The 144,179-nt window shown below is 35.7% G+C and overlaps 3 protein-coding genes and 1 non-coding gene across 7 annotated transcripts in view; 2 read left to right on the forward strand and 2 right to left on the reverse strand.

Annotated features, from left to right (window-relative positions):
• The first annotated feature begins 219 nt into the window (after positions 1-219).
• On the forward strand, positions 220-18,313 carry LOC138706562 (mitochondrial thiamine pyrophosphate carrier-like). 4 transcript variants are annotated; one of them, XR_011334029.1, is made up of 8 exons: positions 221-483; positions 1,048-1,188; positions 1,419-1,574; positions 2,881-3,060; positions 3,155-3,314; positions 8,952-9,121; positions 10,467-16,058; positions 16,213-18,313. XR_011334029.1 is itself a non-coding variant. In XM_069836054.1 (7 exons), the coding sequence occupies exons 1-7, from the start codon at positions 403-405 to the stop codon at positions 10,638-10,640; spliced, it is 1,059 nt and encodes a 352-aa protein (XP_069692155.1). In that variant the 5' UTR covers positions 220-402; the 3' UTR covers positions 10,641-18,313. The 4 variants fall into 4 exon arrangements, 2 of the variants coding, with proteins under 2 accessions (XP_069692155.1, XP_069692139.1); XR_011334027.1 differs by having other exon boundaries at positions 10,467-13,759; positions 14,735-18,311; XM_069836054.1 differs by having other exon boundaries at positions 220-483; positions 1,051-1,188; positions 10,467-18,313.
• Positions 18,314-24,295: 5,982 nt separating this feature from the next.
• On the reverse strand, positions 24,296-56,642 carry LOC138706578 (uncharacterized). Its single transcript, XM_069836068.1, has 3 exons — positions 56,512-56,642; positions 31,168-31,288; positions 24,296-25,216 (listed from the first exon to the last, which is right to left on the reverse strand). Exons 2-3 carry the CDS (start codon positions 31,271-31,273, stop codon positions 24,471-24,473), a joined length of 852 nt encoding a protein of 283 aa, XP_069692169.1. The 5' UTR covers positions 31,274-31,288; positions 56,512-56,642; the 3' UTR covers positions 24,296-24,470.
• A 910-nt stretch (positions 56,643-57,552) lies between these two features.
• Positions 57,553-57,625, reverse strand: TRNAT-CGU (transfer RNA threonine (anticodon CGU)). The gene has a single exon. It is a non-coding gene; the product is annotated as a tRNA-Thr (tRNA).
• A 55,782-nt stretch (positions 57,626-113,407) lies between these two features.
• Positions 113,408-144,179, forward strand: part of LOC138706586 (protein Skeletor, isoforms B/C) — a 450,266-nt gene continuing 419,494 nt past the window's right edge. The window contains exon 1 of the mRNA XM_069836080.1: positions 113,408-113,620. Coding sequence (XP_069692181.1) covers positions 113,557-113,620 — 64 coding nt within the window. The 5' untranslated portion in view covers positions 113,408-113,556. The remainder of the gene's footprint in view (positions 113,621-144,179) is intronic.

Genomic DNA, 144,179 nt, shown 5'->3' on the forward strand with positions numbered 1-144,179 from the left:
AGAATTAAAGTTAAGAAGTTGGGGGCGGGGGGGAGAGAGTGTGCGTGCGTGCGGGAAAAAGGAGAGTTCATTGCAAAAAAAAAAAATGTATATTCATTAATTTATTGCAAGGGGATTATCGTATGCCGTAGTAATGTCGAAATTATCCTACTCGTATATTGCTATAAATAGTATGGTTGGCGACCCTGCTTTACTCTCAGTAAGTTTTTTTTTTCTTTCTTTCTTCTCAATCATCTGGGGTACTGAAAAATGTATAACCTCCTAGATCTAGGATAACCCTGAAAATTTCGAAATCGATTTTTTGCAGCATGATAATTTCATACTTAGTATAATGTGGAAGTAATGAGTTTATAAATCTGATAAATATTTGAACTGTAAACACAGCAGGGAAATTCCATTTACATGACGGATGAGTTGGCTCTTCGTTATGTAACGAAGGTTATTCTGTTACCGTGGTTACAGCTACGTACTTCACAAGTAAAGGTACTATAGGTTATGTTTGCTAGGGATGTTACATTTTGAAATGTATATAATAATTATTTGGAAAGGAAAATATATATATAGTTCTAATGTATAATTCATTATACTTTTTTTTTTTTTACTTTTTCCGCTGGAATTTTATTTGTATTTTTGGTTACTTAATAATAAATCCGGCATAAGTTGGATGTTTTGGTTAGAAGACCATATGAAATTTTTTACATTTCTGATGTTTTTTGTGAACGAGTCATAATTAGAATTTATTTACTTCATAAAATAATTATGGTGTGCGATACAAAGGGAATAAGTCAGAAATTACAAGTTTTGAGTACCTACAGCAAAAACAAACTTTGAAATGAGTTCCAAAATAATTGGGCCTATGAGGAGCTGGGAATTTAAAGCTCTGCGTCATTATAAAAGAGGATAGACATATGCCTTTTATACTATTTGAAAAAGTATGTTTTGTATTCATTAATTTCTGGCTTAGTCCATTTTACCGCGCACCATAGAATTTGCCTGGTCCTTTTACTGTAATTGTTCGTTTTGTAAAAAAGATTTGTTGATTTGTAGCAGACTATTGGTATGGTTGGGTTTGATCCAGAAGTCAAGAAGAAACTAAGTGGGACCGAACATGGTGTGGCAGGAGCAATTAGTGGTGCAATTACAAGATTTCTGTGTCAGCCCCTAGATGTAATCAAGATTAGGTTCCAGGTAGGCTACTTAGGACTTATTGATATTACGGTATTTTAAGCGGAGACTAGTGGTAGATTACATTGAAAAATTGGTTGTCTCATTGCCTTTACATTTCATTAATTTCAATGTAGAATGATTTAAAATAACTATTAATACGTTATGTTTATTTGATACTTTTGATTATGTAATTCATTTATTGTCTTTCATCATTTCTTTCCAAATACAATTTTTTTTTTATTTACCGATAGTTACAAGTTGAACCTCTTCGCAGAACCAGCAAGGACTCCAAGTATTGGAGTGTTACTCAGGCAACACGCCGCATTATAGAAGAAGAAGGAGTTTCGGCTCTTTGGAAAGGTCATGTTCCTGCCCAGGTGCTATCTGTATTATATGGTGTTGTACAGGTAATATGTAACTGAGTTTTACTTATTTGGAGGATTGGCGAAAAACAGTTTAATTAAAAAAAAGTTTTTTTTTTGTTATAGGCCTATGCAAAGGCATATTTTTATACTCTATGAATAATCATGGATTATGCTAATCTGGGTGAAACGAGCGTTGAGCGACTTCCGCCGATTTTGGAATAGACACCGACGCACTTGAACTGCCAACATAGAAAACAAAAAATCACACTCAATCGCTTTCACCTTCATCTTGACGGGATAATAAAAGCCTAAACTAACCTAACCTACGATGAAAGAGTAATGGAATGGAGAAAAATTCTCTCCGGCGCCGGGATTTGAACCCGGGTTTTCAGCTCTACGTGCTGATGCTTTATCCACTAAGCCACACCGGATACAACCCCGGCATCGGACAGAATTGTCTCTGATTGAGTTCCAACTCTTGGGTTCCCTCTAGTGGCCGCCCTCTGCACTACGTCATAGATGTCTATGAACATAGGACCGAAGTCCACACACATGTGCTGAGGTGCACTCGTTATGAGCGACTAGTTGGCCGGGATCCGACGGAATAAGCCGTCTTAAATCACTTCGTGATTTACGCATATCATATATTATTTCAATGTACCGAAGTACATATATTTCCATGCAGATATTCTGCGTCATCATACGATGAAAGAGTAATGGAACGGAGAAAAATTCTCTCTGGCGCCGGGTTTTCAGCTCTATGTGCTGATGCTTTATCCACTAAGCCACACCGGATACAACCCTGGCGTCGGACAGAATTGTCTCTGATTGAGTTCCAACTCTTGGGTTCCCTCTAGTGGCCGCCCTCTGCACTACGTCATAGATGTCTATGAACATAGGACCGAAGTCCACACACATGTGCTGAGGTGCACTCGTTATGAGTGACTAGTTGGCCGGGATCCGACAGAATAAGCACCGTCTTAAATCACTTCGTGATTTACGCATATCATATATTATTTCAATGTACCGGATGCAGATATTCTGCGTCATCATACGATGAAAGAGTAATGGAAAGGTGTGGCTTGGATAAAGGATCAGCACATAGAGCTGAAAAACCCGGGTTCAAATCCCGGCGCCGGAGAGAATTTTTCTCCGTTCCATTACTCTTTCATCGTATGATGACGCAGAATATATGCATGGAAATATCATATGTACTTCGGTACATTGAAATAATATATAACCTAACCTAATCTAACCTAAGTGCGTCGGTGTCTATTCCAACATCGGCGGAAGTCGCTCAACGCTCGTTTCACCCTAATCTGTACCACATTTAATGTTTTTGTTTCAGTTTGTATCATTTGAAATGTTAACAAAGCAATCATGGCTCCTTTTTCCACACTTAAGAGAAGATTCCTACCGCCCAATGGTTCACTTTGTTTGTGGAGGAGTGGCAGGAAGTTTTGCAACTCTTTTCTCCTTTCCACCAGATGTTGTTCGCACCCGTCTCATAGCACAAGGTGAACCAAAAGTAGGTGATTTATAAAGGAAAATTGTGTTGCTTCAGCTCCAATTCATGAATTGACATACTTTTATTCTATATTCAATATGTTGTTGAATTTCAGGTTTACAAAAATATTTTCCAAGCAGTCAACTTGATTTACACCAAAGAGGGACCTAGAGCTTTCTTCAAAGGACTTAGTCCCACTCTGTTGCAGATAGCACCACATTCTGGTGCACAGTTTGCTTTTTACAATATATTTATTAGTACCTGGAAGAATTTAGGTAAGTTTGTAGTAGAACTAATCTTCATTTCATACAATAAAGGCTGGTTCACAATAAACCGGAAACGAGAATCGGAACAAAAACAGTAAAATCGTTAAAATGTGTACATTTAAATGTGAGCCTTCACAATTAACGAAAAGCTTGCCGGAGCCCGGGATCGGGAACGGAGAGTTGGCCAAGTTTCAACTACTTTGGCGTTCACGTTTCCGATCACAGCCCACTAGATTCATTCTGTTGCCATCTAAAAGCTATTTTGTCGTCGTATATTTTGTAGCAAGAAGACCGTGACATAACCTATGCATTATTTTGTTCTGTGCTGTGCATCATGGAGCAAGTTTTATTTGATGAGATTCTAATATTGAGTGTTGAGGAAAATCCTCACGTTTACGATAAGCGGCGTGCCTCGTATAAAGATGAGAAAATGAAGGAGAATACGTGGCTTTCAATAGCTGCATCTTTGAACACTGATCGTAAGTGAATCATATTTTATTACTGTACTAGCCGTACCCGTGCGCTCTGTTGCACTGTTAGAAATAAATATAAAGTAGTTACATAATTAAAATAGGACGTTTGATCCAGAGAACATTCGTGTTTTATAGAAGGATAAATCGTTTGATATGTTACTTAATTTAAATTCTATTTAAATAATTAAAATGCGTTCATTTTGGTCCATAGAACAATCATTTGGTGCAATGACAATTCCTTTAACATGTTTCTTAATTGTTATTACATGCAACCATAGTTTAATGAAGATTGACATATCATTTAGTTTTAATGTGTATACTTTATATTCCTTGCTATATGTTTCAGAAGTTACTGTAATAACATTGTAGAATTATGTCCATCTAGATAAACTACACTTTCCAATGGTGAAATAATAATTAAACAATTAATTAGCTTCCGATATTACTTCATGTAAACACAGAAACATTCTCTTAGGCTATGTTTAATAGCTTTCGATTGTTATTGTCCAAGGCCCCTTATAGACGAAGTCATTTGTTTTTATTTCAGTACAGGGCCTTAGATGGCGTTGTTAATGTAATTTTAAAACTAATTTATCTCATTAAATATCAGTCCTATCAAAATTTTATATAGAATAAAACTTATCGGAAATTATTTTTAAAGAAACTTCTGTGATGTAATATTTTTCATGAAAATCAATAATAAGCGAAATATTTCGATTTATTTAATTCAGGCCCCCTTATAACCCCCCTTTTAAATAAAGTATTTTGAATGCCATATAGCCTAAAATCTAAATTACTACGAACTTAATTTATATTCCAATTTTCATATAAATTGGTTCAGCCATTATCGCGTGAAAAGGTAACAAACATCCAGACAGACAGACATACATACAAACAAAAATTTCAAAAAAGCGATTTTCGGTTTCAGGATAGTTAATTATACATGTTAACATCAATTATTTTTGGAAAATCGAAAATTACCAGAAAAATTTTGGCTACAGATTTATTATTAATATAGATTGGTTGTATTACTCACTACATATTCATGCTTCAATTCAATAACTACTGTTGTGTTCATTTTTGTTCTATTACAAATGTTTCTTCTCTGATTATTTTACGTTATGGTAGACTTAAGATAGGTTGTGATAATAAAGATGCATGGGAATATTTATAGTACCGTACCTAATGAAATATCTCAGTTGAAATTTCGAAGTTGGTTAATCTGTGTTTATGTTAGCTGCCTTGTACTCATGAGAGAACGCCATTGGTCAATTATACACAAATAACATCAGAATGCATAATATCGACTTTACATATCATTATTGACATGCATATCGATATGCATAGTCGTCTACGTTCTCGGTTTATTGTGAATCAAAAATGTTCATATTCACGTCCTCTGCTTCTCGTTTTCATTCCAGTTCTCGTTCCCGGTTTATTGTGAACCAGCCTTTACACTCAGCATGTAAACAAATGCACATGTTTGTAATCCTTCCTATTGGCTACAGGGCAAAGAACTTTATGGCATCTAGAACATGACATTAATTAGTTCTTTCTCTGGAAGCGCACTTGTTGTGTAGACCATGTTTCAAAAAGATAGACCCAATTTGAAAGTCGTGTATCTCACAGTGACAGTAAGTTATAATTACACAACAAATTACAAATAGTTTAATGATTCGTCAAGTTTTACTCATCATGTTATAAGTGCTCTATATGCTGTGTCTCTTCCACCTACTGCTATGATTCTATTTCTGAGGTCATCCATATTATAGTCCCGTTACTCTAATTTCCAGCAGCCAATCACGTTGCAGGTCGGCTACACTTAAACGTGTGCGTCTTGTGATTCGCTTATGAAGAAGTTATTAATTTCTTAAGTCTCGATAAATACCTAATATAATCGCCCGCCATTTTAGCTCTTTCGTTGGCGTTCGCAGAAAGCACACGAAGACATTATTTGCCGCTCAATTATATGCTGAATTACATTGCGTTTGATTTATTATCATAGGAGCTACGACATGATAATGTTTAACGGTGTGGCAAATAGATTCCTCGTATGGTAGCTCGGCAACTTAAGAACAAAAATGGCGAACGATACTACCTACCTAGACTTTATAGAGCCTTCACTTTCTAAGAAGTAAGCAAAAAGGCGGAGTCACGCCGGAAATAACAGCGTCGGGACTATAGTTGGTAATGGTGGCACAAAACTCGTTCTTTGACTTCTTTGACCTAACCAACAAGAAGAATTCGCATGATGTAATGTCTGGGGATTTTGGGGTCCAATGATGTAGTGCCATGGGTGGATTAATCCTAAAACGCCATCTAAACGCATGCTGCACAGCAATTACGGAGCCAGGCCTGCTGAATTCCGGAACAATAAAAGACTTCTGTTGCAATGTCACCATTTTGTACACAAGATCTTTACTTTTACTCACTAAAAACGTTAGTCTCAATTCATTGAAAATTCCTGTATAACTGCAGTCAGTAAATTTAGCGGCTATTATTGCTTTCGGCTATTGCAGCATTGTGTAAGACATCTAGCATTGGTATAATAATATACTATAATATGAAATCTATTTTAACAATCTTAAAAGAACCCAGAACCCTCCAATATATCTCACTCTAGAGGAGCAGGCACTAACACACCATGAAGAAATGCTACGGTTAACAACAACAAAATGGGAAAAAAAGACTGTTACAACCAACCAAGTTGAAAACACAAACAAGTTTCCTGTCCAAAATCACGGAAATAAAAACAGAATTGAATCTCCCTAAATCTAAAGAAAACATTTTAAGCAGAGAAAACCCTCTAACCTTCGAGCCAATTAACATTCAACTAGATTTAGAAGAACCAGTTACAAAATCTGAAACTTCCAAACCTGTACTAAAAGCGCTGGCATTAGAAGCTGTGAACAATAGATACCCACCAGAAGAATGGTTACATATCTACACAGATGGGTCTACTGTCGATAACAACTCAGGATCAGGAATTACGTGTGCGTTATTCTCATTTCATCAACCAGCAGGACATCATACAACAAATTTTGATGCGGAAATAATGGCTATTCATATCTCACTCCAACACCTACTGTACAGAATAGATAAATTTCAAAATGCTGTCATTCTCTCTGATTCTAAAGCAGCATTATATGCAATAAATTCATATAAAATGATGTCAATCCAAATTAAAGAATGTCACAAAATGATCCAACAACTTCAAAAACTACAGAAAAGAATTCAATTGCAATGGATACCTGCACATTGCGGAATTGCTGGAAATGAAACTGCTGACTTCTTGCCAAAAAAGGATCCAATTTAATTCAGAATACAAATACAAGCCTACCTTTTACATCCATCAAAAGACTAATTAAAAATAAATCAAGCAAAACCAAGCACTATGTACCAAAGCCAAAGATAAAAAATGGAGCATTTTAATAAAAAAAAAACAGAAATTATTCCAGAAATCTCACGTAAATCTGCAGTAGCAAAATTCAGTCTGCTTACAGAACACGATTATTTGGCCAAACACTTGAATAAAATAGGAATTTACACAAATCCAAATTGCCCTCTATGCAACAAAGAAGAAGAAATGACTGAAGATCATCTCATAACCTGTGAAGTTCTACCTGATGGATCCACCACAGAGAAATATTGGAGAGCAAGAACGCTAATGGCTTCGTTGCCAAAAGCCCGGCATTAGATAACAACAACAATCTTAAAAGTTGTTCTCCAGAAGAGGCATATCATTAGTGATCCAATTCCTACCTCCTAAATAACTGTAAATTTGTATGGGTATAATTTAAGGTTTTTAGTTATGGTCTTATGAGCTGTTCATAAATAAACATTGGTCTGCTGTGTTAATTTCCGAATTGATATATTACTGCTTCACAGCATAATGTCGGAAATTTCATATATTTTTTTCCTCCATTAAAACTGAAGGCTTCCATTTTTCAGAGCATCAAGAACACCTTCAGTATCATGAAACTCTAATCAAATTGCGCGTAGTATCTTGGGTGACCATGTTCGATGTAAATGTTTCTCAAATTTAAGTTTTAAACTTCCTAAAAATTTATCCACTCCACTAAAATCATTCTCTTTGATTGATAACATAACGACACCGCTACTTGCTACAAACAATGAACTTGTCATATATAAATCCCACAAGGGTAGCTGCCCTTCAGTAAGGGTTGCCAAAAGACAGCATACTAAACAAATAAAAAATAAACATTTTTGTAAAAGGTAAAGTAAAGGTATCCCCGTAACATGCCATGAAGGCACTTGGGGGGCATGGAGGTAGAGCCCCATGCTTTCCATGATCTCGGCACTAGAATGAGGTGGTGTGGTCGGCACCACGCTCTGACTGCCTTTTACCCCCCGGGAAGAACCCGGTACTCAATTTTATAGGAGGCTGAGTGAACCTCGGTGCCGTTCTGAAAGTTTGGCAACGAGAAAAAATCCTGTCACCACATAGAATATAAAGAAATTTAGGTGTACAGATGATTACATAGCATCTGAACAAAATATTTCATTACATCTACAGCAATAATTTTCAAAATTTAAACACATCCTGGACACTACACTGCTGACTGTGTTTTTCAAGCCTTTGTCAGCATTTGTTGTGGTCTAGCTTAAAGTTCGTTGACACTATTTTGTCGATACCAACCTTACTGCATGAGTTCCCTTTTTTGCTGGCAACTTCAACTGTGGAGTGACTAAGTATATGCATGATATTACATTTATTTACAGACATAAACCTCCATTTGACCGATGACTTTTGAACATTGAGTTATACTAAAGGGACCATGTAGTTCTTTTTAAAAATTCCAAAATAACTAATAGATCAGTGGTTTTTAATAATGTTGATTCCGAGCCATGTTTTGTATCTTTTTGAACTCCCATGACATGGGGTCATTATGATTCTGAGCTTCTACATAAGACAAGACAGAACATTACACTGACAAGTATGTATGCTCTTGAGGGAGTGGAACTCGTGACTGACTTCTGACAGTGTTGAATTTATACACCTCAGGCTTTGCACACACTGTGTCCAGCATAGGTTAGAAAATTATGCTAGTGTTATAAATGAGAATTTTAAAAAAATTTAACTTATTGATTATTTGATTATTATAACACCATATATGATTCATAATGTATCTCATTGCATTCCACTTTGTAGTGCAGGTGAAGGATGAACATGCTGATAATGTGCATATATCTGGGACTGGGTCCCTAATCTGTGGCTCTTTAGCGGGAATTTGTGCCAAGACCTTTATTTATCCTCTTGATGTGGCCAAAAAACGAATACAGATTCAAGGATTTCAGTATGCCAGGAAGGGTTTTGGCAAGGTATGTAGCAACAAATTTTTCTCAGATTCAAGTTCCATGAAGGTAGGCACTCACTTAATGGAAAGAATTTGTTCATTGCATTTGGATTTTTATTATAGTATCGCTCACTTGTCCACATTTCCTAATTAATCATCAAATAGTATGGTCATCTCCTACGTGGCGAACCTCAGCCGGAGTGTGATATGTGCCGTGTTCTACTTATGGTGAAACATTTTTTACTGCATTGCAGAAAATATGACCGTGTCCGCCGGCAATATGGAATTCGACCGACACTACGTGACGCTCTTGGAAATGATTTTAATTGTACAAATGCAGTTCTGAGATTTTTATCGAATACAGGGTTAGATAAGGTGATTTAGTTTTTTATTGACCCGTTTTTACTTATCCTCTGGACCCTTTACATCCGGAGGATACATTTGTTGTTTTATATTTGATTTTATATTGTTGACATTTCGGACTTTATACATCCGAATATTTTATAAAATTTTATTGTTTTTGAAATGTGATACATAATTTATCTCTGGTGGCCTTAGTTTTATTATTTTATTTGTTCATTTTGAATACCACCTAGGGTCCTCGAATTGCACACTTTTATGATTCTGTACAAATCACCTTGTATATACTGCATTTGTATACCTCGTTTTACCGTGACAACGCTTTTTAGTTTCTTTAGCACTCAGAATGTTATATTATTTATGTATTTGTTTTATGAAGAATTTTAGATAAGGGCTCAAATAGCCATAGTAGCTGACGCGCCCTTTTTTAAACCCTACTACTACTCATCAAATAGTATTTTAATTTATTGCTAGAAACCTGGAAATAAAATGTATAGCTCTGTAACTTAAATAAACTGTGAAGGATATACCTGATTAATTTAGTATTTTCCCAATCTCTTCCAATATGTCCTTTCTCCATATTACATTGCTATAATTCTAATTGTAAAGCATTTCATACTGTTGGAGCTTAATAAAATAAGCTTCATGTCACCCATTTCATTACACCTTCAATATTACCGCGATTGGAGGCTTTACAATCAATATATTTCCATGACATTAATCATTTCGATCTTGGACCATACGAAAATCCATTTAAAATATTCTGGTCATGTGGACAGAAGCGATACGGCCAAGTGGACGATGCTCTGTTTAAAATAATGCAAAGAATGAAAATCCGAATGCGCTGTACGGATCCGTTCTGGTAAGTGAGTGCCTATCTTAATAATATACTTTGAAAAGAATACTGATTAGTGTGTGCTTATAAAATTTACGAAGTCATTTATAATGAAATTAAATTTGTAAAAGCTGAACTAACTGTTTACCTTCATAGTCTGACATTATTTTCACAGGATTTCACATGTCATGGTTTGTTGCATTGCTTGTGGCTTACTGTGAAGTACGAAAACATCTCTGGTCTATTCAAAGGATTGTGGCCAAGTATGCTGAAAGCTGGTATCACCACATCATTGCATTTTGGTATATATGAACAGAGTTGTCAAGCAATAGCAGCTCTTCATAGGTAACACGCAGACGTCCATATCACCTACTGTTCTTTCAGCTGCTAATGGACTAGACCAAGAACATGCCCTTTTTCTTTTTCGTTTCTTTCTCTTTTTCTTCTTGCTCATTCTTCCTCCCTGCCTTCCCTCCTTCCTCTTTCTCTTCTCTCTTGTTTCCGTTAAAGAATTGCTATTATATTGAACTTTAGTTGAGGTATAAAAATGATGTAGTAAGCAAGTATACATATTGATGTTTCTGTGTTCATTTCCCATTTATTTCTCTCATAAAGGGTCTTCCATTAATCCGTTATTATTTCATTTCGCTATTTTAGGCAATGTTTATCGACCAAATTCATAGCATATTGTGTTACAGATGAACAAATGTTTTTGTACAGTATAGCAATTATATTAAAAAATCCCGTAATAAACATTTGCTTGACATTGCGCCTGTGCCATGAACTAGTATAACAATATCAATATGTAAGTTATAGTTTATATTTATTTTTCCTTCATTAAGTTATAATACTATTTACATAGGTATTTGTGTGTGTGTGCATAAGAAAAGGGACTAATTTCCAGCAAACAATTTTCGAGATGATTGCTGATGAAGAAAAATGGGTGAAATTTTGAAGGAAGGGAGAAGGAGAAATTTCGATTTGATTATTGTCGTGACATTTCGTCTTATATTCAATCAGCTGCTGATAGAGACTGACTAATTGTATGAAGCAGTAATACGTTATGAAATAATTTCAGCATTACCTATTTCCAATGTATGTGAGTGTACACTAGAATGAAACTTTCTAATATCACCTAAGTCATACCTGCACAAACAGCGCTCAACGAGCACACGCGCTCCTTCGGAGCAGGAGAGCTGTGTTTACCGCTTGTCGAAACGGAGAGAAAGATACGTCAGAATGACATAGACTTGCTATAGGTAGAGGAGAGGGAAACGACCACTCAGCTATCTAGTGGAGTGCAATGAGTAGGCCTATTCTCAGTAACTGTTTCACGTTGCTTACCTACTGCTACAGTACAGTATGTAGGAATCTAAATGACGGAACATAACATTTAACAATTTACAGCTCGAACTTATTGATTTTCAATGTGACCTAAGGGCTAAAGATCGTTTGAATAATACTACTAGCCTGGTTGAGTTTTACAAGACTAAACATTAGCAATAATATCCACGACTACACAGGCTGGCTGTGAAAATGATTGCTATGTTTGGCTCAACATTTATATTTGTCAGCAACTGTTTTCTATAATCAACTTTAATAAAGGCAGACATCGAACATCTGTAACTGATGTTTCATTATGATCAGTAGGCTACTGTTCCTTTCAGCTGCCAACAGCATAAAACCTCGTTTTGATGTACTGATAAATAAAAATATAACAAAATGATATTGTACATTTAAGTAGCTATAGAATTTATATTATTTCTGTAAAATAAATATTTCTTTATTAATTAATTAGTCCAAAATAGTTTTGCAAACACCGAACGGGAATTCATTTTATAAACACTCTTAATAGTACTTCCTTTTGTGTATATTTTGTACGAGATCACCATTTCTTCCAGTCCACCTTATACAGAGCGCTGCTAATATCTGCATTCCGCTCATGAGCTGTGAGCTGGCTCGGAGAGCGCAAACCTTGTGCAGGCCTGACCTAAGTTATGTTCGTATGAGCTGTAAGACAGTTCAAGGTTCATATGAAGGGAACTAACTCAGCGCTAGTTTAGCCAAAATATTAAAACCTCTATACTGGAAAGTGGGATTTTCTTTAATAATAATATGGCTTCAGTTTTACAGGTGTATTATCTTTTTTAAATCCACTGATTCTTTCAGTTCACACGTTAAACCAATATCTTAGAGTTCGAAAATAGTAGTAACTAAACACATAACTGGTCCCTTTTCATATGCACACAAACATTTATTGTTATGAAAGAGTACCTATCTGTGATGGTCTCTTCATGATAAGAAGAAAAATGTACATAACCTTATGTGTTCATACCTCTGTTATTTGTAAACTGATACACTTATTCAAACTAATGAGTAACAGATTTGTAGTATCAAATGCTGTGATAAGCTAGTGCAATATTTGAAAACCATGTTGAAGCTGATAAGCAATTATATTAAATTGGGGTAAACAAGGTCCATCTATGCTTACCTTTGAAACAAAATAACTAAAGGTTATTTGAACGTATTATCTAATAAGTTTAAATGTTTTCGACACTACAGAGTCATCATCAGAAGTTATGCTGTAGAATACATAGAAGTTTGAGTGTGCATTTTTATCATCTACTGTAATATTAACACTAGTAAGACTAAACAAGTTAAAAACAAATTAAAGAATGTCACAAAATGACCCAACAACTTCAAAAACTACAGAAAAGAATTCAATTGCAATGGATACCTGCACATTGCGGAATTTCTGGAAATGAAACTGCTGACTTTCTTGCCAAAAAAGGATCCAGTTTAATTCAGAATACAAATACAAGCCTACCTTTTACATCAATCAAAAGACTAATTAAAAATAAATATAAAATCAAGCAAAACCAAGCACTATGTACCAAAGGCAAAGATAAAAAATGGAGCATTTTAATAAAAAAACTAGAAATTATTCCAGAAATGCCATGTAAATCTGCAGTAGCAAAATTCAGACTGCTTACAGAACACGATTATTTGGCCAAACACTTGAATAAAATAGGAATTTACACAAATCCAAATTGCCCTCTATGCAACAAAGAAGAAGAAATGACTGAAGATCATCTCATAACCTGTGAAGTTCTACCTGATGGATCCACCACAGAGAAATATTGGAGAGCAAGAACTCTAATGGCTTCATTGCCAAAGCCCGGCATTAGATAACAACAACAACAGTCACAAACATTAGGCCTAGTTATAAAATACCATTATGTGCATACTGTTTCATGTCTTATGTATTAAAATTTAAAATCTAAAAAATCAATAAAATACTTTTGTGAGCTGTTGCATTGGTGTGATGTTAAAACGAAGATGGAACTACAGCTTGTTGAAAAGACTATGAAAGGGGATCACGTAATTCCAGTGCAGTGTCTTGTGCGTAGAATAAACATAAAAATTGAGGATCACGGTGAAAGTTCCGATGTCTTTGGCAGCTATACGGCAACTATTGGGCCGAAACGAACGAATGAAAGGGGACGAAGAAAGAATGAATGATGTTTAAAATGGCAGGCAGGGTAAGCATCCCATGCCTCCATTGGTTTCTCGACTAACAATTCACTAACTTTTAGATCGAGGTACCCAGCTAAAAGCCGTTTGCCCTCTCAACTAACAGTAGTGTATTTTCCCCTGTAAATGATTATATGAAAGATGTGCACGCTAACAGTTGAATTGTGAGTGAATGAATGAAGTGAAGTGAGCACCATGCCTCGCAGATGTTAATGAGAGGTGGAGAGTCCAGTGCTCTGGTCAGTTCTGTCCTAGTCACGTTTTTGTAGTGGCGCTAGGGAGACTCGTAACCTGTTACCAACAAAGTGGTGGGCTACTCGTTTCCGTAGAAGCCGTCTGGCTGCCTGGTTGGCTGTGGCAAGTGTCGTGTGTCGTTTCGTGGGGTTTGTGTCTGTAGTGAGTAAGGAAATAGTGAATGTCACTATTTCGTCCTGTAGTCTGTTTAGTTGCCGGTCAATGTAGGATTCTATTTTCTGCATAGCAGAACGTAGAACCCCCTCGACCAGCTGTTCCGTGGTTGTTTTGTCTGTCTGTGGATCGTCTGTAGTGGTTGTCTTGGTTGTCGTAGTCTTAGCTGCATCCGCATAAGTCAATTCGGGTTTGGGTAGTGTTGGTTTGAAGACGGACTGTGATGGTTTGGGTATAGGTGGCTGTATTGGTTTGTGGGTGTCAATGGGGACATGCGTGGGATCGGTGGAGGTAATGAGATTAGTCCTTGGATATTTTGGACAGCGAGCTTGGCCCGTATAATGGTTGTCGCTGTTGCACGTGGCGCAATACCTAATCTGGGATAGGCGGTTGTGGTTGCAAAGGTCGGGAGTCTTGCTGCACTTAAAACAAGTTTTGGGCTTGTCGCAGTTAGTCCTTGTATGGCCGTATTGTGCACAGTTAAGGCACGGTCGGTGGAAGGCAACTATTGGGGATGCCTTACTAGTGTTATATACTACAGTAGATCACAAAAAATGCACATTCAAACTTCTGTGTATTCTACAGCATAACTTCTGATGATGACTGTGTAGAGTCGAAAATGTTTAAACTTATTAAATAATGTGTACAAATAACTTTTAGTTATTTTGTTTCAAAGATAAGCATAGATGGACATTGTTTAACGCAATTTAATTTAGTGCAATGTTATTGAAGACTTTATTATAGTATTATGAAGCAGATATAGTAGACATTGAAATTTGTATCAGAATTGAAGTGAAGAGTTCACCCAGTCCAATAACCAATATTCCAGTTTAAAGTTATGTTATATCTTACAAGAAGAATGTTTTAATTGCCTGTTTTGCTATAAGTAATTTGGATTGTATTCTCTGTTTAAATAACATACTAAGTTCGTCATCAGCACATTACAAACTGGTTTGAACAAGACTTAAACCCAGATGACATAAAACTGCTCCTGTCATTTCAGCGAGTAAAGGAAATAGTTTTAGGTTTTCATAAAAGGTATTGCCAGAATTTAATTAGTGTGAAATGCCTACAATTCGACTTTTTGATGTACCACCATTTCCTAGAGCTCACCATCGCCATCATCAGGACAAACAGTGTTCGATCTAAAGACTCACGTACTCAGTTGGACCTGTTATGTTTGGCTAATCCAAACAACTGAGCCTAGGAGGTAAATAGATAACGACCTGAAGAGATACCTACTAGGTAGGGCTCATATTTGGTTACTCCAAACAACAGAACCAGGAGGTAAATAGATAAGATCTGAAGAGTTACCTACTAGGTTGGGCTCATATTTGGTTACTCCAAACAACAGAACCAGGAGGTAAATAGATAACGACCTGAAGAGTTACCTACTAGGTTGGGCTCATATTTGGTTACTCCAAACAACAGAACTAGGAGGTAAATAGATAACGACCTGAAGAGTTACCTACTAGATTGGGCTCATATTTGGTTACTCCAAACAACAGAACTAGGAGGTAAATAGATAACGACCTGAAGAGTTACCTACTAGGTTGGGCTCATATTTGGTTACTCCAAACAACAGAACTAGGAGGTAAATAGATAACGACCTGAAGAGTCACCTACTAGGTTGGGCTCATATTTGGTTACTCCAAACAACAGAACCAGGAGGTAAATAGATAACGACCTGAAGAGTCACCTACTAGGTTGGGCTCATATTTGGTTACTCCAAACAACAGAACCAGGAGGTAAATAGATAACGACCTGAAGAGTCACCTACTAGGTTGGGCTCATATTTGGTTACTCCAAACAACAGAACCAGGAGGTAAATAGATAACGACCTGAAGAGTTACCTACTAGGTTGGGCTCATATTTGGTTACTCCAAACAACACATCCAGGAGGTAAATAGATAACGACCTGAAGAGTCACCTACTAGGTTGGGTTCATATTTGGTTACTCCGAACAACAGAACCAGGAGGTAAATAGATAAGATCTGAAGAATCACCTATTCAGTTGGACCTATGTTTGGCTAATCCAAACAGCTGAGCCCAGGAGATAAATAAGTATGATCTAAAGAGTCACTTAATCTGTTGAATCCACTGTTTGGCTACTCCATACATCTGACAAGCAAACTTTCTGAAGGCAGATAAAAAAGTTAAATTGTTTTCTTCTATCATATTAATAATGTCAAAAGAAGTGCTTGTAGAAATTTTGGCCACTCAACTGCAATTACGAGGCCATCTAGAAAGTGATTTTCCCTGGGGCCGTTTACAGAAAAAAACACAATTGCATCGAAAGATTTATTGAAATAGGTACAGCAATTGTTGCGCTATTTGTCAACATACTGGAATTGAGACATGGGGTCAATTTTTGTATCCTTGTGTCATAGAAGTCAGCTGGCTGGGATCGGAAACCAGCTTTTGTCAGCTGTCTGTCGATCCCATGTCGACAAATGTCTCAATTTCAATTCTGGTGGAGAATATGTTGAAAAATAGCTCAACAATTGCTGTGTCTGTTCCAATAAGTTTTTCCAATGAAATTGTATTCTCTTTCTGTTAACAGCCCCTGGTGAACTTATTTTTTTACGGCCCTCGTAATTGCGATCGAGTGGCCAAAATTTGTAAAAACACTTCTTTTGACATTATTATCATGGTGAAAGAAAAACGTTAATTTTTCTGTCTGCCCCATCAGAATGTTTGCTTGTGAGCCTAAGAGGAAAATAGATTTTGACTTGTCTGGATGCTTTACCTGTTCCAACTTCACAAATCCATACATTGCTTTCTGGAACATTCTCTTTCTCGTCTTTCTTTCGACCTGTACTTTAATGCAGCTTTAGGATATGTCAACTTTCATTATTGACAAGGGGTTGATGCAATATTGACAGTAATTTAATATATTAATTCAGTTTTTGTAGCTATTCTCCTTCCTTATTCTATCCAATTTTGTGTAGGTTTTATACTTGTTGAAATTTCTTGTATTTTGCGTGATTTTTTTCTTTTTGGTCACTGTCATTCCCTAATATAATTTCATTCTTATACGTCATAGCATCGTGGTCAAAGACATTGTTTTTGGACTAGCAATGTAGGGGAAAACATCTCATGAAATTTCGACCAGTGTATGGGACCACTGCCCACCCAGCATCATGATAAATTTGAGGAACTTCTAACAATAGATAGCGAAATCCGATTCCACGAGCCAACTACTATAATGGCAAGGGGAGGTTATCATGCTAACCACATATAACCTCTGCACTTGTTGGATGATCGTTCTCCTATGTGAGGCCACCAGTTGGCTGGTAGGTCGTCTTAGCAGCTATCTATAAGCTTTCATAGAATTATTTATTATTGTTATTATTATTATTATTATTATTATTACTATTATTATTATTTATCTTCTCTGGTTTTATTTATTTATGAATGTCTTTTGAATAATTAGCACACATTTTCATTATTATTTATTCTATAAAAAAGTAATTTATTGTGACAAGGATTAATTTTGGATTATCAGGGAAGACACTTTATGAAAATAAATTTTAGTTGTATACATATAACTGGAACAAATTTTGTAATGTACTAGTCATACCTAGAGATGTAATTGTTTATTTTATTAATGAAAAATAAAACTGTTCATTAAGTAGCGAGCTTGAATAATTATTTTCCTTGATTCTGGAGTTGCAGCAAAATGCAGAAAAAAATAAACATCTGTAGTCAAGAAAAGAGTAATATCTGTTTGTTCAGATTTTTTCTGTAAATGTGTGTACAGCAGGGGTGTCAACAGAGGTGGACTTTTAAGCATGCCCTTTAGGATTAAATGCAAGCAGAACAGGGTTACTGCCCAAGCTGAGTGCAGCTGCGGCTACATAAGCAATTTTGTAATGTTCGTTGCTTTTTAAATTAATGTTATGTTGTAATTAGGTTGAAGATATGGCAATGCTTTTGAAGTAAACTAAAATTAAATTTAAAATATTATTCTGCATTTGTATAATGCAATCGAAGGTACTATTCTACAGGTATGTCGAATACAATACATTTACTAAATTGTGTGTCATTGTCTTGTGAGACTGGTGCGAGATTTATTAGTTGTTTGCACTGTGGGATAGGTGAGGAATATCCAGCGTTTTGGATTTAAGGCTGGTTCACAATAAACCGGGAACGGAAACAGCAACGAGAACGAGAACAGAAGTATTGTTAAAATAAATGTATTTAAATGTAAGGATTCACAATTAACTATTGTGAACGTTCACATTTAAATACATTTATTTTAACATTATTTCCGTTCTCGTTCTCGTTGCAGTTTCCGTTTCCGGTTTATTGTGAACCAGCCTTTACTGATTAGCTTCAACATCAGAAGAGGTAAGGAAATGGGAATCTGTCTGTTGATCCATTGCAAAAACTATTCTTCAACAATGAACTAGCTAGGTAGGTGCCCCTTTTCTTGCCTTCCATTATTATTCCCATTTTTTAAAATAATTTCAGACAATGTGTATTTCACTGTAATCTAACAATATTTTCTTTAAGTCCGTCATGAACTTATCTTATATAATAATGTGATATTTTTATTTCATTCTACAGACGTGGACAAATTATTAGCAAAATTGGAGATTTTTATTATATATTTTTACAAACTATGATTCTTTAATTTAGACTACAGTTGACATCTTTGGGTATTTCCAAATTATTAGAAAAATCGAAGATTTTTATTTTATATTTTTACAAAATTTCACTCTTCAATTTAGACTACAATTGATATTTTCGCATATTATTAGCAAAAGTGAAGATTTTTTGTATATATTTTTTACAAAATTCGACTCTTCAATTTGGACTACAGGTGACATTTTGGATATTTCCAAATTATTAACAAAACTGAAGATTTTTATTATATATTTTTACAAAATTTTACTCTTCACTTTAGACTACAGTTGACATTTTTGCATAATATTTACAAATTATTATCAAAATTGAAGATTTTATTATATATATTTTTTTTTATAAAATTTGAATCTTCAATTTAGAATAGCCTACATTTGAAATTTTTGCATATTTCTATCTACTGTAATAATAGAAATATGCAAAATTGTCAACTGTAGTCTAAATTGAAAAGTCAAATTTTGTAAATAGAATTAATCATAAAAATCGTCAATTTTGTTAATAATTTGTCCACGTCTGTATTTGATGAACGTTTTCGGCTTTTTAAGCCATCTTCAGATCACTGTTACCTCTATTGAACTGTTATGCTGATGTGCAATGGGTTACTTTGACCATATTATATTAAAATGTAAAATATAAAATATAAGATAAAATTAATGAATGCACATATTTAAAAATGATTACATTTTAAATTAAATTAATCTAAAATGAAGGTTTTGCAGCGTGTACAGCCCTTTCAGATGTGAAACAATTATTTCCTTATGACCTTTTACATAGTAATTGTCATGAGGCTGCATTTACAAGTGCTTATTGCATGATTATGAACCATTAAAATTCGTTGGAATAGATATGCAGCATCATGCTTGGATTTACACAGCGCCCAGTAAATGCAGTCTTATGACAGTTACTATGTAAAAGGTCATAAGGAAATAATTGTTTCACATCTGAAAGGACTGTACATGCTGCATTGCACATCAGCATAACAGTTCAATAGAGGTAACAGTGATCTGAAGATGGCTTAAAAAGCCGAAAACGTTCATCAAATAGAATGAAATAAAAATATCACATTATTATATAAGATAAGTTTGACGGACTTAAAGAAAATATTGTTAAATTAACAAAATTATTGGAACAAAAATGGGTATAAAATTCACTGTAATCGTTATTCTAAATTATATTGTATGATTTTAATCTATGTGTAGTTCACTCTAATTATTATTATTAGTTATTGTTTCATAATTTAAATCTCTGTGTAGTTCACTGTAATCTTTGTCATTCCCAATTTTTTTTTTTCAATCTACTAATTTGTAGTTTTAAACTTTTGTGTAACATTAAGATTTCGACAATGTCAGAAACTTGTATACAAGTCTACTAAAAGCTAATAAATATTATTTTATTATTATTATTTTGGAACTGAATAAGTATCTCTGAAATATGAGATATTTCTGCATCTATAACATCGTGCAAATGTCCAAAAATTTTGCACCATGATTGAACATCATGAAATCTTAAATTCATAGTTATATTATAGCAATGTCCCAAAGTACATATCGTCGCCTGAATGCAAGAACTAGGTAACTTGATTTTTCATATTTTGTGACATTGCCTATTTACTTATTTATTGCACTAAGGAATATGTCTCTTTTTCTTTTACCTATCTGTTATATTGGAAAATAGATGTGACTGGCATCGTTCGATCAGTTACCTAGATCCTGGATTACATTTTGTGCGATTTTTGCTATGCTATAAAAGAGGTAACTAAAAAACGCAAATTTCGAGTTACCTAGTTCTTGCATTCAGGCGACGATATGGTATTTCCATGCAGGAATTCTGCGTTATCATATGATGAAGGTTCGATGGAGCGGAGAAAAATTCTGACACTGGGATTCGAACCTGGGTTTTCAGCCCTAAAAGGGAAACTAGGAGGTGGAGCTTAAACTGAGAGGATTCAATCTGGCATCGGAATTGGAATCCGGTGTGGCTTAGTGGATAGAGTGTCAACACGTAGAGCTGAAAACCCGGGTTTGAATCCCGGTGCTGGAGAGAATTTTTCTCCGCTGCACCGATCCTTCATTAAATTCATAGGTACTAGGTAGTCTTCTAATTTTTACCGATAAGTTTGTGTAATAAGCCACCACAATGGTCTAGTGGCTAGAGCACTGGACTTATAATCCTGTGAACTCAGGTTTGATTCCCGGCACATTTCACATTTATAACTTGTTTTGGGCAACCCTGTTGTCCAGGTAACACGGATTTTCTCCAGGAGCTATGGTTTCCCTGTAGCATCCCAACAAATCTCCATCATCTCATCACAGGTGTATCGTCCACAAGAGTGTCACAACAGGAGGAGGTTTTAATAATAATAATTTATTTATTTAATCTGGGAGAGCTAAGGCCAGTAGGCCTTCTCTTCCGCCCAGCTAGACTCTAATTCTAATTGAATACAATTGCTTACATAGTTATTACATTAATATCTAGACCATAAAACAACATGAAAGTAAATAATGAAAGTTGGATAAGTAATGTTAGTGTGACAATAATAAACATTGGTAAGAAATGCGTTGCAGAAAATATGGCCGTGTCTGTCGGCAATATGGAATTTGGCCGACACTACGTGACGCTCTTGGAAATGATTTTAATTGTACAAATGCAGTTCTGAGATTTTTATCGCTTACAGGACCGGATAAGGTGATTTAGTTTTTTATTGACCTGTTTTACTTACCCTCTGGACCCTTTACATCTGGAGGTTACATTTGTTGTTTTATATTTGATTTTACATTGTTGACATTTCGGACTTTATACATCCGAATATTTTATAAAATTTTATTATTTTTGAAATGTGATACACAATTTATCTCTGGTGGCCTTAGTTTTATTTTATTTCTTCGTTTTAAATATCACCTAGGGTCGTAGAATTGTTCATTTTTATGATTCTGTACAAGTCACCTTGTGGATACTGCATTTGTGTACCTCGTTTTAGCGTGACAACGCTTTTTAGTTCTTTTAGCACTCTATTCATATCTCTGTTTTATTAAGAATTTTAGATAAGGGCGCAAATATCCATAGTAGCTGACGCGCCCTTTTTAAACCCTACTACTACTACTACTACTACTACTACTACTACTACTACTACTACTACTACTACTACTACTACTCACAGGTGTAGTGTAGACCAGTCTCCTATAATGCACCCTGGGCAATGACCCTGTTGGTAAATTGGTCAACACAACTGGCTTCATAAGGGTGAATGACGAACCCCCATTAGTTAAAAAAAAGTTGTGTGTAATATTATTTGAAAATTACGTGGATTGAAGGCGCAGTAGTGGGGATTCACAATTGTTTTTCGAAACCAAAATAGGTCTGAGAGCTAAAAGTTTGGGACCTTTTGCTTTAGAATAATAGCTATAAAAATAGGATGACTGTTATGGGGTCCAATGGAAGTGAGTAACTATTGAACATATTGTAATATAGTAGACATATTGTATTCATTTTTATATTTTAATTTAATTTTCAGTATTAATTGCTATTACATTACATGTTCAGATATTTTGGTAAACAATTATTATCACATATGAATGTAAAAGAACATAAATAAGAGGATAATATGTCATATATATTCTAACATGTTTATATATTATCTAACCTAATACTCTAATAAATACATGTATTAAATTTGAGTGACTTACAAAATATCTCACTTGTGAACTTATAATTAACACAATTACTATAATGACTTTTTCTTAACATTTTCATCATCAACAGCAATGATCACTGAATGATGACAAAATTGTGTTATCAACAGTATACAATAGTTGGTCATGAGACATCACACCCTGAACATGAAGCATATGATTACGGTGGGATTTGCCAGGGATGTATATTTGTAACTAGGACATGGAAGTAATTTATGTCAGCATATATTTTATTTTGAAGGAGTACTCAGAGATCAATAGGCCTACAAGTGTAATGATAAATATGCCTTGAGTCCACACCAGGACACATGATGGACAGAAAGGAGTTCTTATTTTTATCTGCCCTCGATCTTCAGAAGGATTTGAGTAGCCATCTGCTTTATTACAAGAGAATTTTGTCAAGGGGGATCATTATTAAAATTGTTTACAATTTACTTTATCGGTATTTTAAATGTTGTGTATCTATTACTATTATTATTAAAATATGAACTGTCAAATGCACAAAACGTTAAACGAACTTTTTTCAATAAAGTCAGAACTCAAACTAATGGTCAGGTGAATACTAATGTTAAAATGAGTTTAAAATCGACAATGCACAACATTTAACATCTACACTGCAGAACTGTCAAAACTATTTTTGTGCGAGATCGTGCGTATTTGCTTGGTTTCCGCACAAAACCAATCCGCGGTAAGTCTAAAATTCCACATTCATTATTCCCAACCTAACACACATAACAATTTCCCTCTTCTTACCGCTTAAGTGACATATTGATTTACTGCTTTAGGCTTCTAACATATTATTTTTAGAGACGTTCAATATAGTAACAATTATAAATTGGAAACTTACCACTGCAATTTCACCTAAATTGCACTGTTAATTATTGTTTTTAAATATTTGCAAAAATTAAGTAAACTCTACAACTCCACTAAGTTACTGCATTCGTGATGCAAGCAACATTAAGGAAGCCGTGAAAAAATTAACAAGATTCCAGATGCCGATGTTATTAGTGCAATATGTTATATAAATAATATTGTTAAAATATTAAAATGAAAAATAAATCATTACATAACCTTACCGTTTGTTTTAAGTTCGCATTTATGGGCTGGGGCGGAAAAAAGACAGACGTATATCACGGCCTGCTGGAGTATAGTAAACACAGAAAACATTTTAAAGCAACAATGTTGAAGATAGATATTTTTGTTTTCCAAATTTGCTGTCATTGAACAGAAACCAAGATGGAGATTTCATTGCAACTAATTAAAAATTCGTCTTTCAGGTATGTAATAAACGATCTTCGGACAAAATAATGTACGATACACGAGCGGTATGTTTTCTTTCAATTCTCGGAAATTAAAAAAGCTCAACTACGTTTCGTTTTTCAAACTTTTCCTCGAACATGAAAACTTCAACATACTGCTCTTGTAACGCATATTATTGTTACGGCTTCAGTATATTACCTGGTCAGTACTTGACAGTAGGTCTCTCTATAATAAAGATAGCATTGTTACAATTCGAAAGTGCCTCAGCACTAAGCACAGGAATCATATTGAAGGAGGGGTAGGAGGACTATGTCGATGTAGATTTTGTTGCTCTGACAGTGAAAAATTAGAGAAGAGAAAACGATTATGAATAAAAATATTCAAATATAAATATGTTTTTTTTTCTAAGTTCGAGGGATGGGGGTTTAAACCCGGTAAACCCCCTCCCCCTTGCGTACACCCCTGGGTTGTTGCCTTCCGTGAGTAAACTTTCACGAAATAAGCGATAGTGTTCATTAAAAGATTATCACTTCCTCAGTTTTGGTTGTATATTAAGTAATAACATCTCATTCATTACTTTTGTATATGGTTTAATATTAAATATCAGATCTTTTATAAGAGTTAAATATTGGAAGGCACTATTTGCCATATGAGATAGTGTAACCCATATTTGCCATTACTGTATCCTTCAGGGCCGGCTGAAGTTGTTTTTCAAAATATCTTGTTAGGAGGGATTGAATTCCTCTGACAAACACATCCTCCATTTCTTGTGTGAAGTCTCCCACTTGCCGTCTGGCTACTGTAGATGGCGCGTTATTATTAGTGTTTGCTCTATGTTCTCTGCTAGGAGGGTGACATCCATAAGCGTAGACACTTACAAATTCTGGCTTTATAAACTGGGAAGACATTCGAAGTTCTATGTTACCGGCACCTCTAGATATGTGCAAAGGAAAAGCAGCAATCCCTAGTCCAGCTTGTCTTAACCGTAATGTCATGTTGCAAGTCTCCATCGGCAAGGGAAGCAGGGGGTCCTGCAGCACTGCCTTCTCGTCGTAAAGCTTCACCATGCCACTCACTTTGAGGTCATGGAACATGAGGCGTGTATCCACGCTAGCGTTATAAGGGTCGTAGAAGCACTTCTCAACTCGAAACCATCCTGCTCTGGTGGGAACGTGAACTCTCATGTTTGTGACGTACATGTCGTAGGGTGCTGTTTTCATAGGCTGGTGAAGAGCATAGCCTGCAAGATCTAGCAGTGCGTTGTTCGAGTTGGATGGATCACGCTTGTCCGATTGTTGCATTTTCTTCATAGCTTGCATTCTATTCTCTATCCTTGACGCACAGCGGTTAGATCCTGGTGGTGGACTGCCGATAATTCTTTGTTCTGAAAATGTACATTAACATTTACTATTAATAACTATTTCATAGATAAGGGCTATTCCATCTCAAATCGACCGAAATATGAGATTGGAGTAGTGTGGACTCCGGGTCATGTTGGCATTCCTGGAAACGAGGCAGCGGATGCTGCAGCCAGGGACGGTGCAATTAATGGATCCGAGGTGTATTGGCGTGAGAGGTGGCAAGATATTAAAAATTATTTGAAACATATGTTATGGTGGCAATGGGAAGGCGAATGGTCTGCACAAGAGGGAAATAAATTACGAAAACAAAGAATATTGTTCGCGTTTGGGATTCGTCCACAAGAGCGTCACGACACGAAGAAGTTTTACTCATCCAGTTGAGGATTGGCCACTGTCATCTGACGCATGGCCATCTCCTACGTGGCGAGCCTCAGCCGGAGTGTGATCTATGCCATGTTCCACTGACCGTGGAACATTTTTTATTACAGTGTAGAAAATACGACCTTGTCCGTCGGCAGTATGGAATTCGGCCGACTCTACGTGACGCTCTTGGAAATGATTTTAATTGTACAAGTGCAGTTCTGAGATTTTTATCGAATACAGGACTTGACAAGGTGATGTAGTTTTTAATGACCCGTTTTACTTATCCTCCGGACTCTTTACATCCGGAGGTTACATTTTTAGTATATGATTTTAACGAATTTGACATTCGGATCTTTTACATCCGTGCATTTTATAAATGCTCCAGACAATTTATTTCTGGTAGCATTTGTTTTATTGTTTTGTTCTTTCTTTTTAAATACTACTTAGGGTCTGAGAACTTCTCACTTTTATGGTTTTTATGCTTCACCCTGTTGAAACTGCATTTGTTTGCCTCGTTTTAACCGTGACAACGCTTTTTAGTTCTTTTAAGTATTCTGGTTATTGTATTGTGTTCGTGTTTAGTGAAGGATTTTAGATAAGGGCGCAAATAGCCATAGTAGCTGACGCGCCCTTTTTAAACCCCACTAACTAACTCGACCGAAATACAGAGAAAATTGACCTTGCGATTTTTAAATACAACGAAACTTTTTCTGTCCGTTGACAACTGTGATACAATGCTTTGTGCAAAGTTTGAGGCATCAGAACCTCATAGTGTTTAAATTAAAACTATTTAAATGTATCGATTTTCATAAAAGTAGCAACTTTAAACTGTTGTGGCTCCGAAACCCTTTCACCCAGTGATCAAAATCATGGTTTATTTTGATGCTGAGAAGTTAAAGTTTATATTGACATGTAAACAGTTTTTCTTACTTTTTATGGAAATGGAGAAATTTAGATTTTTCTTCATTAAGACGCCTTTGCCCACGAAAAAAATATTTTAAAAATATATGGCTAGATTCCGCATTGAAAGTACAAATAAACACATATTTTTTACTGGTGCACCGTTGATAAGAAAGTATTGAAAATATAAAATAAAGAAAATAAATAGTACGCGCGTGAGCTAACCAGCTGACTGTGAGGCGGGAGCTAGCCTAGGCAAGCAAGACCAGAAGGCATAAACACGTAATGTTTCGTCTAGTAGCGCATAGCTGGACTAGCTTTATCACAAGTTTTCATAAACACAGGAGTAAAATGACGCCCAACGCTCGCTTATCTTCATCTCTCATAATTTATTTAATACCCCCGAAACTTATTGCCGAGCCACTAAGCAAACAATGCCGGATCTCTCTTAATAATGCAAGGTTTTTTCTCAATATTTTTTACATTTTTACAAATGGGCAAAAAGCTTAAAAGTAAGTAAAAATAGATTATCTGTCTCTCTGTATACAATAAAAATAAGGATTACTTCTTAACATAATCTACCAAATGTCAGCTTCAAAATGAGCTCCCGTTCAATGTTCTGCAGTAAACGGTTCCAGAGTTCTGAGCGCTGAAAGAGGCTTGTTTTTATAAAATACGCTAAATTTGTCGCTCAATAGTACGAAAACCGTTTGACTTTCTATAGTATATTTTTGAAAATGCACTCTCCTCAGCACCTTGTATAAATAGGGGAAAAATTATAGTATTAAAAAATGCGAGGTCTTTTACTGATCGATTTCATATGGAATAGCCCATAAGCATTCAAATAATTATTTCATTTCATTATTATTTCATTTTTGTTTTATAATTTTACTTTTTAACTTCGCTCTAGAATATGCCATTAGGAAAGTCCAGGTTAACGGAGAGGGTTTGGAATTGAACGGGTTACATCAGCTGCTTGTCTATGCAGATGACGTGAATATGTTAGGAGAAAATCCACAAACGATTAGGGAAAACACGGGAATTTTCCTTGAAGCAAGTAAAGAGATAGGTTTGGAAGTAAATCCCGAAAAGACAAAGTGTATGATTATATCTCGTGACAAGAATATTGTACGAAATGGAAATATAAAAATAGAAAATTTATCCTTTGAAGAAGTGGAAAAATTCAAATACCTGGGAGCAACAGTAACAAATATAAATGATACTAGGGAGGAAAATAAACACAGAATAAATATGGGAAATGCGTGTTATTATTCAGTTGAGAAGCTTTTATCATCCTGTCTGCTGTCAAAAAATCTGAAAGTTGGAGTTTATAAAACAGTTATATTACCGGTTGTTCTTTATGGTTGTGAAACTTGGACCCTCACTTTGAGAGAGGAACATAGGTTAAGGGTGTTTGAGAATAAGGTGCTTATGAAAATATTTGGGGCTAAGAGGGATGAAGTTACAGAAGAATGGAGAAAGTTACACAACACAGAACTGCACGCATTGTATTCTTCACCTGACATAATTAGGAACATTAAATCCAGACGTTTGAGATGGGCAGGGCATGTAGCACATATGGGCGAATCCAGAAATGCATATAGAGTGTTAGTTGGGAGGCCGGAGGGAAAAAGACCTTTGGGGAGGCCGAGACGTAGATTGGAAGATAATATTAAAATGGATTTGAGGGAGGTGGGATGTGATGATATAGACTGGATTGATTTTGCTCAGGATAGGGACCTATGGCGGGCTTATGTGAGGGCGGCAATGAACCTCCGGGTTCCTTAAAAGCCAGTAAGTAAGTAATTTTAATTTGTACTCGCTAGCTAGCTAGCTAGTTAAATAAAATAAAATCAAATAAGTGTTGAGTCTTTTCTCCAGCAATGTGTCTTATGGAAGGCCATACATGTGTAATTTTGCTTTCTGTTCAACCAGTTCTATTGATATGAATTAAATTGAATTTCGGGAAGGGGACATTACGACCCAGCACTCTGGCCTTACAAGATCTATTGCGCTAACCTTCCATGTAAAGATTAATTTTTTGGTCCTATAGTTATCTGTTATGGTTAGCATTAGTTTTTAATGGAGAAAAATTCACTCCGGCGCTGGGGATCGAACCCGGATCGTTCGTTCTACGTACCAAGCGCTCTAACCATTGAGCTACGCCGAAGTTCAATCCACAGCACCGGATCGAATGACTCTCCTCCAATGTTTTTCCCTATTGTGTCCTCTAATATCAATTGCTACCATAACAGATAATATATTCTGTAGGACCAAAAATTAATCTTTACGTAGATTCTTCGCCCAGCATATTACTGTGGAATCCCGGCCACCAAGTCACTCAATTTAGTGCGCTTTTTGTATTATAATAATAATGGCTTTATTTAACCTAGCAGAGTTAAGGCCGTAAGGCCTTCTCTTACACTCAATCAGGATTAAAACTTGTTTACATAGTTGTACATAAACTGTATCGGAATTAAGTAATTACATATTGATACGATTTAGGTACATAATGAGATTAAAAGAGGTAGTTACATAAAAATTTACCTCACAAAATAAAAATAAACATAGTGGAATACATATTAATGTTGTTAGAATCAAATACGAATCACACAAAAACAGAAGCCGATAATTCAATAAAAAAATGTATATAGTAAAAATAAAAATAAACATTAGAATACACGTTAGTATTAGATTACAAGTAAGTAGGATTCACATAGTTAAACGAGAAACCGACGTCACTGGAATTCTCTCCCGTCTGAAGTCATGGGCTGCCGAACTTTAATGAAATGTAGACAATAAAAAAACAGATTAATAGTATACAAATAATAATAATAATAATAATAATAATAATAATAATAATAATAAACAACATAGTGGGATACATATTGGCGTTAAGTGATACACTGTATTTATTTTTATTTTTTGTTTTTTTATTTTTATTTTTTGTTTTATTTTTTATTTTTATTGTGTAATCATGTAAATGGTATTTATAATGCTTCTGAATTCAGATTGGTAGGGGTCGATAATATTAAATTCAATCAGATATTTGCTTAATTGCTTATGGAGAATATGTTCAGAAGCAATATCAATATAAATGTCGAACTTGGAGTCAGGCCACAATGGGAAAAACACTGGAGGATAGGGATTCGATCCAGTGCTGGTGGATTGAACTTCGGTGTAGCTCACTGGTTAGAGCGCTTGGTACGTAGAACCAAGGACCCGGGTTCGATCCCTGGCGCCAGAGCGAATTTTTCTCCTCTAATATCAATTGTTACCGTAACAGATAATTATATTCTGTAGGACCAAAAATTAATCTTTACGTAGATTCTGCAAGAAAGTTGTAATTAATTGAAATGGTAAAGGTTTATATGGATCACACTGATTCAAAGTAACATTACGAAAACACTAATTACTTTATTAGGGCTGTTGGGTGGTGATAGGAAAAACGAGAGTTATCCGAGAAAACATTTTCTGTGAATGCAGGCTTTTGCAATAGAAAGATTAGCCAAAAGTCCAATATTTCTGTCTGTTGTAACAACAATATACATTCTGGCATTTCTCTGCTTTTGCCATGCCGAGCAAATACTGGGTGTTCATTTCAAAGTGTGTCATGACGTCACTGTTGTTGGGTCACCGATTTGAAGCGAGTTTCAACTTATATGTTAGAGAAGTTGCCTATTATTTAAGGCGTTCTTCAATCTGAACTTGAGAACGTGTACGGTATAACTTGAACGTCGTAGCAACAGATGGCGGTCTGTACAGTCTGTGTGCTACCAAAACCTCTTTCGAACTGTGTTTTGCGCCGGCAAGTCGTACGCAGGGTATTTGTTATCATCGGTTGCGTACGGTAACATTCCACAACACAAATCAAATGCTCCGTGTCCATGTTGACCGTCGAAGTTAATGTCAACAAATACGTAAGTAATCGTCTTAACCCTCTCCCCATATCCCGACAGTACGTATTTCCAAACAGTTCACATTCCTGCCACTACCGGCGTTACCGTACGTATCGGCACGTACTCTTCAGAATGAACGCCGTACTTGCTAGCCAACTTCTCTGCCTCTTAGATTATACACCTGAGTTGCGGAAGTGTAGGAAGATTGAATTTTCTAGGCTCATCAGCTAGCCACATGACGGCATACAGCGAGCCAAGACACATTTTGAACTGAACACCCAGTAGTCTTGTTGATACATCTTGATTACACAACTTTTAACACTGTATCACTTCGGAATATGTATTATATGACTTTCTTGTGTTAAATTCTATCGTACTTGGTTTACATGTTCTGAGGATGACCAATAATAGGTCGAAACATGTAAACTAGCTACAATAGAATTTAACACAAGAAAGTCATATAATACATATTCCGAAGACTTGTTGAAGTGTTGATTCCCCACAGAGTTATTTACGAAAGAAGAACTACCATAAATGACTTAGTGAGAAATAAGCATAGACGGTTCACGATTGGAGAAAAGTTTTCTTGGTCTAATAGGGTACCATACATGTTTCTATTGCTTTCAAATCAGAAGAGAGTTTCTCAAATATTTTACGAAAGAGGGTCCTCTTATCTACTGCAATGACATCTTTGTCTTCTATGAATATTTTTCATTGCAGTAGCAGATGATGGATCACTATAAAGTAAATTCCTATTTTGAGTAGGAGAGGAGTTAAATGTTCTAGGCTCCATATTCACCATACTTGCTTACCTTTATCAGGTACCGGTTTTTCAACCTTTTCATCAATTCTGAAGCAGAGAATGTAGTCAGGCAATGCCATTGTGAGAAGAAATAAAATCCAAACCTTCCCCGACATACTTCAGTATGAGGGCTGAAATCAAAGAACAAATAGTTATAATTTTATATTTTATTTTTCTTAATTAATTTAACGTCTATTTGTCCGATTTTAATGTAGTCTGTGTTTTTCTCCTGTTATGAAGGTTAAATGTGCAAACTTTGGCAAATATCGATCAAAGCGTGTAGATTTGTATAGAGTACATTCATACATACATAGCCACATTGACTTTTATTGTATTGTATTGTATTGTATTTATTAACATTCCATTGTATTCATACATTGCTTACAGCTAGAATATGGAACAAGTCAAAAAACTTAATCTATACTAATAATAAATCTGTAGCCGAAATTTTTCTGGTAATTTTCGATTTTCCAAAAATAATTGGTCATAACATATATAATTAACCACCCTGAAATCGAAAATCGCTTTTTTGAAATTTTTGTTTGTATGTCTGTCTGTCTGTCTGTATGTTTGTTACCTTTTCACGCGATAATGGCTGAACCGATTTCGATGAAAATTGGAATATAAATTAAGTTCGTTGTAACTTAGATTATAGGCTATATGGCATTCAAAATACGTTATTTAAAAAGGGGGTTATAAGGGGGCCTGAATTAAATAAATCGAAATATCTCGCTTATTATTGATTTTTGTGAAATATGTTACATAACAAAAGTTTCTTTAAAAATGATTTCTGATAAGTTTTATTCTCTGAAAAATTTTGATAGGACTGATATTTAATGAGATAAATGAGTTTTAAAATTAAAATAACTGCCATCTAAGGCGGTGTATTGAAATAAAAAACAAATGACTTCGACTATAAGGGGCCTTGGACACAACAATCGAAAGCCTACAGACAATGTTTCTGTGTTTGTATGAAGCTAAATTAACCGATTTGTATAAAAATAATTATTATTTCATCATTGGAAAGTGTAGTTTTTCTGGATGGACATAATGCTATAATGTTATTACAGTAACTTGTGAGTGAATCGAGGACAGTTAAGATTAAAGTAGCTTCTTATGCACAGAAAACTTGATAGGTTATTCTGTATATTCATTTCCTGTATTTCTTATAATAATGTTTATGAACATATTCATTTTTATCTCAGAGAATTAACGAAAAACGAGAGTGTATTGATTTAGTATGCAGTAATAGTACGTTAGCTTAGCAATCCATTATTTTATAATTCAAATTTTAACTATGCTCAATTGAATCGTGTTAAAATACATAAAATACATATATGCAATAAATGCAATGCAAAAAAATTGGGTAATGAGCCAAGCAGATTATGTTGCGCTGTTGTAAAAGTTGTTCCTCCTGAGATTCAAGAGCTCCCACAACAAATTAAAAACTTTCTAATTCGAGTACATCCGTTATCAACACACTTTTTCATAATATAATATAATATAATATAATATAATATAATATAATATATTATAATATAAACATAATAATAAATCTGTAGCCAAAATTTTTCTGTTAATTTTCGCTTTTCCAAAAATAATTGGTAATAACAATTAATAAAAATGTTAGAGGAATTGTCATTGCACCAAATGAGTAGTCTCTGGATCAAAATGATCGCATTTTAATATTTTAAATACAATTTAAATTAAGTAACATATTAAACGATTTATCCTTCTATCAAACACGAATGTTCCCTGGATCAAATGTCCTATTTTAATTATGTAATTACTTTATATTTATTTCTAACGGGTGCAGCGGAGCGCACGGGTACGGCTAGTACTATTATAAAATCTTAATTTATAGGTACAGTCTAGATGAAATATATATACAGACGAGATTTACAATATAGTCTACTAGTACAACACAAAGTTTTAGTATCATTTTCATGAAGTGTTATTGAATGTCATGAATTCACCTACAGAATAGAAGGCATGAGAAATTAGGTACTTCTTCAATTTGGCTCTAAATAATTTTATGTTTTGAGTTTCATTTTTTATATCGATAGGGAGGCTATTAAAAACTTTTACTGCCATATAACGCATTCCTTTTTGATAGCACGATAGACTTGCCGATGGAGTATGAAAGTCGTTTTTTTTTGACGTGTATTTATACTATGAACTGTTGAATTAGTTACAAAGTTTTCACGATTACATACGAGGAAGATTATTAATGAAAAGATATACTGACAAGCCATGGGCATTATTTGTAGTTTTTTTAAAATAGTCCTACACGATTCCCTTGATTTGGCACCTATTATTATTCTAATTACTCTTTTTTGTAATAGAAATATATTGTTACTATCTGTGGAATTTCCCCAGAATATTATTCCAAAACTCATTACCGAGTGGAAGTATGCATAGTATATTGTTTTTTGAGGTACTGATATTTACTATCGTTTGCATAGATCTAATAGCAAAACAAGCTGAATTTAGTTTGGAGGTAATTTTTTTAATATAATAATTGCTAATAGATGCTAATAGTTACAAGAAAGTGGATAGAACTCTGACTGCAGATGCCTAGAGCAGGTCAGAGGTGTCATACAAAGTACTGTATCTCCTTGCTCTACTTGTACCACACCGCATGAGTACAAAAGCACTTTTACTCCAGTTCATTCTCAGCGTCATTCTTTCATCACAGATCTGTTACTCGCATGTCTCGTCTTCACGGTGAACAAGTCAGCATACTTTCCCTGTTGTTAACTTCTTGTGTACTGGTGACATGGGCAACATGGACGTTTAACTTACATTTTCTTACCTTTGGCTTAAGTCTAACTTAAGTAATTTATGAGTTTTCTCTATGAATATAAATTCAGCATTGAGGTCAATGTCAACCTTATCTTTTACTTAGGGTACATACACGTTGGGGCAACGATAAATGGTAAAATAAACGATCTAGCGATGCTTTGGTATTATCAAAGAATCGAGTTCATATCGGAGCAACGAGGACGCGGGAAGCGAACATTTTGATTTATCAGTAGAAGATATTCTATACATCCACTTAATGAAAGTAGATAGGAGGTTCAAGGTTAATATAACTTAAATACGTACAAAATTAAACTCGATTCTTAACCCAAAGCTAGTATAAATTCATTGTGTTGTAATTGGTTCTTGTGATCACATAACGTATCTCGAATGAATACACAACTGATCAATTTACCAATATCTATGATAATTAATTCATGCATCCTTCACCTGACATAATTAGGAACATTACATCCAGACGTTTGAGATGGGCAGGGCATGTAGCACGTATGGGCGAATCCAGAAATGCATATAGAGTGTTAATTGGAGGCCAGAGGGGAAAAGACCTTTGGGGAGGCCGACACGTAGATGGGAGGATAATATTAAAATGGATTTGAGGGAGGTGGGATATGATGGTAGAGACTGGATTAATCTTGCTCGGGATAGGGACCAATGGCGGCAATTAACCTCCGGGTTCCTTAAAAGCCAGTAAGTAAGTAAGTAAGAAATAATAATAAATCTATTACTATTCGGTTATATTGATAACCACCGGTAATTATACAGATTAATATTATCTTAATCAGAGATCATATAAACGACAAGAGCGAAGAAAATGGTACTTTTCTTTTTCGTCGCTTTTATCGTGTATCTTCGCTTTTATCGTTACTCCAATATGCACACCTCAATGACAATGCATGCTTCAATTCTCCCTGATATAGCATCGCTGCTTCTTTTATCGTTTATCGTCGCTCCAACGTGTACGTACCCTTAGGGAAGTGGTAAAGTTTAAGTCTATGAATACGGCCTTAGTTCTTGAAGGGATCGGCTTCTTAGCCACCCAGAACGCAAGCCATTTGCGCTCAAGCAACGTTGCCTAGTTTTATTTTAAGACTGAGTCGCTGTTAGTGGTGGTAATTTAAATAGGCCTATTACTTACGCCCAGACAAAATTGTAGCACAACAAAGATGAGATGTATGAACTAAGTCGATTGAAAAGAATAAAAATAATTTTATCCATTGCTGACGTTCGCACTTCACCGAAACGGGTGCCATTACCCCTCACCCTCAAATAATAATAATAATAATAATAATAATAATAATAATAATAATAATAATAATAATAATAATAAAAATAATAGTGACTAATCAACATAGATGTTATTTATGCAATAGAAATATTTTAATTAAATTTCAAAACTCACGATTAACTCGAAAACCTTAAGCAATGGAGACATTTTGAAAACAAATATAAAATCAACACGATGATCTCTATGAGAATCCGCAGTTCTAACTGTTCGAAAACGCTCCTTTGTTTAACTAGCCGTAACTCGGAAACTAGGACCGATTTTGAATAGCAACCACTTTTAAATCTTCATTCTTTCTAAACATTTCTCTGGCTTTGACCCCCATTTAAGTGAAAAATAAAAAAGTTTGCCCCTAACCTACTTTTGAGCGTGTCAATGTCTATTTTGAACAGTTCGAAGTTAGTAATTTTTTCTCACTTTTCATACAAGATATTGATTTCGAATTCTTTTTATATGTTTTCCTTAAGCATTTATCTATGAATCTTAAAAAAATTATAGCGCGATTGCTTGCTTACGTCAACACGACATCTATACTAATAATAAATCTGTAGCCGAAATTTTTCTGGTAATTTTCGATTTTCCAAAAATAATTGGTCCTAGCATATATAATTAGCCACCCTGAAACCGAAAATCGCTTTTTTGACATTTTTGTTTGTATGTCTGTCTGTCTGTCTGTATGTTTGTCACCTTTTCACGCGATAATGGCTGAACCGATTTCGATGAAAATTGGAATATAAATTAACTTCGTTGTAACTTAGATTTTAGGCTATATGGCATTCAAAATACATTATTTAAAAGGGGGGTTATAAGGGGGCCTAAATTAAATAAATCGAAATATCTCGCTTTTTATTGATTTTTGTGAAAAATGTTACATAACAAAAGTTTCTTTAAAAATAATTTGCGATAAGTTTTATTCCTTGAAAAATTTTGATAGGACTGATATTTAATGAGATAAATGAGTTTTAAAATTAAAATAACTGCCATCTAAGGCTGTGTAATGAATTAAAAAACAAATGACTTCGTCTATAAGGGGCTTTGGACAGCAACAATCGAAAGCTATGAAAGATAGCCTACAGAGAATGTTTCTGTGTTTGTATGAAGTAATATCGGAAGCTAAATTAACCGATTTGTATAATTAATTATTATTTCACCATTGGAAAGTGTAGTTTCTCTAGATGGACATAATGCTATAATGTTATTACAGTAACTTCGGAGTGAATTGACGACAGGTAAGATTAAAATAGCTTCTTATGCACAAACAACTTGATAGGCTATTCTGTGTATTCGTTTCCTGTATTTCTTAAAATAATGTTTATCTCAGAGAATTAACGAACCACAAGAGTGTATTGATTTAGTATGCAGTAATAATATGTTAGCTTAGCATTCCATTATTTTATAATCCACATTTTAACTATGCTCAATTGAATGGTGTTAAAATACATAAAATACATATGCATTAAATGCAATGCAAAAAAAATTGGGTAATGAGCCAAGCAGATTATGTTGCGCTGTTGTAAAATAAAATTTGTTCCTTCTGAGATTCAAGAGCCCCCATAACAAATAAAAAACTTACTTATCGGTGTACATCCGTTATCAACACATTTTTATATAATATGATATAATATAATATGATATAATATAATATAATATAATATAATACAATATAATATAATATAATATAATATAATATAATATAATATAATTTAATTTAAGTTATTTAAGTTATTTGAAGAGTTCAGAACCATAGTGGACCAAGCACCATTTACTGAATACGTAGAAAACAAGGGTTAAAATTAAGTTATTATCATAATTCAATGGAAACATATAGCAAGTAAAATAAAGTATACACATTAAATCTAAATGATATGTCAGTCTTCATTAAAGTATGGATGCATGTAATAAAAATTAGGAAACATGTTAAAGGAATTGTCATTGCACCAAATGAGTGGTCTCTGGACCAAAATGATCGCATTTTAATTATTTAAATACAATTTAAATTAAGTAACATATTAAAGGATTTATCCTTCTATCAAACACGAATGTTCCCTGTATCAAACGTCCTATTTTAATTATGTAATTACTTTATATTTATTTCTAACGGGTGCAGCGGAGCGCACGGGTACGGCTAGTTAAATGATAAAAATAGTCGTGCATTAACGGAAACAAGCTATTCACGTGCACATGCTATACCGTCACTGGTATACGTAGTCATTTGTTCCTTCATATCGTTCAAGCAGCTGTGTCTCCACACCCATTGAAAATTGGACACAAGTTTATATGAACTTTTTACTCAGAATAGTCCATACTACCACGTCCTAAAATATTAATTATTTATCCAGAATCACTCTGTATTTGAGTTGTGAGGCGTGTTAGTTAGGTTATCAAATGACAGTTTTAGAGAGATGCCCATGTTGTTTCTTTGTAAATTACATAGTAGAAATAATTTTTCATACAGAATGATGCGATTCTGTCTCCGCCACTATACCTAACGTGAAGGCGAATGGAGTCTCATATCCAGTTACGTGTGGTCATACACAACTTTCACGTAATTTCATTGTATTAGCTCACGGGAGCAGAACCACAATGAAGACGCATCCTCACTTTCTGGAACTTACGATTTAAAAGAAAGCATTTCCTTGTGTAGACGACACGAACTGTGGCGCATTGATAATACTATAATTTTTTTACTTAACAATGCGGTATCGTAACACGATTCTAATGTGTACAACTTGTGAAATAATTAATTAAACAAATGTAGTAACTTTGTCACGTGCACTCAGAATTTGAGTTTCATTTTGTGTACACATTTTAAGGCTATGGATCGGTAAAAATAACGAAAAACCCATTCCAAATGGAAATTTTGTTTTTAACTCTATAGGATTCATACTTCATATACAAAAATAAGTATTTTCTTACATCACGTTCCATAGTAGCCTAATTTTCTTGGACCTGACAATACTCGTACTTCTGTAATTCAGAACGTGTTCTTTTTTCCCCTTTATTTATTTATGTATTTATTTATTTATGTATTTATTTATTTATGTATTTATTTACTTATGTATTTCTTTATATATTTATGTATTTATTTATGTATTTATTTATATATTTATGTATTTATTTATGTATGTATTTATTTGTTTATGTATTTATTTACGTATTTATTTATGTATTTATTTATTTATGTATGTAGTTATTTATTTATTTATGTATTTATGTATGTATTTATTTATGTATTTATTTATGTACGTATGTATTTATTTATTTATGTATTTATTTATATATTTATGCATTTATTTATGTATTTATTTATTATTTATTTATGTATTTATTTATATATTTATGTATTTATTTATGTATGTGTTTATTTATTTATGTATTTATTTACTTATGTATTTATGTATTTATTTATTGATGTATTTATTTATTGATGTATTTATTTATTTATGTATTTATTTATTTATGTATGTATTTATTTATTTATGTATTTATTTATATATTTATGTATTTATTTATATGTTTATGTAATTATTTATTAACGTATTTATTTATGTATGTATTTATTTATGCTTTAGATGTGTTCTTGTGACGAGCGCTCAATGATTCAAGTGACAACATTGCAGAGAGTTTTCCCCTTAATAGTGAAAAGCATGCTGAATTAAAGCCTTAAGGTAAAGTACGGGTTTCTGATGTTGCTAGGGGAAGGGTTTGTGGCTGCAGGCCCTTGCGCGTATCTGGCTACTCCTCTAAAGACGGGACTTGACTCTTAACAGGGCCGATAAGCAAACATTCTCATGGGGGCAGATAAAAAAGTTATTTTTTTTTCTTCCGCCGGGTTAATAATGTAAAACAAGTGCTTATACAAATTTTGGCCACTCGAGCGCAATTACGAGAGCCCCCAGAAAGTAAATTTCCCTGGAGCCGTTTACATAAAGAAAACACAATTTCATGGAAAGATTTATTGGAACAGATACAGGAATTGTTGAGTTATTTTTCAACATATTCCTCACCGGAATTGAGACATTTCTCATGCCGTGAGATCAACAGAGAGGTGCAGACGGCTGTCACACACTGATTCCGATCCCAAGCGGACACAGGGATACAAAAGTTGATCCCACTGTATGACAAAATATGTCTCATTTTCGGTGGGGAATGTGTTGAAAATTCCAATACTTCAACAATATCTGTATCTACTTGAATAAATCTTTCCATGAAATTGTGTTTTTCTATAAACAGCCACAGAGGAACTTGCTTTCTAGGGGGCCCTCGAAATTGCGCTCGAGTGGCCAAAATGTGTATAAGCACTTGTTTCGACACTATTAACATGGTGTAAAAATAGCTTTTTTATCTGCCTCTATGAGAATGTTTGTTTGTGACACAGAACGGCCCATCTACCAGCATCGAATTTACGAAAGCCATGGTCACCTGTCGGACTTGGTTTGATTTTAGTGCGCCTTATATGCGCGATGGTTGTCCAAGTCAGTGTGTGCTGTCATATTTACGTTATTCATGTGTTTCTCCCGTTGGCGTTGCGAGCGCTGTCGTATTGACGTTATTCATGTGTTTTTCCCGTTGGCGTTGCGAGCGCTGTCGTATTGACGTTATTCATGTGTTTTTCCCGTTGGCGTTGCGAGCGCTGTCGTATTGACGTTATTCATGTGTTTTTCCCGTTGGCGTTGCGAGCTCTATCGTAGTGCGTTATTCATGTGTGTTTCCCGTTGGCGTTGCGAGCGCTGTCGTATTGACGTTATTCATGTGTTTTTCCCGTTGGCGTTGCGAGCTCTATCGTAGTGCGTTATTCATGTGTTTTTCCCGTTGGCGTTGCGAGCGCTGTCGTATTGACGTTATTCATGTGTTTTTCCCGTTGGCGTTGCGAGCGCTATCGTATTGACGTTATTCATGTATTTTTCCCGTTGGCGTTGCGAGCTCTGTCGTATTGGCGTTATTCATGTGTTTTTCCCGTTGCCGTTGCGAGCGCTGTCGTATTGACGTTATTCATGTGTTTTTCCCGTTGGCGTTGCGAGCGCTGTCGTATTGACGTTATTCATGTGTTTTTCCCGTTGGCGTTGCGAGCGCTGTCGTATTGACGTTATTCATGTATTTTTCCCGTTGGCGTTGCGAGCTCTATCGTATTGCGTTATTCATGTGTTTTCCCGTTGGCGTTGCGAGCGCTGTCGTATTGACGTTATTCTTGTGTTTTTCCCGTTGGCGTTGCGAGCGCTGTCGTATTGGCGTTATTCATGTGTTTTTCCCGTTGGCGTTGCGAGCGCTGTCGTATTGACGTTATTCATGTATTTTTCCCGTTGGCGTTGCGAGCTCTGTCGTATTGGCGTTATTCATGTGTTTTTCCCGTTGCCGTTGCGAGCGCTGTCGTATTGACGTTATTCATGTGTTTTTCCCGTTGGCGTTGCCAGCGCTGTCGTATTGGCGTTATTCATGTGTTTTTCCCGTTGCCGTTGCGAGCGCTGTCGTATTGACGTTATTCATGTGTTTTTCCCGTTGGCGTTGCGAGCGCTGTCGTATTGACGTTATTCATTTGTTTCTCCCGTTGGCGTTGCGAGCGCTGTCGTATTGACGTTATTCATGTGTTTTTCCCGTTGGCGTTGCGAGCGCTGTCGTATTGGCGTTATTCATGTGTTTTTCCCGTTGGCGTTGCGAGCGCTGTCGTATTGACGTTATTCATGTGTTTTTCCCGTTGCCGTTGCGAGCGCTGTCGTATTGACGTTATTCATGTGTTTTTCCCGTTGGCGTTGCGAGCGCTGTCGTATTGACGTTATTCATGTGTTTTTCCCGTTGGCGTTGCGAGCGCTGTCGTATTGACGTTATTCATGTGTTTTTCCCGTTGGCGTTGCGAGCGCTGTCGTATTGGCGTTATTCATGTGTTTTTCCCGTTGGCGTTGCGAGCGCTGTCGTATTGACGTTATTCATGTATTTTTCCCGTTGGCGTTGCGAGTGCTGTTGTATTGACGTTATTCATGTGTTTTTCCCGTTGGCGTTGCGAGCGCTGTCGTATTGACGTTATTCATGTGTTTTTCCCGTTGGCGTAGAAACAGTGAACGCTGTCCAATGATAATAAAATTCTCTTCTCTCCTTGTGCTGTCAGTGCAATAGGTATTGCAGACAGTGGTAGGCCTAATAAGAATTATATTCACCATTGCTTGTGCGTTTTAATGGATTTCATCACGACAGTTACTATCTTACGTAAGTCAGTTGATCATGTAGTGCATAAAAATAATGTTACCAATTTCCTTTTACAATTTGTACAGAGTAGGCCTAACCTACAGATGTCTACTCTTCCTCGTTTCGCAATTGAAGTGTTAGAACAGTTAAATGGTTTAAATATTTTAACGAATAGAAACGAGAGGTTATGTTTCGTAGACCTCGAAAATAAACATAGTTATGTTTTACTTGTGAGTCCAATTTAAAGTCTCTGTGTAGTAATCTGTGTCTTGCGTTAACACTTTAATCAGCTTTATACGCTGCGTACATTCAGCACCTCAGACTATGTTCAAGTAACTTTTTGCTTACTATTATCAAAAGTGTGTCAGCTTACGAAAACTTGTGAAATGGTATTCGTCGTTTGTGTTTGTAATTTTAATCCTGAAACTGCGATTTTGAATTTTGATGTAGCGGCTCTTATTACGATTCAAAAAGCATTTATAGTCTAGTTTGTTTCGTTTACAAATTTGTACACGGACGTTCAAAGATATCTGACACTACAAATCGATAGTGATCGATAATTTTTGGTGTAAGTGTAGATTCTTTAGTTATTACTTCTGTGAATAGATGACGAAGATAATAGTCACTGTTGCTAATCGTAGATAAATATACCCGTGTTATAGAACTCAAATTTTCATCCTACTCTATTGATTGTAAAATAACACTGAGTTTGGCTCGAAACCGCTGATATTGTCTATTAGAAGAATAGTTTATGCTTAATCTACATAATTTATGCTTAATCTACATAATTATTTTCCCTGACAATTTTTTAACGGCATCCAATAATGGTGCCACCTATTGAGAACTAGCGGAACTCTTTCAAAGTTTGTCAATTTTTCATATTATCGCCGCGCTCTCATGGTTAACATGTCGGCATCGTACAATAACGTGCGGTGTGCTTTTAAAACATAATTTTGTCGACCGATTGTTGCTCTGTAGGTTTCACTCTAAGCGTCACGTTGTCACGTCTACTTCCTCGATAAGAATAAACACTAGTTTGTTATATTGTTAAATGGCTATTATTATTATTATTATTATTATTATTATTATTATTATTATTATTATTATTATTATTATTATTATTATTATTATTATACGAGTACGTTGACATTCTTCACTATTAATAATAACTCTTTATGGGAAGAGGATGGTATTTTTTGGTGAAAAATGAGTAAATTTTCAAAAACAATTTTTTTTCTTTAAAATGCTCTGTGATATGTGTGGAATGCATAGCATAATATTTTGTATTTGTGCCCTTATCTGATGCTGAGACGCCATTTTTTAACTTCCTGCGTTGTGGATTTTTAAATCACTCGATCACTTTTATTGTTGTTTCCGGTAAATTGAATTTTCAAAAAAAAAAAAAAAATCTTTAAAATACTCTCTGATATGTGTGGAATGCATTGCAAAACATTTCGTGGGTATTTGTGCCCTTATCGGATGTTGAGACGCCATTTTCAAACTTCCTGCGCTATATATTTTTAAATCACTCGCCCCCTTTTATCGCTTTACGGTAACTTCATTTTTTTGCTACATTGCCAGACAAAAATGGATATAATTCGTGAATTATTAAAGATACATGCATGAAATTTAGAACACACATTCTTGAGACTATTAGGAAACTTTTCGCTGTAACAGAATTTTCTTAATTGATTTAATTTTAAAACTACGTCCGTTTGTTTGCAAGAAAGGAATTCAGAAAAGTGTTGTTAAATTGTAATATTTTATTTTACAAATGTAGGGACAAATATCAAAATTCTGTTACAGGCAGTTTGTAGAGCATGCTTTTGCAAGTACATTGCAAAAACCGGGACGAATCTACCTTTAAAAATGGTTTAGATATATCGATTTTAGTAAAATCCTGCATTGGGTATATTTTTTTCAAATCTGGGCCCCCAAATATTTTTTTTTCAAAATATTTCTTTTTGGTCGAGTTTCTACAAAAATTAATATTTTACTCGAAATAGGAAAAAAGTTTTAAAAAATACCGTCCTCTCCCCTTAACAATAATTTTTAATCACATACCTTAATGTTCGTCCTCAGCACAAGACATTGCAACCTCGGTTTTAGTCCACGTGGTTTAGACAAGTAGGTGTCATTTAATAATGGAAGCAGCTTATTGGTTGCAATATTGAAATTGAGGCGAGTGATTGGAGCGGCGACATAAGAAATTGAAAACAATAATACAATTAAATTTCAAAGACCTGCCGAATGTTATGCACGATGCCGCTCAAAGACCTGCCGAATGTTAACCATGAGAGCGCGGCGATAATATCTTTGGTTCTGGCTTATCCCGTTGTTAGGAAGTTCGCTTACACGATCATATAATCGTAGGTCGGGTACCTTTCAACGTCAGTGTACCTCCAAGAATAATAGATATGCGATGCATTCACAGAGTTACGTAGTATTGCTTCCAACCACCATGAGTTAATCATTTTTATAGAGTACTTCGTCTTCTTGATAGAGATGGGGAGACCAGTGCAGAAATTCCACTGTCGTCGAGGGTGGGAAGAATAACTTTATTATAATCGAAAAATCTTACCTCTGTAGTCAAATATCTGCTGTCAGCGCTTTATTTTTGCATAACGGTCACTAGTTCTGCTTTGTTTTTTAGTATCTTACTCTGACCCAGTGTTGTCAAAGCAAGCGCATTTTTCTGACCTTGACATCGTGCGCGGGCAGCAAGCGCTAAGTATGGAAAGAGGAAGGGTTATGTATATGAATAAGCAACCTGTTGGATTAAGAAAACAGTGGTGCACAAACTTCAAACGGAAAGTGAAATTTTATGTCGTTATTTTTATATGGCTTCTTTCTGTTTAATATCTATATTGTCTGTAAAACAAAAGTACTAACACTGATTTCTTAATATTGCAGTTGTGTTTTAAATCTTAATAACATAATAGAGAGTTAAGAAGGAATATTCATTTAAATTCCATAGTAGTATAATATTATACTGTATTAAGTGGATGAAACACATCATTCATAAAGAAAGTGATATTCCAAAGAAAGAGATTGAGTATGATATGATAAGTTGGAATTTATATTGATGGTGTCTTTATCCTTACAAAAGTAATCAATAAACTAATCAAAACAATATTACAGTACAAAGCAAAGTTACCTAGGTACTGTATCTGTTTTAAGTGTAACTAATATTACATAACAAAATTCTTATCGCATTATGCTTTTAAGGTGATATTTGTGAGCAACTTCCTATCATCAGAAATTATTTTCTCGAAATCTGCTGAAGCTATAGAGCTGACATTTTTACAACACATGGGCACGTATATTTTGCTTATGATGTAACAGTAGTTGCTTTGTTAATTAATTTCCTTACAAAGAATTTCCATGCGAATATTTTCAAAATTTTCAATACACTATCTTCAGTAATACGTATATACGGTATATTAGATTTACGAAAACATTCTGTAAGGCTACTAAATAAATAGGCCTGTACCTGAAAATTTCACTTTTCTATACGAAAATTTGAGAAAATATTTCTTTTGATTAAAAAAAAATCAAACTTGTGAAAAATGAGCATTAAAATTAAAACTTACATTTTTATAATGTACGTATACTTCTCAGGAAAATCTAAAAATTAACATGGATACAGATTTAATAAGTTCTCTTCCCTTTATCTATTCAATCAGTGCTGGCCATCCCTGAATATAGCTCGACCAAGCGGCATATACTACCTCTTTCGTCTGTCTCTTTCCTTTTCGCTGTAAAGCGCTCAGGCTCTCCTGGGCTCTAAAGCGCGCGCTTGCTCTTGTGGGCATCAATTGACATGCCTGCCTAACCCAAAAGAAGAGAGCACGAAGTGCGAAATAACTTAACAACTTATAAAACACAAAATATGAAGCACACAAAACTTTGTAACTATCTAGGAAGGGAAAAGTGTCGGGTCTAAAAATGCATGATCTGTGCTAATCTTACTTACTTACTTACTGGCTTTTAAGGAACCCGGAGGTTCATTGCCGCCCTCACATAAGCCCGCCATTGGTCCCTATCCTGAGCAAAATTAATCCATTCTCTATCATCATATCCCACCTCCCTCAACTGAAATCCATTTTAATATTATCTTCCCATCTACATCTCGGCCTCCCCAAAGATCTTTTTCCCTCCGGCATCCCAACTAACATTCTATATGCATTTCTGGATTCGCCCATACGTGCTACATGCCCTGCCCATCTCAAACGTCTAGATGTAATGTTCATAATTATGTCAGGTGAAGAATACAATGCGTGCAGTTCTGTGTTGTGTAACTTTCTCCATTCTCCTGTAACTTCATCCCTCTTAGCCCCAAATATTTTCCTAAGAACCTTATTCTCAAACACCCTTAATGTCTGTTCCTCTCTCAAAGTGAGAGTCCAAGTTTCACAACCATAAAGAACAACCGGTAATATAACTGTTTTATAAACTCCAACTTTCAGATTACCTTTTTGAAGGATTCGTAACAAGCTGTTTTTTACGGTGATGGGTTGTTAGCCCTTCGCCCAACCCCCAAGCTGGAGGACCACCCCTCATCGGCTGTCCGCGACTGCTTATTCAATATATTCACAGCTACCCTCCATATCTGAAGGCCGTCTCCTCGATCCGCAACCTGAGGACGCGCCATGCCGTGGTGGTAGGGACCCACAATACATGGTCTGCGCTAATCTACTTTACCAAATTGCACAAGGCCGCAAAACAATTGCAGTACCGAGAACTGAGTGGTGGAGTAGTATGACGAGTTAACTACTGTTATTTTAGCAGGGTAAACCATACACTATTTACTGACAGAATGACTGAATTTGTAAATAAAACAGCCACTACTGTTGTTTCTTTGTGCAGATACGTTGACGAGTGCCTACTTTCATGCTCCTTCCGGTGCATGCCTGACTCTGTCCACATTTGCAGCTTTCTAACTTCGCTGCTCTTGTTTCGACTTCCTGTCATGCCACTGCTGTTTCGGACGTCTGGATCCGTCTAAAGTACTCTACACACATCTGCGCGAAAATATACGCAGTAAATTACAGTAGCGTGCAAATTAATCCGAACACGACATATTTTTACGTTTTCTGTCATTGTTGGCCTCACAGCTGCTCATACCGCTTTAATTGACATCTGTAGTACGTGTAATTCCATTGTTGAAGGTCAGTCATTATTTTTTTATAATATGTGCCATTTTGCCTGTCGTTTTGTACTTATAAGCATTTCAGTTGTGTTGAAGACTTAATACTGCAATCCTGTGTACATTCTGCCGTCTTCACAAATGGATACAACTCCACGAAAACGGTCTAAAATTATAACATTAGCAGAGCATTCTTCTATGACACAGAGACAAATTGCTGCAGAATGTCACATCGGTTTGGCTACTGTTAATTCGATCATAAAACGATACAGGGAGACTGGATCCATCACACCCCAGAAAAAAGGAAACTGTGGCCGGAAAAGGAAGACTTCACCTGCAGATGATCGTTTAATTGTCAGGAAAAGTAAATTAAATCATAGACTAACTGCTGTCGACTTAACCCGCGAGTTGATGGCTACCACTGGGGCGAATATTCACGTCACAACAGTGCGGCGTAGGCTTTTGGAAGCTGGACGAAGGGCTCGTAAGCCTATTAAGAAGCAACTGCTAACCCCTGTTATGTGGAAAAAACGCTTAATGTGGGCAAAATTACATCAACACTGGAGAGTGAATGACTGGAAGAATGTACTTTTTTCCGATGAGTCTCATTTCGAGGTCCACGGCCACCGTGTTTCTTACGGACGGAAAGGATCCGAAAAAGTAACAGCAGCTCATCTCCAACAAGCACCCAAAAACCCCCCTAAAGTAATGTTTTGGGGTTGTTTTACACATGAAGTGCCTGGAGCATTAATACCTATCAAGGGAATGATGAATTCTGACAAATATATTCACTTATTGGAAACCTGAATCGTACCCCAACTGCAAAAATCATTTCCGGATGGCAGAGGTGTGTTCCAACAAGACCTGGCACCATGCCATACGTCTCGAAAAACTACAGAATTCTTCAACAAGAAGAATATTCAGGTACTCCCCTGGCCAGGCAACTCACCCGACATCAACCCCATTGAGAACTTGTGGTCAATTTGCAAAAGAAGAATGCAAAAAATGGATTGTTCTGCACAGGAGAAGATGATTTCTGCCCTCATTGGTGTATGGTGTCGCGATGAAGAAATGAAGAATATTTGTGGGAAATTAGTGGAATGCATGCCAAATCGTTTCAGAGCTGTTATTAGGAACAAGGGAGGCCACATAGATTACTGAGGTATGTCTTAGATCCTTTTTTAATCCCGTTTGAGTGTTTTTGCATAAGTAATTACGTTGTTCGGATTAATTTGCACGCTACTGTATTTTATATAACAAAACATAGAACCTCGTAAAATCTTAACATTACTTATTTATTTAAATCAGTGGCCGGCAGATGCTGCAGTTATGACGTAAGAGCCAGTCAGGCCTCAAGAGCTTGGAAGAGCGAGCAGTTGAGTCGTATTACTGTTATCACGCACCAGCGCAGTGGCGTCAGTGCAGCCATGATACGACAGTTCTTGGAGATAAATTGATGGAATCACATTCCTGTATTTTGCTAGGGAATAAATACTCTGCGGTCATGATGGCAACATTCTTGGCAAATTCCCCGTCATTAAAAGAACGCATGTTCTTTGCAATGGCTAGTGAAATCCTATATCTTAAGCCTTAAGCTTACCATTGATTCACTGACAGTGTGTTCCCTAGCTTCACTTAACAATTTATCTTTCAATTGCTGCACTAGTACTTGTCGATATTCTCCCCCATATTTGTCGTAATCATTTGTGTGGCATACAGAATAATGGCATTGTATATTGAATTTCTTTACATGCTGAAACAGCTTGCCACAAATCAAACGCTTCGCCATTCCTCCATACTCCATAACACAGTTTGATCTCGACAAAGCGTTTAGCTTGGGCACGGTAGTAACACAAAGTGATGGTGTGTTTCGAAAGTTGAAATATACTTTGCATACTACTCACCAAGTTAGGGCCTATATAGTTCAATCTGTATATTGTGTAGGAAAATGTCTGTTAAAAGCACTTGAACTGTTTTCAAGTTTCCGAGTAGACAAAGTGTTGCAGTACAGCTTAAATTATTTATTTCTATATTTTTATATTTATAGCAGTTTCGGAGCCTCATTTACATAATGCGAACGCTTCTGCAGCTGGCTGTATTATGAATTTCATATTATTATAAGTATATTAAATTTGATTACAAACCGAAATATTTTGTTACATTGATTTATCACGGATGTACAGTTTTGTTTTCGTACAAATGTATTGTAATCGTGCTGTTCCTATACTACCTCAGACGAATGGATCGCGCTCTGTCAGTGCATAGGCGCCGTACCACCACTGTTCAGTTGAACCTTCTCTCCACGCTGTGCTCAGTATGCAGAGATTGCCGAGCAAAGAGCGTGGTGGCTCCGTGGTATGACGTCACAGAGCACGGAACATGCCGGTCACTGATTTAAATGGTTTTTAAAGAACACGAAGGTTCATTGCCGCCCTCACATAAGCCCACCATCGGTCCAGTCCCTACTATCATAACTGTAACTTTTTGTTAAATTTTCACTGCTTGTATACTTTGTGACCTGGTGGAGTATAAGAGAAGGCCATATGGCCTTAACTCTGTCAGTATAAATAAATACATAACAAAAAATAAAAAAATAAAATAAAAATAAAAATAGTAATAATAATAATAATAATAATAATAATAATAATAATAATAATAATTATATCACACCTCCCTCAAATCCATTTTAATATTATCCTCCCAGCTACGTCTCGGCCTCTCCAAAGGTCTTTTTTACCTCAGATCTTCCAACTAACAGCTTGTATATACATTTCTGGATTCACCCATAGGTGCTAAATTCCTTGCCTATCTAAAACACATCACAGGAAAATACGAGTAATTATACGAGTTTCACGAAGATAACACATACTTTCTCATGATACACATTTTACGCGTTTTCCAAAAAGTCAATCCCTTTATCATGCTGCAATTGATATTACCACTTATCAGGGGCGTAGTACGCAAGGGGGGATTACTGGGTTTTAACCTCCCCCTCGAACTTTTTGAAAAAAAAAAGACATTTATGTTTGAGTACTTTTTTTTATCCATAACCATTTCCCCCTCCTCTAATTTTTCACTGTCAGAATAACAAAATCTACATCGACATAAGACATAGTCCTCCTCCTCCTTCAGTATAATCTCTGTGCTTGGTGCTACGGCACATTCAAATTATAACAATAATATCTTTGTTGTAGAGAGACCTACCAACTACTACCCCCTTGTAATAAAATGAAACTGACATAATATGAAATTTAACTTGTTTTTGAAACATATTGAAAAGGTTGTTTCGTCAGTTCTTATGTTAAATATTGTGCATTGTCGATTTTAAACTCATTTTAAGAGCGGTATTCACCCGTTCGTTAGTTTGAGTTCTGATTTTGTTGTAAAACGTTCTTTTTAACGTTTTGTGTATTTGACAGTTCATGTTTTTAATATAAACTTCACATTATAGTTCCGGGTTCTTTTAAATGTCTAAACGACCAGAAAGCTCAATTTTATTTTACAATTTTTTAGCAAAAAGTCGTGTAGTGATTCTCGCGAGGTTAGTGAAAATTTCACATTGGCAAATGTTTCTCCGCAGCTTCAGCGTGACGATGTTGTAGCGAACTTACCCCTGTGAAAACTCAGCTGATGATAATAATAATAATAATAATAATAATAATAATAATAATAATAATACACACAATTTTAAAGGCTGATAATGTAAATTGTGAACGATTTTAATAATGACCCCCCAAAATTCTGCGTACTCCAGTGCCGCTTATGGTTTATTTTCTTAAACTATTTTTAAAAGGCATAGCCTACATGAATAAAATTATTTAATATGCAACAAAATAAAAATATGCACTATCGTTTACTGAGTTGCGTAAAAATACACTTTTTATAATACCAAATGAACAGGATATTTGATTTTATTCATAAATTCTGCTGTTCAAGTAGATTATTATATGAGCAATACAGAGAGTTCCTATGCATCCCGGTCCCAGGCAGTAATGTTCCGTCTGCTTGAGTGCAATGCGCTTGCGCAAGATTTGTTGTTTGTTTGTAATTGAAGAATATGGTCATATACTAGGGAATGTGTGTGCGCCAACGACATTCAGTAAATATGTTGTTTCTTTGTGAAGTTGGTAGAGATCGCACACTAAATCTGGTGACATGTGCATAATGCCTCTCTTCCTAAGTAGCGGATTTCGAGGATGCAAACGATTCAGCATGGGTTGAGGCAACTCAAATTTTGGTTGTCTGTTTCATCTTTGCCAGACATGATGGCATAAATAATGATAATGCAATGACAAAGGAAGCTTTTAACAGAAAAAGGAGCATCTTTTGCGGACCTCTGGAAAAAGAGCTAAGAAAGAGACTAGTGAAGTGAAGTGCTTCGTGTGGAGTTTGGTATTATATGTGGAAGAAACATGCCGTTACGGCGAAGTGAAGAGAAAGGATTAGAAGCATTTGGAATGTGGATATGGGGAAGAATTAGGCATGGACAGACGGAATAAAAAATGAAGCTGTGCTGGAGAGAGAGGATGAAGAAAGAATGATGCCGAAACTGATCAGGAAGAGGAAAAGGAATTGGTTGAGTCACTGGCTACTGAAGGATGCAATGGTAGGAATGGTGAATGGAGAAAAATTCGGGGTGGAAGAAGGTATCAGATGATAGACAGTATTAAGATACCTGTGCATGGTTCATATGCGGTGACTAAGAGGAAGGCAGAAATTGGAAATATTGGAGAATGCTGGGTTTGCAGTGGGAGACCTGTCCTTGGACAGAAAGTGTTAATAACAATAATAATAATAATAATAATAATAATAATGATAATAATAATGCAATGGCAAAGGAAGCTTTCAACAGAAAAATAAGCGTCTTTTGCGGATCTCTGGAAAAAGAACTAAGGAAGAGACTAGTGAAGTGAAGTGCTTCGTGTGGAGCGTGGTAGTAGGGGAGAGTCGGGTAGTATCGGACATCGGGTAGTATCGGACAGTGCGTTTCTTTCATCTACCATCATATGGTAGTACCTGAATGACATGGTTACGTTTCTCTATGCGACATCACAGAAACGTAACCATGTCAATCAGGCACTATCATCATGTGGTAGATGAAAGAAACTCACTGTCCGATATTACCCGATGTCCGATACTACCCGACTCTCCCCTATATGGGGAAGAAACATGCCGTTACGGCGAAGTGAAGAGAAACGATTAGAAGCATTTGGAATGTGGATATGGAGAAGAATTAGGCGTGTGAAATGGACAGACAGAATAAGAAATTAAGCTGTGTTGGAGAGAGTGGGTGAAGAAAGAATGATGTTGAAACTGATCAGAAAGAGAAAATGGAATTGGGTGGGTCACTGACTGCTGTAGGATGCACTGGTAGGAATGGTGAACGGGAGAAAAATTCGGGGTGGAAGAAGATATCAGATGATAGACAATATTAAGATACCTGTGCATGGTTCATATGCGGTGACTAAGAAGAAGGCAGAAATTGGAAATATTGGAGAATGCTGGGTTTGCAGTGGGAGACCTGTCCTCGGGCAAAAAATGTGAATAATAATAATAATGGAAGCTTTTAACAGAAAAAGAAGCATCTTTTGCGGACCTCTGGAAAGAGAACTAAGGAAGAGAGTAGTGAAGTGAAGTGCTTCGTGTGGAGTGTGGTATTATATGGGAAGAAACATGTTATTACGGTGAAGTGAAGAGAAACGATTAGAAGCATTTGGAATGTGGATATGAAGAAGAATCAAGCGTGTGAAATGGACAAACAGAATAAGAAATGAAGCTGTGTTGGAGAGAGTGGGTGAAGAAAGAATGATGCTGAAACTGATCAGGAAGAGAAAAAGGAATTGACTGGGTCACTGGCTACTGTAGGATGCACTGGTAGGAATGGTGAACGGGAGAAAAATTCGAGGTGGAAGAAGATATCAGATGATGGACAATGTTAAGATACCTGTACATGGTTCATATGCGGTGACTAAGAGGAAGGCAGAAATTGGAAATATTGGAGCATGCTGGGTTTGCGGTGGGAGACCTGTCCTTGGACAAAAAGTGTGAATAATAATAATAATAATAATAATAATAATAATAATAATTTTCAAGAGGATTATGATTAGTAACGCTAGCCTACATGTTTCATCATGTTTTGTTGTATCCCTAACATATTCTCTTTGTATGATGCTCTTATATAAAAGAGAATTCAGGTGACACACAAAAGACTGGGAATCTGATAGACCGACATGGCCTCTCCCCCTTACTTGTCGCTTCATGTTGAAATATGTTCAGCTATTTAGACCGGAACAGCGCGGACATCGATTTCTATTTTACTTGCAAGTTAAGGTTAACAAGAAAGTACTTATACTAATTAATGCTCAACGTAGTTGTTGTTTTCTCTGCATAAATTAACCTATAATATAAATTCCTGTGTAAATTCATCCAGTAAATTAGTATTTCACTTCATCAAAGTTCATTTTTCCGAGTAGGATGACACATTAATCCAGTCCTTAGTATCAGCCTCGTAAATTTCAAGCGTAATAATTAACAATAGGTCCGTAATAGAAACAACAACAACAACAACAACCAAATTTCTTGGCTTACAAATCGATAATGTGTTAAATTTGAAAAACTATATTAAAGAAATTACCCCCAAACTAAATTCACCATGTTTTGTTATTAGATCTGTGCAAGAGATAGTAAATGTCAATAACTTAAAAAACAATATACGTTTTATACTTCCACTCGGTAATGAGTTTTGGAATAATATTCTGGGGAATTCTACAGATGGTAACAGAATATTCCTACTACAAAAAAGAGTAATTAGAATAATAAGAGGTGCCAAATCTAGGGAATCATGTGGAAACATTTTTAAGAAACTACCGATAATGCCCATGGCTTGTCAGTATATTAATTTTGCATGAATAAGCTTTCTCGTATGTAATCGTGAAAACTTTGTAATTAATGCAAAAATTCGTAGCATAAATATTCATCAAAAAATGACTTTCATACTTCATCGGCAAGTCTATCGTGCTATCAAAAAGGAGTGCGTTATATGGCAGTAAAAATTAGTAATAGCCTCTCTATGGGTATAAAAAATAAACTCAAAACATAAGATTATTTAGGGCCAAATTAAAGAAGTACCTAATTTCTTACGCCTTCAATTCTGATGGTGAATTTATGATATTCAACAACGCTTATGAATATTTTTGTCTTGTATTTAGTATTGATACTAAACCTTTGTGTTGTACTAGTAGACTATATTGTAAAACTCTTCTGTATGATATTTCTACTAGACTGTGACTATAATTTAGGGGTTGGGTGCAAGAAAGGCATTTCTCTCAAATGCAAGTTTTGAGAAAATTGATGTTGAAAATTCAAACCGTAATAATGTGATCTATGCACGCCTTTACATTTTGGGTACTCCTGATCTCTGTGATCACAGTATTGAACTACAACTTGGTGATCATATGCATAATAGGCAATGGTCCAAGAGACCTGGTACTTTTAATATAAACATCTTTTAAAAAATGCATAACAGATCAGAGAACTCAATAAAGCGTTTTAGGCCTACTCAAAGAGGGCACATCCCCTAAAATGCCCTTCTTACACCCAGCCCCTCAATTAACCTTTAAATTGAAAATGTATCCTATAGGATAATAGGCTATATGCTTATAATGTTAATAAAACAACAGAAAAGAAATGGTAGGAAAATTAAAATTTCACAATACTATAATATTTCACAACATATAAAAATATGGACATTGCGATAGTTGTTTTCTGTACGGTCCGACAAGGTTTAATAAACTAGTGTAAGAAATGAAACTTTGCCGTTAAGGGTTAAGATTTTGAACGAGATCGTACATATTTGCTTGTTTTCCGCACAGAACCAATACGCGGTAAGTGTGAAATACTACATTCAGTATTCCCAACGTAACACACATAACAATTTCCCTCTTCTTACCGCTTAAGCGTGACATTCATTTTACTGCTTTAGGCTTTTAACATATTATTTTTAGAGACGTTTAACATAGTAATAATTATAAATTGGAAACTTACCACTGCAATTTCACCTAAATTGCAATGTTAATTATTGTTTTTAAATACTTGCAAAAATTAAGTAAAGTCTACTACTCCACGAAACTTATTGCATTCCTGATACAAGTAACATTAAGGAAGCCGTGAAAAAATCAACAAGATTCCAGATCCGGATGTTATTACTGCAATATGTTAACTTATATAAATAATATTGTTAAAATATTAAAATGAAAAATAAATCATTACATAACCTTACCGTTTGTTTTAAGTTCGCATTTATAGACTGGGGGGGGGGGGAAAGACAGACTTATATCACGGCCTGCTGGAGTATAGTAAACACAGAAAACATTTTATAGCAACAATCTCGAAGAAAGATATTTTGGTTTTCCGAAGTTGCCGTCATTAAACAGAAACCAACATGGAGATTTCATTGCAACTAACTAGAAATTCGTCTTTCAGGTATGTAATAAACGATCTTCGCACAAAATAATGTACGATACACGAGCGGTATGTTTGTTTTCATGTTCTCGGAAATTAAAAAAGCTCAACTACGTTTCGTTTTTTCAGTCTTTTCCTCGACCATGAAAACGTCAACATACCGCTCTTGTAACGTATATTACTATTAAATTGAAAATGTATCCTATAGGCTAATAGGCTATATGCTTATAATGTTAATAAAACAACAGAAAAGAAATGGTAGGAAAATTAAAATTTCACAGTACTATAATATTTCATAACATATAAAAATATGGACATTGCGATAGTTGTTTTCTGTACGGTCCGACAAGGTTTAATAAACTAGTGTAAGAAATGAAACTTTGCCAAGTTAAGGGTTAAGATTTTCTAGTACTATTAAGATTTTTTTTTTACATGAACCATATTCTAGCTGTAAAGCGATGTACGAATACCATGGAATGTAAACAACTGCAATAAAATACAATACAAAAGTAGGCTTTGGCAATGTCTTAATAGCCATCAATCGCCGGAATCAAAGAAGCCTCATTCTTGACCCCACTGTCCGTTTTGAGAAGGATGTTCAACAAGCCAATAACGTTAACGATGAAAAGAAGTCTATTTACAACCCATGTATTCCTCACTTCAGTGAGAGATACAAAATGAATATTAATACATGGGAAGTGAAAGGACTTCTTTTTGGCTTTAGGGGAACTTCATTTAAGTCAACCAAAATCATTCCCCTTTCTTTAAATTTTCTAATGAGGACATTAACAAAATTTGTCTAATGGTATTGAGAGATTCATTATCCACACAATCACTTTTATAATACTACGTAATATATATATTTTTTTACTTAATTTCATTTCTCTTCAATGTATTTATATCTCATGTTTCTCCGAAATCAAATTGTACTTTATTTTTAAATTTATCATTGTTCCGTATTCTCTCCGCATTCATATTGTATTTTTAAGTTAACCTCTGTTTTGTATTCTTGATCCTAGTGGTCAGCCGTAGATTTCGGCCAGATGTCCCAAATTGTGGAATTTATGTGGTACTTTAATTATGGGACAGTTGTCGATGTTTAAATGAAAAGATACTTCATTCTTTCTAAACTTACATCGAAATGCGAAAATTTGGTGGAACATGAGAGAAGTGGGATTATCATGACGCTGACTTCCATCGTACCTGGAATTCGGACTCAGATGTCCAGGTTTCCTTCCTAATTACCGATCCTGGTAACCTACTTCCATTCCTCTAGTCTTTCTCTAATTCATTAAAGAAGCAGATGACTGAAGTATTGACACCTGGGTGCGTGTACAGACCTGATGGCCAGCATCAAGTACAATTAATTATGAATCAAGTCAAAACACACGAGGATGAATGTGTGTGTGTGTGTGTCTCTCCTTTCTCTCACGCACACGCATAATTATTCCGGTTGTACATACCTGGTCAGACGGATCCGAGACGCGCTCCTGTCGCTCCGATGTCTGGACGCTAACTGTTGTTGTTTGGTGGAGAAACTGACTGTTTTGTGCATCGCGGTAACGAAAGAGAAAGAATTACAACAATATCCAGGTCAGCTTCTCTATTCTTCTGGAAGAGAGCCGGCGAGAGGTCGGATTTAAACGACTGCTTTAACATATTCTTCCCTCCCCCGCGGCGCCTCTCCGTGATTGAGCCTACAGTTCAGTTCCGCTTGTTTCCGTAGGGATGACTTCTGTCTCATCTTCGTGATTCAGACAGAATATACAGTCACGAAACTTGAGTTGTGAGGGTACTAGAAACAATAGACTGTGCAGGTACTATTTCGCATTGTCTGTAATGTGGCGATAGTAGCAAACCTTGTGGTTAGCAACTATCTATGGATGCATATTTACTACGTATTGAGCTTCGGGACTGTATATACCAGACTGTGGTGGAAGTCTGCAGAGTTTTCAGGCTCGCGAGACTGTCAGAAGTGGAATTCCTCTACACATAATGGTCATCTTTCCCCAAAGAGCGGAATCTTTCACTGCACTTGTCAACACTAGTGAAACTGAGACCTCATTACGGGCCGTGGAGGTGGCAAGTGAAGGCTTCCACTGTTTCTACAAAATAAGACATTAGTAGTAGTAGGGATGTCAATCCTACGTGCCTGCCGCCTTTACCCAAAAGGAAACACCCTCTGGTAGAGGCTGAATGAACACCAGGTACAGTCGTGCACAACCGATTACGAAAAATATAAATTATACACGGTGATTCTCGAGGATTTACGGTCCTTTTTGAAGCTTATTTCTGAATATATTTTGAGCAAAAAATTTCATATAAACATAGTTCCTATTCTCAATATTTTCAGAGTTACACTAATTTGAAGTTGTTTGTAAAATACGTTTTTTCTTTAGTTTGAAGGTAAAAGAATAATACAAACAGATAATGAACCATTCAGAAGTATCATTTCTTTAATTGGCAAGTATTATGAACATTTAATATTTTAGGAGAAAAATTCGCTCCGGCGCCGGGGATCGAACCCGGGTCCTTGGTTCTACGTGCCAAGCGCTCTGACCACTGAGCTACGCCGAATTCAATCCACAGCATCGGATCGAATTCTCCTTCGATGTTTCCCTTTGTGGCCTGACTCCAAGTTAGGCATATATGTTGACGTATATGTCCAATGTCAACTGCCATTATACTAGGAGCGCACTCAGCTGAGTGACTTGTTGGCCGGGAATCCGAAGTTATTATGTACTGGTAGCTGAGAGAATATTATAGATGTATTAATTTGTCCTACAGAATTTATCTGTAATATCTTAGCTAGCAGTGCATAATAACTGCGGATTCCCGACCAACAAGTCACTCAGCTGAGTGTGCTCCTAGTATAAAGACAGTTGACATTGGATACACGTCAACATATATATGCCTAACTTGGAGTCAGGCCACAAAGGGAAACATCGAAGGAGGAGAGTTCGATCCGATGCTTTGGATTGAATTCGGCGTAGCTCAGTGGTCAGAGCGCTTGGTACGTAGAACCAAGGACCCGGGTTCGATCCCCGGCGCCGGAGCGAAATTTTCTCCTAAAATATTAAGTGTCAATATTACAGATAAATTCTGTAGGACAAATTAATATATCCATAATAAGTATTATGAAGCTAAAAATGTGCTGTGAACTCCTTAGTTGCCTCGTACAGACATATTTTTCTATTTTTAACTAGAAAATTACATTATTCTTACGCACTTATCACAACAATTATTACAAATCACACCACTTCCACCGACTTAATTATTTACAGTTCAATTTTGCATCCTAATTTACAATCTTGGAGAGTTTACAACACATTTTAAAAAATGTCGCCGTCCGCTTGAGTACACTTGGCCGCACGCTTGTGAACGGCACTCGTCGCGCTACGTAACTGCATACGGCTATCTTTGATTTCCGTAGCGCTCGCGCTGGCTGCTGACTGCACGCTGACCAAGATCACGCGTTCACAGCAATGCGTTCCAATAACGAAACGTAACTCTGTAAATATTGAGAATAGGACACATGTTTATATGACAATTTTTGCTCAGAATGTCTTCGGAAATAAGCTCCTTAAAGGACGGTAAATCCTCGTGAATCACTCTGTATATTGCTGTTGAACGCCTGGCTCTGTAGTCAGTATGCAAAACGGAGTGTCTCAGTGTTCTGGTTATCGAATATTCGAGTTATTTCTCACTCTTTGTGAGTGGAGGCAAAGGCAGACCACATTGAGCCATGCAGGAGTTACAAGAGCCCTTGCAAGGACGCGATTGTCATCGTATTGGCCTACCATTTAATTGATAATTCTTCCTCTCTCACTACATTTAATCAATCATCCATCGATTCATCCATCTATTGACTCATTGATTTATCCATCGATTCATTGATTCGTTCATCTATGGATTATTGACTGATTCGTTGATTCTCTGCTTGGTTCATTCATTCATTAATTGATTCATTAGCTGAATCATTCATTTATCCTAGTATTATACAGGGACATCATTTTATTTTTACTTCAATTTTCATTTTATTTTTTTATTTTATTGGGTTATTTTACGACGCTTTATCAACATCTAGGTTATTTAGCGTCTGAATGAAATGAAGGTGATAATGCCGGTGAAATGAGTCCGGGGTTCAGCACCGAAAGTTGCCCAACATTTGCTCGTATTGGGTTGAGGGAAAACCCCGGAAAAAACCTCAACCAGGTAACTTGCCCCGACCGGGATTCGAACCTGGTTTCGCGGCCAGACGCGCTGACCGTTACTCCATAGGTGTGGACTCAATTTTCATTGTACCTGAGTTTTTTAATGCACTTCACTCCCACCCCCTCTACTAGTAAACTTCCAACCGTTCTCCACACAGAACCAAGCGTATACAGTCAGTCGCCTTACGGTCATAGTAAAAAGTACTGAGTTAGTGAGTATAGTACGTTCCAGAAATATGTTCGCGTTTTCCAATGACGAAAGAGCTTTCAATATTGAATCATATTTTCGCACAGGTACTGCCGTCCGTTTGCCTATGTCACATCCCGATGTCCCCCACCCGTTTCTGCTCGGCCCTCTGTAAAGGCTAGTGGCTGGGCTGTCTTAGCTCTTTTCTGTAAACTTTAATATTATACAACTGTTTAAAGTAACTAAAATAAAGGGGCCTCGTTAATTAATTGTCACGTGATTTCCCTCCTTTCTACGACCCTGTGACAAAACCGCTTGGACGGACAGTAGATAGCATGTCTGAGTAATTTTATCTTTTCGGATCGGGTAGAAGTGAAATTGAATTTACAGTACGTAAGATATTCTTTTATAGAGTAGGTACAGAATTATTTCAACATGAGTTACTAGTACGAAGGACGAAACTGGTAATTGGAATTAGGTACAATAGTCTGTAGTGCGATAATATGCAAAAAAGAACTGAAGCCTGTATCGAAATGAACAGCCACCATTCTCAAAAATGTGTTTAAATATCCATATTATGATTATTTTTCAATTTAACTTCATTCTCTATATTGTACGCTAATGTGCTGTAGACATACAACATACACTGCATAATGAATATGTCCGAATGGATAGCTCAGTTCGCGAGTAAAAACACTTATTGTTAATACTGTACTGTATTTTGATTAAACAAAAACATAATGAAAATTATCAAACTTAAAATCGCGATATTTCCTACTTTACGTAAATGGATGAACTACTTTTCTTCCCTTCTGTACCTAATAAAGTGATTTGTTTGTATTTTACGCCAGTATCATCGAACTCCAGTCGTGGAAGGGGGTATCAAACGGTGTTTCCGCTTTTCAACCGTTAATCCAAAGGTATAGCCAGGTTAATAATAGAAATGTTAGTAAAAATAAAATGATGTCCCTGTAGTTGGTATCAAGAGCAAAACAAGCATCGTGAAAGTACACGCTTTAGAGCTTTGAAATGATTTTGACATCTTTCATATAATCCGTTTATCACGAATGTTATTTCGTTATTTTAATTTATTAATAACATGAATGTTGTTTTTCATCACGAAAACTTTTACAACAAAAAACAAACGAAATTTGTACAATAGATATGTACTTACTTTCTTCGCAGTTTATGAGGCCACTACAAATTATGTTATAATAACTTGTGTTACCGACAGAAACAATGCGTACAGTCTCGTCTATTTCTCAGTAAATGGCAATAATTTCTCACACTCAAAGCATTAACTGGAACCAGAGCGAAACCATTTACGTTCCGAGTTGCATGTCATAAAGTAGTGAAGATTTAAACTGCAAAGCGAGATTGTTCTACAGATCTGGAGGATTAACTGATATATAATGTTACGGAAATACACTTCATCATTATACACTTTAACAACCACTAAATAAACTGCTAGTCTGATATTAATGAAACCACTGTTTGATGCATAGTATCTTTCTCCTGCTAAAGTTACAAACCTCCAATAAATTTCAAACCAAACTGATTATTTATTTCAGTTCAAATAAGTAAAAATAAACAAGATCTAATGCGCATAGTGTCTAATCGCAACTAATGTCCAACAAATTAAGTCTAATGGTAATAGGTCTAAATGGCAAGGATATCTAATATAAGGCAAACTCGGCTAATTTCGCAGTATTAAGGTTTCCTGTCTATAATTATAACCAAAAATGCTTGAAAAAATTTCCTTAATGCAGCAGTTAATCACTAGATATAATTGTATTGGTTGGTATAAAAATTTTATTTTTTTAAGTGTATCCCAACAGGGAAATAGCTCCATCTAAAACATGAGATTATATAGATAAACACAATATAATATTTGTTACTCAGTCAAATGACAAATCAATGTAAAATAATGACTTATATTATATGGTCGTTAAGTTTTATATACATGAATTACAAATTGCAAACGTTTTCGCCCATTCAGGCATCTTCAGGCACAATTATACAATATCTCAATATCAAGCTGTGTAGCCATTACATTGGTGGTAGATAAACTGTTTAAGATTAATGGTGTACAAAACATCTCCATAATTAAAATGTAATATTACAAGTCATAAAATTAAAATAATGTTAAAAACCACGTAGTGTTGTAATTAAACTTCATAATATTCTGTGGAACTCTTGTCCAATGAGTGATGAATTATGTGTCGTTTGAACGTGGCAACTGTATAGATCACTATAAAACATCCTATGTTTGAAGTAGTTATGTCGTTTGAACGTGGCAACTGCATAGATCACTATAAAACATCCTATGTTTGAAGTAGTTATGTCGTTTGAACGTGGCAACTGTATAGATCACTATAAAACATCCTATGTTTGAAGTAGTTATGTCGTTTGAACGTGGCAACTGTATAGATCACTATAAAACATCCTATGTTTGAAGTAGTTATGTCGTTTGAACGTGGCAACTGTATAGATCACTATAAAACATCCTATGTTTGAAGTAGTTATGTCGTTTGAACGTGGCAACTGTATAGATCACTATAAAACATCCTATGTTTGAAGTAGTTATGTCGTTTGAACGTGGCAGATGTATAGATCACTATAAAACATCCTCTGTTTGAAGTAGTTATGTAGACGTGAGACGACCTGCTGCTGTTGGAACTGTAGCTAGTATCTGATTATATGAGTATGAGATTATAATATGTCTATGTTTCAGGAACTCGTGTAACTTCGCAGCACTGCTCGGGTAATTTCGCAGTAATACTTGTGCAATTTTCAAGAATACTCTTTTTAGCTCAAAACATGTTTTAATGCAATCTAATCATCAGCACATGTTTAGACACATGAACTGGACACACATTAGCAAACTAGGCGATAAATATAGAACAACTGGGCTTGAATTATTAACATTAATAACAGGAAAAGGCTTGCATATTAATTGTAAATTAATAAATTTATCTAACACATATCTGCATTAAACATAATGCTAAAGATAGAAAAAAAAAACATCATGAGAACTATTTAGGCCTAATCCGAATCCGTTTCCACTGTCAAGACAATTGTTGTTTCTCTTTTCTCTGCCATTGTTTGAAGGTAGAGAGACTTTGCTCCTTTTGGGAACACAATTTTGTTAGGTTTGGTAACAAATTAAAACCCTGTTTCATCTAAATTCCAAATGAGATTAGGCTTGTTACTCAGTTCTGCCTTCTCATACACACTTCCTAGCACATCATAAAAATCGTTCAAATTCGATGGAGTTCAGGCTGTTACTTTATGGTAGGACAGATTTTCTTGCTGACGCATACTTAGCCCATAGCTCTTCTTAAAATAAGTTCGAATCTGTGTGCCACTCTAACTGTTCTGCCGGCAACTAGCGGAAACTGGTTAAGAAATTGAGTACCGGCAAAAGCATATTACGAACAAACTATATTAGATAAAGCAACAAGCAAGGGTTCAAATTAATCATAAGAATGTGGAGAATTCATTAATCACAGTTTGATACTTACAGTTCTGAATATCTCGATGATAAAACGTCCAGAAACACAACACTGCAAATTTACTCACTCTATCTGAGCAAACACACACCTACTAAAGCAGATAGTTGTATAACTTTCGCCAGAATGCGTTGCAATAGGATCTTCCTGCATGAAACATCCCCGACAGGTTCAGCATTTGTCCGTATTTTTTGTAAGCTCAAACAAACACGGACAACTCCACAACTAGATTAATATTATGAGATACTGCGAAATTAGCTGAGTTTGCCTAAAAAGACGGGTCAAAAGTCGCTTTCCCCAATATTCGTTCTTAGGTTTCATACTTGTACACATATATAGATGTCATAAATTGAATAAACGAATTGCTGATGTAATAAGTGGTGGGTTGACAACCATGTTCGTGCGTCAACTGTTTTCCCGATGTCATATCTTGTTATTGTTGTTGTTTTCTTTTATTGTGTTGAGTTGCGTCTGTATGCAATAACTGCTATTTCTTGCAATGAATCGCAAATTAACGTGTGGGGTATCCTGAAAAATGATGTTTCTGTTCAGAATCCGCAGGATCTGCATCAGTTGCGATAGATTCGTGAAAATCGTGTTCTATGTTATGCTATCTGTAAATCACTGTCTAAACGTTGTGAATTGTGTAACGAGAAACAGGGTCTCCATTTTGAACAAAATCTGTAATGTGTAGTCAAATGTAAATTGAATGTATTTACATCCGAAGGTTACATTTGTTATTTAGTATATGTTTTTAACAAACTTGACATTCTGACCTTTTACATCCGAGTATTTTATAAATGCGCCAGATAAGTTATTTCTGGTGGCATTTGTTTTCTTTTATAGTTTCTTTTTAAATACCAGCTAAGGTCTGAGAACTGCTCACTTTTATGATTTTTATGCATCACCTTGTTGAAACTGCATTTGTGAACCTCGTTTGAACCGTGACAACGCTTTTTAGTTCTTTTAAGCATTCTGGTTATTGTATTGTGTTTCTGTTTTGTGAAGGATTTTAGATAAGGGGGCAAATAGCCATAGTAGCTGACGCGCCCTTTTTAAATCCCACTAACCACTAAATTGAATGTAATTAAATGTAAGAATGTGTTTGGTGAAAGCGACTTTTAACCCACTCTGTATATAGGGGAGAGTCGGGTAGTATCGGACATCGGGTAATATCGGACAGTGAGTTTCTTTCATCTACCACACGATGATAGTACCTGATTGACATGGTTACGTTTCTGTGATGTCGCATAGAGAAACGTAACCATATCATTCAGGTACTACCATATGGTGGTAGATGAAAGAAACGCACTGTCCGATATTACCCGACTCTCCCCTGAGCTGTAAATGTGGGCTAAATAATTTCTAAATACTAAAATGTTCTCTGTCCAAGTGCACAGGAAGAAAGATGCTGTTGTGGCAGTAAGTTCCTTGGTAATATTACGGAATATTGGTAATTTTAAAGTTTATAAATTATATGTTTCGGACACCATTATCACTTATGTACAATAAGCACGAAAAGAGGCAAACAAATCTAGTTTACAACAACTTTTAATTTTAAGCTTAAAATAAGAAAATGGTAACACAATTAACAGAAAGAGTTCCCTTCGCGATAACATGTGTGACAAATAGTAATTTTGAAAATATTGAAGTCTATAAAGTTTGGATCCATACACATTACTCCCCAGTCTATAAAATAAAATGCTATTAATTCACATATGAGACACCAGCGACAATCGTTCAAGAATACACGAATGTATAGTATTATTGTGATGTACCGAAGTACATATGATATATCCGTGCAGGAATTCTGCGTTATCATATGATGAAGGATGGGTAGAACAAAGAAAAATTCTCTCTGGCACCGGGGTTCGAACTCAGGTTTTCAGCTCTACGTACTGACGCTTTATCCACTAAGCCACACCGGATTCCATTTCCGATGCCGGATCGAATCCCCTCAGTTTAAGTGCTATCTCTCAGTTTTCCCTTTGGTGACCTACCCTCATGTACTGTGTCACAGAATATGTGACAGTGGCACAATGTCCAACACTATGTACAGAGGTGCACTCATTACGAGTGACTAAGTGGCCGGGATCCGACGGAATGAGCTTCGTCTTGAATCACTAAGTGATTACTTACTCGTATCATATTAGGCCTATTATGATATATTTTCTCTTTTTTTTCTGATCTATCCATACTTCATCATATGGTAACGCAGAATTTCTGCACAGAAATATCATATGTACTTCAGTACTTACTTACTTACTGGCTTTTAAGGAACCCGGAGGTTCATTGCCGTCCTCACATAAGCCCGCCATTGGTCCCTATCCTGAGCAAGATTAGATTAATCCAGTCGCTACCATCATATCCCAGCTCCCTCAAATCTATTTTAATATTATCCTCCCATCTCCGTCTCGGCCTCCCCAAAGGTATTTTCCCCTCTGGCCTCTCAATTAACACTCTATATGCATTTCTGGATTCGTCCATACGTGCTACATGCCCTGCCCATCTCAAACGTCTGGATTTAATGTTCCTAATTATGTCAGGTGAAGGATGCAATGCGTGCAGTTCTGCGTTGTGTAACTTTCTCCATTCTCCTGTAACTTCATCCCTCTTAGCCCCAAATATTTTCCTAAGCACCTTATTCTCAAAAACCCTCAATCTCTGTTCGTCTCTCAAAGTGAGAGTCCAAGTTTCACAGCCATACGGAACAACCGGTAATATAAAGGCTTATTGTTAGGTTTCGTAACAAGCTGTTTTTACGGTGATGGGTATGTACTTCAGTACACCATAATAATATGATATGCGTAAATAATCACTTAGTGATTCAAGACGGCGCTCATCCCGTCGGATCCCGGCCACTTAGTAACTCGTAATGAGTGCACCTCTGTACATAGTGCGTTGAACATTGTGCCACTGTCACACATCTGTGACACATTACATGAGGGTAGGCCATCAAGGGAAAATTGACAGAACTTAAACTGAGGGGATTCAATCCGGCATCGGAACTGGAATCCGGTGTGGCTCAGTGGATAAAGCGTCAGCAAGTAGAGCTGAAAACCCCGGTTCGAGTACCGGTGCCGGAGAGAATTTTTCTCTGTTCTATCCATCCTTCATCACGAATCTATAGAATACAACTAGGAATAGAAATGAAGAAACTGAGCTACTTGCCAGATACATGCTGACGATGAAGGCTAGGTAAAAGAAAACAGCAAATTGGTAACGACAACAAGCTGTTTCGTCATGTCACCCACTTAACGTCTGGAATGTCTTCGATCTTGTTGTAATTGAATTGCAACTTGTATATTAATTATGTGGAAGGCTGCCAGACAAATCGACAGTAGTTGGAGGCAAAGGTTTTAAATTACTCGTATCAGACATATAAGGAACATGGTGAAATAAATGAACGTCTATTGAAGAGCGCTTAGGTATAGGCTACGCCAGTGTTGTCAACTGATGCCCATAGGAGCAAGCGCGCGCTTTAGAGCCCAGGAGAGCCTGAGCGCTGTACAGCGGAAAGGAAAGAGACAGACGAAAGAGGTAGTATATGCCATTTGGTCGAGCTATATACAGGGATGACCAGCACTGATTCAATGGATAAAGGGAAGAGAACTTATTAAAACTGTATCCATGTTAATTTTTAGATTTGTCTGAGAAGTATAAGTGCATTATAATTTAATTTTAATGTCCATTTTTCACAAGTTTGCTTTTTTATTCAAAAGGAATATCTTCTCAAATTTTTTACAGAAAAGTGAAATTTTAGTAGTCTTACAGGTACTAAAATAATGTTTTCGTAAATCTAATATATCGTAAATACGTATTACTGAAGATAGTGTATTAAAATGTTTGAAAATATTGGCATGGAAAATGTTTGTAAGGAAATGAATTAACAAAGCAAATACTGTTACATCACGAACAAAAGATATGTGCCTAGGTGTTGGTAAAACGTCAGCTCTATAGCTTCAGCAGATTTCGAGATAATTTAATATTCTCATAAAATAAATTTGCGCACAAATATCACCTAAAAGCATAATGCGATAAGAGTTTTATTATGTAATATTAGTTACAGTTAAAACATATACCTAGACAACTTTGCTTTGTACTATAATATCGTTTTGATTACTTTTATAAGGCTAAAGATACCATCAATATCAATTTCAACTTATCATGTCATATTCAGTGTCTTTCTTAGGGATAACACTTTCTTTATGAATGATGTGTTTAATTCTCTTAGTACAGTATAGTTGTAGTTATTATGGAATTTGTGTGAATATTCCTTCTTTACTCTTTATTATGTTATTAACGTTTAAAACACAACTGCAATATTAGGCTAAGAAATAGGTGTTAGTACTTTTGTTTTACAGACAATATAGAAAATAACAAACAGAAAGAAGCCATATAAAAATAACGACATAAAATTTCACGTTCCGTTTGTGCACCACTGTTTTCTTAATCCAACAGGCTGCTTATTCTTCCTAGCATACCTAGCGCTTAATGCCCGCGCACGACGTCAAGGTCAGAAAAATGCGCTTGCTTTGACATCACTGTGCTCTTGTGCTCAAATGACAAAGATGAAAAGATAAGAGCACCGTTTATCCGGTTGGGTCGCACAGTTGCCTGCTAATAATGTAGGCCTACTATTATGGTGTTCATCTCAAGTGTAACTTCTTTTCTGATGCTAGGATTTTTTTTTTTTTTTTTTAAGTTTTCGGGATAATGTTATAATATAGAGCTTTCAGTAATAAGCGGATAATGATTTTAAGTATAGTGGTAGTTGTTACCATGTTGACTTTTGTGGAAAATTGGACTTCAAGATAGAAAGTTTTTAATGTACAGGACTTATTATTGAATGGTAAAAGTACGGTACAAGGTTTTTCTGCGTATTATATATTCAAGAGACTATATTACTATAAATTGAGAGAAATTATAACGATGCCTATTTTAATTGTACTTTAAAACCATTAGTGTGAATTGGAGTTTCAAATGTCTCATCCAATAAATTATATACCTGTACCTTCTCAGGCAGTGGCGGTGCGTCAATAAGAGCACGTGAAGACCTTGTTTCCGTTAATGCACGACTATTTTTTATTATTTAATGTCGTGTTGACGTACTAGGAATGTATAACATCTGAATCGAGTAGTTTAAACTTCCCGAAACTTTCACAGACTTATTGTATAAATTTGGCAACGTACGTTCACATGAAAGTCTTGCTCTTTTCAAGGAGGTTACACGACTTGACACGCATGCGCGGGATAAAATTATCTGTAGCTGGCCGCTTATGACTCTTCAAGAGCACAAGGCGTTAAGTGAACATTGAATCTACCCTGCAGATGCCAGGTGCGTCGATGCGTTCTCGAGGTGGTATTTATTTTAGTAGGTTATTTTACGACGCTTTATCAACAGCTTAGGTTATTTAACGTCTAAATGAGATGAAGTTGATAATGCCGGTGAAATGAGTCCGGGGTCCAACACCGAAATTTACCCAGCATTTGCTCATATTGGGTTAGGGAAAGCCCCGGAAAGAACCTCAACCAGGTAACTTACCCCGACCGGGAATTGAACCCGGGCCACCTGGTTTCGCGGCCAGACGCGCTAACCGTTACCTCCACAGGTGTGGACTCCACGTGCTAAATAGTCTATATTTTAGTCTATTGGCGTCAGCATTTCTCACTGTCGGAGCTTTTATTTTGTATTGGTGTGTGTACAGTGCTGCTACTAGAATGTAGTTTGTGAATTACTATACTTCGGAGTACTTTAGGTAGCTATCATGGTATAATTACATATCCTACAAGAAGGACGTGGTGAGACAACTGAAATAAAATAATTAGGGTTTCATTATTATTATTATTATTATTATTATTATTATTATTATTATTATTATTATTATTATTGATATACCGTACATTTTGAACATATATATGGTCTTTTTTCAATAACGAGCGTTAGAATCAAGGTACTTATATTTAACTTATCAATTTTAACTAATGATTTGAAGTTACCTTCGGTTTTGGAACACAAAATTGTGAACACATGCAATATTTGAGCTGTTGAGAGCAGAAGTGGTGTAAGTCAAAAATGGGTAGTGAGGATTAAGGTAAACATTCTGTAAAATATAGCGTAAATTAGCAATTAATATTCAATTTATTTAAACTATTAGTAGTCACTGGATAGCACGAAGGACATATTAATTGCTACTTTGCGCTGTATTTTACAGAACATTTACTTTAAATCTCGTTACCCAATTTTGACTTACACCACTTCTGCTCTCAACGGCTCATTTCATCACGAGCCGCCACTGGCAATATATTCCTTGCAAGTAGATACAGTATTCCTTGATTTCTATGCATCGCGCGCCCTTTGCTGAGCGACCAGATACGTATTAATCTGACGTAGCTTCTAGCTCATATAATCCAACCTACTATATTGTGATCGAAAAGTCCCTCCGCAGCTCTATTAGTTTTAGTAACTCTAGACTACAACCCTGTAGAAAGTTGGCATTACTCCATTCCAGTTTGACAACCTCACACCTCGAGTTCATCTTATGCTTAGTGGCCAGTGCTGTCACTTGAATTCTCTGCCTAGTGGATTCTCGGTAACATACACACTGCGGAGAGACTTCTCGATCGCACTGTATTTTAACACTTATCTGGTTGTTTAAGTATAATTAATTATATCATCACAAACAACTTGTACAGTGATAACAAGTAGACTAATCAATCGAATTCATCTTTGTGCATAAATCAAGTTGAGGCAGGCTCTGGCCTATTCTGAGCCCTATACAGAGTGTTCCATTTACCTCGCTCACCAAATTTTTTTTTTCTTAAGTGCCAAATGAAAAATTGTTTCAAACAAAAGTCGCTTAAGTACAATGGGAAATTAATGCTATGGGCATATCTTCCTTATAACCTTGTTCATAAAGGAGATACGAGTAATGACTTAATTTATTTAAATGACAACATGCACTTTATACTCGTACTCAACCTCTTGAAGGCCTGTTCAAAAATGTATCATAGTGTACCATTCTAATACACAAAACATTAAGGCATCACCGGACGAAGTTTGGTGCAGATCCACCCAGTGGGCCTACAATACGTAAATGTTACACTGATTTTATGGCAAGATTCTTCGCAAGCGGTTGTGATTTCATCCGTACCGACTACAGTTGCTGCAAGCCCTAAAACCAGAGGACAAAGTGCTACGAAGAAATTTCTGCATAAATATACAGACTTTAATTGAAAACGATGATGAATTTATTCGTTCCGTGATGTTTTCTGACGAAGCCACTTTTCATTTTTCTGGTAAGGTGAATACACAACCTCAGAATCTGGGGTTCGGAAAATCCGCGTACCTACGTGGAACTTAACTATAGGCTTGATGTGTGCCGTATTACCAAGGGGGGACACATTGAACATCTTTAATGTAAGGAACTAAACTTTGAGTCTCTCTTTCCATTGGTATTATTTTTATGAACCTCAGATTCATAGAACGTAAATTATATGTGTTCGAAACCGGAAAGGTCTTTCGTAGGCCTAGTAGAGTAACGAACACGCTTGGAATAGGAATATTTAAAGTAAAACTCGGATATTTTTAATTTGAAGGGCAAAAACTTCAAAAAGATCTTCATATATTTAAGAACGTTATTGTCAGTCAACATACCAATGTACAAAAACTTAATTTAATAATCATTACAGCGTAAATATACATTTAAGAGTTTAATACATTCCTTCATACACATCACAATTATAGGAAATTCAGCAACATAAATTTAATGCAAATTAAAAAAAATTATAAATCAAAACATTTAAAACTGCATTCCTCGTGCCCACTCTTCGGTTTCCGCATTTAATAGGATTTCTTTGTATTTTCTAATCAAGCCAAACAGTAGAGTCTTGTTCTGAAGAGTGAATTCAGAACTTTAACAGCTATATTATTATATTCTAGCAAATAGCAATTAGGACTGAATTCAGAAATGCTTGGTTTTAAAGGGAGAAGATGATGAAATTTGACATTTATCCTAATTGATACATAATTTTTATTTGTTTTATGTAGAAATATCATTGCTCCAACTTAAATTCTAGATTAGACATTTTGGGACCCAAATTTTGGAAAAAGAAATACCAAGATAAAGTCATTCATTAATGCCACAATTAATGTACCGGTAATGTTCGCTTAGGTACTGGATCGTTTATTTTCATGTTTATAATTACTTATTTCCTTTTTCCTTTCGCCTTGTGACAGAGAAAACAAATGTGCGCCTCTCTGTAAATATTTCGGAACACAACAGCATGCCATTTTTTCGTATTTACATTACATTCGTTCCCTGTATGACTGTATACTGAGTAGAGATGGGTAAAAAATAACACAACAGTTATTTTGGAACTGTTCCGGTCTCGGAACTGTTGCAAAAATGAACAGTAGGTCGGAACCTCCTGTTCCGAAATAACAGTGTTCCGACTCCGAGCTGCTCACTTGCCAACTGTTGCGGGCTCGCAGTACCGCGTGGCACAAGGTATGTTCCGACTCCCTCGGAACTGTTGCAAAAATGAACAGTAGGTCGGAACCTCCTGTTCCGAAATAACAGTGTTCCGACTCCGAGCTGCTCACTTGCCCAGCTGTTGCGGGCTCGCAGTACCGCGTTGAACAAGGTATGTTCCGACTCCGAGATAACAGTCGGAACGTCGGAGCTTGTTCCGCTAAACCAACGACAGCTGCAGTTACACTGTACTTGAAACTCTCACGTGGTTGGAGGGGGGCGCATGGACATTGAAATCCTTGCGGTGGCGCGAACTTTAATATCAACATTTGTAAGACTGGCCAATCATCTGTAATGTTATAGTAAGTATTCAATAATCTGTAATATTGATTCCCGCTTTATGGTTTATTTCACCATTAGTTGACTAATTGTTTTATAAACATTCTACAAAGTCATAAAGTACGCATACTATTATTAATTCATTGATCAGCTGATTGTATACAAAGGTTAAAGTCGTAAATGGTAATGAGTGGTTTAGTTACAATGTCTGTATGTCGTTTGTTGAGGTTAAGTCTGACAAGCACAAGTTTTTGTGCTATCTTCTCTGTTATCAAAGAACGACAAAAATGTTGTAGCATTATTTGTTGGAAACTACCCATATAAGTACTGATTTGGAGAGCGAGGTTTAATGCGAAGTTTAAATTACACTTTGGTAAAGATGCGATTCCAACATTTTACTAACCCACTGCGGGGTTTCCAGGTTTCAGTACTGCCAATATATATCTTTTTTTATTTATGAAATTATAACTGTGCATTAAGAAAAGTAAAAATAAAAATTAATGATTTGTTTTTTTTATTATGTAATAGAGAGAACAGAAATTACATACCATATGTTTTAAATGTTATGTTATTTTTTTTAGTTGGCTACCATGTCTTTATAACTTTATGTACGAAAACAAAGTGTTGTATTCTGTCCTTGTAGTCAACAGCTGTGTAATTACTAACATTAAGCTTTTGAGTTCTGTCCGCATGCACAGCAATTTTCCAAAATCGATTCGAATGTGCATTGCAGTGCCATCTATAGATAAGAATGTGTACTATGTCATGCCTATGAGTGCTCCAGTGTGAGCCGCATGGTGTTATTTGTCTATGGTGAAGAGGGAGGGTACTGTACCGTTCGTTTGAACGACTCAAGGACTCCGACTCATCACCACTGGTGACTGTTATTTCGGAACTGTTATTTGGAACATAGTATTTTTTCGGAACCGGAACCGTCGGAACTGTTCCGGGAAAAGAACAACTTCGCCCATCACTAATACTGAGTAGCGTGCACTGGAATAACAATGGCCGATTTGGCGGCAAGACGGACTCAAAGAGTTTGTAATATATTACAAACTCTTTGGATGGGCGGTTTCGCTACGGCGATCTTCGCCGACGATCATCGCTGGCGATCTTCGCTGGAATTCTGTCCCGTTGATTTGAATGTGCATGGTTTCTTTACGGCGATGAACGTCAACGAACGTCGCTGGGCTCGACGAACATCGTCGGCGTTTGCCTTGGAGGCAGAAACCTGGCGATCATCGCCGAGAATCCAATTGTAAAATTACGGTAGGTTATGAATTAAATCATTTAATAACACGTGATTTATACATCATACATACCATAATGGCGATAAAACAGAAAACTTTCTGCAATTTCTCCACTAATGAAGACGAGATATTAATTGATTAAACACAAATCCCTGTTCGACATGAGCCAAAAAGAAGAACCAACGTAAACAATAACAAATCTATATTTTGCAACAACCAGAACTGTTAATACAATTGAGTAAAGTGATTCATAATTGAAGAACACACACAATGCGGCAGATTAGCTACTGAAGCAAAAGTTTCAGTGTGAAATAGTAAGTGAAGTGGAATTCCGAGCAAAGGAGAGAAGTGCAACAACCTCCTTCTCACATTTTTTTTAATTTGTAACATTATTTCCTAAATAAATGCTCCTAAATGAAAAAAATAACATTGTAAAAAGTAAAAATTAAATGTTTATATAATTGGTTTTTACCTTAAAGTTATGCTTATCTTTCAGCTGCGCTTATTGATTTGTGAATAAATTTTGTGGATAATTTTGCAATATAATTTTCAATTGAACTTGAAGCAAAATTAAATTGTTCGGAAGAAAGCCTAAAATATTCCTGAAAATTGGTGGGTTAATTTTCAAGATGTCTTAATATCAATTAATTAAAAGACTCCTCTGTATCTATTTCTAAACATGACATTAACTACTTTAAAGACCCGTACTTATTTTTCAAGGCAAAACTTATATTATAACGTTATCATAATGTCATCCACTTATCAGCTGATCAGACATGGTCAACTATATAAAACAATTTACTATCCACCTACGAAGTTCGCTGGTAAAGAAACCACTCTCTGACGATGATCGCTGGCGATTTGAATCGTCAGCGATGTTCGTTCGACGAAGATCGTCGTAGCCAAACCGTAGCTTAAGACCTAACTCGTTGCTTAAGACAGATGCATTTAGATCACTGGTCAGAGGCTCATTTGACGCCATCTGTAGACCAGTTGCGAAGTTGCCATTTATGGAATCTATGCGGTGTCGCCATCTGTGATGGATTTCTATAACTTCTAACAGCCCAACATCTGTGATGGATTTCTATAACTTCTAACAGCCCAACTTACAATAATTTCAGTCAAAATAAATCTTTTGGAGGACCACACGAGAAGACCTCGTGGGCCGCATAAGGTCCACGGGTCGCCTGTTAGCAATCACTGATCTGGAGGTAGAACTCTCTCAAAATTGTATGAGCTTAAAGACGGAGTTTTCGTTTTTCTCACCAACCATCCCTTTCACAAAGCGAAGTGCATGGAAGATCAAATTTGGTATCATATTTTGGCTTATTTGGCAGACATTTTCTAAAAAAATTAACACTTAAACATATCTCTTCAGGAATCAGATATTAAGACCGTATCGAATCATTCATTAAAAAACTTAATTTTTGGAAAACGTGTTTAAATAGCAATCAGAGTACTCTGATGTCTTTCACGACTTCCTAGTAGAAAATCATCTTTCTTTGGACGAAAATGTCAAGAACCTGGTAAAAAAATAGGCTACTTGAAGGGTCTTGAAAAAATCTTCGGAGAATATTTCTCTGCCATGTCCAATAATAACAATTTGGATCCGTAATCTCTTGTGAAGAGGTAGACATTTTGGAATCTACATTAAACGTAAACGAAAAAGAACAGCTTCTGAAAATTTCCACGGATTTTCAATTACAGCAAATTTATCAATCTTTTTCATTAATTAGCTTTTGATTAAGTTTAAAGGAGGAGTTCCCAGCATTAGCGAAATAAATGGCCTTATTACCTTTTTCATCCACATATTTGTGCCAGAGGTTTTTTTTTCCTCATATGCCTACCAAGAAAATAAATCCTGAAATAGACTTTACGCTGAAAGTGATCTGATACTTCATTTAACTTCTTTGGTTCCTGATTTCAAAGCTGTGTGCTGTCGAAAGCAACCGCATCCTTCTCGTTGAATTTCAAATGAAGAGGTGAATAACTCCGTAATGAAAACTGTTAGGTTAATAATTAAGAGAGAAATTTAAAATATTGAAACTACACTGTAACTTAAGACGGTACGAAATTCTGTCATTACACAAATTATTTCAATAATATTAATACAATAATTCTCGCGTGTTTACATCCGGAGGTTGCATTTTTTTTTTTAGTATATGATTTTAACAAACTTGACATTCGGACCTTTTACATCCGTACATTTTATAAATGCGCCAGACAATTTATTTCTGGTGGCATTTACTTTTTATTGTTTTGTTGTTTCTTTTTAAATACTACTTGGGGTCTGAGAACTTCTCACTTGTATGGCTTTTATGCTTCACCTTGTTGAAACTGCATTTGTTTGCCTCGTTTTAACCGTGACAGCGCTTTTTAGTTATTTTAAATATTCTGGTTATTGTATTGTGTTTGTGTTTAGAAAAAGATTTTAGATAAGGGCGCAAATAGCCATAGTAGCTGACGCGCCCTTTTTAAACCCCACTAACTAACTTCTCGGTGTATGTTTAAATTAAAATGTGTGAACTCTAATAATGTGACTTTAAAGATAGAAAAATGCGTATTGTATTATTAACGTACCTACTTAATTTCGATTTTAATGTCTTAAATGTAAAATAAATTTAATTTATAATTTTTGAACTTAAGTAGTTCAATATTTTAAGCGCTATTGCGTAATTTTTGGAGGGAAATCCTAAAGTAGGCCTATTTACCATAACTACAGCACCTTTAAGTTAATTTCTTACTTACTTACTTACTTACTGGCTTTTAAGGAACCCGGAGTTTCATTGCCGTCCTCACATAAGTGGTCCCTATCCCGAGCAAGATTAATCCATTCTCTATCATCATATCCCACCTCCCTCAAATCCATTTTAATATTATCTTCCCATCTATGTCTCGGCCTCCCTAAAGGTCTTTTTCCCTCCGGCCTCCCAAATAACACTCTATATGCATTTCTGTATTCCCCCATACGTGCTACATGCCCTGTCTATCTCAAACGTCTGGATTTAATGTTCCTAATTATGTCAGGTGAAGAATACAATGCGTGCAGCTCTGCGTTGTGTAACTTTCTCCATTCTCCTGTAACTTCATCCCTCTTAGCCCCTAATATTTTCCTAAGCACCTTATTCTCAAACACCCTTAACCTATGTTCCTCTCTCAAAGTGAGAGTCCAAGTTTCACAACCAAATAGAACAACCGGTAATATAACTGTTTTATAAATTCTAACTTTCAGATTTTTTGACAGCAGTCTGGATGATAAAAGTTTCTCAACCGAATAATAACAGGCATTTCCCATATTTATTCTGTGTTTAATTTCCTCCCGAGTATCATTTATATTTGTTACTGTTGCTCCAAGATATTTGAACTACTCCACCTCTTCAAAGGATAAATTTCCAATTTTTACATTTCCATTTCGTACAATATTCTCGTCACGAGACATAATCATATTAAGTTAATTTCAGGTTGCTAAATATTATTTATATTAATAAGGGTTTCGCTCAATTCAGATCTTTGTGAAAGGGGTTCGTGAGTCGAAAATGTTTGGGAACCAGTGATGTAGAAGAAATACATTCTCAGAAAATATAAAAGCACTGACGTGTTAATTAAGTTACAGTTCGGTATAGAAATTTCCCTAAGATGGCGAGTGACCCCTTGAAGGCGGCCAACACCAATTGTTCGTTCTACAACAGAAGAACGAAGGAGCTGAGGGCCTATGCACCGTAGGATGTCCGCGTGCTTACAAGTGACTCAGCAATAAAATCGAGCTCCTCGGTTGCACTTTATTTTTGTCAAAGAAAAATATTTTAGCCTGATTTCTGCGAAAATAGCGGCCGGCGGGCGGTATCGAGGAACGGGATGCCGTGCTGTATTCCTCATGATGCCTGGATGCTGTAGCAACAAAATCGGAATCCCAGACACAAGCTGATTTTCGAAAGAAAAATACCACGGCAAACTTGTATTTTGCGAACTTTCCCGCCGCCATAACTCAGCCGAATGTACAGTGGGAAGGAAGCTGATGCTTGGAACGAATAGAGCTTGTTGAACTCTATCTGTGTTGCAAAGGACAACCCTTTCCCCCCCAGGCATACGAACGATAGAGGACGGCAAAGTTAAAAAAACTGGTATTTTTGACTTTTCAAAACAGACTTTTCTCTCTAACGGGAGTATCTGCATACACATCTTATATCTTATATTATAATCATGTAGGAAGTATGTTTTACTGTACTTTAAAATAGTTTTCGAGTTTTGTTCCGTGAATTGGTAATAATTTTGAAATAATATACAATGTGATATCATTAATAGGGGACGTAACAAACGATAAGATAGCTACTCGCAGAAAAGAAGTAATGCAAGAATAAAAGAAAAAAAGAAGGCAGAAATTGACGATTCATACATAACTAATGCAAAATGTATATGTAATTCTGTATCTCCTATCGAGAGAAGTTAATGAATAAATATACTGTAGAGCAGGATTGCAGAACTGGGGAAGAGAGGGGCGGAAGCCTGGGGAAAGAGTTCGTTCCCATTCACAAGGCCGGAGCCTTGAATGACGTTTGTGTGACGTTTGACAAACACACTGTTCTCTCTTGTCTTCTCCACCTACCGTACAATGACACGAGGGTTGAGGGGAAGGGATGAGTTACGTGTTTCGGCTTATGACGCGTGCTTCAATTGTAGCACAGTTTTGCATCCCTGTTGTAGGGTATACTCACATAATATAGTAATAAATAAATAAATAAATACATAAATAAATAGATGAATAGATAGACGGATAAGGGAATGAATAAATAAATAAATAAATAAATAGATAAATAAATAAATAAATAAATAAAGGAGGAAATAAATAAATAATTAACGAAAGAGAGAAATAAAGAAAGACATTATATATAACGAACTAAATAAAATAATAAATAAAAATGAATAAAGACATAAATAAATAAATAAATAAAGACAAAGAAAGAAATAAATAATGAAACAAATAAATAAATGAATAGATAGATAAATAAATAAATAAATACATAAATAAAAATAAATAAGTAATTAAAGAAATAAAGAGAGAAATAAAGAAAGATATAAAATGATGAACTAAATAAAAAATAAATAAAAATAAATAAAGACATAAAGAAATAAATAAAGACAAAGAAAAAAATGAATAAAAAATAAGGAAATAAACAAAGAAACAAATAAATAAATCAATGAATGAATTAATAAATAAGAAATAAATGAATAAATAAAGAAGTAAATAAATAAATAAACAAATAATTAAATGAATAAATAAATAAATAAATAAATAAGTGAATGAATAAAGAAAGGAATTAATCACAAATAAATAAATCAGTAAATAAATAAATAAGTAAATAAATAAATGTATGTGTAAGTTTGTGCTTCCAATTTTAAAGTTTCACTTAGATTCTAAATAAAAGAGATACAGAGAAACTGGAAGCAGCACAAATGAGATTTTTAAGACCATTATTAGGCCTCACGAGATTGGATCACCAAAAAATGTAGATATCCGCAAAAAATTAAAATTAGACAGTAGGCTATAACGGATGATGTGAAATGTTACCAGAAAAAAATGGTTTCAACACATACAAAGAATGGCCTCAAAATTAGCTCTATAATATAAACCTATGGACAAGAGAGACTTGAGAAGATCACGGCAACAATAGAAAACCAGGAACATTTTGAAGTGTTTTACGTAAGAGGTCTTGGAGAACGAAAGCCGGATTGGTTCATATAAGTACATATACAAATAATAGCATTCATATAAACATATTTTATTCTATTTTAATCTTAATCTGAAAACTTTATTTAACGTTAACTTGGAAACAATGGTTCAACTGTCAATTTTTTTAAAGAAACATTCATAATTATCTAAATATTACCAGGATGTGTTTATGAATGAGCAAATAAGAAAGGAAATGAAGAACTGTGCGTTACTTATTCGAAAATATTGCACGTATTTTAGGCATAGAATATCTAGATATAATGATGAAATCTTTGAATCTGATAGCCAATATTGTAAATCTAGCCACGGATTGTAATACTACTAGGAAAGAAATGTACTCTGCTTCCAGGTTTCCAAATTACAAATGCATTGGCTACAATATGTAGAATAATGCACGCATAACAGGGCAGTGATGTGCTTTGGACTAAATTTTACACATTTGCTGCTGGCATTCAGCATCCATTACCACACCTAAGCAGCGCCGCAACGGACGTCGGAGAACACAAGCGTGAACACAGCATCCATATTTTGTTATTGATCCGCTGCTTGCAGCTACTGAACGCTACACTCTTGCTACAAGGGCTCATTAACAGCATTGGCTTCATACAGTTGTTTATTTTATGATTCTTCGTGTTTCTTAGAATTACCAAATTTGGTCTCTTGTCATTTCTGACAATTTTATCTTTGCACGTAAGACAGATAAGAGGACCAGAATTCCCGTAACCTGATCAACAAGATGTCGAGCCTTCACTTACGACAACAAAGATTTTCTCACTGACAAAGGACAAACGTCCACACGCTGGGTATGATTCAAACCTCATAGCAACAAAAGTCTGTCATAACTAGGGGGCGGATGTTGATGACCTAAAAATCTACTTAAAATGATCAATAAAATGCTCTTGAAGTATTGAAAAAATGATATACATTAAAATTAAATGACATTTAAATATTATTCACCGTACTCGCACCACAACTTCTTAAAAATTAGTCACCTTGCTTCAATGACTGCCCTGCAAATCTCGGAGAGAGGAGGCAACTTCCTGGAATTTGACTAAGATAAAGGAAAAGGTCATGCAACAAAATGAAGGTTTTAAGGGAAAACTATAGATTTTTAATGATTCTGTCTTTTTAAATACACAGAAGATGCCTTTCTTGGAAATAACGAAACCACGTTTTTTGTAGGCTTCTTTTATTTTCACTTAAGGAGTTAGGTACAGCTTACAGCAGTAAAATTTTGGAAATACAGTAGAACCCCGATTATTCGTCTCCCTATTAACCGATTGGCGGATTATCCGACTGTCTTTCGCTTTTTTTTTTTTTGCTACAGAAATACATATGAAGTACTAATGACACTTTATATTAGTACGTATTTTTTTCTTCAGAGTGTTATTAATTTATTAGTCATTACAAGTATTTACCCTCACATAATATGGTGTACTGTTCGAGTTGTCGTACTGTACAACTTCTATATAAAATGTCTTCCACGGATGTTAAAAGAAAACGTGTTGTGGTAAGTATTGAAAAAAGTGCAAATAATTGAGTGATTTGGAAAGAGAAACTGTGGCTCATGCCGCATCAGAATATGGGATTAGACTTAAACTGTGCTCGAGAATAATCAAGAATGAAGTGTTTAAAGTACATAAATTCACAATATGAGACATCCACTATTCCTAACTTACCACAAACAACCATAACAAAGAGTTCGTTTGGCCTTTGACAACCCGTCGTTGACAATCAGATTTACTTCGAAGAACTTCTGATCCACTAAATAGTGTGTTAAATACAAGACCATGGAGGAAGTTACGAAAGTAAGTAGGCTATTATTGACTTAATTCACGAAAATTTTTATGTTACGGATTATCCGATTTTTTCGATTAACCGTTCAGTTCACCCCCTTCATTAGCACGGATAATAGAGGTTCTACTGTATTCAACATTTTTTCTCCATTACTGTATGTTGTACAATAATGAACATTAGTATGTGTAAAACACTGTCCTTCTGCTGAATTAGTATGTATAAAACACTGTCCCTTCTGCTATATGAAAAAAATATTTTTACGATTTAAGAAAATTATTTACATTGTTTTTTTTTTTTTTTTTTTTTTTTTTCAAAATTCAGTTCACTATGCAGTGATGAAGCGTTTTCCACATAACTAAAAAACTATCCAACATTCTGTGATGAAATTTCTTGTATGTATTAATGCATTTCATATCTACAATATGATGCAAGATCACTTCTCTATCTTTGATAGATTGTCTGATAAAAAATAAATTCATTTACAAAATGGTCAAATATCAGTATTTTCTTCTAACACAAAATAAAAAAAAATTATTTATTAAGGAATGTAGTTGAAAGAGCATGGTATTGTGAACATGAGTTTCAGTAATAAAATAAAAGAGAGAGGCCATGAAGAAATTAACAAGTTTATGAGTTATCAGTATTTTCTTCTAACACAAAATAAAAAAAAATTATTTATTAAGGAATGTAGTTGAAAGAGCATGGTATTGTGAACATGAGTTTCAGTAATAAAATAAAAGAGAGAGGCCATGAAGAAATTAACAAGTTTATGAGTTATGAGGGAAACCCTTCATCAGCATATATAAAGAATATATATTTTTAAATCGTAAAAATATTTTTTTCATATAGCAGAAGGACAGTGTTTTATACATACGAATTTTCATTATTGTACAAGATGCAATAATGGAGGGAAAAAATGTTGAATATTTCCAATAATTTTACTGCTGTAAGCTGTACCTAACCCCTTAACTATACTTGGCATCGGAAAGAGTCGTAATGTACCCCTCCCAAAAAGGTTCGATTTCCTTGGGCATTGCTGCTGTGAAACACCGTGCACTCTGACTATGAAATCACTCACTACTGATCTGTCACCTCTTACCACAGTTTAGCTGTCGTGTGACTCCTGACATACATGATGTCATACAAAAATCGTTTCCAGAGGTCGGAAACAACCCTGTAGTCTTGGTTAGTATTGAAAATTATTTGTCACATCCACGTTTTCTAGTTCTAGTTCAGAAATTATCTTCTATAATACGAGTGCTGATAGTAAGATACTCGATAATTTAATTGAGTTTAACAAATGAAGGATGGATAGGACAGAGAAAAATTCTCTCCGGCACCGGGACTCGAACCCGAGTTTTTAGCTCTACGTGATGACGCTACACCGGATTCCAGTTCGGATGCCGGATCGAATACTCTCAGTTTAAGTTCTACCTCTCAGTTTTCCCTTTGATGGCCTAGAGATGTACTGTGTTACAGAATATGTGACAGTGGCACAATGTCCAACGCACTACGTACAGAGGTGCACTCATTACGAGTGACTAAGTGGCCGGGATCCGACGGAATGAGCTTCGTCTTCAATCACTAAGTGATTACTTACGCATATCATATTATTATGATGTACCGAAGTACATATGATATTGCCGTGCAGGAATTCTGCTTTACCATACGATGAAGGAAATATACACGGAAATATCATATTATGTACTTCGGTAGATCATAATAATTAACAAATATACAGGGTGTTTCAAAAATACGGGGCATAATTTCAGGTATGTATTTCTCACATGTAGACAATCAAAATAGTTCATTACAACATGTGTCCGGAAATGCTTCATTTCCGAGTTATGACCTTCACAACATTGAAATTCACCGGAACGTTTTTCTTTCCGCAGGTCGTTGTCATTACAGAAGATGTTCAAAATGTCCACCTCCTGCTTGAATACAGACCTCACATCGATGTCTCATTGACCTGCGAACACGATTCCAAACTCCAGGAGTATTGCGTATGTCCTCAGAACATGCCACAATTCGATTCCGAAGGGATTCCAAATCAGGCACCGGAGACGAATAAACCAATGATTTTAAATGGCCCCACAAGTAGAAATCGAGAGGGTTCAGATCAGGTGAGCGTGGAGGCCAAGCCTCCAGAATCTCCTCCTGTACTTCTGGAGTTGTAGATCTTGGTCGTCTCCTTCCCAAACCAGGAGAGTTAAATTTTCCATACTCGCACAGACGGTAATGGAGACGTACAAATATCTTCCGATCTGGACATTGTCGCTGTGGGTACCTCTACTAGTACAAACGACGAGCCAGCGCAGCATTGCCGTCCGCTTTACCGTACATGAAGTGTATCTCTGCCAGCTCTTGATTTGAATACATGTCGCACAGTCTAACGCCTACACAACACTGAATGTAACCTTCGCCTCGGAATGAACTGTCAGAGTGCCCTCTTAATGTCCCCTTTGACGGCAACGACCTGCGGAAAAAAAACGTTCCGGTGAATTTCAATGTTGTGAAGGCCATAACTAGGAAATAAAGCATTTCCGGACACATGTTGTAATGAACTATTTTGATTGTCTACATGTGGGAAATACATACCTGAAATTATGCCCCGTATTTTTTAAACACCCTGTCTGTTGTCATGATATTTTTTTCGAGACCGAAGGCCCAGAAAAAATTATCTTATGATAACATACATCAATCCAATTGTCACAGAGAAAATATCAAGCACTATTTGTATTCAGTGAGATAATTCCTATGCGAGAAAGATGCCATTTTGATTGAAATTTTATAATGTAATCGTGATGTTCATGTTCATGGCAGTGACTTACCTCTTTCATCTTCGCAAAACACACAAGTTTTATTACCTCTATTGCAAGGAGAACAACGCGGATATCTGAAATTTAACTTATTTAAAAACAATTGAACATTTCAGGCTATAGCAACATAATGAACCGCCATTATTCAATAGCAGAATGCATGTTTTCTCTACCGTAATTGAATGAACCAGAGATGGTAAGAATAAAACAAATGAATTCTAGAATAAAACTAAACATTTGAGGTTATACATATATGCATGATCCCAAAAAGACAAAGTATATGATTATGTCTCGTGACCAGAATATTGTACGAAATGGAAATATAAAAATTGGAAATTTATCTTTTGAAGAGGTGGAGAAGTTCAAATATCTGGGAGCAACAGTAACAAATATAAATGATATTCGGGAGGAAATTAAACGCAGAATAAATATGGGAAATGCCTGTTATTATTCGGTTGAGAAACTTTTATCATCCAGTCTGCTGTCGAAAAATCTTAAAGTTAGAATTTATAAAACAGTTATATTACCGGTTGTTGTGTATGGATGTGAAACTTGGACTTTCACTTTGAGAGAGGAACATAGGTTAAGGGTGTTTGAGAATAAGATTCTTAGGAAAATATTTGGGGCTAAGAGGGATGAAGTTACAGGAGAATGGAGAAAGTTACACAACGCAGAACTGCACGCATTGTATTCTTCACCTGACATAATTAGGAACATTAAATTTAGACGTTTGAGATGGGCAGGGCATGTAGCACGTATGGGCGAATCCAGAAATGCATATAGAGTGTTAGTTGGGAGGCCGGAGGGAAAAGGACCTTTAGGGAGGCCGAGACGTAGATGAGAAGATAATATTAAAATGGATTTGAGGGAGGTGGGATATGATGGTAGAGACTGGATTAATCTTGCTCAGGATAGGGACCTATGGCGGGCTTATGTGAGGGCGGCAATGAACCTCCGGGTTCCTTAAAAGCCAGTAAGTAAGTAAGTAAGTAACATATATGCATGAGTATAGGTTTTTAACATTAAACTTAAGGTTATAGGCCTAATAATTTTATTAACTCTTTTTCCATCAAAATAATAGTAAAATTGTTATAATTAATAACTGTTCCACGTTGAGAGTTAGATGTTAACGTTTAATTGCTCATATTTTCTTGGGGTGAATATGCATGAGTACAGGCTTACTATCGAAGCAGAGATGATGGTAAAAAAAAGAAGAACGTAAGATAAATAAATGAACAAGAGAAAAAATGATCGGTTATTAATTTTAGAGCACCATTCCATGTACTATCAGTACAATCAATTCTCATACGTCAATTTAGTGTCAATGATCTGGTTGATTGGCTGTATAGCGCTCTCTTGGAATTATCTTGCCTTTGGAATCAGATGCGGAAGCACTTTGACAAACGACGGAAATGGGATCTGATGTTTGCACAGATAGTAACTGACACGAAGAAGCTATGATCTTTCTAATCCTCTTTTTAATTCCTTGAAGTAGCAAATTATACTAATTATAACAGGTTCGTTTAGTGCTATTCCGCGGAGTATCTGAACTATTTTGGAGTGTGTTCCCTGAAATTCTTGTCTCCTAGAGATCGGTCAGTTTTGTTGTGCGTGCTGGCGTTCATCGGGTTGTGACTGTGACTGTTATTGGTTTCAACGTATTTGTAACGCTTATATTTCACTGATGAACCTTCCCTGACAAGATCAATAAGACGCTCGTCCTCTTCGATGAAACTTTGTGGCTCATTTTACCCCGAAGTAGGCCTACTTAACCCAAACACTCCAGTGACTTCCATTCGGCGACTGCTCGGAATTCAACTCTAGTTGATTAGAATTCACAGCATCAGCGCACGCTCGGCCGACAACTCAATCACTTCAGCTCCGCATATCCATAGAAAATATTCCATCTAGTTGCACTGTTTTCATTTCAACGCACTCGTCTCAATTTCTGATGTGCGCCATGCAATGTTATTAAAAACTGTAGCTCAACGATGAGCATAAATACGACTATAATATTTTAAAGGTAAGCGTTCACTACATCGTATCGCACTCCTCGTACGAATCGCACGCAACGGATATTTTAAGTGCAGTGCGTTCACTGTAACGGCTTCACCTCATCGCCTCATCGGATTCCCCTATCAGCTGTTTAAAACATGACGTCGTACGATATGGACATTGCTGAAAACAGAGGAGTTGAGGTTAGGTCTATTAATTACGTCTGTTAGGGAATAAGAATTTGTAATTGCTTCATGCGTCTTAATTGAAGAGGAAGAAACGAAATTAATATTGGCTACATAATATATTTGCAAGAAACGACTTGATTACTGTAATGGGAACGCCTCAAATTATATAATTCTTCGCAATTTTCTCCACGCGAAATAAGTTTTCCGTCTGCCATTTAGGCGCGACAATGAACAGGGCACAACATAATAGTAACAGTTGACCAATTAAAATTGATTTATTAAAGAAGGCCATGATCGCACGCATCGGAAAAGTTGCACATCCGAGAAACGTGGACGGATTTTCCGAGAGGCGATGCGTGCGATACGATGTAGTGAACGCGGTTACATAACAATTACAGCAAAGATAGTCTTTTTCCGATCCGTGCGATTAGTCCGATGCGTGCGATACGATGTAGTGAACGCTTACCTTTACAAATGAATGAAAATTTACGCGAACTCTCTCCGTGGTTATGCAACCAGTCGTGAACATATGTAAAAGGAGTTGCCTAAAGTGCCAAGCGCTTAAAGATCCCTTACAAATCCGGCTCATTGGTAAAGTTGTTCCGACCCTTTCTATCACCCTGTGAGGTTGCCTCAAATACTTCGCAAAAAACTGTACACAAATATGAGGGTTGTGAATAACATTACCCAAAATTAGCACAGCTAAGATTGCACTTTACTGTATATATGCATTTTCTCAATTCCGTCCTCTTGTCATATTACGAATGGTGGAATCACTATCATTAATTTTGGAGTTTTACACAAGTCAGATTTTTGTTTCCAAGACCCTTAAGAGAAAAACGTCTACAGCTACCATGTTAAGGAATCTCTTGTTGCATGCCTACAACGTAACAATTTCAGCTGAGACTGTGAGGAACAGGTTATAGGAAAGAGAACTTATGCCTTTCGCCCATAAAGATGTCCAGATTTTCGGTATGGAAATTGCTCCGACGAGTTTAGCGCTGGGACCTGAGGTATTCTTGCCATCGGTGCGGGGGGGTTGCAGGTAGATTCTTTTGTTGCTACAGCCAAGCCGAGCCGAGCGGAGTGGGAAGTATTAATCGTCCAAAAATATGCAGTCTTCAGTTTGTAGTAGTGTGTGAATATTTCATATACATATTGTTTACCTAGGTCTATATGGTTTTGTTATTAATATATTCAATATATTTTGCTCAAACATCTCCCTGATGTTAGCTATGTTAATATTATATGAATTACTCATGTTAAACATTTCACTGTTACAAGTCATTTTTAAGGAAACATGCTGCGGAAAAGTTTTTGGTTTTATTCTATTGGAATTTTAGAAAATGTGTGATTGGTATCGTGAAAAACAGATTCGTATAATGCCATGCGAAAATCATTTGATGGTGATATCTTAAAATACAAATCAAGCAGTTTTACTTCTCAAGTGAGTTCAGCAGTACAGTATATTTAAATTGATTACTTTACTAATTTAATTCAATTCTACTAATCACTAAATTTTATAGTATGATTCTTCTTTTAATTTATATTACCGGTATTGTAGTTGTATTATGATTTTTCTTTTTATTTATTTTATTGTATTTGTATTTCTGGTGGTGTGATGGCCTTAAATTCACTAGAATAAATAAATAAATAAATAAATAAATAAATAAATAAATAAATAAATAAATAAATAAATAAATAAGTCCACACCTGTGGAGTAACGGTCAGCGCGTCTGGCCGCGAAACCAGGTGGCCCGGGTTCGATTCCCGGTCGGGGCAAGTTACCTGGTTGAGGTTTTTTCCGGGGTTTTCCCTCAACCCAATACGAGAAAATGCTGGGTAACTTTCGGTGCTGGACCCCGGACTCATTTCACCGGCATTATCACCTTCATCTCATTCAAACGCTAAGTAACCAAAGATGTTGATAAAGCGTCGTAAAATAACCTACTAAATAAATAATAAAATTTTTTACAATACTTGTATCTCTATCTCGCCAAAAATACGTTAGAAAACTAATAGGCATACTGCTCTCGTAAATTGGGCGAATGTTTTCAGTATGATTGTACTTCCTTCCAGACTGCCGCTGTCACTGTTCCCTCCCACTCCAGTACCGCGCTAAACTAGTCGGAACCGCATTCCTGTCAGCACTAAACTCCTCAGAGGATGACAGTAGGGGGCCTACCTGCGCTACAAAACTTTTTTCTAAGAGTGTCTCTACTAATTTATAATCTATTGAATTCACTCTGAAGTTATTAAGGGGAGAGGATGGTATTTTTAAAACTTTTTTCCTATTTGGTGTAAATTATTAATTTTTTGTATGTAGAGAGCTCATAGCTGTGGAAACTCAACCAAATAAAAATATTTGAAAAAAAAAATTATTTGGGGGCCCAAATTTGAAAAAAATATACCCAATGCAGGATTTTACTAAAACCGATATATCTAAACCGTTTTTAAAGATGGATTCAAACAATTTTTGCAATGTATTTGCAAAAGTATGTTCTACAAACTGTCTGTAACAGAATTTTGATATTAGTCCCTACTTTGTAAAATAAACAATTAAAATTTAGTAACAATTTTCTGATTTCCTTTCTTGCAAACAAACGGAGGTATTTTTAAAATGAAGTCAGTTAACAAAATTCTGTTACAGAGAAAAGTTTCCTAATAGTCTAAAGAATGTGTGTTCTAAATTTCATGCATGTATATTTAATAGTTCAGAAGTTATATCCATTTTTGTCTGGCAATGTAGCAAAAAAAAAAAATGTAGTTACTGGAAACCGATAAAAGCTGGCGTGTGATTTAAAAATCCATAGCGCAGGAAGTTTAAAAATGACGTCTCAACATCCGATAAGGGCACAAATACCCACAAAATTTTATGCAATGCATTCCACACATATCAAAGGGTATTTTAAAGAAAAGAAAAAATGAAAAAAACATTTTGAAACTACAATAAAAGTGGGCGAGTGATTTAAAAATCCATAATGCAGGAAGTTTAAAAATGGCGATCCACACATATCACAGAGTGTTTTAAAGAATTTTTTTTTTTGAAAATTTAGTCATTTTTCATCAAAAATACCATCCTCTCCCCTTAAGAAGGGTAAAGTTCTTTCTAGACAATTGAAATATTATTTGACTTACGGCATTAAAAAAAAAACTAGAATTAGTCGGTGAATATTACGTATAAAGTGTTATGTAAAGAAATAGTATTTCCAATTTTTAGGTGTGGAATGCAGACCACAAAGTTCTTGAAGATATTGTAAATGAATGAACTATTGATTACCTCGTATAAAACTGCAGGTTGTTGTGAGGTGTAAATGAATGAACCTTTTCTCTTTGTGTCTGAAGCGTCATTTGATGTATATATGGATATTATTCTAGCCAATTGTTCTTTTTCTTTCCAATCGCAAGGAACGCAGAGTGGAGGTAACGTTAACCATTCGATATTTTAACAAGGCGAACAAAAGCTAAGAGAGGTGCTGTGAAAAGAGTGGACAGGAGATTGACGCTTGCTATTGTAAGACCTGCAGAATTGATCCGGTCTTTTCCGCCACATCCATACACCGTACTGAAACAAGTGTGGCGAGGCGTATCCTGCTAATGAATGGCTAACCAAACTCTGACGCAATACTTTCCTCCTCCGCTCCGGAAGGCGGGACCTAATGAGATTAAGGCTATGGCAACCCTCTCTGCATATGGTGCGATGGATTTCTTTTTTCCATTTTCTATATTAAATACATTTACGTTATTCTTTGTATAGTGAGAATCACGTAAGAGCAGTTCCTACAAGGCTAATTTGGCTATCTCTTCAGTGTTGCCAACTAATACCAAATATCACAAGGATAAAGTCACAATGTCATGTATTGAAATAATAATAATAATAATAATAATAATAATAATAATAATAATAATAATAATAATAATAATAATAATACTTACTTACTGGCTTTTAAGGAAGCCGGAGGTTCATTGCCGCCCTCACATAAGCCCGCCATTGGTCCCTATCCTGAGCAAGATTAATCCAGTCTCTACCATCATATCCCACCTCCCTCAATCCATTTTAATATTATCTTCCCATCTACGTCTTGGCCTCTCCAAAGGTCTTTCTCCCTCCGGCCTCCCAACTAACACTCTATAAGCATTTCTGGATTCGCCAATACGTGCTACATGCCCTGTCCATCTCAAACGTCTGGATTTGATGTTCTAATTTTGTCAGGTGAACAATACAATGCGTGCAGCTCTGCGTTATGTAACTTTCTCCTTCTCCTGTAACTTCATCCCTCTTAGCCCCAAATATTTTCCTAAGAACCTTATTCTCAAGCACCCTTAATCTCTGTTCTTCTCTCAAAGTGAGAGTCCAAGTTTCACAACCATACAGAACAATCGGTAATATAACTGTTTTATAAATTCTAACTTTCCGATTTTTTGACAGAAGACTAGATGACAAAAACTTCTCAACCGAATAATAACAGGCATTTCCCATATTTATTCTGCGTTTAATTTTATCCCGAGTGTCATTTATATTTGTTACTGTTGCTCCAAGATATTTGAATTTTTCCACCTCTTCGAAGGATAAATCTCCAATTTTTGTAGTTCCATTTCGTACAATATTCTGGTCACGAGACATAATCATATACTTAGTCTTTTCGGGATTTACTTCCAACCCTATCGCTTTACTTCCTTCAAGTAGAATTTCCGCGCTTTCCCTAATCGTTTGTGGATTTTCTCCTAACATATTCACGTCATCCGCATAGACAAGAAGCTGATGTAACCCGTTCAATTCCAAACCCTCTCTGTTATCCTGAACTTTCCTAATGGCATATTCTAGAGCGAAGTTAAAAAGTAAAGGTGATAGTGCATCTCCCTGCTTTAGCCCGCAGTGAATTGGAAAAGCATCAGATAGAAACTGGCCTATACGAACTCTGACGAGCGACTGTTATGAGCTGAGCTAGGAAGTTTGTACCAAAGCAGTAGATTCCAGTTGAGTACAGCGAGAAGTATAGATATCTCCCGCGCCTCGCCCTGCTACAGATGATCTTTTTTAGTAGGCTTTTACGGCGCTTTATCAACCTCTTAGGTTATTTATCGTCTGAATGAGATGAAGGTGATAATGCCGGTGAAATGAGTCCAGAGTCCAGCACCTATAATTGCCCAGCATTTGCTCATATTGGATTGAGGGAAAACCCCAGAAAAAAACCTCAACCAGGTAACTTGTCTCCGCCGGGAATCGAACCCGGGCCACCTGGTTTCCTGGCCAGACGCGCTAACCGTTATTTCACAGGTGTGAACACTACAGATGATACATAGTATGTTCACAAACAACGCATAGTGGTATTCTGTGGATCTGTGTAGGTGGAGTCGTGAATAGTTTGAAGAATATTGTTAATTTATATTAATATTTTAGGTTCTGAACAAAGTGAGCTATTCTGTTATTATTGTATTATTTACGTAATGTGAATATTATGCATGATTCCAAAAAGGTAAACTCATCTGTTATTATGTAATTATGCACACAGTAGTGTGTAACACGTTTATTTCTCCCGGATTATTCTTTGTTAAATGTTGACGTCTCGTGCTGCTATGCATTCGGTTGCGTTACAGTCCAAGTTGAACATCGGAATTACGATACGAACTTCCTAGCTTCCATTACAATAGAAACGAAAAGTTTTTTGGAAACAATTATGGGTTTAATATTATGTGCCACATATGAGATACACTATTAGATTCACAAAGTAGTTGTACATCTGTAATAGTAAGAAATACTGTATCATATTTCAGATTCGCTCCAGTAACGTCTTGTGACGTAGAACGAATATTTTCAGAGTACAAATATTATTTTTTCTGAACCTAAAAGAAGTATCTCTTTTGATAAAATTAAAATGTTCATTGTTATTTGTTATAATGGAGCTAGAATCATAATTATATACTTTGTATGTTATTTTTATATGTATGGGCGAATTAATTTAGATTGGGAGTTACGAACTTAGTAATTACAAATTATTGTTTTTTATATTATTTTCTTGTTCTAAGGCTGTGGACGATTGGAGCACATGTTTGGTTACCACCCGGCTGCGCATGTTAGTCGTTCTGCTTCACTGACACCGAGATACTCTCTATTACTTTTCACTCGGTAGAGATATAGTCCAACCTCACACAACTTAACAGTTTTGGTACCAACCTCCTAGCTCTAGATATGAGTTATGACAGAACAGTGGCGGTGCGTCAATAAGAGCACAAGAGCACGTGAACACCTTGTTTCCATTAATGCACGACTAGTTTTATTATTTAATACCGTATTGGCGTAGAGGGGATGTATAATATCAGGATCGAGTATTTTAAACTTCCCGCATTTTGCATAAACTTCTTATGTAAACTTGGCAACATCCGTTCACGTACAAGCCGTGCTCTTTTCAAGAAGGTTACAGAAATTTCACTCATGCGCGGGAGAAAATTGTCTTTCGCTGGCCGCTTATGACTCGTCAAGAGCACAAAGCATTAAGTGAACAGTGAATCTATCCTACAGGTGGCAGGTGCATCGATGCCTATCGTTTACGTGCTATATATCGAGGAGAAAAGTATGTATTTTAGCCTGCAGGTGTCAGCATCTCACTGTCGGAACGTTTACTTTATGTCGATGTGTGTACAGTGCTGCTACAAGAGCGTAGTTTGTGAATTACTATACTTCAGTTTCGGCATATAGCATAGTTTGGCTTTCAAAGACGTGCTGGCTGAATGTGATGGTGGTATGAATTTAAATATCTGTATGGTGGTGTATATTATTTGAGAATATAGTGTATAGGCTATAGTGTATCAGTGTGTTATGAATCAAAATACTGTATATTGCTGAACACACGCTTTTGTATTATGTATTAATTTTTAACAGACATAAACAATGAACTCTGTTGAAGTAATTTTGAAGAGTAAATAACTGGGTAAACTGGCTTTCCAGGAAAAATTGGAAATAAAAAGACTAGGTTTCATTATTATTATTATTATTATTATTATTATTATTATTATTATTATTACTATTATTATTATTATTATTATTATTATTATTATTATTATTATTATTATATGTTGTTTTCAATTTATATACGGTTTTTTTCGACAGTGAAACATTGGAATCATGACATTTGATATTAGGCTAAAAACGTACGATTTCAAATTCTCTTCGATTTTGGAACACAAAATTGTGAACACACATAATATTTTATCACGAGCCGCCACTGTGACAGAATATAAGATTCGGTTCTACACAGCGTTCAAAATTTTCGTTTAGGTTTGAAACGTAAATAAATATTGTGACTATGATATTGATCTTAACGAAGAGAGTGGCATAAATCTGATACGGGAAATTCGAGTATTTTGGGAAAAGCTCCTTTCGCTTTTCCTTCTGGAAGTTTAAAAGTCTTCTCCAAGATAACAGATCGGCTAATGGCTAATTTACGGCGGGTCTTTGTTATACACAAAGCCCTAGTCTCCCCCATTTACTTGCCGTCGGAAGCCGGCCACTCGCCTTCCTTTAACAGAAAGGCAAAGTCGCTCGTTGCATATGTGAAGACAGGGGCAATAAACATCGTGTTCCTCAGTCTGTGACATTAGGGTGGTGTTGTCTCTCTACAAAACAAAAGTGGAAGTTCTTGATTAATTCACTTTATAACATTATCAATATATGCTATGATAAAACTTCAGTGTTAAAATATGTTGAGAAAAAGTAATATACCTTAAGTTAATATATACACCCACAAAACGCAAAAAATTATGAAAAATTAGAATTTTCAAAATATAACTAATTTAATAGAGAATTTTCTCCCCTTTAATTTGATATAATAATTTTCGATTTATGCCTTATGGTTTTTCAGATAAATCCCATTTTCCAAAATGCTGCGTCATCAGCCACAGTCACTTACTTTTGGAGTGATCATCGTAGCAGTCAATCCCCTCGTCCAGCATTGCTTGTAAAATAAACTTCTTTTTAGTCCCGAAATAGATGCATAGATATCTGGGCATGATCATTAGATTGAAAAAAACTTTTTTACATAATGAAGTAATTTATAATCTTTTACTGTTAGTCATAAAACTGTAAATTTGTGTGTCAATGATGTTGTACGTCATTTTAATAAGAGTCCAAAAGTAGAAATTACAATTCTGAGGAGGATGGGCATAAACCCTGGGACAAACACCATCGCAGGATTTGTTGCATCAATGGAAATAGAGACAAATGCCAAAAAAAAAAAAAAAAAAAAAATTCAACACCTGAAGTTAAAACAAGGTGGAGGTATTTAAGACGCAGAAAGAAACTGAAACTGGTCCGACATGAAGCTTCTTAAGGGGTGACATGATGATGGAGTCTTCTAGGCTCGGAAAGTTTGTGGCTCATTTCCTGTAAATAGTAATTTTAGAATATTTAATTCTTTCAAACATATCTTAGTCAAATATGGTGATACCAAGAAGATATTGATGTCATTTTGAAGCTTGAAATGTCCCCCAGTGCCTGACAATGAGTAAAATAACATTAATATAATTAATAATTATCTATGGATTTTTTACATGATTTATGCAACATAAAATATTATTGTAAGTTACATATATGGTAATATTTAATTAATGTAAATAAAAATAAAAAATAGCTCTATGTCAGGCACTAAAGAATAGTTTTAGCTATAAAACAGTGAAGAAACTGTGGCTCTATCTTAAAAACTGCATGAGCTATCATGTTTCAAGTTGCATGTCAAAATTATAAACAAAATAATTTTTAAAAACAATTTAGACATAATTTCAAGGGATCTGTTCACTTCATTCTCTTTCTGGTATCATTCTCAATTGTATAAAAATTTTACAGAGAAAAATTATACAAAACAAAATTTTTTGTATGTAAAGGTGTACATATACCTTAAGTGGTATGCTTCGTCATCAGCGGTATCTTTGGCATATTACTTATTTTAACATGCAGAATGATTTATAAAAACGGGTGGTTCTTTAAATCTTCCTACTTATGTTTGATAGAAGCTACAAATTGCAACTTCCCTCTAAATCTAAAATATCTCTGGGAGAATTGCTTACGTTCACAGTAGACGATAAGGGGACTTCCTTCTTATCGCATGCAGAATAATGGTAAAAATAGCCTATCTTCAAGTAGCCATAAATATAATACTATTTATCAGAGCTCTTTCATTTTTAGTGATGTGTGTATATTAGGGTGGAGTGAATCTATACATGAAATTGTTTTTTATCTGTTTTCTAAATGTTGTGGGACATCAACGTCTATTATGCAACATTACTCCTGCTCTTCTAGTCAAGTTAAACGACGTAATAATCCCTTTTGCTTCCTGTGTTAAAAACCTAGGAGTTTACTTTGATACGCATTTAAACTGAAATAACCAAGTAACTCATATTATCAAAAAAGTGCTTTTCCATACTACATTCCTTAAACAGCATTCGAAAATTCCTTCCGCTATCACTCAAGAAAATACTAGTGGAAACACTAGTAATGCCCCACTTCGATTATTGTGATTCTCTACTGACCGACCTCAATGTCAACCAGTCGCAAAGATTACAATGTGTTCATAATTCTTGTGTTCGCTTCGTCTGCGATGTCCGTCGCGCTGACCACATTACCCCATCCTTCCAAACTCTAAACTGGCTACGGCTTAACGAACGTAGAAATTTTCATTCTCTTGTTCTCCTTTTCCAAGTCCTTCACACCTCTACACCTACCTACCTTGCCTCCCGTTTCAGTTACCTGTCATCATATCATAATCTCTTCACACGCACGCAAAATAGCCGCATACTAGCCATACCAACACATAAGACATCATCGTATTCATCATCATACACAATCTCGCTCTCGCGCTTGTGGAATACCCTACCCAGTAGGTAACATCAGAGACTGTCGGAATTTAGTAGCGTTCAAAAGCAAACTTATTAAGCATTTTCTTACTGCGTAGAGTAGGTTTAATTTTTACTTAATTAATAAAAAAAATGTTTCTCTCTTCTTAACTTTTACAATAAACTGTCTAGCTTTTTATAATCAGTTAATCTTTTAGTACTTTGATTTTTATTGTATTTGTAAATTTAATATTAATTGTAATTATAATTGTAATTGTATTCTTAATATTGTAGTTGTAATCCCCTGGTAGAGGGGAAGAGAAGGCCTAATGGCCTTATCTCTATCAGGTTAAATAAATAAATAAATAAATAAATAAATAAATAAATAAATAAATAAATAAATGTAATAGTTGCAAAAATCTGTATTTTCACTTAACTTAGGAATGTGAAAAATATGGAGTTTCTATATTTAATTTTTGAGGCGCCCCAAGGGCTTTGAAGTTTGTTAAAATTGTAATTTTTTGCCTCTTTGTATATTTGTTCATTTATTTTGTTTTTCATTACATAGCTAATGAATTGCTGTAAAATCACATATTTAAACTTTATTTGGAAAAATCTAAATTGGGGTTGCAGTATACAATATTTTTGAGAGGATCCAAAGGGACAAAATATATAGGTAGTATTTTACATAAAATATGACAAAAATTCCATTTCAGCCCATTTATTTTTTTTTAAGTTAGAATTTATTCTTGTTTTCTTTTTCCTGTCTTTCTGAGTGGTAACTAAATCAACAGGTTCAATTACCATCCTTCTTTGTGTTCTTTGCTCTAGTAAAACATTCTTTCTTGTTTTGGAACACGGCGATCTTTATCTCAATTAGGCCTACAGTATTAATTTTTTATTTGCATTTGCAACTGCATTTATCAAATAGTTTGTTTGCTTCTTCTTTGAATTTTGCAATGTTGTCGTTTTAGTTGTCATCACTATGCCGTTTCTTACAAGGCTTCATTAAGTTTGTGTATTGATCATGGTAAGCGTGAATCAGTTGTAATATTCTTGTATGACTGACTTTCGGAATTCATACATTTACCTGGATTTCCTTAGTTTTGATAGCAACTCTTTCCAAAATTTCTCCAATAGATTGTTTTGATTTGAAGTCAGATTTTAATTCATTTTTGACCTATAGATAATCTTTCATTACGTCATGATAGACAGGTAATTGTGATGGGTTCAGCCCCTCTGGCATTGCGAGTACAGGGTAGAAGGTCAGATTTCTTGTATTAATTAGAGATATTCTGATTTAAATACTCTGCAACATAAAAAAATGAATTTCCATTAATTTTAATATATTAATTATATCATACCTAAGAGTTTTGTGATTATTCCCAATTTTCTTATAAATTGAGGTTTTTTGTGATACTTTAAGATGAAACAATAGTGGACCAAAACTATGCAGTCTTTTAACATGTATTTTTTTTAACATGTTCCTGGTATCCTGTTCAGATTAAATCACTGGAGAATGATCTCTCGCTAGAAAATCTGAACCTCAAAATTTTGTGAAAGTTTCTAAATATAATGCTCTTGGGACACCTCTAAATATTAATCTAGAGAAAATATATTTTGCATTGTTTTGTATGATATCACCCCACAACATTTGCCTGATATTACATTTTGATTCCATAAACTTCATATTTTCACTCCACCCTAGTGTATATATATATATATATATATATATATATATATATATATATATATATTATATACTTTAAAATACAAAAAGAATGGTTACTCCAGGATTCATAAAATATTTTGATATGATACTTCTTGCACAAAAGGGGAGATCTATAACTATATATAAATATATATATATTTCAGTATTATTTGTATTTATCCTGGTAATGATGAACAGTTTGACTCGTAGACATTTTGTTTTTCATCATTAACTTCCCATGATTGTATGAGAAGATTCGAAGAGAACGGCAGTTACGTAGACTTTCAGCTCCCCCCTACTACCATTAATGCATAACACAATGTCAATACGGCGGTTGCTGTCTTCTGCGATACAACGAACTTTTCTGTTGATTTTTGAGTTCGTCATTTTTTTCCTGGTTATTATATGCTTATTTAAGTTGTGTTAATTCTCGCTGGTGGTTTTATATTTTATTTTATCCGCCTTGCTATTTTTTATTATTGTAAATATTTTTGTTTTATTACTATTATTATTACTATTATTATTATTATTATTATTATTATTATTATTATTATTAATGAATTATTTTGTATTACTATCTTTGTATCATCTCCGTCACGGTTATTCTATTATTATTATTATTATTATTATTATTATTATTATTATTATTATTATTATTATTGTTTCTATCATCAACATTATTACTGATAGCTGTAAAATTTATGTAGATTACTGGACTGTACCCGAGCACGAGCATATGCTCATTTCGGGTATCTATTCATATGTATTCATTTCAAATGTAAATTGTGAATAAATTTGAAATTTGAAATTTTGAATTTGAAATCTTGCACCTTAAAATAAGTATTGAATTTACACGAAGTATTTCTTTTGAATTCACTACTTGCTTGTAATTAGGTACACTCTATTGACTTATTACGTCACACATTGATTTAAAATTTTAGCCACTTACTGCTAATAAATACTAAACACACCCTACCAGAATTATTAATTTATCTTCAATATTATGGACATAGGACTTACACCAACCTTTGCCTGGTAAAAAAATTGGCGATGATGATTGGTATAAGCCCTATGCCTATAATATTGCAAATATATTAATAATTTTGGTAGTGTGTTTTAGTATTTATTAGCAGTAAGTGACTAAAATTTCAAATCACTGTGTGCTGTAATAAGTCAATAGAGAGTACCTCATCACGTATAGCTAGTGAATTTATTAAAAAAAATGTTTAACTTCTAAATATATATTTTAATGTGAAAGATTTATTCTAGAGTAACCATTTTTTTTTTTTTTTTTTTTTTTTGTATTTTAAAGCTTACTGTGTATGCACACATCACTAAAAAATGAAAGAGCTCTGATAAAAAGAGTCTTATATATGGCTATTGAAGATAAGCTGTTTTTACCATTATTTTGCATGTGGTAAAAGGAACATCCTTAAAAATGACCCCTTCCTTCCTGCACACATCCGCAACCATCGCGTCATGTTTACAGTTCGCTGCAACTTTTCCTCGTTAATTCCATTGACTTCGGTGATTATATTGTTCTTTAAATCGTCAATTGTTCATGGTCGATTCTTATAAACTCTATTTTTAAGATAACTCCACAATAAATAATCAGCTGATGTCAGGTCAGGTGATCAGGGTGGCCACAAATTTTTTAGAAATTACTCTAGCATCAAAGGTACTTGTGATAAGATTGAGAGAATCAAGTGATGTTTAGGATGTCGGGTAGCGGCATAATTAAATCCAGGAACCATGTGGAGTAATGAACTCGTTTCTCATGATTTATCTGTCGAAACTCGTGAACAACACTAATTCTTTAACTATAATTGTTTATTTACTGTGCCACTTTTGCTTATCTTAAGAGTTAATACTTTACATTATCGAAAACGTTAATGTAACGTAAAGTATTAACTCTTAAGATAAGCAAAGGTGGCACAGTAAATAAACAATTACAGTTAAACATTAATAACTTATCGGCATGCCACAATATAAAATTGAAAACACTAATTCTGTATGAATGCAGTTTCGCTAGCTTTGCCACTCTTTGACAGGTGGAGTAGGAGTACCCCACCTCTTCAGGCAAATTACGTAACGATTTCTGAGATTTCTGCAGATGGGCACAAGTTACTTTGATGATGAAGTAATTTTGAAAAAATTCTGGTCTCCCTAATCACCTGACTTAACGTCACTGGATTATTTCTTGTAGGGTTATCTTAAAAACAGAGTTTGTAAGAATCGACCACGAACAAATTAACGATTTAAAGACAAATATAACCACCGAAATCAATGGATTTAACGAGGAAATATTGCAGCGAACTACGAGAAACATGGAGCGACGGATACGGATGTGTGTACAGGAAGAAGGAGGTCATTTTCAATATCTACTGTGAAGGTAAGAGATTGTTTCAGATATACTTTACATTTAGAAAGAAGTTATACCTTCGTAGCGTCTATCAAAAGAAATACGAAGATTTTAAAACCACTCGTGTTATGTAAATCACTCTGTATTTTAACACTTTGAAGTTTAAAATTGTATCGCATTTTTAAAAGTAAAATGGTAGAATGAATGGGGCTTTTATCTAAAACTATTTGATGAAAACTTAATTTTTATGTGTTTTTATGTGAATATTTGAAAATATATATTTACATAAAACAATTCAAAATGTGTTTTTATGTGAAATAAAATTTAAAATACATGCTTTGGTGATCTTCTTCGAAACTTAAAACACAATTACGAGTTTTTGTTGCAGTGCAAATAAAATATTTATCTATGTATCCTAGTCTGTGGACCTAGAAAAGGCGTTTGAAAAGGCGTTTGAGAGAGTGGATTGGAATAAACTTATGGGGATCGTAAAGAAAATTGGAGTGGATTGGAAAGAGAGGAGGCTGTTCAATAACCTTTATATGAAACAACGAGTCAAAGTCAGGACAGGAGAAGAAATGTCAGAAGGAAGTGAAGCAGAGAGAAGAGTACGACAAGGATGTCCTTTGTTACCTACCCTATATCTATTTGGAGGATTTAGTGAAGAATTGTTTTCAGAACGTGGGAGGAGTGATAGTAGGAGGAAGAAGAATAAAATGTATGAGATTTGCTGATGATATGCCATTGTTAACAGAAGAGGAGATGATACTAAGGAGTTAAATGGCAGCTGTAAGCAGTATGGAATGAAGATAAATGTCAACAAGACGAAGACCATGGTAACAGGAAAAAATTAGAGAAGGTGAACTTGCAGTAGAGCAAGTGGACAGCTTCAAATACTTGGAGTGTACTATAAGCAGTAACATGAGCTTCTGCCAAGAAGTCAAAAGGAGAATAGCAATGGCAAAGAAAGCTTTTAATAGAAAAAAAAGCATCTTCTGCGGACCTCTGGAGTAAGAACTAAGGAAGAGACTAGTGAAGTGCTTTGTGTGGAGTGTGGAATTGTATGGGGCAGAAACATGAACATTACGACGAAGAGAAGAGAAGAAACTAGAAGGATTTGAAATGTGGATATGGAGAAGGATGGAGCGTGTGAAATGGACAGACAGATTAAGAAACGAAGCTGTGTTGGATTGAGTGGATGAAGAAAGAATGATGCTGGAACTGATCAGAAAGATGAAAAGGAATTGGCTGGGTCACTGGTTGAGAAGAAACTGCCTACTGAAGAATGGACTGGAAGCAATGGTGAACGGGAGAAGAGTTCGGGGCAGAAGAAGATATCAGACGATAGACGACGTTAAAATATATGGATCATAATTATGAGGAGACAAAGAGGAGGGCAGAAAATAGGAAAGACTGGAGAATCCTGGGTTTACAGTGGAAGACCTGCCCTTGGGCAGAACAGTTTGAATGTATGAATGCATCCTAGCTCTAGTGATAACAAATGGCGAAATGGACAAATATGAAGCATCCTACATTATCAGTGATGGCACAAGTCTTTAGTTCACACAAGAATCTTAGGATCTTTTTCTTGTTATAATAACTTGGTGTTATTGTCTTTTGTTTTCTTTCTGTGGGCTAGGATCGTAGGTTAAAGTGGATTGTTTACATGGTGATATACTTATATTAGTAGTAGATCTCCATAATTGTGTGACTTTGCTCTCCTAACAGTGAGATCTACGGCTAAATAACTTACATTTTGGACATTTTCTTCACTTTTCTTTAAGTTGTGTATGTTTATTTAAAGCAACAGTACTTTATCCGTCGTCTGTGATTTTTAAATACAGTGAAACCTGGTCAAATCGGAACCTGAATAATCCGGAATCCTGTCTATTTCGGAACAATTTATTGGTCCCGGCGAAATTCGTATGTATTATGTGTAATTTTTCCTGAATAAAACGGAAACTGTCCAACGCGGAAACGGAAACTGCCTGCTACTGTTCAAAACGGAAATAATATTTTAGACACACTATATTTTGTAACTATATTTTGAAACAGCGTGTAATTTCAAGGAATATACGAAATATGTAGGTCAGTAAGAAAAAAAAAAAACAAGTTTTCTTTGCAAAATTTTAGAGGGTACGAGGGTGTGTTGGCCTGTCGGTCATAAATTTTATTACCCTGTTGACTAGGCAGACGAGTCCCTTCAAAGGTTGTCAGTGCTTCACATCCATATATTGTCGTAGCTAGACAGAGCGCAAATGTAGTGATTTCCTGGTAAAAAAAAGTTGCGTAAAATGTGGCATTAACATTAAGTGATGAAGTAAAAGTTATCAACTTAAAGGAAAATTAGAAACGAAGTGTATGTGAAATAATGTTGAAGTTCAGTTGTGGAAACTCAGGTGTGACACTTTAAAGATAAAGATCATAACGAGTGAGTGGCTTGGGGGCCAATATTGGTGACACAAAAGAAACCAGAAAGCAACTGTTTATGTGGAAATAGATGAACTGTTGTGGAAGTGGGTTCTTCATGATCTTTCAAAGAACATGCCAATTTCTGGATCTATTCTGCAAAGCAAGCCATTGAACTGAGAAAGAAATTACATAAACCAGAATTCAAGGCTTCTAATGGATGGCTCCTAGTCTAATCACGGTAATTAATAATGTGCAGTGATATACTGAACATTATTATAATATAGTGTTAAATATTAAACTGAATGAGATTAGTAAACTTCAGCAGTGTTTAATGACTGATGAGTGAGTTACCATAACATTTATACAGAAAAAGAGATTTTAATCAAGATGATTCACCAACGGAATAAGCGACAGAAAGCTAATTTAACGTGATTAGTAATTGCAGTTTGCGGCATGTTATGTTGTTTTTCATGCATACGAATGATAAAATATTCCATTTTAATGTAATACCTGAATAATACGGAAACCTGTCCACAACGAAAAAAAAAATTAGGACCATTTCACTTCCGTCTTGAACAGGTTTCATTGTACCTATAAATGATCCTAATGCTATTGAGGAAACAGTAATAGCATCAGAAAGTGAGCTGACTTTTCTTAGCACTGCGAATGTAGTCAACGTGAGACGCGTGCAGTCTAGAAGAAAACTGTGTTAGCGTTCATAAATCAGCCTCTACCGGAACCCTTAGCAATCTCTCGCGGGACCCCATGCTTCCGCATAATTATTACAAACTCCGTACGATGTAAGTACGTTATACGGGTGGAAATTTCTCTTTCTCATCACACATGCAGATCTTCCAGCTGGTAATTTCCTTTCCCTGCCTGTTGGATCACATGGCTTCTTACACTGCCTGCTCAATCAACGATTATGCGCGAGTAGCCGCTAGGTGGCAGGTAGTGACTTTGCATATACTGATAATGTTAATAAATGTGCTTTACAACAGATGCAAAAAGCCTTGGACTTACTCACCCAATGGTCTACAAGATGGCGACTGAAAATTAACGGTGAAAAAAGTACAGCAGTGGATTTTGCCAGGAGATTTCCACGATTATTACAACTGCTCTCTGTTCAGAATCAACACATCCCCCTCAAAACAACGGTCAGATATCTTGGTCTAGTACTGCATAGTCGTTTGACATACAGACAACATATACAGTTAGTACGAGACAGAGCTTTGCAAAGATTCTTAGCATTATATCCAATACTTAAAAGCTTCATTCCCCTCAAAACCAAACTATTGCTGTACACATCACTTATACGATCGTACATGCCCTACGCGTCAGAAATTTGGGCTCAAACCCATCCCCGCCACATCAAGAAACTCGATGCCATCCAAAGAGCTGTGTGCAGAACCATCACAGGAGCTGATTTTTACATTACTAACGCACAACTGTACAGTGACCTGGAAATCATTTTATTCAGTGATTACGTGCAGCACTTGCGTAAAAATTATCTTCAGAGACTACAATCACATCCTAATCCACTTATTAAACCATAATTACACACAGCATTCAGTGAACAATCAAGTAATGTTAACTTTTCTGCAAAAATCATTGACTCTGAAAGTTTACCTACACATCCAGCTTACCAGTCTCCGATTCTGATGGAGAAAATGGTCACATTTCATTTACGTACTCATGTTATAAGCAATATTCTTGTTAAGGCAAGGGTCCATGTGACCTGGAACTTGTGATGACATGTGTCTTTATTGATACCACCAAATAAATAAATATTGTTAATAGCAGTGGTTACAGTCACTGTAATAGCGGTGGGCACTGCCTGCCACCTAGCGGCAAAATAACTTTGATTGAGCAGGCAGTTTACACAACTATAGGATGCGATCCAGCAACCAGTGGTAAAACTACACTTACGCTTGGCATCTTAGCCAACACGTGGTTACAAACATGTGGTCTTAACACATTGAACTCGTATTTTGTTTTATGTATACTGTATTACTGTAATTATAATATTTGACGTGTTCAATGCTGACTTTTAGTAAATAACTTTACTGCAGAATATATGGAAATGAAATGAAACTCTGTAACCTCATACAAATATCACGAACACAACACTTAACGCTTAAAAAAAACAATCTTTTGTAATCGACAACAACTTACAAATAGGAAGAAGCCAGGAAACCGAAAACGGAGGATAATCTCATTGCCACCTGATGGTAGAATTATCAAAACCTTTTGACTATCAATCTAAGCTCTGAGGTATCGATTATCGAATTGAATTCATTACGGTGACATCTGATGGAAACAATATAGAATTAATCAATGTTTTAAGTGATTATTAAATAAAATAAAAGAAAAAGAAATATTTTAACAATAATTTACGGAAACGGGACGCCATTAAAAAAAAAGGGACATTTGGCGTCCCGAGCATACTTTACTCGGGACAGGGGACAAGAAGTTGAAAAAAGGGACAATCCCATTAAAAAGAGACATCTGATCACCCTGTCCTAACTTCAAAACTTACCATGTTTTACTCCCGAACCCCTCATTATGATGAGCAGAAAACATTCATTTTTAAGTACTTATCTCGTAACAGATTTTAGGAGCTTCAAAATACTTTACGATTATGCCTTGTATAATGAGGAAACGAAGTCTGTAGCGCCAAATAAAAGACAATTACTTCTTCTTTTACCCTGTTTATCTGTTAGACTTAAATTTTGTATCATGTAGCCATACATTTGCATAATGATGTAACTAAATACGATGGCCAGCATTTCGTATTTAATTATGCATCCAAACGCAATTGTTACTCTACAACAGCGAGACAGGAAGAATCATTATCGCGGGGTGAATACATGTGACATTTTCCTGGATAGTAACAAGCGCAGGTCATTACCTGGAAATGAAATGCTTCAGTTACGTCTGTGCGTAGGTGTAGGGTTTAAAGAGAATATCGGATAACGCCTACGTTGTAGCCTACGTATAGACAGACATTTTACAATTAAGTTTCCATAAAGCTTCCGTCACCATTACTAACACAAAATCCATTGGAGATGATTCACCAACATCATCCATAGCATAATGATCGTGAATAATGTTGTGCACTGGCATTTGTGTGGATTTCTTTGAGTCTTTTTATTTCCTTTGAGTTTTGTTCCCATTTTTTTCTTTCTTTTATTACATATAATACAAAAATTAAATACATTTCTCGTGTATTTAGAACTACTAAACTAATCTTCTAAGAACTGCATTGTAGCAAGGGCTTAATACAGTCCCTACCAAAAGTTTAAGGACACACTTCCATAAGTAATGTATCACTTTTGTATTTTTACTTATGTAAAATCCCCTGATGTTTATACAGAGATCAAATGCCTGTGAAAAGTTAAACCCAGTCTGTCTGTCTCCCTAACTGTTGAATATATATAACAATTTTTCTGTTATGAAACTTATTAAAGAATTACACAATTTGTAGAAAAAAAATTAATTACTCCAGAATGGGTTAACTTAGATCAGTAATTTTGGGATAGAGTGGGCTCACCGCTGGGCTGCTGATCCGGAGCTGCGTTCGGGCTTGGGTTGGATCCCTCTTTGGTCTTTAGTCTCTTCCGAGGTTTTTCACAGCCGTGGGACTGAAGCCGGATGGTCTATGGCGAGTCTATGGCGAATCCTTGGCATCAACCCCTTTGATTTGATTACCTGGTTGGGTTTTTCCGAGGTTTTCCCCAACCAAAAGGCAAATGCAGGGTAATATTTTGGCGAATCCTCGGACCTCACCTCATCTCACTACATCTCGCCAAAATATTGTAAAAAATTGCACAAAATTGTAAAAAATGTAGAAAATTACTAAATTGTAAAACTATAAACATTTGTAAAAATTGTAATTGTAATATTGTAAAATTCTGACTTGTTCCACATCTTAAAGCTTCATTGCTCATGTAAGATCTATGGAATAAAATAAATGAATGAATGAATGAACGAACGAATGAATGAGAGTTAGACATATGTGAAAGACTTCTTGTTTAATTATTGCTTTATTTAAAAGAAAATTGTGACAGTTCGTGCAGGCATTGTAATCCAGATTTTCTTTTTCCTTTAGGAAAAATTGCAATTTTCTAAAATTCTCTTGAACTTAAACTTTGCGGCAAATGAACCCGAGTCCGCCATTGCCATTTACATCATAACATTGCGAGTTGGTAGTCTACTATTGGTCAATCAGCTTATTCCCTCCATTTTTAGTAAACAGCTCTGGAGTTTGCTACAAGTTTGGGAAGGTTGGATTTCTTCTTTGAAAAAAATTAAAGTAAGTCGTAATATAGATTTGAAATAATTAATATGGCATTTCAGACTACTTTTTCTGTAGAGCCGAAGTTAAATTCAGGCAGGAAAGTGGAGTTTTAATTTCCTTTCCCACGAACTCGGATAGTATTTCTGTGTTCTATTTTCGTGAGTTGCCTTCAAATGCTCTATGTGAACAATATTGTCATTCGAAACTTGGCAAACACACTGAATTGTTAGGAAACAAATGAGAAAAGTCTTATCGTGACACTTTTATTGCTAAGGTTGAAAAGTACATGGAAATGAACGCACTCTGAACATGACGAAATGTGCCGATGAACACGCAAGAAAACAGCTTCTGACGACAACGCGTAGTTTCTATCCAACGTATTGAAACTGCTCAAATTATTTGTTTGGGATATTTCTCTTCTTTTATTGTACAGGGACATCATTTTATTTTTACTTCAATTTTTATTGCACCTGAGTTTTTGAATGTACTTCACTCCCACCACTTCTACTAATAAAGTTCCAACTGTCGTCCACACAGAACCAAGGCCGCATATAGTAGACAGCACTGAGTTAGTGAGTATAGTACGTTCTAGAAATATGTTCGCGTTTTCCAGTGACGAAAGAGCTTTCAATATTGAATCATATTTTCGCACAGGTACTGTCGTCCGTTTGCCTACGTCACATACCTATTTCCCCCACCTGATTCTACTCGCCCCTCTGTAAAGGCTAGTGGCTGGGCTGTCTTAGCTCTTTTCTGAAAACATTAATTTCTGTTAGGAATTGGACGTCTACGTAATATTATACAACTGTTTAAAATAACTTATATAAAAGGGCGTCGTTAAGTAATTAACTGTCACGTGATTTCCCCCCCCCCTTTCTACGATACTGCGGCATAACCACTTGGACGGAGAGTAGATAGCATGTCTGAGTAATTTTATCTGTGCCGGTCGGGCAGAAGTGAAGATTGAATTTACAGTACGTAAGGTACTCTTTTATAGAGTAGGTACAGAATTATTTCAACATGAGTTACTAGTACGAAGGACGAAACTGGTAATTGAAATTAGATGCAACAGTCTATAGCGCGATAATATGCACAAAAGAACTGAAGCCTGTATCAAAATGAGCGGCCACCATTTTCAAATATGTGTTTAAATATCCATATTATGATTATTTTTCAGTTTAACTTCATTCTCTATATTGTACGCTAATGTGCTGTAGACAGTATAATATACACTGTATAATGAATACGTTCGCATGGATAACTCAGTTCGTGAGTAAAAACACTCATTGTTAATACTGTACTGTATTTTGATTAAACAAAAACATAATGAAAATTATCAAACTCAAAATTGCGATATTTCCTAGTTTACGTAAATGGATGAACTACTTTTCTTCCCTCCCATACCTAGTAAAGTGACTTGTTTTTGTTTTACACCAGTATCATCGAACTCCAGTCGTGGAAGGGGTAGCAAACGGTGTTTCCCTTCTCTAAAGGTATAGCCAGGTTAATATTTAAAATGTTAGTAAAAATAAAATGATGTCCCTGTATTTGGTAAAGAAAGTCTGACGTTTATTTTCGATATTTTGTTTTCATTTCCATTCTCAACAAAAAACTCGAAATTCAGTGAGTATGGACGTGAAGTGGCAGATTATTGGGTTGAGGAAGAAGACTGGAGATATCTAACTCCATTCCAAAATTCATTGATCTAAGTCAACCCATTCTGGAGTAATTAGTTTTTTTTCTGCAAAATATGTAATGTTTCAATAAGTTTCATAACAGACAAATTATTACATAATCCACAGTTTACAAATAGACAGATTGGGTCTGCAGTACAAATTTCACTTTTCACAGGCATTTGGTCCCTATATAAACATCAGGGGATTTCACATAAGTAGTCTATAAGGACAAGAGTGAAATATCACTAATGGAGGGTGTCCTTAAACTTTTGGTAGGGGCTGTATTTTCCTTTTCAGCAGATGATGCTGATAGATAACGAATTGTACATATTTTTCTTCAGGATGAGATTTGATCTATATTTTGTTCGTTTTTAAATAGTTTATTTAGCGACATTACATTAACATTTGAAAAAGCATGAAAAAAGTTTGATATAATCTATTATCCTGGATTTACATTTAGTCCTAGTACTGCATTAAGAACTTGTTATATTATTTTAAATAATCTGGATTTAAAACGCATAAGGCAAAAACAAAAAATGCGAAAAATATTTTCGAAATATTGTTTAAGCTAAAACTGTTGTATGGATTTGAGGGTATAATGTGGGAAGTTTGATTAACATTTGAAGAGTTCGCGGGAAAAACGATAAATGTCACACTTCTGTTAAGGATTAGATAATGATCTAATTGAGTCTATAACCGCAAGATGTAGTGCTGTTTCTATAGAAAATAAAGGAAAAGATTACTGTATTCGTGGTGATAATTCTCCTTTTTACCATTTTTCATAAGAACAACATTAAATTTCGTAGTGATCCATTCAATTAGATAATGACATCAACCTTAACAAAACTTGACATTCATCGTTTTTCCCGCGAACTCTTAATTTGCATTAAAAATTGAAATAATTCTGATATAGCTGTACATATGTGGGAAAAAGCTAATGTATATCTACATCCAGAAAGAATAAAATTATAATTAAAAGAATGTAAATTCTGCAGTGCTCGGGAAAAGTGGCACAAGTCAAAAATGTTAATTTTACAGGAGAAGGAAAAATCTGTCTTCTCACTGGTTTATGTCGATTTGATTTTCTGTTATATGAATTATTCTAATGGGAGAAATACTTACATTTCTTTTCCCAAGCGAGTAGATGTTCCGAAAGTTGTCAATAAACTAACAAAAAATGTTTGTGGAAATTGACTTATGCCACTTTTCCCAAGCATTGCAGAATTGTGGACTGTGGGCCAATATATTATCACTAGTTCGTCCAGTAATGGAATATGGTGCTGCATGTTGGGATCCTTACAGATTAGAACATATTAAGATATTGGAAAAGATTAAAAAACGGGCTCTCAAGAGTTGTCGTAGTAATTCAACATTAAAATGGGACACACTCACGGACAGGAGAACGCGAATTCATTATGCGCAATGTTCAAAACATACAGAGGTGAGCCTGCCTTGAGAGAAATAAAAAATAGGTTGCAGCCGCCAAATTACTCTTCAAGAAACGACCACTCATATAAATTGAGGGAAAGAAGACAGAGGACGGACACTGGAAAGTTTTCTTTTCTCAATCGTACTATCAGGGACTGGAATGCTTTACCAGTAGACTTACTAAAGACTTTACCAATGACCAAAAATGTATTTAAAAATAGGCTTAAGGACTTTACTAATAGACGGTAATATATTATGCACACTATTTAAAGGGTGTAATTGATGTTTTGTTATTTGAAGTGTTGTTTCAGTGAAGAAGTGTGTTGGTGTCAGTGAAGTTTGATAGTTTACAGTAGTAGAGCAAAGTATTTGAACAGTGAAATGTTTTTGGAGTGTTAGTGAAATCAGGATAGAATCAGTGAAATGTGTCGTAGTTTCAGTGCAGTGAGTGAGTTGACAGCGAAATGAGTGTTGACCGAAAGGTACTTGTGCAGATATGAACATATCATACTCGTGGGTTTTAGTTCGAACTTAGGGTTAAGATACAAATTAGATTTAATTTAAATGTTATATTAACCGATCGTACTTCATTTAATTTAGGATGCTCCCTGTTATTATTATTATTATTATTATTATTATTATTATTATTATTATTATTATTATTAATTGCAATTTATATTAATTGTTATTATTGAGTGTAATTAGTTACCACTGCCTTTGAGTATTTACCCATTTGCAGTGGGAATAAATACATACATACATACATACATACATATATACATACATACATACATACATACATACATACATACATACATACATACATACATACATACATACATACATACATACATACATACATACATACATACATATGAGGTAAACATAAAAGCTGATTTAGTTGAAAAGAATATGCTTATCAATTTTATGTCGTTTTTCTGGAAATAATTTTGAACTGCTTTTGCAAATATGTTCATTTCACAGTAATTTCATATTTCTGGTATTTTGTTTTCCAGATCTTTTGGTAAATAAAACTTGGTTTTTAGTCTAAAATTGTGAAACATGTGGGTTACTTTTTGCTTTCGATTATTTTAATACGATTAAGGACTTAATATTTGTCTAAAATTATGAAAAGTTTTTTTTTCTGTTTTGCAGAATACTTATTTTTTTTTAAGAATTGAACATGTTCGAAAATATAAGAAAGTGGTCTCGTACCCCGTTTTATATACTACTTATCTGAAATCAGCTCACAGTTGGAGAAAACATCGAGAAAAATACCCACCAAGATAATAGCCCAAGTAGGTTCTAAACCACACCCGAATTCAGTCACAAATCATTAGGCAAACGCGCTACCGCCTGAGTTACTCTGCCTTTGTCGATGGCGTTTAATTTCTAACGTCGTAAAATATTTACTCAGTTTTGTGTTATGTTAAAAAAAAAAAAGAAAAGCAGTCAAGTCTTTGTATAAAAAGTGCTTTTCCAAAAAAAAAAAAAAAAAAAAAAAAACACGTTATGAAAACCAGAAACAATTGGTTATCTTGTAGCTTAATAAGAGTGAAAAATGTTTTAAAATGCATGGAAATAAATTTTTGTGGGTAAATTATTAAATTATATATCAAAACAACAATAGGAATGCAGATGTAATAAAAATTGGATTCTGAAAAAAACACAGACAAGAATCATGACTTGGAATCTTAAACGAGGTAAGTGTTTGAACTTACATTAAATGTAATAAATGCATATTATTATGACGGTAGTATAAAGTGATTGAATTATAAATAAAAGAATGAACATTTAAGAAAAGCAAAATAAAAGAGTAGAATTGAAGCCGATAATCTTACGTTGTCCAATTCTCGAAGTTAAGAACCTTACTGCAGATGACAAAAACCTCAAGACATAGAATGTATTTTTTTAAATGGTTATGTCCCTATAGCCTATAGAATACTGACAGAAGTTTAAGAACTGGATACGACCTGGTAAAACATAACTTAATAATTGGCACCTGAAGACTTCTAATAAAGTATCTGGGACCTAAAAAATTCTGTCTCTCTTAGGATGTAACAGTACCAATAAAATATGCCAGTTTTTTTATAACTCTTCAATATTTATGTGCAGTAACATGTCAGAATCATCTCATCTCATTCATTCATTCATTCATTCATTCATTCATTCATTCATTCATTTCATTTAGTATTCTACCCAAGGACAGATCTTTCACTGTAAACCCAGCTTTCTCCAATCTTTCCTATTTTCTGCCTTCCTCTTTGTCTCCTCATATGATCCATACATTTTATTCTCGTCTATAATCTGATATCTTCTACCCCGAACTCTTCTCCCGTTCACCATTCCTTCAGAACATCCTTCAGAAGGCAGTTTCTTCTCAACCAGTGACCCAGCCAATTCCTTTTCCTCTTTCTGATCAGTTTCAGCATCATTCTTTCTTCACCCACTCTTTCCAACACAGCTTCATTTCTTATTCTGTCTGTCCATTTCACACGCTCCATCCTTCTCGATATCCACATTTCAAATACTTCTAGTCACTTCTCTTCACTTCGTTGTAATGTCCATGTTTCTGTCCCATACAATATTACACTCCACACAAAGCACTTCACTTGTCTCTTCCATAGTTCTTTCTGCAGAGGTCAGCAGAAGATGCTCCTTTTTCTATTAAAAGCTTCCTTTGTAATTGCTATTCTCCTTTTGACTTCCTGGCAGCAGCTCATGTTACTGCTTATAGTAACGAGTATTTGAAGCTGTCCACTTGCTCTACTCCCTCATTTAGAATTCGCAAGTTTACCTTCTTTAATTTTCTTTCTATGACCATGGTCTTCGTCTTGTTGGCATTTATCTTCATTCCATACTGCTCACAAGTGTAATTTTGCTCCAGTAGCATATCCCTTAATATCATCTCCTCTCCTGCTAGCAACGCCATAATAATAATAATAATCCGTGGCGCTACAGCCCGTGAAGGGCCTAGACCGACCAGCCGGCTGCTGGCCTCACGCCCACATGCCGAAGCAGAGGTGGACGATCATCCAACCAGAATGGAGGTATCGTGTGGTTAGCACGATGATCCCCCCAGCCGTTATAGCTAGTATTCGCAACCGGATTTTGCTACCTATCGTAGCCCCCCAAGTGCATCACGATGCTGGGTGGGCACCGGTCCCATACACTGGCCGAAATTTCACGAGAAATGCTAGCAACGCCATATCATCAGCAAATCTTATACAGATTATTTTTCTTCCTCCTTCTACCACTCCTCTGAAAAGAGTTTTTCACTAAATGCTCCAAGTAGATGTTGAACAGGATAGGTGATAAAGGGCATCCTTGTCGCACTCCTCTCCCTATTTCACTTCTTTCTGACATTTCTTCTCCTGTCCTTATTTTGACTCGTTTCATATAAAGGTTACTGAACAACCTCCACGCCAATTAGTTTATAAAAATCTAAGACTATGTAAGGAATGATTTACATCAGGATAGGTCATCAAATTATATTAGATAATTTGAGGAAAGCCTCGCTACCGGCTGTTCGCCTGTTAACCCGTGGTGATACCGGTATCTGTTCCAGACCGGGCGATAATAATCGGTCCATACATTCCGTCGTTGATCAGCTATGCACTTCAACACTGTAAATATTATATTATATTACCTTTGAAGCGATTGAAAACCGTACTGTGTTAAAAAAATGGACTAATTTGTTAGATAATTGAGCCCAAATTAGATAAGTAAATGGTGGTAAGGATGAAATGTTAAAATACAATCCGAGTAAAACTTCCGTTCAAATTGAAACAAATAGAGAACCGTTAAAGTTGATGGACCGTCACTGGATTAATCCTGCAGCATCCGTAGACACGACGGCGCATGTACGTTTTCGTTCTGTATGTTGAGCAAGGATTCGACGCTCGGCGTAGCTTCCCCGGTGAAAGTGACGCCTACATTTCCACGGACCCCCAGTCTCCGCCTACTGATACGGTTACTATATACAAAATACACTGGCTCGTGACGTCACACACGTACTCCGCAGGTCTGCCGGGAGGCGGAGACAAGCGAGACGAAATCTGCAGGTAGGTGGCTCTGGCGGCAGCTACGGATTTCCAGTTCGAAACCAGCGTTCAACCTAACAACACCCGCGCGCGGTCTTCAACGTAAGTTTGACAAGAGGAACAATAAAAGTCAACAGGAATGAAAAATTGAAAGTTTTGAAGTGAACAGTTCATTTTTAATTTGTTGCTTATGTTAGTTTTCAAAAATATAAGTTTATAAACCGTGGAATACCGCTGTGAGCACCATGGATATACCAGCCATCCAGTTGATCTTCGCATGTCTTGTTTTGGCTATAACAGTTGCATACGGTGAGTGATTAAATATATCGTTATGTTGAAGTGATTACTGAAGATGTGGGATGTGAAACACGGCTGTAAAGATAACCAACAAAACAATGATCTATGTGTCAATTTTACTAATTTTTAATTGCGTACTTTTATGTAACTTATTTATTAAAATGCGGCATAGCAATTCATATTATTTAAAATAGTAATATGCGTTACAAGAGCGGTATGTGGAAGTTTTCATGTTCGAGGAAAAGTTTGAAAAAGCGAAATGTAGTTGAGCTTTTTTAATTTCCGAGAATTGAAAGAAAACATACCGCTCGTGTATCTTACATTATTTTGTGCGAAGATCGTTTATTACATACCTGAAAGAGGAATTTCTAATTAGTTGCAATGAAATCTCCATCTTGGTTTCTGTTCAATGACGGCAAATTTGCAAAACAAAAATATCTATCTTCAACATTGTTGCTTTAAAATGTTTTCTGTGTTTACTATACTCCAGCAGACCGTGATATACGTCTGTCTTTTTTTTCCCCCAATCTATGGAATCTTGTTGATTTTTTCACGGCTTCCTTAATGTTACTTGCATCACGAATGCAGTAACTTTAGTGGAATTGTAGAGTTTACTTAATTTTTGCAAATATTTAAAAACAATAATTAACAGTGCAATTTAGGTGAAATTGCAGTGGTAAGTTTCCAATTTATAATTATTACTATATTGAACGTTTCTAAAAATAATATGTTAAAAGCCTAAAGCAGTAAAATCAATATGTCACTTAAGCGGTAAGAAGAGGGAAATTGTTATGTGTGTTCGGTTGGGAATACTGAATGTGAAATTTTAGACTTTCCGCGGATTGGTTTTGTGCGGAAACCTGTCATGGAAATAAAATTACATATATAAATACAAGAGGTTAAGTTTTATATTTACTGTTTGGAACCTTTGAGCTGTTACGTACAAAATGCCATTTAAAATACGTCGAAACGAATGATTATGCTGTCTTAGATTAACCTGAACAGCGGATCAAAAAATCTGCATAATTTATTTCAGTAGATAATTTCCGAAAATTTCGTCTTTGAGTTACGAACTACTGGTGATAAAAGTCTTCATATTATGTGACAATGAAGTCATCGCATGAATAGACGCACATTTATAATCAGTAGAATAAGTCCACGCATGCCCGGGTTGATGACAATGATGTTAACGGAATGCTTAGTTTTTTTTTTTCTCACGTGTAGGATAGTCGGCTTAGTTAATCTATATGTCCAAAATGTGTGACAACGAAAGAATCATATTAGAATGCGATCGTTTATTGACCATTGGTATGGGAATTAGATTTCTCTTGAAAATGTTATCTGCAAAACACATAATATTAAAAACTGTTTTTAAAAGTATTCTGTCTCTACATTCTTTATTGTTATTATTTCAATACGGTGTACGAATTGGTACAGTAATACAGTTGGCAGCGAATTTAATTATATTTTAGACATACAAAAATGGATACGCGTAAAGCGAATTTATTTCAGGAACAGAAGAAAGCCGTTATGTTATTATCACAATCTAGTATATACAGTCACGAAGCTTGAGTTGATGAGGGTGCTAGGAACAATAGACTGTGCAGGTACTATTTCGCATTGTCTGTGATGAGGCGATAGTAGCGATCCTAGTGGTTAGCAACTATTTATGGATGCATATTTACTACGTATTGAGCTTCGTGACTGTATATACTAGACTGTATTATTATGTAGACTTCGAAGTTGGGGCACATTATCTCTTAAGTTATTTGCACACAGGACGAAAATGTTTACAAAACAACTAACAATGTGGTCTTCAGCCCTCGTACACATACCATATCGAATGGAGCTGTTGTAATACGTAATACAGGACCAGCAAGGAAAAAAAGAAACCTTCACTTGAAGCACAAACAAACATTATGTTGGATAGAATAGGCTACAATTTATTATCACAGGCTAGTATATACAGTCACGAAGCTTGAGTTGTGAGGGTACTAGGAACAATAGACTGTGCCGCTACTATTTCGCATTGTCTGTAATGAGGCGATATTAGCGATCCTAGTGGTTAGCAACTATCCACGGATGCATATTTACTACGTATCGTGACTGTTATTATCGTTTCTCAGGTGTAGAAAAATAACATTTTTATTAGGTCTATAAACAGTTATTTAGAGCAAAACTATTTACAAAGGGACTTAATAATAATAATAATAATAATAATAATAATAATAATAATAATAATAATAATAATAATAATAATAATATCAGAACATGCAGTTGTCAATGTACATGAATCACAGTATAAGGAAAATAGCGACATAAATATAGTAAGTTAATTATTAAGTATGTCACAGAAATAAACTTGTCTTTCTTAATTGGGTTATTTTAAGATGTTTTATCAACTGCAATGATTATCCAGCGTCTGAATGAGATTAAAGTGATAATTTCAGCGAAATGAGTCCAATATAAATCTAACCTCCGTATGAGTAAAGACTAGTTCACAATAAACCGGGAACGGAAACGAGAACGAGAACGGAGATAATGTTAAAATAAATGTATTTAAATGTGAGTGTTCACAATAGTTAATTGTGAATGCTAACATTTAAATATACTTATTTTAACATTATTTCCGTTCTCGTTCTCATTGTCGTTTCCGTTCCCGGTTTATTGTGAATCCTCCTTAAAACTTGTGTTTGGGAAGAAAATTGAGCATCGAGCAGTCTAATATATTATTTCCAGGAAATGAAGGTAATATTATACTTAAAGGAAAATAACTCGAGTTATATATTTAGTAAGAATTTAATGTTATTAAAAAGTCAGAATGAAAGTTTTCTAGGTTAACTTGATAACAAAAGAGAATGAATATTACTTATGTCCCAGCCACTATAGGAACTTGATCAAATACCTTGAAAATGCCTTGGATCTATAGTATCGATTAGTAGAAATTGGTGTGATTACTGGGAGAACTGTAAGCTCATTCAACCCGCCCTAAATACGTACCTTATATACGAAAATCGTCGCGAGTGAATGAAGAATACGGCCATATTTCTTTAATGTAACAGTGGGTATCAGTGTCGCCAACGTAGTAATAATACTACATACCTAATCAAACCTAACCTAACCTGTCACAAAATACACACCTAATCTAACCTAGCCTAACCTAACCTGTCACGTAATAGTACACACCTGTAATAACATTCCTCACATTTAGTATAATTTCATTTCCATGTATTACCGGCCCTGCTTCTGGTGTCGGTAGCCATCTAGTGGAAGTGGATCGTAACTCGAGAAAGGAAATAGGCGACTTTCATAATAGTTACATTTAGTCCGTCCAGTGCTATATTAAATGTGTTCATGTAGCAATAATTCTATATACAGTACAATAAGAATTGAAATGTGGTGTGGTTGTGATAAAAGTATTGAAAATTGGTTTATAGCGCCACATAATGTGGAATATTCGTTCAGTGATTGGTGGATACTCTATATTGACTCAAAAGGGTATACGGAGAATCAAATGAATTAATGAATTAAAATAAAATATCATCAAATCATAATAGTACATAATGCAACGAGCCTATAATGATAGTAATTAAGACGCAAGGATGGATATTTATGAAACGAGCGCAAGCGAGTTTCATAATATTCATACGAGCGTCTTAATTACCATTATAGGCAAGTTTCATACGACTTTTTATGCTCGACCATATTTCTAACTTGAAATTACCGGTATTCAGATGTATACATTTTATTTGTATCTGACAAGATCGGAAGTGACCTTGTTCTAGGTCATGAATTGTGAGATGTGCGCAGACGCGAAAGTATTGATTTTTTCCGAGGAATAATAATGTCATTGACCTTGATGTAATCCCGTTAAACTTGATATAACCTTGATTATTGAATTCGACATTGAGAAACGAGATGACAAATTGAATTTATTTGAATATTATTTACAATTAACGCTAATTATTATAGTAACAGAACATAACCATCTGCGACAGTATTGGATTTCCAGCCTCCGTGACTTTTCGCTAATTCTCTTTCGATTGCATATCCGAGAATAATCGATACTTGCGGTTTTATAACGGTACAAAGCCGACTTGTCATTGGCTGAACACCTGTAAGCTGAGTTGTTATTGGCTGAACACCTGTACTTTAATGAGTAGGTGTACTTTAACCCTTTCTAACCCAAATTAAATTTACAAGCAATCCATGTTGAAACAAATAGCTGTATTAGGACCAATTCAGTGACCAAGTTACGGGAGTGGCAACATTTGAAACAAAACTATATTGATGAAAATGTATTGAAATAGAAGTTATCCAGCAAAATTTATCTTCATATGTAACACACAAGTATATAAATGCTATAAAGTTAATTATTGCCATATGGTATCTATAGGTAAGAAAGGGTTAATGACTTGCATTAAAGGACTGCTACCAGGTGTATAATTACTACATTTCGGCATGGTCGAGCATAAAATAATTAAAATATATCAGTCAAAAATATGGTAGTCATTTAAATAGCATATTCTATATATTTTTCTTATTTTTAATTTGAATTTAAATGTCACAATTTTAAGTATAGAGGCTTCGAAATCATGTCATTATAAATTTTAATTCATAATTATTGCTGCGTTTTTGGTTTGTCAGCAGTTGTGACACATTTTGTCTTTTAAATATATGTATACACACATCATATTGTAAGGTTTTCTTTTCTCCCCCCCCTCTCCGTGGAAGAAAGTTAATCACGTACATATAAAAATTTGTTCCAATTGAGTTTCGTCTTCAACATAGAAATGGCTTCGCGTTCTCCCAACTCTCCCAGCTTCAGTGTTTATAACAAGCACGAAACCTTCAACCAGATCTAGATAGTTAGCGATGTGGATGTATCCGATAGCGGATAGATGGAAACAGTATTTTAGTAAATAAGCTCTAACTTATTCCTTCTCCCCACCTCCGCCCAATATTCTCCGTTATCAGTTAACCTATAGCCAGGGGCGGCCGGCCCTTAGGGGCCACCGGGGCCGTGCCCCACCAATATTTCGTCCCCCATGATTTTTCTTTTCGCATTTACGTAAATTTTGTTCAGGACAGTGTACTGGATTCATAATTGTTTCAGTAAATTTCGTCACATTACGCGATGTGTGTTGGTAAAACATATGAAAAATACAATTAAATTTTCATATAAAATAGAGGCAAAAGTTTTACCAGCAGAAAATGAACATAAAGATTTAGGTATATTATTTAGGAGTCATTTTACATTTCATAGTCATATTAATAATATTATAAATTTGTCCTATGAAAGTTTAGGTTTTGTTATGAGAAATTCTTGTAAATTTAAAGTCAAAACTATAATAATTTTGTATAATTCCATTGTTCGATCTAAATTGGAGTATGCTGCTGTTATCTGGAACCCAGTTAGTAACAAATATATTCTGTTACTAGAAAAAATTCAAAATAAATTTCTAAAATGGTTATATTACAGATTTTATAATGATTATCCTACCTATGAGAGTTATGCTACAATACTTCAACATTTCCATTTTACTAGTTTGCAAATTCGACGAAATTATCAATCTTTCTTTCTTTATAAAATTATTAACTATAAGTTGGACTGTGTTGGTTTATTTTATTATATAACATTATATACACCTAAGCTTAAAACGAAATTTCGAAATTTATTTTACATACCAAGGACAAATACTGAATCCCACAAAAATTCCCGTTTTCCAAATGTTACAGTTATACAATAAATTACATCCTCATCCGAATGTTGATATTTTCAATATGAATTTCTCTAGATACAGAATTATTTGTTATCATATTTTACACAATATTGTTGTTAGTTAATTTGAAGCTACTTTCACACCTTATTTCAATTTATCTTTTTTTCTTTCTCTTATTTCTATTTTGTTTCAGTTTTTAATAATTGTATGTTTCCTTTTCCTTGTTTATGTTTTATAAATTCATTTGTTAGTCGTAAACATTGTAATTGGGCTTTGCCTGTTATGTTCAACAACAAATGAATAAATAAATAAATAAATAAAAACGTCAAAGATTGTATTATACTAAATATTGTGAGCTTGGGCCCGCGTCAAAGAGCTCCACAACTTGAATCACTTTAGCGCTCAACTGCCATGATGCACGGCGTGTAATGTCGCATTCGCTACCGACGGAAATTCACGAAGTGTTACGAAGTTACCGTTATGAGTAAATGCTTCGTTGGGGCCCGTCCAAGCTGGCCAGCCTGACAGAAGGAAGCAATTGTCGCAGATATTCGGTGGCTCCTTTGAACACCCACTCTTACATGAAATATAAAATTAAATGAAAGTATGTAGAATGACAATTAGTCAAAATGGGCTTTATCGATTTTCATACATTTATTTAGTGAAGAAACAGTCCTAAGTGAAATATTATGCACTATGAATTTATAAGCTCGTGACGGGAATATTGTACGAAATGGAAATATAAAAATTGCAAATTTATCTTTTGAAGAGGTGGAGAAGTTCAAATATCTGGGTGCAACAGTAACAAATATCAATGATACTCGGGAGGAAATTAAACACAGAATAAATATGGGAAATGCCTGTTATTATTCGGTTGAGAAGCTTTTATCATCCACTCTGCTGTCAAAAATTCTGAAAGTTAGAATTTATAAAACAGTTATATTACCGGTTGTTCTTTATGGTTGTGAAACTTGGACTCTCACTTTGAGAGAGGAACATAGGTTAAGGGTGTTTATAATAAGGTGTTTAGGAAAATATTTGAGGCTAAGAGGGATGAAGTTACAGGAGAATGGAGAGTTACACAACACAGAACTGCACGCATTGTATTCTTCACCTGACATAATTAGGAACATTAAATCCAGACGTTTGAGATGGGCAGGGGATGTAGCACGTATGGGCGAATCCAGAAATGCATATAGAGTGTTAGTTGGGAGGTTGGAGGGAAAAAGACTTTTATGGAGGCCGAGATGTAGATGGGAAAATAATATTAAAATGGATTTGAGGGAGGTGGGATATGATGATAGAGACTGGATTAATCTTGCTCAGGATAGGGACCAATGGCGGGCTTACGTGAGGGCGGCAATGAACCTCCGGGTTCCTTAAAAGCCAGTAAGTAAGTTAGTAAGTAAGTATGAATTTATAAGAGTTCTTGGTGAAAAGCAATATGCAGGATGCAGCATTAGTGAGTTAACCCAAAATGCATAGTGTAATATTAATATATTATTAATATACAAAAACAGTTGTTCTACAGAAATTGTTCAAAGTGACCCCCATTGTTAACTACTGTAAACATTGAAGACATCATTCAAAAACTGATTTACATATTTAAAAGCCTCCTTCAGCGACTACAAGGATAGCTCCGCAATACTCTTGATTTTGTCTCACCAAGCCTCTGTCAGATCTGGAATCCAACACAGATATCAACCTGTTTTAATCACAATTGTATCATAATTTTAACTCAGTATGTAATAATTTTAATAACCTAGATTACGGCTTATATTGCCAGTTTAATACAGTGATGTTTTTAACTTTCCCATATGTCCAATTACTTCCATAGAGTGTCATGTTTATTGGTTTATTTATTTGTATTGTATGCACATGTATCAATCCCATGCATATGGGCATGAACTTTCTGAAGGTGGCTTAATAAAGCCGAAAACGTTTAAAATCAAATAAATATAACAAATTATTGTAAAACCAATAAATTTGTTAAATAGATAAGCATTGACGGTATATGATAAAACTTTAATTACTAATGATTTACATATCTTTTTACAAAAGTCCCCATTTTTACAAATGCTTTCAAATTCTTGTTCAATGAAATCCTTTAAATGTAGGTTTAATGGCTTTGTAGCGTAAATATTGTCCTTCAGTATCCCCCACACTGAAAAATCACATGACGATCAAATTGCCACCACTTCTGTAAAACAAACACATGCTGTTCTGTGGACAATTTCTTATTCATAATGTAAGCTTCTTACGCTAACAACGAACGTACAAAATAATGGAGCCGGAAGCTGGAAACCAGCCCGTCATTTGTTACTAACAAGTCAGTCCTGCCACTACTCTAAACAAATTTCACCGCGCACAGATAGTACCATTAATTAATTAGCTTAAATGCGACCATCGACAAAAATGTGCAGCGATTAACTGACTTATGCCGCAACCTGTATTTCATCTGCACGATTAAGAGCGTCCCTAAAATCGGAAAAGAAAAATAGTTTCATTATTTGAAATAGACGTTCACGAATAGCTTAAGGTAAATTAATAAAACGTAGTTGCTAGGACTAGAGAGAAATGTAGTCTAACTATACTTGTTTTTTTGAAAGATGGGATATGACAGTTAAGCGGCCGAACTTGGAACTACAGTGCCATGTTGCCAATATGGACTACCACGCTGGAAGCCAGCAATTGTCGTGAAGATGGCTGACGTTAAAACATGCATTGACAATTCACGCGGAGGTAAGAAAAGAATACAAAAATCGACAGAGAATCAAAGACGAAACGTACCAATGCCAACATTGTGTGCACAATAAATGTCGCCAAGCGAGCTATTAAGCACTCGCCAAGGGGAAGTGTAAGTTTGGCAACTCAACCGTTGTTACCATAGCAACAGGCCTACCACGCTATGTGACATTCAGTTGTTTTTCCGATCGCAACGCTCCTGTCGTGTCCCATCTTTCAAAAAAACAAGTATAGATACGATGCGTTGCTGAAACGTTTCCTTTACAGTGAAGTAAATAACGGCCACCACCACATAATGCGGAGGTCATTGGTTCGATTGCTAGCTGACACACTTTCTTCTACATTCTAGATCAGCTACGTTTCATCACTGAACGCGTTTCTCATAAGCTGGAAGTGATGTAGGGAAATGAAAACACTTACTTTCGCAACGAATTTTATTATGTACAACACTTTCTCAACATTACCCAACTAGTTAATAATATGACGTAAAACTTGCCGTTTCCCTTTACGTAGGCCTATAGCCTATATTCCTTATTTAGCAACGTTTACTGTAAGTAGCAAGTTACGTTTTATTTCTGCATGATTAATAATATTAATTACAGACATAATCTAACAGGAAAGATTAGATATGAATTTGCTCTTAGTTTGTGTGCTCCTCAATGTAAAATAATACTGTATTTAAAGGATTAATTTTGTTTTATGCATAATTTTTCATTCTACTGTATTATTGACGAAATTACCTTAAAATGTAACGGAAACTACGTGTTTCTTCGTACTAAATTTAGTGCTGAAACGATACAATAACGAAAATTTCATCATAGATAACGAATAACATAGTTCATGTAATTAACATGTTACGATACATACATTTTGATTGACTGCATTCTCAGCAGATGCTTTTGTTTACAAAACGGTATGTGTGTACATCCTCTCAAAACCCCTGCCAAGTGGATGATTGGAGCGGCATTCAGTATGCTGGGATGCAATGATCTCGCGAAGTAAACACTGCTACTGTCTACAACATTGCAACATTTGTTTTCTCGAAATATTACAAAAACTATTGGTCGTATGAAAAAATATTACTTACTTACTTACAAATGGCTTTTAAGGAACCCGAAGGTTCATTGCCGCCCTCACATAAGCCCGCCATCGGTCCCTATCCTGTGCAAGATTAATCCAGTCTCTATCATCATACCCCACCTCCCTCAAATCCATTTTAATATTATCCTCCCATCTACGTCTCGGCCTCCCTAAAGGTCTTTTTCCCTCCGCTCTCCCAACTAACACTCTATATGCATTTCTGGATTCGACCATACGTGCTACATGCCCTGCCCATCTCAAACGTCTGGATTTTAAGTTCCTAATTATGTCAGGTGAAGAATACAATGCGTGCAGTTCTGTGTTGTGTAACTTTCGCCATTCTCCTGTAACTTCATCCCGCTTAGCCCCAGATATTTTCCTAAGCACCTTATCCTCAAACACCCTTAACCTATGTTCCTCTCTCAGAGTGAGAGTCCAAGTTTCACAACCATACAGAACAACCGGTAATATAACTGTTTTATAAATTCTAACTTTCAGATTTTTGGACAGCAGACTGGATGATAAGAGCTTCTCAACCGAATAATAACACGCATTTCCCATATTTATTCTGCGTTTAATTTCCTCCCGAGTGTCATTTATATTTGTTACTGTTGCTCCAAGATATTTGAATTTTTCCACCTCTTCGAAGGATAAATATCCAATTTTTATGTTTCCATTTCGTACAATATTCTGGTCACGAGACATAATCATATACTTTGTCTTTTCGGGATTTACTTCCAAACCGATCACTTTACTTGCTTCAAGTAAAATTCCCGCGTTTTCCCTAATCGTTTGTGGATTTTCTCCTAACATATTCACGTCATCTGCATAGACAAGAAGCTGATGTAACCCGTTCAATTCCAAACCCTGCCTGTTATCCTGAACTTTCCTAATGGCATATTCTAGAGCGAAGTTAAAAAGTAAAGGTGATAGTGCATCTCCCTGCTTTAGCCCGCAGTGAATTGGAAAAGCACCAGATAGAAACTGACCTATACTGACTCTGCTGTATGTTTCACTGAGACACATTATATTGAAAAAATATTATTTGACAAAACTTTCCCAAATGACATGATCTGTTATGTGTGTGAAGGATTGTAAAAGGTACCTTTCACCCTGCATATCTGCTCCAATTTGAAAACGTTAAAATCTAAATCAAGACGTTTAGTAGGGAAATAAAGAGACTTTTTCAGACAAATATTGATTATTTCTTTTGTAGTAAATCCGGCGGCTTTCTTATGGATTTAGAAAACACTGATAAATAAGATAAACAGCGGGCGTGGGTTCGATTTCTGTTTGTGGTGATTATCTGGTTGAGTTTTTTCCGAGGTTTTCCCAACCGTAAGGCGAATGTCAGGTAATCATATGGTGAATCCTCGACCTCATATCGCCACATACCATCCGCTGTCACCAATTTCATTGATGCTAAATAACTTAGTAGTTGATAGAGCGTCGTTAAATAATATTGACTCATTTCTACGGAACTGAAGTAACTGAAATCGAATACTTGTTTCACGCTGCCTGACGCGACGTTGAAAGTGACACAGAATTGCGTTGTGTGCCACGAAACTGGTTCACAGCGGGCGCTGCAGCAATCCCGGCCCGCATGGGGTGATTGACATGCCTCGTGATTCCTTCCTTCTTGTCCCACGTGAAGCGAATGCGGAGGTGAGTGTGTAGTAACGGATTGTTGAGTGCTGGCTGCGTGGATGGCGCTAGTGGAGCGGATGCTCAGGTCGAACACCGAAGAAAATGAAAACTTACGATGGGCAGGGAAGGTGATTCCAAAAGCTTTCTAGATCGTCACGTTGACTAAGTTGTGAAGAATAATTTGGGCTCTTAAATCGTGTATTGAGATTATGTATATCTCCTCCATTTCGGAACGCTTTGTACTTGAAGATCCTTTTGCTGTCAAGTAGATTCAAAATGTCGGAATATTGTTGTAACTATCTCAACATAGTTGTTCTTCTCAGTGTGACTATCAGAATGATTCACGAAGATTTACCGCCACTTACGGAGCTTATTTCCGAAGACATTCTGAGCAAAAAATGTGTCCTAATCTCAATATTTTAAGAGTTACACTATTTTGAAATTGTTAAAAAATATCTTCTTTCTTTAATTTTAAGGGTAAAAGAATGTTACAAATAGAAAATTAACTATTCGGAAGTATACTTTGTTTCATTGGCTAGTATTTTGAAGCTAAAATTATTTTTAAATTTTAGTTGCTTCGTACAGATTTTTTTTTCAATTTTTAACTAAAGATGATATTATTCTTACACACTTATCAAGACAATATTACAGATTACACGACTTCTAGCAACTTGATTCTTTACAGTTCAATTTTGCACCCTAATGTACAGAAGTGGCAAAAAAAAAAAAAAACCGGACCGGCCTTTGTAGCTGATTTCAGAGCCTTGTTCACTCCAGAGCACGACAGACTGGTAACTAAGACTTTCGTGGTTCGAATCCTGCCTGGGAAGAAAACTTTTTTTTGTTCCTTATTCAAATTTATTCCCAATACTTTTCGATTGCTGGTACAATTCATGTTCTGGGAATAATAAGCTAATTAAGTAGCAAAATATCGCTTCAATCGAAAAGTATTGGGAATAAATTTCAATAAGGAACAAAAAAAAAAGTCTCCTTCCAGGCAGGATTCGAACCACGAAAGTCTTAGTTACCAGTCTATCGTGCTCTGGAGTGAACAAGGCTCTGAAATCAGCTACAAGGGTCGAACTATTCGGAAGTATACTTTGTTTCATTGGCTAGTATTTTGAAGCTAAAATTATTTTTAAATTTTAGTTGCTTCGTACAGATTTTTTTTTTCAATTTTTAACTAAAAATGATATTATTCTTACACACTTATCAAGACAATATTACAGATTACACGACTTCTAGTAACTTGATTCTTTACAGTTCAATTTTGCACCCTAATGTACAGAAGTGGCAAAAAAAAAAAAAAAACCGGACCGGCCCTTGTAGCTGATTTCAGAGCCTTGTTCACTCCAGAGCACGATAGACTGGTAACTAAGACTTTCTTGTTCGAATCCTGCCTGGGAAGAAAACTTTTTTTTTGTTCCTTATTCAAATTTATTCCCAATACTTTTCGATTGCTGGTACAATTCATGTTCTGGGAATAATAAGTTAATTAAGTAGCAAAATATCGCTTCAATCGAAAAGTATTGGGAATAAATTTCAATAAGGAACAAAAAAAAGTCTCCTTCCAGGCAGGATTCAAACCACGAAAGCCTTAGTTACCAGTCTATCGTGCTCTGGAGTGAACAAGGCTCTGAAATCAACTGCAAGGGTCGGTCAGATTTTTTTGCCACTACTGTAGAGTCTTAAATAGTTCACAAGAATTATGTGATTTAAACAAATTTTCAGATAAATACGTAAAAAAAAATGCAATTTTGTAGTTTAAAAAATGAACAAAATTTCTGTACGAAGCAACTATGGGATTAACAACACAATTTTAGCTTCAAGATACTATCCAATTAGATAACTTATACTTCTGAATAGTTAATTCTCTAATTTTAATATTCTTTTACCCTTAAATCTAAAGAAAAAATACATTTTTTAACAACTTCAAATTAGTGTAACTCTGCAAATATTGAGAATAGGACCCATGTTTATATGACATTTTTTGCTCAAAATGTCTTCGGGAATTTGCTCCATAAGTGGCGATAACTCTTCGTGAAACACCCTGTATATACGTAGAACTAACTTAAGAGTAAGTGCGATCACCTGTCTATAGCTGCACAGCTTTATTTTGCTGCATACAGTGGCAGTCAAAAAAATAGAGCCGTGTTGAAAGGTAGTAAAGTAACACATATAATATCAACATACAATTGTTTTATTAATGCAGTGATTTTGTATAATGTACAAGACAACATAAACTAAACGTTATGACCTTTATTTGCATTAATCTTTATAATAAAAAAATATCTGTACTATGTACGTATAATGTACCAGGTCAAAATAATAGAGCCACTTGCTGCAAAATAGGAAAAACTACTCCAACATGTCTGAATTTAATATTTGGTTGTATATCCTTTACTCTTCAAAACAGCACGACATCTTTTACCCACAGAGTCTACTAATTTCTGACAAAGACCTACTGGAAGTGAGTACCAAGCATTTTGGATTGCTTCCCACAGTTGGTCCAGATTTGTGGCCTTTGAACGATCAATTCTTTTGTCAACAATTTCTCACAGATTTTCAATAGGATTTAGGTCAGGGCTCTGCGGTGGCCACTGCAATACACAAACATTTTCCGTTTTAAGGAAGTTTTTCACTACTCCAGCAGTATGTTTCGGATCGTTGTCATGCATGAATTGCCATAATAGTGGCATATTTTCTTCGGCATAAGGTAACATGACATCTTTGAAAATACCTTTATACACTTCCTTATCCATTCTGCCATTGATGCGAAATATGGGACCGACACTGAACCATGAAAAGCATCCCCATACCATAACGTTTCCACCTCCATGTTTGATAGTGTTTATGGTGTATTTATGATTGTTTTCCTGGTTTGGTGGCCGCCTTACGTACACTTTCCCATCAGAGGTGAATCTGTTAAACTTAGATTCGTCTGGCCACAAAACATTACGACACCAACGATCATATTTATCCTTGTGTCTCTTAGCAAATGCCAATCTCTATTTGATATTTTGTTTGGACACATGAGGCTTGTGTTTGGCTCGTCGACCATTGAATTTCGCATCACACAGCCGCCGTCTTACAGTCTTATGTTGATACATACAGACTGTTCTCATTTGATAATAACTCTTTCAACCGTGGTGCAGTTAAGAAAGGTTCCTTTTTAACTGCTCTAGCTATCAGCCGGTCTTGGCGCAGAGAACTTTTCGTGATCTTCCTCGTTTTTCGGGCATCGCTTTAGTTTGTTTCGATTATTTTATTGCGTTCCGTACGCTTTTATGGGAAACATTTAGTTGCTTTCCAATTTGATTCATACTGGTGCCATTTTGCCACAAACGAAACATAATACTACGTTGATCTTCAGTTGTATGCTTTGTTCTCCCCATCTGCTTAAAAATATGTTCTTGAGTTGAAAAAATATATCTAATACATTGCATATAGCATGGATGCACGGTAATAAAAAAGTGGCTTTTCAAAATCACTAGTATATTTACATGACATTACGTAGCTCTATTTTTTTTAACATTCTATGTTTAGCTTTCTATCTTCTGTGCTACCTCATACACTCAACTATTATTCCAGGACGTCAGCGTAGTGTACAGATGTTTACTGCTACACGAACTAATAACGACTGCTTGCCAGAACTGTGTACGAACGGTACAAGTAGGTAGACGTCCGCCTCTTTATCTCCAAACGAGCATGGCTCTATTTTTTTTTGACTGCTACTGTATATTCACACAGAATTACTTGAGTTTGGTGCGGGAAATAGAACGAGCTTGTGTATGCAGTTATCATTTACTGGACGAAAAACGTAAGGCTCATTCACAATCAAAATTAAATATAACGTAAGCGTTAACTTAAAAATGTAAACGTTACGGTAAAATCAAGAACATTCATGATGGGAACATAAACATAACCGCAACGATGCTTGGTAACCATGGAAACATAACAACGACGCCATTTTCTCATATTCTATCGTATACTTCAGCGCTCCACGATTGTGTACTGTTTGCAAATCACGTAAACATAACCATGAAAGTTTGGAGTTTGCAAACTTTCATGTTAACGTCTAACGGCAATGTCAATGGCAGTGTTTATGTGAATCATTTTGAATGATTCTATTTGGTAACCTGGGCGCAAACTTCTGTGTTTATGTTACGGTTATGTTTGATTTTCATTGTGAATGGGCCTTAACGCAAAGCGCGGCAACTCGGCCAAATGTGGGACATTTTCACGACGTGTATTGTATACACAGGCAAACACTTCTTGTTCCGTTCAATGCCACTATGCATACTTCAACCTCCATGTAACTGTAACCACTTTCTGGAAATTCGTGTTCAATTATTTCTAATAGAGTAGTCTGGACTACATTTGAAAACTATGCAGCTACATGGAGATTCACGTATTGCCCTCCACATGTGTCACAGAAGAGAGATACTTTGGTGACATATTTAAGAAGTTGTGTTAACTATTTGAACACACAAGTTCCAATATCCGTGGTTCACATTTCGCTCCAAGTGTAACAGTATGCATTGTTTATAGATGAAAAGTCACAGACGGTGAAATTACATACCGCCTCTCTTTTCTCTAATTTTCCGACATGCTTGGCCCATACTCCCGGGCTCTTATTCTGCCCATAAATAAATTGTTGTCAATATTTTAGTAAAACCTAAGGGCCATATTCATAGGCATTCTTGGCGCGAGCTTCCGGTAGATGATCAACGAACTAACGTTTTTCGTATAGCAATGTTAGCGATATGGTATGATATGAATCCTGTACAAATAATCAGTCGATAGCCGGGGCTAGTTTAGCACGCTCGTAGCGCAGGGTAGCGAAATGTCTGTGAATAGCACCCTATATCTTTAAACAGGGGAATTAAATATACTGCGAGTTCACAGGGTTAACGGCTTCAAAGCTGGGTACCTGGTTCAAATAAAGTGCAGTGGAGCAATAATTAACATGGGGGCATGAGACAATTACTCTTCCTGCCATTATAATTTCACTTTATTCGTATGTCCCCTTAAAACAATTATATACCAAGATTATTGTACTTTAATATTGGGATAAATGACACTGGAAGGGATCTGCAAGGCGCTTTGTAGATCAAAACTTGCAGAAACAAAACTCTTATCGCTCGTTTCTTTGTAATTTTGATAAGCCAAATAACATTCCTGTCCGCGAATGTAGGCCTGCTGTTCATAACAATATATTCTCCTTCAGTTTGGCCTTTTCTTATTCATTACTTTAAAGATTTGCACATATGGACTATAATTGAAGGGTTCAGAGCTATAGTGGGCCAAGCGCCAAGCGCCAACTGAGAAAACAAAGGTTAAAATTAAGTGAATACCATAATTTAATGAAACATATAGCGTGTAGTATAAATTATACACATTAAAACTAAATGATATGTCAATGTTTATTAAACTATGGTATTCGCTTAACTTTAACCCTTCTTTTCTTCGTTTTTAATAAATGGCGCTTGGCCCACTATGGCTCTGAACCCTTCAATTGGTCTTTTTTTTTTGGTGTATAGAATGACTTAGAGATTTGAATACATTACATTTTACAGTGTAACGGTTTTTGTGGACATAAATGTTTTTACCTGTCATTGCTGAGCTAGTTTCAACTTGTGGAAACATATACGTTCTCTGAGCTGGTTTTACCTGACAATAAAACTATTGAAGTAGATTTAGATGAAAGGACATACGATCACAGATAGAAAACTGTAATACTGCGGAGTTATTCGATTTTACAAAGTTATGGAACAGGAAAAGACAATTGAAGAAGTGTACTTAACTATAATTTTATCGGAAAAGTGGACTTAATTGGTTTGACTAGTAATGCTTCAAAACACCCGCATCACCTCGTTTTATCGAAAACTAAATAACACTGGGTGTTCACGAAGAAAAATTCGTTAGCAAAACCTATATAAAAAATCGATTGGTGGTACTTATATTTTCCGGGACAAACCGGAAGTAGCGATAATCAGGATCAACTTTTGTCATATGAGGACATTGGTCGTGAAAGATATTTTTCAGTAGGACATTTAAAAGGAAACAGCTATTAGGGGAGACTCGGCTAATTCCGCAATATTAAGAAGTAAATCTATCATATTTGTATCAATATGTTTATTGAAAAATATGATCAAGGTATGTAGACATGGACGAAACCTTTCATTACCAAATGAGATAAAGATACCTATCAATATGCAAATATATTTAGTTGTACATACATTACAGTTGAAAAAGAACTCGGGTAATTCCGCAACAGTGCGGATAAATCCGCAATAGGACTTTCCTAATTCCGCAGTAGCAAATAATCATGAAATACATTATGAAAGTAACATAAAAGGAACAATTTATATGTAACAATGCTCACTGTCTTCACAGCTGTGTAGCAAAACACGAGAAACAGGCAACTTTCGATGTTTCACCGTATTGTCGACAGAGGGGTCGACCAATATCCTTGATTTTTTTCTTTAGCACTGCAGAGGACATGCCTCCTGTTGACAGCCTCTCAAAACTTACGTTCATGCTATTGTAAAGCCGCAGTAAAATATATGCACTACTGCGGAATTAGCCGAGTTTCCCCTACTAATTCTTTTCTTCTAACCTTCATTCTTTATTCATAATCAAAGAAAACAGGAAAGTAAATTGTAAATACGATATCTCAGTTAGGAAGAGTCATTCTCACACAACATTCTTCATAAGTGCTCAAAATGTCCACCAGAGTGCTAAACAACGCTGTGATTTCTTTATTACGTCCTGGGTTGCTCGGAGAACTGCAGCACTGCTGAGAGAACTACAGGCTGCTCTGATTCTTTCTTTCATGTCTTACCTTCTTGTTGGACGACCTGCTAGAAGATTTCTTTAATTTTCCCCACAAAAATAACACTTGGAGATAAGTCAGGAAATCAGGGTGGCCAAACTATCGGTTCTCCTCGTCCAATTCACCGTCATTTTAATGAAGCTTAACTTTATCATATCCTCTGATTTTTCTAAGCTTGTTGCAATATTTTTTTTATAATTTCGGACTCTTGAGGCACAGAATTTAATAGGAGTGGTGATACCGTTACATATATAGAGATGAATAACCTTAGTTTTGAAACTCCAAACGGCGACTTCTTTTTGGCCAGTTCATTTCGCACCCTCTGTGTCAGGATGTCTTTTCTTCCTGTGGCTATCTACCAGGTGTGTTTTGTTTACAATACAACACGATCACCCTGAATGTTTTTAACAAATCCCTCCCTGTTAACTATTTCTGCATAGATTACTTGCTACCACGATTTCAAAGTTTGTCTATAATTTGCTACTGTAGTGGTCAGTTCGCAGTTGTAGTACGTGTTGGTTCGGAAGTTCAAACTATGTATACTTTTGATTTAAATATATTTTTAGTGGCTGATATGAATCATTGATTGAAATCAGACTGTCTAAAGCGGTTAAATGGTGAATGAAACAAATCGTGTAGGCCTAGTGTTCCAAGTTCAGAAATACAGTAAAAATAATGTCGAAAATACTTTGAAAGTTATTTAGATTTCGAATTCACAGTGCTGGAAAAAGTTGCGGAATAAAAGTCATAGTGTATTCTTTGTTTGCTATGAAGTTCAATCAAATGAGTCCATGAAACTTTGAGAACTGTGGCGGAATTTACAAACTAAGAATAGTGAACCTGCGAATAAAAGACTATTTCCGGAGCAGACTTATAGAACTAAAAGAATGTGGGAAATCTGCGAGGGAAGTAGCATCGAATTGAAGCAACGAGAAAACGAAAAATTACTTTCAGCTTCCCATGAAGTTGTTCATATTATTACAAAAAGAAAGGTCAGCCATACAAATAGGAAAAGAGTTGGTTCTTCCCGCAGTGAAGATCGTGTTTCCGAACAAATTTATAAAGATAATGTCTTCTATATAATTGCCTAATAACCTGGCAAAAAGACGAAGTGAGGAAATGGTGTAAAAAAACTCGTTAATTGAGCAAGTGAGACTGAGGGAATATTTTACATTGCAACTCGATAAAAGTACTAACGTTTCAAATAGTGCGAATGTAATACATTTTGCCATCATTGAATATAATAGGCCTAGTGATATTCTTGAAGATATGTTGTTTCCAAAACAGTACTATTGCATGCTACCATATGACATCATCCATACCATAGCCCGGGTTTGGTTCACGGTTCACGGTACACAGTGCAGCTCTTGTACAGGGTCCGACAATTGGTTCTGATTAGTTTTGTAGAGCTGTAAAATGAAATGAGAGTAGTGAAAATGAAATGTTGGCAAGGCAACATGAACTTCTAGACAAGCAATTTTATTAATCATAGATGCTAGGCCGGTTAATGTACGCATTTTTGTGGTATCAGCACAGTCTAGTATATACAGTCACGAAGCTCAATACGTAGTAAATATGCATCCATAGATAGTTGCTAACCACTAGGATCGCTAATATCGTCTCATTACAGACAATGCAAAATAGTACCGGAAAAGTCTATTGTTCCTAGCACCCTCACAACTAAAGCTTCGTGACTGTATATACTAAACTATTTCCAACTAAGGATTGAAGTAGACGTAAACAAAACCAAAATGTATTACTCCGCAATCGCAAGCTAGCTACCAAAGTAGCCACCAGGGCGCATTATTTTCAGCAAGTGAGCACGCAGGGCAGCCACCGTCTGATGTATTGCAGACAACATTTCAACACATTCATTAAACTAACCTGTAAAATGCTCACAGAGGGTTAATATTTATTATTTCTCTACTGGGAATAGTGGATTTTCTTTTTCTGTAGTTTCGTGATTAAATGTTATTCTTTGAAGAGTGGAGAATTTCTTTAATTCTACAGAAATTTATTTGAGGTTGGCAACACTGAATCTCGCACTGTGTTGTACCCTAGATCATATATGTAACAGATAAGTCTGCCTTATAGGCTTTGACGTTAACAACTTTTATCAGGTTTACTACGCTGCCATCTAGTTGTTACATAAGGAGTCACGTCATAATTCCCATTTGAATTGCATTAGCGACTGTACTGCCATCTCATGTTCGTTTACGGCGGACGGGTGGCGATCCTGGCGGTTGTTCTCTTCAAAGCGCTGCCGATTTTAACATAGCGACGAGTTATCTGTTACATATATGATCTAGGGTTATACCCAAAGAGTTTGTACAAACTCTTTAGTTATACCAGCTGTGCTGATGTGCTCTGTGAAGCTGCAAGTCACCTTGGGAGGGATTTAATGCCTATTACGCATGCGCGTTGCCATAATACACGTTACAATGATTTAACATGCAATGTATGAAACTATTAATATAAACATGTTGTTTAAATCATAAGAAAGTGCTCTTATAAGCATGTTTATTTCACTCGTATTCCATGTATATTATACATTTTATTATTTAAGAAGGAACTATTTTAATGTGAGGCAGAAGATGAAAAGCATGAGTTTGGAGGCGTTGTGCGTCCAATAGCCAATCAGGAACCATTATGCCACGTCCATTTATTTACATTTACTTCAATCTTTAGCTGGAAAGAGAGTAGACTGAGGTATCAGTATGTATTGAAAGTAAGTCCGTTGTTCAAACACAACGTCGATTTCCCTTCGAGGAACACGATAGTGAGTTGGTTTAACATGTTCAATGCCAGAGACACTTTACAACCTTCTTTTCATAGCAGTGGGCGTTATATTCGTACTCCAGAAAATATCCAAAGAGTGAGATTGGCTGTGAAACGAAGTCCGTCAAGATCTGCATTGCGATATGCTGCGGCCTTGCGCATCTCTGACAGGACAGTTCGTCGGATATTGCACAAGACCCATACTGCCCGAGACACACTGCGATTGTTGAGAAATTCCTTTCCAGCACGCATAATTTCTCGGTTTGGAGATATCGATTGGCCGGCTCGATCCCCAGATCTAACAGCTCCTGACTTCTTTTTGTGGGGAAACCTCAAAGCAAGAGTGTTTCGAACCAGACAACACTCTATCCAGGATCTGAAGAACAGGATACAGGCTGAAGTGCAAGAAATAAACGAAACCCCAGGTTTATTGCAAAATGTCATTAACAATTTTCGTGTAAGATTACAACAGGTCATAAGATACCAAGGGGATCACTTGAAATGTGTCATTTTCAAAAAATGAAGACATTCCAATATATTGCATTATTCAAGATACGTACTGTGTTATTTTTTTTTTTTAATTTTTGAACCTTCTATCTTTAAGAAGGGGGACAAGACTAACTGTAGTAACTTTCGAGGAATATCAATTTTGTTGACGTCGTACAAAATTTTGTCCAATATTCTTTTGAGATGATTAACTCCATATGTAGATGAAATTATTGGGGATCATCAGTGTGGTTTTAGGCGTAATAGATCAACTATTGATCAGATATTTTGTATTCAACAGATAATGGAGAAAAAAATGGGGACTATAAGGGTACAGTGCATCAGTTATTCATAGATTTCAAAAAGGCATATGACTCGGTTAAGAGAGAATATTCTTATTGAATTTGGTATTCCCAAGAAACTAGTTCGATTAATTAAAATGTGTCTCAGTGAAACGTACAGCAGAGTTCGTATAGGTCAGTTTCTGTCCGATGCGTTTCCAATTCACTGTGGGCTAAAGCAAGGAGATGAACTATGACCTTTACTTTTTAACTTTGCTCTAGAATATGCCATTAGGAAAGTACAGGATAACACAGAGGGTTTGGAATTGAACGGGTTACATCAGCTGCTTGTCCATGCGGATGACGTGAATATGTAGGAGAAAATCCATAAACGATTAGGGAAAACACGGGAATTTTACTGGAAGCAAGTAAAGAGATAGGTTTGGAAGTAACTCCCGAAAAGACAAAGTATATGATTATGTCTCGTGACGAGAATATTGTACGAAATGGAAATATAAAAATTGGAAATATATCTTTTGAAGACGTGGAGAAGTTCAAATATCTTGGAGCAACAGTAACAAATATAAATGATACTCGGGACGAAATTAAACACAGAATAAATATGGGAAATGCCTGTTATTATTCGGTTGAGAAGCTTTTATCATCCAGTCTACTGTCAAAAAATCTGAAAGTTAGAATTTATAAAACAGTTATATTACCGGTTGTTCTTTATGGTTGCGAAACTTGGACTTTCACTTTGAGAGAGGAATATAGGTTCAAGGTGTTTGAGAATAAGGTGCTTAGGAATATATTTGGGGCTAAGAGGGATGAAGTTACAGGAGAATGGAGAAAGTTCACAACACAGAACTGCACGCATTGTATTCTTCTTACTTACTTTCTTACTGGCGTTTAAGGAACCCGGAGGTTCATTGCCACCCTCACATAAGCCCGCCATTGGTCCCTATCCTGAGCAAGATTAATCCAGTCTCTATCATCATATCCCACCTCCCTCAAATCCATTTTAATATTATCTTCCCATCTACGTCTCGGCCTCCCCATAGGTCTTTTTCCCTCCGGCCTCCCAACTAACACTCTATATGCATTTCTGGATTCGCCCATACGTGCTACATGTCCTGCCCATCTCAAACGTCTGGATTTAATGTTCCTAATTATGTCAGGTGAAGTATACAATGCGTGCAGCTCTGCGTTGTGTAACTTTCTCCATTCTCCTGTAACTTCATTCCTCTTAGCCCCAAATGTTTTTCTAAGAACCTTATTCTCAGACACCCTTAATCTCTGTTCCTCTCTCAAAGTGAGAGTCCAAGTTTCACAACCATACAGAACAACCGGTAATGTAACTGTTTTATAAATTCTAACTTTCAGATTTTTTGACAGCAGACTGGATGATAAAAGCTTCTGAACCGAATAATAACACGCATTTCCCATATTTATTCTGCGTTTAATTTCCTCCCGAGTGTCATTTATATTTGTTACTGTTGCTCCAAGATACTTGAATTTTTCTACCTCTTCGAAGGATAAATCTCCAATTTTTATAGTTCAATTTCGTACAATATTCTGGTCACGAGATATAATCATATACTTAGTCTTTTCGTGATTTACTTCCAATCCTATCGCTTTACTTGCTTCAACTAGAATTTCCGCGTTTTCCCTAATCGTTTGTGAATTTTCTCCTAACATATTCACGTCATCCGTATTATTCACCTGACATAATTAGGAATATTAAATCCAGACGCTTGAGATGGGCAGGGCATGTAGCACGTATGGACGAATCCAGAAATGCATATAGAGTGATAGTTGGGGGGCCGGAGATAAAAATACCTTTGGGGAGGCCGAGACGTAGGTGGGAAGACTATTAAAATTGATTTGAGGGAGGTGGGATATGATGATAGAGAATGGATTAATCTTGCTCAGGATAGGGACCAATGGCGGGCTTATGTAAGGGCGGCAATGAACCTCCGGGCTCCTTAAAAGCCAGTAAGTAAGTATAGTTCCTTTACAACAGCTGTTGAAATTCGTCAGAACCAAATGCCGGACCTTGTACAAGAGCGCGGCAGTTCGGCTACAAATATCATTCACACAACAGGAGTGGTAAGCACAATAAGCCTCAGGCTGTAGTGTAAGCTTCTGGTCTCTCTTCCGTACCGTAAAGAGAGAGAGAGAGAGAGAGAGAGAGAGAGAGAGAGAGAGGAGGGAAGCTTAATTAAATCAACATTTCTGTTCAAATTCATATTTCTTTTAAATATGACTAACCATTTTAAATAAAAACTGAAGCTTATGTTTTTTATATTTTAAGTTAAATGGAATGTGGCTTACACTAGAGAGAGCGGAATGAATCTCTTGTGCACAGAGAAGAGGACGTTCCGCAATTAATAGCGGCGACGGGGATGAAAAATTCGAAAGCACGGCAGCGCTGAAGTGTTGACATACGACCTCGCGTTAACATTCCACGCTTGGTCACTGACACGAATCAGTCTTCTCGCGATGCTACGAATTTCATGCCTTGTCACATTCATGTTGTGTCTGCGACCGAATTAGGCACAGCACGGCACTAGATTGTCTTTTATTATCTCCACCTCTTGTACGAGGTCTTTACACGCTGTTTGCCTACGCTATATTGGCGAATGCATTGATATCACAAATGCTACGACAACACGAATTTGAACTCATAAAGGAACTGGCCAACCTACCCCATTATTGCCTTATGAGCAGGCTTCGACCCGATACAATAAGTTTACTGTGTATTCACATAGGGCTAAAGCAGGGAGATGCACTATCAACTTTACTTTTTAACTTCGCTCTAGAATATGCCATTAGGAAAGTTCAGGATAACAGGCAGGGTTTGGAATTGGACGGGTTACATCAGCTTCTTGTCTATGCGGATGACGTGAATATGTTAGGAGAAAATACACAAACGATTAGGGAAAACACGGAAATTTTACTTGAAGCAAGTAAAGCGATCGGTTTGGAAGTAAATCCCGAAAAGACAAAGTATATGATTATGTCTCGTGACCAGAATATTGTACGAAATGGAAATATAAAAATTGGAGATTTATCCTTCGAAGAAGTGGAAAAATTCAAATATATTGGAGCAACAGTAACAAATATAAATGACACTCGGGAGGAAATTAAACGCAGAAGAAATATGGGAAATGCGTGTTATTATTCGGTTGAGAAGCTCTTATCATCCAATCTGCTGTCCAAAAATCTGAAAGTTAGAATTTATAAAACAGTTATATTACCGTTTGTTCTGTATGGTTGTGAAACTTGGACTCTCATTCTGAGAGAGGAACATAGGTTAAGGGTGTTTGAGAATAAGGTGCTTAGGAAAATATTTGGGGCTAAGCGGGATGAAGTTACAGGAGAATGGAGAAAGTTACACAACACAGAACTGCACGCATTGTATTCTTCACCTGACATAATTAGGAGCATTAAATCCAGACGTTTGAGATGGGCAGGGCATGTAGCACGTATGGGCGAATCCAGAAATGCATATAGAGTGTTAGTTGGGAGACCAGAGGGAAAAAGACCTTTAGGGAGGCCGAGACGTAGATGGGAGGATAATATTAAAATGGATTGAAGGAGGTGGGGTATGATGATAGAGATTGGATTAATCTTGCACAGGATAGGGACCGATGGCGGGCTTATGTAAGGGCGGCAATGAACCTTTGGGTTCCTTAAAAGCCATTTGTAAGTAAGTAAGTAAGTAAGTAAGCGTATGCATTATAGGTTGTTGACTCGATGAAGGTAGATAGAGATGTGTTAAGGTAACAACGTTGCTATTTAGAGGGGAGTACGGTAGTATGGGGAAACACACATATGTACATTCTGAAAGTAAATATACATTACATAATAATAATGTCAAAAGAATGTGAAAAGCATTTATTCTCCTGTCTTTTATAAGCATTTGTGTTTAATTATACACAGTGTTAATGGCGGAAATAAGCATGTAGCAATTTTAATTTTTCATTTATCCTATTGGTCGTCTTTAGGAAGTGCAGTTACAGTACCGAATTGCAATGTACCTACTACAAGATACATTCTCAGTGTCTCAAACGTAAATCTTTTTCGGTTATGTGCCAAAGTTTGTACTGTAGAAAGCTGCACTCTACGTCGCATGACGTGATAGGAGCAAAACGAAAAACCTAACATCATTGTAGTCTCTAAGGGTGCTATTCATAGGCATTTCGCTAGCCCGCGCTACGAGCGTGCTAAACAGGATTTATATCATATCATATCGCTAACACTGGTTTATGAATACGAAAAACGTTAGTTCGCTGAAGTCTCGGAGCCTGCTTATGAGTGATGCTTAGAGGTGGTGATTTTTAGCACTTTGAAATTAGAAATTTAGCATTTTGATTTCTACATTTAGCAAATTGTAGCATTTATATTTAATTTTTATTTCATTTAGTGTCTTCCCCAAGGGCAGGTCTTTCACTGCAAACCCAGCGATCTCCGATAACATGAAAAGTAAGTAAAGCCAAAATCAGACATAAATCAGACGGGGCCAAAATGTTAGTCATTAAATTTACATGTAACTTAAAATATTGTACGCACACGGAGTTTTTTTTCACGTAAATTATATGTATTATAAATAGCCTACTTCATAGAATCATTTTTGCTAAAAATAATTATTTTAAATAACAATAATAAAAATCACCTAAGAGATAGAATTTTAGTTATCTCAAAATCAGCATGGATATTTTTTTTATTTGTCAACGAGAAGAGCAGACATTATAGCCATCGATCGCCGGAATCAAAGAAGCCTCATTCTTGACCCCACTGTCCGTTTTGAGAAGGATGATCAACAAGCCAATAACGTTAACGATGAAAAGAAGTCTATTCACAACCCATGTATTCCTCACTTCAGTGAGAGATACATAATGAATGTTAAAACATGGGAAGTGAAAGGACTTCTTTTTGGCGCTAGGGGAACTTCATTTAAGTTAACCAAAACCATTCCTCTTTCTCTTAAATTTTCTAACGAGAACATTAACAAAATTTGTCTAATGGTATTGAGAGATTCATTATCCATTTTACACAATCACTTGTATGAAATGAAATGAAATGATTAGCCTAAAAATGTCCCGTTAAGGGCAAAGGCCTCCTCCTATAGAGGGAGAGCTCTATTTGTCTCACGCGGTGAGCTACTCCGCGTAAGAGTGGAATTGTTCACTTGGTTCACATTCTGCACGGTTTAGTATTGTTCGCTTGTTTCTGTCGCACTGGTCTTAGTCGCTGTTCACTTGTCTTCTTATGTTTTTCCAGTCTTCCCTATGTCTTGCTCTGCTTGACCAATGGCTTCCTACTCGTTCACTGAAGAGGTCGGCCCATCTTCGTGTTGGTCTTCCGGGTGATCTCTTGCCAATGCGGGGATCCATAGTGTGACTGTCTGCGTCCATCTTCCGTCTCTAAGTCGTGCAACATGGCCTCCCCACTTCCTTTTGGTGTTGGTGGCTTGCAGTGCTGGATCTTTAATTGCTGCCATCTTTTGTAGCACTTCGTTTGGAACTCTGTCCCTCAGTGATGAGCCTAGTATCTTTCTCAGCATCTTTCTTTGGCATATTTGGAGACTGTTACGAAGTTTGGCAGTAAGAGACCATGTCTGGCACCCATATAACAGTACAGGAGTTACGCAGGTCTCCAATATTTCTACTCTGAGTTTCTTGCTGAGTGTTCCCTCCAGTATGATGAACTTGAGACTCCAGAATGCCTTCCACGCGAGAGAAATCCTTCGTTTTATTTCCTTCTCTGTCTTCTGATGAAAGGAGACTAGCTGTCCTAGGTATACGTATTCAGACACGTATTGTAGTTCTGCACCATCAATTATTATGGGTGACTCCGGCCCGTTCGACATTACTTGTGTCTTGGTCATATTCATCAGGAGGCCTGCTGATCTGCTGGTGTCGCATAAATCTTGGAGCATTGACTGCAGTTCTCTGGGTGATTTAGCGAACAATACGACGTCATCAGCAAACCTTAGATTATTTAGTCTGCTGCCGTTGATGTTTATTCCACAATTTCTGTTCCAGTTCAGTTTGCGAAAAATGTTTTCTAATACGCTTGTGAATAATTTTGGGGAAATTGGGTCTCCTTGTCGCACTCCTCTTTTGAGCCCGAATGGTCGTCTTTCGATCTCGGTTTTCACTTTGGCACAGCTTTGATTATACAGTTTATTTAGTATCGTGATGTATTTGTTGTCAATGTATTTTCATCTCATGTTTGTCCGAAATCAAATTGTACTCTATTTTTAAATTTATCATTGTTGCGTATTCTCTCCGCAATCATATTGTATTTTTCATTTAACCTCTGCTTTGTATTCTGGATCCTAATGGTCAGCCGGATTTCGGCCAGATGTCCCAATTGTGGAATTTGTTTTTCATCACGTTCTGATGCTTCTTGTCTTACCTTATAGGATTTTCGGGCGCTAATTTGCATAATTTTTAAATGCTTAAACTAAGCTAACGAAACCTCAAATAGGGCAGACTACGATTTTTCTTAGTTTATGCTTAGAAGTAGAAGTATATACTTCTTGTTATGGATATAAATAGTAGTTTTTACTACCAATCCTAGCATAAATTAAACACAGCTTCCAGATCAACTTTCTGCTACACAGGAAAGAATGCACTTTGAGTTTTTATGCATAGAGACCGTAGTATATACTACGAAAACCTTAGCAATAGCATTTACTTCAACTTTATGCATAGCAGCCCTTGGATGAAACTTCCCACGAGACAGTAAAATCATAGCCGCTGCCATCATCTGAACTATAGTAAGTCATGATTTGTATGAACTTTAGTGAGTGGTTAACGTTCTTGTGAATAAAAGTTACGAAGACACATTTTTAGTTCTTTATAGGCCTATGTTATAAGACGAATATGAGCAATATTTTATTGAACAATGCATTCAACTGCAGAAAACTGAGGACGTCTTTACGGGCCGTATTCAAAGACATTCTAAGCGCAGGCTTCCGGTGGATGATCAGCGAACTAACGTTTTTCGTATTCATTAACCAGTGCTAGTGATATGATATGAATCTTGTACAACTAACCAGTCGATATCCGGGGCTAGTTTAGCACGCTCGTAGCGCGGGCTAGTGAAATGTCTATGAATAGCACCCTTAGGCCCAATTGCATAAAACTCCCTGACTAAAGATCAACTTTGATCGAAGATCGGAAAGTGAACCGACGTATAAACAGATGAAGTATGTGATGCGCGGATTATGTTGTACAGGTTTGTTCAGTGTTGCCACTCTAGCGACTTTAACTCTTTTTCAACGACAATTCTTTTTAACTTTTATATTGCTTAAATGGGGATTTAGGGACCTTTTTAGCACCCCATAGTGACAAAATTTAATATTACTTTGTTGATAATGAGAAATCTAGCAACTTTCCAACTGCTTTTTGGCGACTTTCCGTACACTCTGTTGGAGATACTGGTTTGTTTTGTGCATTGTAAATAATGACGGACAATAAGAAGAAGGTTGACCGTTCTCCAAATTGTTATCATGTTATGGTGTTTGATACTGCTGAACATAATAAAGCTTTATAAAACGACAATTTTCGTTTAATAATACGGTTAATTGAAAATTTATGAATTAACCTATCATATCCATTAATAATGAATGGTTGTTATAAACATAATATAATTATAGGTTATGCTATTTCATACTGCTGAACACGATACCAGAGCCTTATAAAATATAAAAATGTTTGTGTATTAAGGCAATAAATTGAAAAAAAATATATATATAACTGTACCTTTCATATTTATTAATAGTAATAATAATAATAATAATAATAATAATAATAATAATAATAGTAATAATGGATATTTTATTTGTACAATCTGTCACTCGTATATTTCAAACGGAAAAGAAATAACTGAACTTGGATCATCTAACTTAATCGCAGAAATTTCTTCAGTCAAAGTTGGCTTTAGTTTAAGACAAATTAATCTCAGATTAGACTTTATACAACACAAAATTTCAAGTTCAGCTAGAACGAGGATCAATTTAACCTCTGATCTAAGATTAAATGGTTTATACAATCGGCCCTTAAAGTTTTGCCGTATACCTTAACCTACTTCTCTACATATTCGCCTTGAACACTTATGCACTTGCACCTTGAGTATTCCCTCATTGTAACAAGTTGATGTAATCAGTCTATGACGTAAGTCAGTCAATCCATGACAGCTGTTTAGAAATGTGTTAGCAGGCTTTGAAAATTTGTGAAACAAGAGATATAGGCCTATGTCTTTGACTTAGCAATCATAAATGATGTTCTCTTGTTTTACAAATTGTAATTGTAGCCTGATAATTTCTAAAAATAGCCCACTGATTAAGTTATTTCTTCATTGTTTTTATATAGTGCGTTCGTGTCGCGTTTGATCCGAAGAACGCGGAAAGATCCCAACCGTTGATTGCTTCATGCTTCAAGGCTACGCGGACCTGTATGTTACCGGTCGTTGCCACATTCTAAGATGTTAGTGATAGAAGACGTATGTGCTTTTCTTTTAAATACATTTGAATTGTACGTAAAGATTAACTTTTGGTCCTACAGAATATATTTGTTATGGTAACAATGGTTATTAGAGGAGAAAAATTCGCTCCGGCGTCGGGAATTGAACCCGGGTCCTTGGTTCTACGTACCAAATAATCATTGTTACCATAACAAATATATTCTGTAGGAACAAAAATTAACCTTTACGTAGATTCTTCGCCCAACAGTACATATTACTGTGGAATCCCGGCCACCAAGCCACTCAATTGAGTGCGCTCCTTGTATAATGGCAGTTGACTTAATATATATGTCAACTTGGAGTCAGGCCACAAAGGGAAAAAAAACTAGAGGAGAGGGATTTCACCCGGTGCTATGGATTGAACTTCGGCGTAACTTAGTGGTTAGAGCACTTGGTACGTAGAACCAAGGACCTGGGTTCGGTCCCCGGCGCCGGAGCGAATTTTTCTCATGTAA

The sequence above is a fragment of the Periplaneta americana genome, chromosome 1 (assembly GCF_040183065.1).
Source record: "Periplaneta americana isolate PAMFEO1 chromosome 1, P.americana_PAMFEO1_priV1, whole genome shotgun sequence".
Taxonomy (NCBI): Eukaryota; Metazoa; Arthropoda; class Insecta; order Blattodea; family Blattidae; genus Periplaneta; species Periplaneta americana.

Excerpts from the sequence above, each read along its gene's own strand:
- LOC138706578 (XM_069836068.1), bottom strand. The coding sequence starts at position 31,273 with ATGTCGGGGAAGGTTTGGATTTTATTTCTTCTCACAATGGCATTGCCT. Across the intron at positions 25,217-31,167 it reads AAAACCGGTACCTGATAAAG|AACAAAGAATTATCGGCAGT; the intron begins GTAAGCAAGTAT and ends GTACATTTTCAG.
- LOC138706562 (XM_069836038.1), top strand. The coding sequence starts at position 403 with ATGACGGATGAGTTGGCTCTTCGTTATGTAACGAAGGTTATTCTGTTA. Across the intron at positions 3,061-3,154 it reads TAGCACAAGGTGAACCAAAA|GTTTACAAAAATATTTTCCA; the intron begins GTAGGTGATTTA and ends GTTGAATTTCAG. Across the intron at positions 3,315-8,951 it reads TAGTACCTGGAAGAATTTAG|TGCAGGTGAAGGATGAACAT; the intron begins GTAAGTTTGTAG and ends TCCACTTTGTAG.